General features: G+C 48.8%; 7 protein-coding genes across 19 annotated transcripts; 4 read left to right on the top strand and 3 right to left on the bottom strand.

Moving 5' to 3' along the window:
- Positions 1 to 5,318: 5,318 nt before the first annotated feature.
- On the bottom strand, positions 5,319 to 13,551 carry NYAP1 (neuronal tyrosine phosphorylated phosphoinositide-3-kinase adaptor 1). 3 transcript variants are annotated; one of them, XM_014797160.2, is made up of 7 exons: positions 13,475 to 13,551; positions 12,071 to 12,222; positions 9,971 to 10,326; positions 8,006 to 9,520; positions 6,898 to 7,116; positions 6,568 to 6,677; positions 5,319 to 5,998 (listed from the first exon to the last, which is right to left on the bottom strand). In XM_014797160.2, the coding sequence occupies exons 2-7, from the start codon at positions 12,136 to 12,138 to the stop codon at positions 5,711 to 5,713; spliced, it is 2,556 nt and encodes an 851-aa protein (XP_014652646.1). In that variant the 5' UTR covers positions 12,139 to 12,222; positions 13,475 to 13,551; the 3' UTR covers positions 5,319 to 5,710. The 3 variants fall into 3 exon arrangements, with proteins under 3 accessions (XP_014652646.1, XP_087273774.1, XP_004442925.1); XM_087417648.1 differs by lacking the exon at positions 13,475 to 13,551 and adding an exon at positions 12,752 to 13,322; XM_004442868.3 differs by lacking the exon at positions 13,475 to 13,551 and having other exon boundaries at positions 6,898 to 7,113; positions 12,071 to 13,322.
- A 3,075-nt stretch (positions 13,552 to 16,626) lies between these two features.
- Positions 16,627 to 27,166, top strand: TSC22D4 (TSC22 domain family member 4). 2 transcript variants are annotated; one of them, XM_004442867.3, is made up of 5 exons: positions 16,627 to 17,256; positions 17,681 to 18,730; positions 20,984 to 21,150; positions 26,316 to 26,364; positions 26,805 to 27,166. In XM_004442867.3, the coding sequence occupies exons 2-5, from the start codon at positions 17,969 to 17,971 to the stop codon at positions 27,012 to 27,014; spliced, it is 1,188 nt and encodes a 395-aa protein (XP_004442924.1). In that variant the 5' UTR covers positions 16,627 to 17,256; positions 17,681 to 17,968; the 3' UTR covers positions 27,015 to 27,166. The 2 variants fall into 2 exon arrangements, with proteins under 2 accessions (XP_004442924.1, XP_087273773.1); XM_087417647.1 differs by lacking the exon at positions 16,627 to 17,256 and adding an exon at positions 17,320 to 17,441.
- A 427-nt stretch (positions 27,167 to 27,593) lies between these two features.
- On the top strand, positions 27,594 to 32,093 carry SPACDR (sperm acrosome developmental regulator). The gene is made up of 3 exons (XM_014797136.2): positions 27,594 to 28,756; positions 29,033 to 29,356; positions 31,631 to 32,093. Exons 1-3 carry the CDS (start codon positions 28,703 to 28,705, stop codon positions 31,865 to 31,867), a joined length of 615 nt encoding a protein of 204 aa, XP_014652622.1. The 5' UTR covers positions 27,594 to 28,702; the 3' UTR covers positions 31,868 to 32,093.
- A 22,335-nt stretch (positions 32,094 to 54,428) lies between these two features.
- PPP1R35 (protein phosphatase 1 regulatory subunit 35) lies at positions 54,429 to 55,642 on the top strand. Its single transcript, XM_004442866.3, has 4 exons — positions 54,429 to 54,733; positions 54,810 to 55,062; positions 55,143 to 55,279; positions 55,387 to 55,642. Exons 1-4 carry the CDS (start codon positions 54,503 to 54,505, stop codon positions 55,558 to 55,560), a joined length of 795 nt encoding a protein of 264 aa, XP_004442923.1. The 5' UTR covers positions 54,429 to 54,502; the 3' UTR covers positions 55,561 to 55,642.
- A 1,174-nt stretch (positions 55,643 to 56,816) lies between these two features.
- Positions 56,817 to 61,847, bottom strand: MEPCE (methylphosphate capping enzyme). Its single transcript, XM_004442862.3, has 4 exons — positions 59,335 to 61,847; positions 57,840 to 58,058; positions 57,536 to 57,662; positions 56,817 to 57,415 (listed from the first exon to the last, which is right to left on the bottom strand). The coding sequence occupies exons 1-4, from the start codon at positions 60,997 to 60,999 to the stop codon at positions 57,363 to 57,365; spliced, it is 2,064 nt and encodes a 687-aa protein (XP_004442919.2). The 5' UTR covers positions 61,000 to 61,847; the 3' UTR covers positions 56,817 to 57,362.
- A 582-nt stretch (positions 61,848 to 62,429) lies between these two features.
- On the top strand, positions 62,430 to 99,032 carry ZCWPW1 (zinc finger CW-type and PWWP domain containing 1). Of its 7 annotated transcripts, none has more exons than XM_087417640.1 (18): positions 62,430 to 62,514; positions 64,994 to 65,096; positions 68,842 to 68,897; positions 69,670 to 69,923; positions 70,365 to 70,443; positions 71,276 to 71,393; positions 71,686 to 71,843; positions 72,057 to 72,176; positions 78,558 to 78,674; positions 79,426 to 79,546; positions 80,088 to 80,163; positions 80,581 to 80,685; positions 81,933 to 82,016; positions 82,922 to 82,988; positions 83,393 to 83,484; positions 97,321 to 97,378; positions 97,839 to 97,973; positions 98,526 to 99,032. In XM_087417640.1, the coding sequence occupies exons 3-18, from the start codon at positions 68,873 to 68,875 to the stop codon at positions 98,843 to 98,845; spliced, it is 1,929 nt and encodes a 642-aa protein (XP_087273766.1). In that variant the 5' UTR covers positions 62,430 to 62,514; positions 64,994 to 65,096; positions 68,842 to 68,872; the 3' UTR covers positions 98,846 to 99,032. The 7 variants fall into 7 exon arrangements, with proteins under 7 accessions (XP_087273766.1, XP_087273762.1, XP_087273767.1 ...); XM_087417636.1 differs by having other exon boundaries at positions 72,054 to 72,176; XM_087417637.1 differs by lacking the exon at positions 62,430 to 62,514 and adding an exon at positions 62,704 to 62,957 and having other exon boundaries at positions 72,054 to 72,176.
- Positions 99,033 to 99,566: 534 nt separating this feature from the next.
- Positions 99,567 to 120,452, bottom strand: LOC106803967 (paired immunoglobulin-like type 2 receptor alpha). 4 transcript variants are annotated; one of them, XM_087417644.1, is made up of 9 exons: positions 120,364 to 120,452; positions 119,890 to 120,071; positions 119,000 to 119,186; positions 118,281 to 118,670; positions 105,134 to 105,331; positions 101,466 to 101,496; positions 100,306 to 100,355; positions 100,049 to 100,080; positions 99,567 to 99,881 (listed from the first exon to the last, which is right to left on the bottom strand). In XM_087417644.1, exons 3-9 carry the CDS (start codon positions 119,064 to 119,066, stop codon positions 99,759 to 99,761), a joined length of 891 nt encoding a protein of 296 aa, XP_087273770.1. In that variant the 5' UTR covers positions 119,067 to 119,186; positions 119,890 to 120,071; positions 120,364 to 120,452; the 3' UTR covers positions 99,567 to 99,758. The 4 variants fall into 4 exon arrangements, with proteins under 4 accessions (XP_087273770.1, XP_087273769.1, XP_087273771.1 ...); XM_087417643.1 differs by lacking the exon at positions 120,364 to 120,452 and having other exon boundaries at positions 119,890 to 120,353; XM_087417645.1 differs by lacking the exon at positions 120,364 to 120,452 and having other exon boundaries at positions 119,000 to 119,164; positions 119,890 to 120,353.
- Between the last annotated feature and the right edge of the window lie 4,312 nt (positions 120,453 to 124,764).

Genomic DNA, 124,764 nt, shown 5'->3' with positions numbered 1-124,764 from the left:
GGGCAATACATTTGTTGAAGAATCCAGGTTGTTTGCCCTGAGACGTTTCCCACAGTCCCAATTTGGCTGATTTCATCCCCTGGTGTTCGCTGCGTTCCCCTCTCCTCTGTATTTCCTGTAATTGGTAGTGGCATCTCGAGCCTTGATCATAATCCTACGTTCCAAGAATACTTCAGAGGTGGTGGTGCATTCTTCCATCAGGAGGTGCATCCTGCCTGGTTGTCTCTTATAATGTGATGCATGGTGTTAGCTGCTGTTGAAATTCAATACCTAGATCTTTTACTTCATGGTGATATGCCACTTCTAAAATTCTGTCTTCATTTATTAGCCAGAATATTTCTATAAAGACAAACTTCCTTTCATCGATGATTTAATAAAGGCAGATGGATGCTGGAGTCTTCTTGTTTACTTACCAGTTTTCAAAATAATGTATTGATTCTCTGGTATCCTCTGAAGGTGAGAAATTTTCTCTGTTATTATGAACTCATGAATTTAAGCATATTTGTCTTTCAACTTGTTGCATTTCTTATCCTTCTTGATGCTCAAATTATCCCATCCTTTGCCGTTGGGAGCCTCTTCAAGTTTGCTCCTGAGTCTTTTTGACATGACCCTAGTAATCTTGGATAGACATCTCTCTTCACAGTTGAAATACAATCTCAATGGGCAAAATGGGCCATGAAAAATACGGCAGAATATTGTTTCTGAGGTCTTTTTCACTCCCCTTTGATTTGAATGCATTCCCTCCCCAGTGAAGGTCTCCCCCACCCAGCTCCTATAGCTCTATTGACTTGGAGGCTCCAGGGCTCTCACCTCTGGCTGTGCTGCCTCAGAGTTCCCTGCTTTGCTGGGATTTTGAAAAGGTGGAGTCAGCACTGGAAGTGCCTTAGTGACCCCAGGAGGGGATATGTGGTGCCAGGAAAGTTTTACCGGGTGGCAGGCAGGCAGGGCTGGGTCCAGGCTGACTTCCCAGAGGGTGCTCATCCCTCCTCCCCCAGGTGAGGTTGATAGTTCCAGCACAGCCTAAATTCTTTAAACTGGCCACTCTTTGTGGGCCTCTGATCTCATCCATCTAGCAGAAGGGCTGCGGAGCCCTGGCTCATGGCAGCCCCAAGCACCTGCCTTTGACTGAGCCCCTTGTACCCTGACTACGTCCACTCCTGCCTCTCACTCCAGCTCTGCTCAGGTTCTAGTCTCTCATCCTACCCCTCTCTTCAGCCTCAAAGGAGGCAGTGCACATCTTATTCAGTCTCCCCAACAATCCTCTAATTATCCCCATCTTATAGATAATGAAAGGGAGAAACTTGGCTCTAAGGGCCCATCTGGATTTGAACCCACACAAGCCGGCTCCACAGTGCCTGACATTTTGTGCCTGCCTCTGCTTCTTGTCACTGAGTACAACTCATGTTTCCTGCTTCATCCTCCTTGAACACTTAACTATTTATTTTTCTTTTAAAAAAACAATAAATATATATTTTATTTTTCTAATTTCAGAATGAAGACATAGACACGAAAATTCAAGCAATATACATTTTTTCTAAAAGCAAATTAAGTCCCCTCTCTTCTCAAACCTCAAAATAATCACCATCAACTATTCTGTGTATTTCCTTCCAGACTTACATAAAAATTTATGAATAATTTTTCTAAAAACGCGTTTTTTTCTATACTTTCCTGCACATTGCTCTGTTCACTTATTAATCGTGAACTGCTTCTTGTGTTTAGAACAGCTATATCTTCTGTATTCTATTTAACAGCATCAGTTTTCCATTATTATAAATTATTTAGTCAGTGTCATACTGATGAACTTTAGGGTGGTTTCCAATTTTTCATTATTTCAAACAATGCTTCAATAAGTACCCTTGTGCATTTAGCTTTGCACACTTGTGTAACTGCTTCCGTAGGATAAATTCCTGGAAATGGAATTTCTGAGTCAAAACTATGCACATTTAAAATTTTAATAAGTATTATTAAACTGACCTCCAGAAAAACTGGAGAAAAACAGAAAAACAGAAAAAATTTACATTTACATACTGAGTGCCTGTCTTCTGCACATACTTCCCAGATTGATGTTATGAATTTTTTGCAGTTTTGTCTGATAGGTGAAAAATATTTTATGATTGATTTATTATGCACTGCTTATTGTTAAGGTTGAACATGTTGATTGGTAATTTCTGTTTCTTTGGTGAATTGTCTGTTCATGTCCTTTGTTCACATTTGTTTGGGTTGTTTTTTCTTTCTCTTATCAACTCGGAAATCTTTCTCATGTATTTTATCAATCTTTTTATTAATCTTCTTTTTATTTATTTATCTATTATTATTATTATTTTTGTGAGGAAGATCAGCCCTGAGCTAACATGCATGCCAGTCCTCCTCTTTTTGCTGAGGAAGACCGGCTCTGAGCTAACATCTATTGCCAATCCTGCTCCTTTTTCTTTCCCCCCAAAGCCCCAGTAGATGGTTGTATGTCATAGTTGCACATCCTTCTAGTTGCTGTATGTGGGACGCGGCCTCAGCATGGCTGGAGAAGTGGTACGTCGGTACACACCCGGATCTGAACCTGGGCCGCCAGTAGCGGAGCATGCGCACTTAACCACTAAGCCACGGGGCTGGCCCTGTATCAATCTTTTTCACATGTTAGAAATATTCTCCCAGTTTAATGTTTGCAGTCTGACTTTGCCATATAGAAGTTTTAGTTGTGAATGGGGTCAAACTTAGAAGTCTTTTGGTTTGTTTCTGGTTTTCATGTCATTTTAGAAAAACCTCCTCCATCCCAAGGAGGGGGAACCTGACATCTTTTCTATTATGGTCTTCCTATCTAAGAACAAGTTATTACTCTGCTTATGCAAGTCTTCCTTGGTTAAGGAACTCAAAGGACTTCAGTTTTATTGATTGATCGATATAGGTCCTGTACATTTCTTGTTAAAGTTACTCCTAGATATTTTATGGGTTTTTTTGCTCTTATGAATGGGATATTTCCTTCCATCAATTTTCTAACTAATTATTAAAAAGCTATTGGGAATCCCACTATTTGCGACCACATGGATCGACCTTGAGGGCATGATGTTAAGTTAAATAAGTCAGACAGAGAAAGACAAATACTGTATGATCTCACTTATATGTGGAACCTAAGAAAAAAAAAAACCCAAACTCATAGATACAGAGAACAGATTGGTGGTTGCCAGGGGTGGGGGCTGGGCAAAATGGGTGAAGGGGGTCAAAAGGTACACACATCCAGTTATAAAATAAATAAGTCCTGGAGATGTAATGTACAACATGGGGACCATAGTTAACAATACTATAGTTAATAATACTGTTGAAAGTTGTTAAGAGAGTAGATCTTAAAAGTTCTCATCACAAGAAAAAAAAATTCTAACTATGTGTGGTGATGGATGTTAACTAAACTTATTGTGGTGATCATTTCACAGTATATACATATATCAAATCATTATGCTGTATACCTAAAACTAATACAATGTTATGTCAATTATATCTCAATTTAAAACATAAATAAAAATTTAAAAAGCTATTGCTATTTTGTTCTTAACTCATATCTTTATCTATACTCTCCCTTATAAAACTTAGTCTTGGCGTTGAGTACCATTTCTATGTTGATGACTCCTAATGTCCACAGTCTTGTCATCTCTCCCAAACTATCATCATTTTAGCTCTAACTTGGTGTTTCCTAAATTTCAAAAATTCTCATAGCACTGTCATAATTTTTCATATTCTGTATCCCACCTGTACCATTATTTGTTTGCTTAATATTTTTCTTTAAACCAACAAATTGAAAATAAATTTAGCCTTCTCTTGTACAATAATATCCATGAAATAGTCTGATATGCTGGTTATAATTTCTCTAACATGAATGAAAATAAATACAAAACTATTAAAGTTTTGAAAAATGTCCATCTTCATACCGATTAACAACATCTCTTGTATGATCCACCACATTTTTTGAAACTCTGTTCTAGCTGGTAACAAACCTTTCAACCTGAATATTCACCACTGCTTCAAGTTGAACATTCTTCCCTCAAAGTTCCTCTCAACCCCACTTTCCACGCTCTGTCAAGATGATCATTTCCCCAATGACATGAGTTTCAAACTTGAGCTTCCAGGATGCCCCATTTGGCTCCTTCATCCCCATCCTGAGGATGTTTTCTTTCAGCTGCATCTTGCCCTCCATTCTCCCAGCCATTCTTTTTATCCTCCTCCCTGGTGATACCTCACCTCCCAGCAGGATTCCTCCAGTCCAGCATCTTGCTTTGAGGCCCATCTCTCTGAACCAGCTTCATCATGCCTGACTCCTTATTGTCCTCTGCACTATTTAAACACACTTCCTGGCCTCACCCCCATCTTCTACTGTTCTACAGACAATCGTACCACGACCTTGGGACTTTCCCTCCTCCCCCAGTTCATCCAAACCTTACCTGTCCTTTTAGGCTCACTTTCCAGGAAGCCTTGGCGGATGATGCCAGCCCTCTCCCTCTCTCACTCCTGCAGCACTGCCTAGTGCCGGCTCAGCTCTCTCATCTTCTTGAGTAGACACTATAAGCTGCTTGAGGGCAGGCTTCAGTCTGAATATTCCTTCTGCATCAGTGCATTGCCAAGCACACCTCAGATGCCCAATAAATGCTTGCTGAGTCACTGCCCAGTGGCACTCCCAGAGACTTACCTCAAACTCCACCTCTCCCCGTTACTTCCACAGCCACTCAACCCTCCCTGCACCATCTCCAACTCCCACCAACAAGAAACGGGTAAGAAAGGCAGAGCACACTGAAAAATAAGAAGCCAGTTCTAGGATCATTAGTCTTTTAATATATTATTCTGAAAAGAAAGGAATTAAAAAAAAGTTCCTGACATCTCTTCTGATTTTGTTTTTAATTTAAATAAATACCCTGCCCGCCCCTCCCCGCCCCCCCCCGCTAAAATTTCCCTCCTTCCCATCATCCCGCCCATCCCTGGTGCTAGACCCTCACCCCAGAGCTAAAGAAGATACCTGTTTCAGAGCAGGCCACGCTCACTACCAAACTCCGGCGATTTGTAAGTAAATGAGTCTGCGGCCCTCAGCTCTCGGAGCCCCTCCCTTCTCCCGCTCCACGCCCCACTCCAGACCAATCCCTAGCTTTGTGGTGGGCACAGACGGTGGGGCCTCTAGGCATTGGGGAGAGTGCAAACCTGGTTCCCTTTCATTGCCCGCCATTCCCCACTCCCCGCTCAGGAGTAGGTCAGAAGGGGCCAGAATTGCCCTCCGGACTAAAATAAATAACAAAATAAATAACCCCTCCCCCATCCCCGACTCTATAAATGAGCCATCCCCCGTCCCTGTTCTTCAGTTGACCCGCCCCCTTCTTCCTCATTAACCCTTCCCTCCTCCCCCGTGCTGACCTCTGGCTTGGCCTTTGCCCTCTCAGGAGGAGGGGTCTACCTGGCTCAGTGCAGGGAGCAGTGCACAGTGGAGAGAGCAGGGGAGGGCCTCACTCCCAACCTCAAGCAAACCCTCCTCCTCTCCCACACTTCTGGGGGTACTGCTGGCGCCCCAAGCCCGATGGGCCTGGCGGACTCCCCGTCTCCGAGGTTTGGGTGGAGGGCAGGGGTTCTCCCTGGCTCGCTCTCACCTGGTCCTTCAAGTGTCCCGCTTTCGAGGCAAGTCTCCCGGAGAGCCGGGCGCACCCCAACCCCACTCCCCAGTCCCGGGGCCCGGCCCCCGCCCTCCTCAGATTGCAGTGTCCCAGAGGACGGTGTGCTGCCGGCGGCAGGGCGGGGTGCCGGACTTGCGGGGCTCGGGCCCCCGCCGCCAGCTGGGGAGGATGGGCATGCTCTCCTGCTTGCAGAGGCCGCGGTCGGGGCGGTGACGCGCCTTGATCTCCTTGCACACGCAGCGCTTGCGCTCGATCACCTCCAGCAGCTTCCCGTCGCGCTCACGGGCGGGCTGGGGCGGTGGCGGTGGTGGCGGCGGCGGCGGCGGCGGCGGCGGCAGCGGCAGCGGCAGCGCGGGGTGGGTCTGCGTCCCCTCCTCCCGCCGCGACCCGCACGGGGGAGGAAGGAATGGGGGAGGGGTCAAGGATCTCAGAGGGCCCGGGCCCGGTCCCACTGCAGAGACCAATGCCTTCCCCCAGAAACAAGTCCTGTCTCCCCCCCCCGCCAAGGCCTCTGTCCTCTCCTGGCTGGAGACGGGAGCAGAAATCAAGCCCTTGCACTCTTTGCCCGGCTGTGCGCCCCGGAGCCAGGCCATCTCACCCTGAGGAAAGGGCGCCTTTTACAAGTTGTCTTCCCAGTGGGATGCATTTTTCCAGATGGTCCCCCCAGAGGGGACGCCTTTTTCTAAACGCACAAAGGGACACTGTCCGCCAGTGGAGGTCCTGAGTGATCTCCCACAGGGTCCTGCCTGGCTGCCCAACCTAAGCATCCCCTTCCCAGGATCCGGCCCCCACCCCCTCACTCTCTGCCGGGCCCTATTACTCTGTGCCAGGCCCTAGCCTGACCTCTTGCCTTTTTTTTCCACACCCAGTCCTTCCTCCCTACCTGCTCCTTCACAAATAAAAGATAACCCAACCTCGTCTTCCTCCTCACCTGGCTTGGGGCATCCCTGGGCTGGCTGCAGGGCCGGGGGGTGTGGAGCACGGCCTGCCGGACTCCAGACGTGGAGGCTGAGCGCCCCAGGCGGTAGCCTCCTGTGAAGTCTGAGGCACAGAAGGACTGAGGAGGGAAGGGGTCTCCAGGTTTCCCTCCCCCAGTTCCCTGAAGACAGCCCCTTTCAGGCTGCCTGCTGCCTTCTGCCTCCTCCGAGGAGGAAAGAGGATGGAGATGTGGTATGAGGATGTAGGGCCCAGGACACAGGCCCTGGGAGATTCCCCCCTGCCCACCCCTTCTGCTATGGTGTACGGGGGCAGAGTGTATCACCTCCATTGCGGTGGCAGGCGGGGAAGGTCTGGCAGGGTATGGGCAGCGCTGTGCGGCTCCCTCCTCGGTCCCCTCCGTGGTGGATCCTGGCCAGCAGGCCCTCTGCCCCCTGGCTCCTCACTGGAATCCCTGATGACATGGGGCCCCTGTCCTCACGCTCCACCTTGCCTGGACCCTCAGCACTGCCATTCCAGGCCCGGGCACCATCCTCGACTTCTGCTGGGGTGACAAGGAGAGCTCAGTGTCTGTATGTGGGAAAGGTCTTGCTGTCACCCCAGCTACACACACCATGGCAAGGGTGGACCAGGAGAAGTAACTGCCCCTTTGCAGGTCACAGCTGGGAAGGGAGGGACCCTACTTCATGCTCCCCCAACACATACACACACAGGAGGGACCCCAGTACTTTCACCTTCCTTTGCGCCCATTGGTACCATCCCTGGCTGAGAATCATAGATATTTGCTGATTCCAAACGCTCTTCCCTGGTTAGAGGGGTCTCCCCTACCCCAGCTTTAGCTTTAGAGCCCTCTAGCCCCAGACAGGGCCAGGATGACCACCTTCTGAAAGAGACCACGGGCACCATTCTCCAGGAGGGGGAGAAACCGAAATCCTGGGCCAAGAAGTTGGGGGGGGGCATTGGGGGAAGGGCTGCATGTGAACTAAGCTCATCTTTGAGAGTAGGCCTGGCAGAGCATTGCGTTGCCAGGCAACGGTAGGGGCCTCCCTCTCCTCTCCCTCCTGTCTGGGTGGGTTGCCATGGTAACAGCTGGGAGGCAGCTGTGTTTAGCTCCTAGTGTGCGCACACTCACAAACACACACCCCTGCAGCCCAGGGAGGAGAGGGGCAGGGAGTAGAGCGGGATGGGGCAGGAGGAGGCTGCTCTTGGGGCCAGATTCTACCCCCTCCCCATCGCAGATCTTCCTGCCCCTCCAGCACACACATAAGACCCCATCTCTTCAGTCTGCTATACGCCCCCATCCCTTTGGTCTCCCCCAAAATTTCTCAGCTTGGGACAATGGGCCGTGGCTTCCAAATCACCCCTGCAACACCTCCCCCAAATGATCATGGACATCCCCAGCTCCCCCACCCCCCTTCCCACCCCTCACTCACTGTCCAGCTCTTGTGCCTTCCTCCCTCCATATAGGACCTTCCTCTGAAGAGCCCAGCCTGCCCCAAATGTCGTGGCGCCCATCTCTTCTTCCTCCTCTGGTGACCCTGCACTGGCGATGACGTGGGCACAGGAGATGCTGGCAAAGGCACCCCCATCGGTCCCTTGCTCCTGCAGCTGGATCTTGACCATGGGGGATGGGGCCCCCATTCCACAGCCCTTATTCAGCACCCCCCCAGCCTTGAGGCTCTCATAGGCAGGGGGTCTCTTGAGCCCAGCTGCTGCAGCTGGGTAGGTCCAGAGGGGGGTCAGGGGGCCTGCAGTTGGGTCTGGAAGGCTGTGCGGGGAAGCCAGGCAGCTGCGGTGGTGGAGAACCCCAGCCGCTGCACCCATGGCCCCGCTGTGGGGGCTGGACTTCCCGGGCACAGGGGACCTCGAGCTGGTGCACAGCATCCCATGGAGGACTGCGATCTCCTTCTCCGTCTTTGGCTCCCCAGCACCCAGGGGCGGACCAGCTGGCAGGATGGAGTGCGTGGTTACCTTGACTGCTGAGTACACCATCGTGTAAGACACAGCCTTGTCCTTGGGGGGGCCGGGGAGCAAGGCGGCCGGGGCAGGAGGGGCTACTGGCACCCCTGCCGCCCTGGGGCAGATCATGCTGTGGGAGTTGGGGAGCTCTCGCTCCCCTCGGGGCTGGCCAGAGCCCAGGGGTGGCAATGGCGTCGAGTGGCTCCGGGCCCGGCCAGAGGGTCCCAGCAGCAGCAGGTTGGCAGCAGGAGGTGGAGGCAGCGGCGGAGGCGTCTCCCGCTCCCGGGCAGGCACTTGGGGAGCTGGGGTGGAGCCGGCTGGCTCCTTGGAGTGGCAGAGGACCGGTAGCCTCGAGACCCCATCGCCAGGGGTTCGGGAAGCAGACTTGGCTTGGGGGAAGGCCAGGAGCGGAGGACGGTGCTGGAGAAGGTTGGGGAAGGGCGGGGGGATTTCACAAGGAGTGGTCTTGGAGGGCGTCCCATCCCTCCAGCTCGGGAGGGCTGAAGCTGGACGGCGGTGGGTGTGGGGCTGAAGGGCTTGAGGCTGGTGTGGTGAGGAGGTCGCTGTCAACAGAGGGGCCCCATTGGCCCGGCCTTCCCCTGCCTCCTCTGGCAGCGGGTACTTCATCTCCTCATAGATGGCCTCACTCTCTTCTGAGTCCGAGTCGGCGCCAGCTGGAGGGGTCAGGCCCCCACCTCCAAGAGGGGGCCCACTCAGGCCTCCTCCACTTCGCCCTCCTCCCCTGAAGACATCCCCCACCATCTCAATGTACACGGGCTCTTCTTCCTGGGCACCCACCTCAGGGTCCTCAGCTACGCAGGAGCCCCTGCTGAGGCGCTGAAGGGGCAGGTTCCCCCCTCGAGGAGAGGGGGCTGCGGGGCAGGACTCATCGAAGGAGACAGAGAGCTGGGTATTGGGGCTTCGCCTGGGCTTCTGTGGAGGAACCTTCCGGCTGGACTCTCGGCCCTCTGGGGTTGGCTTCTGTGAGCCTGAGCAGGACGGGAAAGAGAAAAATAAACTGGGATCTTAGTGAGGGAAGGGAATGGGGAGACCCTTTCTGACCTCTTGACCGGTCTGCAAGGACATATCTGCCTCTTCACTTTCTCCACATCCTCAACTTACAGCCCCAGTAGGTTCCTCTCCTACCAGTCAGCCCTCAGTCCTTCCAGTGAACTCCCCAGAATCTGCAGCTCCCACCCTAAATTCTCTCCCACCCTCATGCTGCTCCAAGGCCACCCCTTGCCCAAGAATGGATTGTTCAGGGAGCTGCCCTTGAATGGTTCATCTCAGGCCCTTCCAAAAAGCAACTCCCCCACTCCCTCTGAGAGTGGAACCTTCCACTTCCTTGGTTCTTCCCTGAATGAACCCTCCCGGCAGGCCTCCCCTGGCCTGGAATGGATCCTTGAAGCTCCCCTTGGAGAGGAGTGAGGGTGTCTCACCTGCTTTTTTGCCGGGGGGCATCTCTGCCCCCGACCCTGCCATGCTGAGCTTGGTGCTGGGGTGTCTCCGGGGCTTGGCTGGGGGTCTTCGGGTGCTGCTGTCCTCTGTGAGACCCCCACTGCCTCCCCCAGGCCCGCCCCCCACACTGTCCATGCTGCCCACCGAGTGGCAGGAGAGGGAGCGTGGGGCCATGGCGCTGCGGCAGGGGTGGGGAGTGTGCTCCTGGGAGGCGGGCATTGTCATGAAGCCCATCCTGAGGGAGCGGCGAAGCGAGGCGATGTCCCGCACGCGGACACCAGGCCCTGGGCCAGCCCCGGGCCCTGCCGGGCCTGTGGGAGCCACCTCCTTACTGGAGCTGGGGAGAGAAGGCCAAGATGGGGCAGAGGTCGGGCCTCAGGCCTGGGCCTCCCCCTCCTCCACCCCAAGAGGGACTTGCAACCCTGTGGCCTCCCAGGGAAGAGGAAGGGAGCCCAGGGTGGGGATGAAGGTCCAGGGCACTGAAGCAGAAGCTTCAGGCAGAATCCCTAGGCTTTAAAAAAGGCAAGGAGGGGCCGGCCCGGTGGCGCAAGTGGTTAAGTGCGCGCGCTCCGCTGCGGCGGCCCGGGGTTCGCTGGTTTGGATCCCGGGCGCGCACCGACGCACTGCTTGGCAAGCCATGCTGTGGCGGCGTCCCATATAAAGTGGAGGAAGATGGGCACAGATGTTAGCCCAGGGCCGTCTTCCTCAGCAAAAAAAGAGGAGGATTGGCGGATGTTAGCACAGGGCTGATCTCCTCACAAAAAAAAAAAAAAAAAAAGGCAAGGAAATTGGGGGGCAGGGAGGAAAGAAGGGGTGCATATGTGTGCAGGAGAGCATCCTTGGAGCTGGCCAGTCACAGCCTGGGCATAGCCGGCACACAGCACATGTGTGGACGGCTTCATACATGGGAGAGAGATGCAAACCAGGCAGCACAGCCCCACCTGGCCTATACACCTGCCACCACCACTCTGCTCCATCTCACGCTCACGCTGGCCCACACCTGGCCTCTAGCCTCCCCTCCTGTCCGGCTACTGCGGCCTGCGCTCCCACACCACACCGCGCCTCCTCTCCCAGACACGGGCTGTCCCGCCGCCACATCATCAGAGCAGCCTCCCCTGGCTGCTCCTTTTTCCTCCCTTCCTCTCTCTTTCTATCTCTCTCTCCCTCTCCCTCAGTGCTGTCCTCTCTCTGTCACCCTCCCTGGCTCACCCCCATTCCCTTTCACTGTCCCTGAGCTTCTGTGTGAGTGAAGGGGGAGTGGCTGGCAGGGAAGAGGGGAGAGCTGCTGTGGGGTGGGCTCTCATTAAGGGCTTGTCTACGAACCCTTCATTAGGGAGAAATCAGTGCAGTGATAGCTCTGATTAATCTAATTAACAACAAGAATTAAACTCCACAGTTTCGAGGAGGGAGAAGGGAGCAGGGAGGTGGCTCTGACTCAGGCTCCAAGAGGCTGTGCAGTCAATGGAAGTGAAGAAAAGAAGGGAGCAAGACGGGAGAGGCCAGGCCCTGGGTCCCTGGGAGGGCAAGGAGAGAGGGCAAGCGGGGAGGGGTCCCCGGCCCTGGCTCTTCCGCAGGGCCCAGCCTGCATGTCCTCACCACACACACATAACCCTGTCACTGGGCCACTCACCTCCCCCAGCAGAGGAGGCTGGGAGGGGGTCAAATGGATCTCCTCTGGTGCCCCTCAAATGACCCCATCCCTGGACTGTGAGGGCAGCTGGGCCTGCCCCTTCCAAGGTCAGGTGACAGGGGAGCCAGGAGCCAGCCCCACGTGGACAGAGAGGAGAAGATCACAGGCCAGAGGTGAGTCAGGAAGGAGGGACTCGGGCCTCTGGGGATGGGGAAGAGCCAAGAGGGTGCTCCTGAGTTGGAAGCCCCCCAAGAGGCCAGGACAGGGGCTGGAGCCAGGAGCAGGGCGGGGACAGGGCGTGTACAATTCCAGCAATTCTGTGCTGAGCACAGACTTTCAGATGAGACTGGTGACCAAGCTGTCAGACCCAGGGAGGGCAGAGGGATGTGGCCCAGCCAGGGGGAAGCAGAGGTGGGACAGGCCAGGCGGCAATCTGGGACCGCAGACTTACCTCCTCTTGGCCTCCTCCTCCTTGTGCTGCCTCCACTCCAGCTTGGTTTTTCGGTAGAGGAGGTTCATGTCGTGGGGCAGGAGGTGGGGGCTGGGGGGCCCTGCTCAGCGCCACCAGGCCCGGGGGGCGGCCCTCCCTGGGTCCCGGATCCACTTGGTGAGGGGGATGGGAAGGAAAAAAAGAAGGATATGGGGTGGGTGGGGGCCAGGAACGAATGAGAGAGAAAGAGGAGCAGAGATATGACTCGGGTCCTCAGAGAGAGGAAAACAGACAGAGGCATAGAAAACCCAACACAGCCTCTAGGACCCATAGACAGACAGACAGAGATAGCCAGACATGTGTACACAGAGTCACACACCCTGACAAAGATGTTCAGAGCCACAAAAACACACTCTGGAAAGATCAGATCGACACAGATTCCCATCTGTAAATACATCCTGGTCCACCACAGAGACAGGTCCCACAAATGTTCAGCAACCTGCAGCCACACAAACACACACACACACACACACCACCGGGCCACAGACCCATATCTACAAACAGAGGAGCAGACACATAGATCGGCATAGGTAAACACAACCTAGGAACAGGCAGACACACAGACATAAACACCCCCGACACACCCACAGCACACACAGACCTCCAGACACACACGAATCGGCTACTCTGAACTGGACATACCTACACACAAGGAGTTATGCGGGGCCTACTTGCGTACATTGCACCCCACTGGGGAAGGGGGAGACGGACTCCCCACCCCCTCTTAGGCCCTGAAGCTAGGGGGTGTCATGAGGGCAGGGCGGGGATGCTGGAGAAAGGGTGGGGGCACTGTGAACTGGGCATCCACAACACCACCCATCCATCCATCTCCATTCCCTGCCGTCCCCCGCTTCCGTCCCTTCGCCTGGGCCCGGGCCTCGGTCCACCCCTATTCTTGCGCCCTGGCCCTCAGCGATGGTGTCCGCCTGCCTCGCTGATGGCCCAAATCACCTTCTTCCTCCTCCAGGATCTGGGAGGCTCCCGGCTTCCTTCTTTCAGTCTCCGCCCCTCAATCCCACCCGGGGGTCTCCAGTCCCGCCCTAGAGCTACCTTCTGAGCTGCGGCCTGCATACCTGCTCCGGCTTCCCTTCCCCCCAACACACTCTCCTTTGCGCCTTCAGCCTCACCTCTCCTCCTAGGCGCCCCTCCTCAAACTGCCGTCCTCTCCCTTCCCTGTGTGTTCCAAACCTGGCCGGCTTCATCCCCCTTTCCATCCAAGGGCCCCAGGTTCCCAGGCACCCCTCCCCTTCCCCTTGTCCTGCTACCCGGGGTTTCTCCGTCTCGCGCCCCGCCAATCCTCCCTATCCCTTGTCCCCCCATCCCACCTCCCCGCACCAAGTCTCCCCAATTTTTACATCACCGTACCTGGCCTGCCGGGCGCCGGCCCCCCCATGCCGGGCTCCGCCCGGAGCAGGAGGGAGGAGGAGAGACAGAGAGCGACCGGGGGGAGCCGAGCTGGGCCCTGCCGCAGAGACAGCCCCGCCTCCGGGTCCGCCCCCAGACCCGCCCCCGGCCCCAAACCCACCCTTCCACACCCTCCAAGGACGGAGCTGGAGCGGCCGCGTCGCGCTGCGCCGCCAGGCTGGGGTGGGGGGGCACGAGTGCCGCGGAGCCCCCAGGGGGACTCGGAGAAAGATCGTGGGGCGCGGGGGACCTGGCGCCACTCCGCCCCCGCTTTGGGGCGTCCGCTCCTCGCCTCCCCTCGCCCCCTGCCCGGCCGGGCCGTGCTCGGTTCAGTGTCCAAGGCCCCGGCGGAGCGAAGCGGGGCGCAGCGCGCAGCGGCGCTCCCCAGCGGCAGCCGGGGGTCTGCACCCACGCGCGTACCCCGTGCGCCAGGCGCTCCCCGGGTGCGCACCCCGCGTCGGGCCGGGGCGAGGCTGCAGCTGCGGGGCCCCGAGTGCAGTGAGGTGGCGAGGCCGGCAGGGGGGGCCGCTTTCCGGGCCGAGGGGCTCTGAGTGGGAAGCCGGACCATCTGCGTCTCTACCCAGTAGGGGGCGTGCTCCCTTGGCCGCGCCCCGTCTTCCCGCCGCCCCCCACGTGCGGGGAGGGCACGGGAGCTGGCTCGCTTGGTACCCGTCGCTTATCCCTGCAGCCTCGCAGGCGCCCGGACCTTGTTTCACCGCCTGGGCTCAAAGTCTTCCACCCGTCCGTCCCCGCCGCCCAAGTCACCCTCCCACTAACCTTTGACTCCGCTGGCGGCGCCTGCCGAGACCTGGGCGCCCCGGGGTCGGCCTCTCACTGGGACCACCGCGGCCACGGCCCAGCTGCGGTCGCGGCGGCCGCGGAGGGTCGCGACCTCGCCCCCCACCTCACATCACCTTTCTCATCGGCTCCCTGAGAAATTCTCCCTTGGAAATCTCTTTGCCGCACAATAGCTGCAAGACTTTGGTTCTACCCTTAACTGGCTGAAAAATGGACCCCCATAAAATATCCACGCCCTAATCCCTGGAACCTGTGAATGTTACTTTATATGGCAAAGTCTTTGCTGATGTGCTGTGCAGCTTTGGGCAAATGGCACAGCCCCTCTGAGAGATGCCTCATCTCATACCTACCTCAATAAAGTAGTTGGGAGGCAGCAAAATAATGACTACCAAGAGCTTTGTAAATCGTAAAGGGCCCCACACATTAAAGGGCTGTTATAAATGCCTCCAGGCGAGGTAACACAATAAAATACATACCAGTCCTTTCACATTTACGCCTTAGTGTGAATGAATTTTTATTTATTCATTCAACAAGCATGTCCACAGAGACCAACAACGTCCCAGCGACTGCAGACACGGAGGAGTCCAAGTTGATGCTGAGCGTCTGAGCTGGTGGGAAGGGGAGGGTCCCAAGATAAGTTTTGAATAGTTCGTAGCAAGTCTGCGCTGAAGGATCCGGGGCGGAGCACAGAGCTCTGTTCTGAATATTGCCAGAGAGGAGGGGGTTGGAGGGGGAGTTGTGTGGGAGGCTACTTCAGCTGCTTCCTGGACCTCACGCCTTGGGAGGCCTCAGGACTTGGCTATGGTAGCCATTGTCTCCATGAAGGGAGAGAGGCAGGAGTAGAGACGCATTTTAACAGAGATAAAGAATAAATATATAAACGTGGGGCAAAGGGTTTTGCATCATTTTGTTTTTGCTTAACCCTAAAGAGTGATTAAAAATTTTCATGAGGGTCCAGCTCCCTGCAGTAGTGGTTAAGTTCTGCACATTCCCCACAGGTTCGGATCCCGGTTGCCGACCTACACCACTTGTCAGCCACACTGTGGCAGCAACCCACACATAAAGTAGAGGAAGATTGGCACAGATGTTAGCTCAGGGCTAATCTTACCTAGCAAAAAAAAAAAAAAACGCAAAAAAACAAAAAAAAAATTTCCATGAGCCAAAGCTGAGGAAGGAGGGATGTGTCAGAGCCCAGCACTGGTCTCAACGCCATCCAACACTAGCTCTGAGGCCTTGAGCAAATAATGCCTGTAATCCTCAGTTTCCTTAGCGGAAACACTAGCTCAAAACCCACCCCATTTCTGCCCAGGGCTGTTTTGAGAATCCATGAGATAACCATGTGAAGTGGACAAATACGAGGAATTTTTAATATGCTCTAGACCAGTTCCATTTGACCCAAATTAATTACACTCCATTTTCTTCTGAACCTGGGAGTGAGGGCAGATGTGGCCATTAGACATGGCTTTTGCTAAAATAACTCCTTTTAGAATGTTGGTTGGGGGAGCCAAAAAAGAGAAAATGGCAGTTTATTCTTTCATGCCAAGCACATAGTAGGCCCTTTATGAGTGTGTGTGGACTCACCAGAGTGAGGGAGGGACGGGATGGGAAAGGCAGGAAGGGTGAGAGGTAGGGAGGGGCCCATGCTGGTGGCCAGCTGGGTTCATTATCCTCAGCCACATGTGTGTTGGGTGACTGCGTGTACATACATATGTGTGACCAGCGGTTGGAAAGAAAGTGCCAGTCAGCACCTTCTCGAGAGTGTCTTCATTGTCTCTCTGTTTGGGGGCCAGACAAGAACACCTCTGACTGTATGAAATGTCCCTGCACCACCACTGACAGCCTTTCTGAACCTCCTGGGTGTCAATTTCCACATCTAAGAAGGGGAATACTATGATGTCTGGGATGTGATTCAAATACTCCAGCACAAAACAACAAAAGATATTGGGGGGCAGATGAAACAAGACTGGCTGTGAGTTGATAACTGTCGACACTACTCTACTTTGGGGCATGTTTGAAAATTGTCATAATAATCCACTTTTTAAAATCAGGACAGGGGAGAATAACCTTCCTCGTACAGTTACTGTGAGAACCAGCGAAGACATGACACTAACAGCTGCAGCAGCACCGTAACATTTACCGGGCGCTTACGGGGCGGCAGGCGCCCAGCAGAGCTCCGGCTAAGTTCCTTCCCACTCCTGGGTGTCTGTAGGCCAATGGCAGCGAGCGCCTACAAGTAAGGGAATCCCTGGCCTCTCTCAAACTCCTCCCCTTTCTCTCCGCCCTCCACAGCCCCTCCCTCCGAGGAAAAGCTGGGCTAGGGCCCAGCAGGTGTGGGGTTAAGGCAGCTCGGTCGGGGCCCCAGGAGCCGCAGCAGCCGCAGCAACTGCACCAGCAGCGGCGGTGGCAGGCCTGGCCCCGGGCCAGCTGGCCGGGAGCCCCAGGAGGAGAGGGGGCGGAGGAAGAGGGGAAGGAGGAGGAGGAGAGGAGCAGTCAGCAGGCCCGAGGAGGCAGGACTTCCTGGTGTGGGGGTTGTCAACAGCCCAGAAAGAGAAAGACAGAGACAGAACTGAGAGGAGCTGAGGAGCCGAGAGAGACCCAGCAAGGCCACGCGGGAGGAGACTTGGGAGACCCACTCGCCCCGACCACCGAGGCGGCTCCACCTGGAGGAGCGGCCGCCCCCTCCCGCATCGGTCCGGAGACCCTTGGGGCTTCAGAGGCCGCGCTTGGGCTCCACCAAGGAGGCGGGGGTTCCTTCTTTACTGGAGGGCAAACTTTTCACGGAGATGCCTTGCGGGGCGAGGTGCCGCCCCTGAAGAGGACCGGACAGCCTCTGGTCGCCACCTGCGCGCCCCGCGCTGCTGGGGCCGGGAGGCCCCAGGAAAAGGACAGCCCGACGTCTTAGGCAGCCGGAACCCCCGGCCCAGCTCGGTGGCCGAAGCCGAGAGGTAGGGCTCTGGGCTGGGCGGGGCGCTGGGCCGGAGGGGCAGGGCCTGCCCCAGGGATGGGGGAGCAGGGGTGCCGGGCCTCGAGGCTCAGCAGAGGCCTCCCGGTGGCCGGGCCAGGCCGAGGAGCTGCTTCACCCCCGTTCCCCCAGGCCCTGGAGCCCTTGCCCTTGGGACGACTCGGTCCCGTGAGTTTGAATCCCAGGCGAGAAATGCCCAACTTTGGGTCTGGGCTGCCTCTTCCTGCTCTGTGCGCGCGCTCGGATCCGTCCCCTCTGCCCTGGTCTCTGTCGTCTCTGCCTGTCTCTTTGTCTCTGGGTCTCTGGCGGTTTCCCCTTCCTCCCCCATCCTGCTCCCCAGAGAGGAAGCCCCGGAGGTGGCCTGCCCACTGCTTTCTCACACATACACACTCTCTCTCTTTTTCCAGTTTGCAAACTCAGCTCTGGAGTTCGGCAGCGACAGCAGCAGGAAAAACCTGCCCCTGCCGGCCCCCCCCCCCCCCCCCCCCGCCGCCACCACCCCTACCCTGTTCTCCCTTCACCAACCAGGCACCCCCAGTTCCCGCAAGGCCCTCCTGCCATGTCGGACCCAGACGGCCCCAGGGGCCCTGATGTACCCGCCATGTGGCCCCCCTGTTCCAGGGGCGCCTGAGCCCCTTCGAAGATCCACCACTGCCCCCCTGCCCACCTTGGCCTAGTCCTGAGCCCCAAGGACCATGAGTGGGGGCAAGAAGAAGAGTAGTTTCCAAATCACCAGCGTCACCACGGACTACGACGGCCCAGGGAGCCCAGGGGATCCAGATCCCCCTACCCCGCCGGCCCCCACCGGGCCCTCGCCCCGCCTGCCCAACGGGGAGCCCAACCCTGAGCCGGGGGGCAAGGGCACCCCCCGGAATGGCTCCCCGCCGCCTGGGGCCCCAGCCTCCCGTTTCCGGGTGGTGAAGCTGCCCCACGGCCTGGGAGAGCCTTATCGCCGAGGCCGTTGGACGTGTGTGGATGTTTACGAGAGAGACCTGGAGCCCCCTAGTTTTGGCAGGCTCCTGGAGGGAATTCGAGGGGCCTCGGGGGGTACCGGGGGCAGATCTTTGGATTCCAGGTTGGAGCTGGCCAGCTTGGGCCTGGGCGCCCCTACCCCACAGCCAAGCCTGTCTCAGGGCCCCACCTCCTGGCTCCGTCCGCCTCCCACCTCCCCTGGACCTCAGGCCCGTTCCTTCACTGGGGGGCTGGGCCAGCTGGCGGTGCCTGGCAAGGCCAAGGGGGAGACACCCCCCATGTCAGCCTCCCCACCGCAGCAGCACCCCCCAGAGCCTGGGACTGGGGATAGCATGGGCCTGCCCCGTGCCGCCACGCCCCTGCCCTCCCTGAGGGTGGAAATGGAGGCTGGGGGCTCAGCAGCCGTGACCCCTCCACTGTCCCGAACGAAGGATGGAGCCCTGCGGCTGAGGACGGAGTTGGTTGCTCCAGAGGAGATGGGGCAGGTAAGAGCTGGGTTCCAGAGTGGGGGAGACACCTGAGGGGTGGTGCGTCTCAGCCTTGGCCTAACCTCCAGCCTGGGCCTCCTTGCCTCCACCTCCATACCACTTTCTCCTCACTTCATCAGCACCTGTCTGTCAGATCAGATAGCCTCTCATTTTTCTTCCTGCCATCTCACTTGGAAGTCCATTCTTCCTCCTCTCACTGCCTTTGTTTTCTCTCTCAGGCTCCCTCTTCCCCACATTCTGCACCTTCTTTCTTTCTTTTTGGCCTGTCATTTGTTGCCTTTGGCCCAAGTCGCCATCTCCATATAGCCTAGTCCCATCTCTCCATCACAGGGATGTGGCCTCCCCATGCTGGCCTTCACCTTCTGTCTTGGTCTCACCCCTTCTGGCTTCAGGCGTTGAGGGTGGAGGCCTCAGGCAGGGCTGGGTGGTTGGGCCTCTGGGAGAGGAGCTGCCAAGGTTGGCAGGGCGGGTTAACAAGTAGGCATTCTGTTCTAAGTCTGTCCTTTGTAGCCCCATTCCGAAGGTGGGGGTCTTCTTTTTCCCACTACTCACCCATCCCAGCCCCGTCTTCAGCTTTGTCTTAAGCCAAATTTTTCCGAGGACCTGAGGAATTGGGTGGGGGCCCCGTTACAAGGATGGGGGCCTTGCTGGTATGTCCTTTCCACCCCCGGTTGTCTGTCTCAGTTCCCTGCATCTGGGCCTCTCCAGGATCGATAACTAGAGGTGGCCACCATGGAGTGGGAGAGGCGGGAAGCAGCTGAGAAAGAGTTAAATCCTTTGCTCTCTCTGCTTCCTGTCTCCAAAAGAGGAACAAGTCTGGGCTGGGGGGCAGGATGCCTGGGTCCCTGGGGTGGGGGGTGGGCAGCGAGGAATGTGGGGGTTGGATGTGTCTGTCCTGAAGGAGAAAATAACACCTTGAGCTGCAGGAGGAAAGTCAGGGAGTGTGAGGATGAGAGCTTTTCCCCTTCCTGGCCTTGGGCACAGACCACAGTATAAAAATAGCCTGAGACTGGGTGTCTGGGCCCTGTCAGGACCGGTCAGGACTGGCTCCCCCCACCCCTTCTGGCCGCAAGCTCACATCTCTCGTGCTCCCCTCACCCCTACTTTTCTTGAGTTTTTTTTTGAGCTCTTTCATTCAGTTCCTACCCCAGGGGAGAAGACGCTGTTTCCTTTACTGGTCCCTGTCCCCACACTCTTCCAAAGCAGGCCCCCTTTGCCCCAGCCTCTGTCTGTCCTTAACCCCTGCCTGAGCTTCCCTTGGGCCCGCTGACCCTGCCCCTCTCCCTTCAGTGCCCCCAGCCCCTTTGCTTCCCCTGCATCCTGATCCCTTCCTGTGTGCCTGCATCTGTGCTGCTGCTTCCCTGCCCAGAAGTCCGTCTCCCTTCCACACTCCCCCATGCCACCTGGGCCCCCTTCCTCTGCTCTGTCCCTTTAACCACCCTGGACTCAGTTCTTGGCTTTTCCGAGAAGCTGGGGCCTCCTGGGGCCTCACAGAGGCGTCTTGTTCCTGTGGCCCCCGCCCTTTTGCAGCCACCCCCAGCGCCTGTTGGACTGTGTGGGTCCACACCCAGGCTCCGCCTCCCCCCATCTCTGCAACCACTCCCCCCCACCCCCAAGGAGGGAGCAAGCGCAGGAGCAGAACTTCACCTGAGACCGAGAAGTTTGAGAGGAGAGGCTAGAATGGGAGGTGGGGGGGTGGGGGGCGTGGAGGACCAGTTTCTGAGGATTCATTCATTCTACAAATAGCTATTGAATAAACTAAGCTCTGCCCTCTGGAGCTTACCTTCTAGCAGCGGAGAGGCAAAAATACTTTAATTTCCTATAATATTAGGTGCTATAAAAAAATAGAACAGTTCGGGGGAATCCACTACTAGAATGATGGGGAAATGCCTCTCTGAGGAAGTGACATTTGACTTGCTTTAAGAAGCCAAGTGACAGAAGGCAGACACTCTCTGACTAGCCTCTGATTAGGGGTCCTGGTTCAGCTGGCAGAAGATGCTGGAGTGCAGACCAGAGCCCCTCTCTGATACCCCGTGAGCCACTGTTTTCCTTGCCTCTAGTACCTGCCCAGTGCCTTCCCCAGAGCTGGAGGAGAGAGGGGCCGTTGGGGGGGCAGGACTCCTGGGTCCTCGGAAGAGAGAGAGGGTGTGTGGGGAGAGAGGAGGAGGGAGGAAGACTACCAGGCAAGTTGTAAGGTGGCTGGTTTCTTTTTCTTGCTCGCCATAATGGTTCCTACCTCTCTGCCTCCAGGTGCCCCCACTCGACTCTCGCCCCAGCTCCCCAGCCCTCTACTTCTTTCCTGATGCCAGTCTGGTTCACAAGTCTTCAGACCCCTTTGGAGCAGCGGCAGCCCAGAGCCTCAGCTTGGCCCGCTCCATGTTGGCCATCAGTGGCCACCTGGACAGCGACGATGATAGGTAGGTGGGCTCCGGCTCCCCCGTGCCCCCAGCACCTGGGATAGCTGCATGCAACTGCCTGGTAGGTGTCCTTCCTCCAAGGTGAGCTGGGAGAGGACCTCTTAAACAGAGAAAACTGGCCTGGGCATAACCACTGGGCAAAGCTGATTTGGGACCCACTCCCTCTCTCTGGAAAGAGCTGGGTGGGACTCCCTGGCTTAGGATTGTCAAATCATAGACTTTTTTAGAGTTTGAAGGGAGTCATTGTTGTCAAATTCCAGAGCTTTTGCAGATTTAGCGATCATCTGGCCAACTCTAAGAATTTACTGGCAAATGTGCTGGGGTCGAGAATAGGGAGTCAGTCTCCTCCCTGTTCCCATCTCCCTCTCCCTAACGAGGGGAATGGGACTTGCCTTTAGCAGTAACATCCTTACAGTCCCTGTGGACTTACTTGAGGATCCTAAGACCTCTATTACCAAGAAAGCATGTCCCTGAGGTTCTGTTCTCTGCACCAGATACACCGCCGGGGCTGAGCGCCCCCGCGGCCAGGCCAAAGCCGTGGAGAGGATGGATGTGGGGTGCAGGAGATGCTGGGGTGGGCCCTTCAGGGAAGAAGGTCCCATTGAGTTTGGTGCATGGTGGGCAGAACTTCCTGTTTCGAGGGCCAGGTTTCAACATAGGAAAGTCAGCACGCTGAAAAGGGAGGAACGAAATCTCCACTCCGATAGCCAGGCTGCTCCCTTCTGGCGGTGGACTGATAACGAACCCACAAGGGTTGGGGAGTCGCCACTTTTATTTTGGAGGGAGGAGTGGGACTTCCTGTTTGAGGCCCTAGGGGAGGGACTTCCTGTTTGGAAGGAAATAAGGGGCGGGGCTTAGCCCTGAGTGAGTGGGTGCTGGGGGGACCCGTTCCAGAGGGGGTCGCTCTTTCCTGCCTCCCCTCACAAGGCACCGCTCCCCAGAATCGGACTGAGTCCCACCAAAGAAAAGGGCCTGAGGCCTTGGGGAGACCAGGGAGCTAGAGGGGAAAGACAAGGGGTGGCTGGGAGCCATGGGATGGAGGGTGAGGGGCGTGGTGGGGGGCGCGTGGGGAATGAGGGGCACAGCGGGGCTGGGAAGGGCCACTTCTGGGCTCCCAGCCCTCAGGAATGTGTGAAGTCTGAGGTCCACAGGGCCGCAAGAGTCACCTGCCCCATGGCTGCTATTCTCAGTGCTTCCTACCCTCTCCCCCTCCCACTTGGGAGGTTCCCTGGCACTAGGGCTCCCCGTCCCTCCCCTACCCCTGTTGATTTCAGAGTCCAGCCTCCTCCTCTCTCTGCCTTAGAGAGTTCTGCCTCCAGAAGCCTCCTCAACTCTATTCTTTTGGCTTTGTCCACTCCCTCCCTCCCTCTGTCCCACCCGCTCAGACACCCCAGTCTGACCGGTCCAGCTCCCAGCCTCCACTTTACCTAGCTCTGCTCCAAGCCTCTGGGGCTCAGGCCCAGCCCAGCCCCTTGTGCCCCACCCTGCTGGGCCAGCAAGTTTGGGTTGGGTCACCCCCTTGGCCCCCTGGAATGGGTGTGTAGCCCCCACCTCACCTCTCTGGTGTTCCCAGAGCTGGCAAGAGGACAGGGTCCCAGTGGCGCGAGACCTCCTTTTTGAGAGGGAAAGTGGGCTGGAGTGTCAGGTGCCTGGATCCCAGATGGTGAGTTGAGGATGCCTGACCACCCTAGAATCTGGGGATGGAAGGACAGAGGGTGCCTGGTGAATTTAAAGTCTTCACGTGCTCCTGGGTTGCAAGAACCTTCGTGCCCCCAACAGGGTCTGGCATTTGCGAGGTACTTAAATAAGTGGCTGGCTGAATGGGTGGATGGATGGATAGACGAGTGGATAGGTGGATGGTGTGGGCATGGCCAGCTTTGGGGATTCAGGCATTATACGGAATGAATTCCAGGACCTTGGGAAAGAAAAAGTACATTTATTTATCCAGTGCCTCCTTTGGGTCAGGTGCTGCCTCTTATCTCACATAATCCTAAAAGCAGCCCCATGATCCCCACTTTCCAGATGAAAAAACTGAGACTCAGAGGAGGAAGGTTTTAGAGACTTGCCTAAAGGTCATCCAGCTAGTAAGTGGCAAGACTGCGGTCGGAACCTGGGTCTGACTCCAAAGCCACGTTCTCTCCACTCTCCTCCTGGGATGCCTGTGTCCCAAGAGAAGAGGAGGAGGCAGCCATCTCTAGGATGCCCTTTCTCTCCAGGACAGAGGCAGGGACAGCTCTCCCAATCTGGGCAAGGAGCCATCCTCCCCTCTTCCCTGGCCTGGCCCCGCCCCAAAGGCACCACAGATCCGGGAGGGAGTGTAGACAGGGCAGCCGGATGCCACTTTGTTGGCCTCAGGCCCAGCCCCTGGGGGCTCCTCAAAACACAACAAGGGAGCAGTGCTGGTCCTTGTCCGCTGAATCAGAACCTCCCCACCTCTCCTAGATGGCCTGCTTCTTCATCTGATCCTCATTTTGAGGCTGTTTCATTTGACCTTCAAAAAAAGGAAGACCAGCCTCTACAGCTGTCCTTGCTCCAGGACCCAGAGTCCTGCAGGGCCAGTCCCCAGTTGTGCATATCGTGCACTGCACAACTCCAGGGGGCGCCACTCACATTTGAAGTCACTGTCGCCCCTTGAAGTCATGCCAGTTTTCTGGAAGATGGCAATAAGTGTCTTGAAGAAGGGGGCATTTTATTCTAATTCACACCAAGTCACCTTTTGGGCTTGTGTTGAGGGCTGATCCCTCCCAGCCAACCCCAAGCTTCCTCCTTCTGACCCAGGAATTCTAGCACAGAGCCCGCCACCCCTCACTCAGAGATTCTCAAAGGGACGGCTTGGGTTGCCAGAGTTCTGGTCTTTTGAAGTGTTAATGTTAGAATGTGACAGTGGAAAGTGCTGTCAAAAACTCTCCAGCGCTAAACAAACAGGAGATAGTCATCTGTCAGCCAACAAATGTTTATTGTTGTATTATTCCTTTATTTCTGGCAAGAACGGAACAACTTACTTGGCATCTTTACCGTCTTTACTTGGAGTGTCCGCCAAGCCAGGCCAGTGTTCCTATTCCTGTGAATCTGCCCGTCTTTGGTCTTTGTGTGTCTGTGTGTACTGGGGTGTGTGTGTGGGGGGGGGGCGGGTGTGTGGTGGCCCAGTCTCCACCCAGGTGTCTCGGATTGAAATAGCTTGAAAACTGCTTTGACTTTCCAGCTGGCTGGCCCACCCTCCGAGAGCTCTTAAACTTTTCCTCTCCCCGCAACCCCAAGAGTCCCAGGTATCCTTCCCCTTCCCCACCCTGTCCTGCTCTCTCAGGCCTGGTCATCCCCTTGGTTACTCCACCTGTCGGCGCCTTCTGCACCCAGAGCTTGGACGGGAAGTGGAAAATTCCTAGCTCCCTCGTGCTCCCTTCCTGGCTGCAGGTTCTCATCCAAGGGTCACCTTGAATTGAGTGCTAATTCCCCCCACAGGGAGGCAAGTTGGAACTGACAAGCAGGAGAGAGGGCTTGACAAGGGAGCACAAGGGTGCAGATGCAGCATGTTGGGGCCACTACTCTGAGAGGGGTGAAGCAGGGGGGGTGGAGGTCAGAACTGGTGATCCGACAGCACAGCAGGTAATGGGTGGAGGGCTGGCCCCGGGGCTGAGGCAGTTGAGGCATAAACTGCACAGGGCTGGGTCGTGACCCATGGGGTAGATGAGTGGCGGGAGCCTAGGGCCTGAGTGGTGGGGAGAGGGAGCCTTGGAGGACAGGGCAGGGTACAAAGGCCTGTGCAGGCCCTGGGCCACCAAGAGACATGCTTGAAGGAGAGCCAGGTTCTGGGACCTGGAGCCTGGCCCTGGGGACGGTTGAGCCAGGCCTGAGTCGACCTCTGGTGGCCACTTAAAAAACTGCAGCCAGGCCTGCTCTCCCCTCTCTGTCATCTGCTCCCACGGGTCTTGGAAGCCCCTGCTCCTATTCCCAGTGTCCCACCTCCAGCCTCACCTTCCCACCTCTCCTCAAGCCTTCACTCCCTCCAAGACCCTGAACCCCAGAGCCAGGTCCCAGGTTCATAGGCTATACTTGTTTTTCAGGGCTCTGGGCTCTGTTTCCATTGCCATGGTAACCTTTCCCATTCCTCCTCGCTCTCACCATGCGAGGTGGGGAATCCTCTGGCAAGGCCCCAGGGGTTACCCATGATGTGGGCTTTGTGTTTTGGGGGGTGCTGACCACCCAAGGAAGACCACAAGCACATCACCCCGTCACCTCCACTCCCTCTCTGAGCTCCTAGCTGAGAGGAACTGAGGCCTTGAGGGAGGCCTGTGTTAGTCCAGAGGAGGCAGGATGGGGTCAGAGGTGTGGAGAGGCCTCTCAGGGCCAGGCTCTCCCTCACCCTTCACACCCCTCCCCACCCAGGCCTCTGGCCCCACAGCCCCTCCCCTGACCCAACCCACCAGCTGACTTCCCTCAGCTGGCCCCCTCCTCTCCGCTCTGGGATTGGTGCCAGGGTGAGAAGGGGACACTGGCACTGACCGTGTCTGGGAATTCCCGCCCACCGTGGAGCCGGCGGGAGGGGGTCCCTGTGTCCCTGAGGAACCAATAGCAGCCAGGCTTTGCCCTGGGGGGCGGTGTATATCTTTCAGGCCAGCACCCCCTAGGCACTGTCTCCTCTCTGCCTGCCTGGCACCAGCCAGACCCCGCTCTGCCCGGGGGGCTCTGAGCCCCCCAGGCAGTCCTTCTGATACAGCCCTCTCCCTTTGGGGGGGCCTTAAGACCCTTTCCCCTTGGAGATGGCCCAGCCAGGGGTCTCTGTCAAGTCCCTGGTGTCATCATATGAGACCCGAGTAGTGGGGATGGCTCCAGGCCCTCCCCGGAAAAGGGGCTGTGTCTCCTCTCCTTGCTCCCCTAGGGGAGCATCCCCCATCCGAGGGGCATCTGGACCCCTACCCCACCGGGGTCTTGGGGGGCCTGGGCAGCGGCCCTCACCCCGCCGGGGGATGGACAAAACCCTTCTCTCCCTCATTCTCTACTGTCACAGGTACAGGCAGGGTGTGGGCGGGAGGCTGCCGTGGATGGGGCTTGTGGAGGAGGCCAGAGCCTGCTCTGAGGAGTACCTGGAAGGAGCCGGCCGGGCTGTCCAGACACTGGCTTGGCACCTGCTCCTCTTCCTCACCTCTCGTCTCCCTGTGTCTCTCCAGTGGCTCCGGAAGCCTGGTTGGCATTGACAACAAGATCGAACAAGCCATGGTAAGAGAAGCCATCCTGGGTCCCAGGAGGTCCCAGCTCATTTGCTGGTGCCCAGACCCCTGTCTCCTATAGCCGGCCCGCTGCTTCACCCCTGCTGTCTTCATTATTGGGGAATACTGAGCCCCTCCCATCTCCTCGACCCTGCTCCCAGCTGGGTTCCTTTGGGTGCTCCACCGCCTCCTCTCTCCACCTGAATCCTTGACTTCCCTTGGTCCCTAGCCTGGCTCCTGGCCCCCATCTCTGTCTTTGAGCCCTGACCTTGCTTCTCTCCGGGATCCTTGCTCCCACCCCCCGCCCTTTCCCTGCTTTGCTTCCCCAATGGTCCCTCATCATCTGGGAGCAGGGGGATCTCTCACACCCAGCCCCTCCAGGCCCTGGACAGGGGATAAGGTTGGGGTGGCCTGGGACCCCTGACGCTTTGCCTGTCCCCGGGCCGCCAGGACTTGGTGAAGTCCCACCTCATGTTTGCGGTCCGAGAGGAGGTGGAGGTGCTGAAGGAGCAGATCCGGGACCTGGCCGAGCGGAATGCCGCACTGGAGCAGGAGAATGGACTGCTGCGTGCCCTGGCCAGCCCCGAGCAGCTGGCCCAGCTGCCCTCCTCGGGACTCCCACGGCTTGGGCCCCCGGCACCCAATGGGCCCTCCGTCTGAGCCTCCCTTCCCTCACAATGTGCCTTTGGGGGCTGCCACAGCTGCCAGGCCTTGTGCCAGCCGCTGCCCCCTTCCTATGCAGCTTTAATGCTCCCCGATTCCCAGGATGGGAGTTGAAGGCTCAGAATTGGCCTGGCCCCCTACCCTTCCTCTATCTCCCCATAGTGCCCAGGGACTGGGCTGGGGCATCCCCTGGCCTTGATGGAGGGCCTCGGGACAGGGTGTTGGATGGAGCCCCCTCCTTCCTCCTTGGGTGTCAGTGTTCTGGGACCCCCAGCAGCAGATGGCTTGGGCGAGTTGGAGGCTCCCTGGCAGACACCCCAGCCCCACTCTGTTCCCTCGAAGTGCCCCCTCTCCTACTCCAGGCGAGGGAGTATGGACAGTATCTGGAAGTTCTGGGATTCAGGTTGTTATTAAAATAATTATAATTAAAAAATCCGAAGAAACTTGAATCTGGAGGTTGGCATCTCATTGCTTGTGTCTAGACAAGGGTGGGCCTGTACTGGCCATTTCCACTTGTGGGAGAAAGACGGAGGCTGTGGGCTCCCCGGGAGATCTTGTTCAGACTGGAGACATCTAATGTGGCCCAGATGGAGTGGTTGAAAGAGATGCAGGAGAAGAGAGCCAGTGGCCTGGGTCCTGGGAAGGGGCAGGCGAGGCAAGGCAGAGGGAGTGGAGGGAGGGGGGCGTCGGCCCACGTGCTGGCGGGGGGGACAGGGAAACAATAAGGCCTTTGGTGATTGTGCAGGATCCACCCCCACCTTCCCAGCGTGTCCCCTCTGCGGGCTGGATCCGGGTGGCTGCTTGGGGGCGGGGCAGGGGGCCCTGAATGGGTCCCTTGTCTCAGTGCTGGGTGTGGGCCAGGCTCCCCAGGCACACGGTGCCCTCGCCAGGCCTGGCCGGCCTCCATGGCTTCCACCCCCAGCTGGCTGAAGACGGGGCCCTGTGGGTGAGCAGGCCCCTCCCTCACAGCCTCGGCTGGGCTCCCGTCGCAGGCGGAAGAGGCAGGTAGGGAGAAGGACCCCATCTAGCGGGGAAGGGGAAAGCAGCAGCCTCCGCCTCAGGAAGACCCTGGCCCCAGACTAAAGGGGACCTGTGGAGAGCCAGACCCTGCAGACTGACCCGGGTTGGACTCCCCACCCTGTCGCTCCCTAGATTTATGACTTTGGGCAGGTTCTTTGGTTTTTCTGAATCTCAGCTTCCTCGTGGGCAAAATGGCACTGCCATAATACCTACCTGAAGGGCAGCTGTGAGGAATATGTGACATCATACATGAGAAATGCCCAGTGAGTACCAGGCGCTCGATAAATGCTAGTTTCCCTTCCCTGGATCTGGGGGAAGGACACCCAAGTGTGCAGGGATTGGCTCTGGGGGTCCTGCAAGGGCTTCGGGGGTTGGGGTTGGGGCCAGGCAGGCTCTCACAATGGCCTAGAACTCTCCCTCCCTCTAGGTTCTCATCCACTTTGACTCCTCTCCCTGTCCCAGGGAGGGGAGGAAAGCCCTAGGGTGAGTGGTCAGGGGGGGCTTTCCCCCTGGATTCTCTATTTCTTTCTTCACTGCTGTGCTTGAAGCTCCCGAGAGACCCCTTAGGTGGCGGCCACTGGCCTGCAGCCTGTCCCCCCGCTCCACCCCTTACCGTATCAAATGCTGGTTCTGCCCCCTATTTTGGGGCTTGAGTATCCAGAGAAATGACTGTGGTCATGAGGTTCTTCCGATGGATTTGGCGAAAGATTACTTGCTGGGTAAGCGTCAGAGACTGCCCCTTCCTCATGACACACTGGGTGGGAGGTGCTTGTCAATGACCTCTAGGTCATGGAAATCCCCCCTCACCTGGTGTCCCTCCCCTTCTGGCCTCCTGTGGCCAAACAGGACAGGGAGGGAGGAGGTGAGGGATAGGACAGCTGGGGAGGAGGCCAGGACACTCACTGTCCCATCCCCTCTGTGCCTTCCCATCTACTGACTGTTGTCTCCACTCCGCCCCTCTCATCTGTCTCTCCTCTCCCCGTCTTGGTTCTTAGGTTTTCTTCTGGAAACACAAAGCTAAGACAACCATCTTGGAACACCCTGACTCCAAGAAAAATGTGTTGAAGGTGGAGAAGACTTCCAAGGTGGTTGAGACTTTCAAGTTGGTTGAACCCTCCAAAGAGGCGGAGGTCTTCAAGACACATGAGTGCCCCAAGGTGGCCGATCCCTGCATGTTGGCTAAGGTGACAGATGGGGCTGAGGTGAAGGGGGGCCGTGGGGGCCGATCCCTGCTGCAGCTGCCCCAGACGGCCGTCAAGTCTGTCTCCACGCTCATGGTCTCGGCTCTGCAGTCCGGCTGGCAAATGTGCAGCTGGAAGGTCAGCACCATGTCCCCCTTGTCCTCACAGCCTCCCACTCTCCCCCATCCCGCAGGACCCATTCCTCCCTCCATTCGCGTGTTCAGTATTTATTTCCTGTGCCTCCACTAAGGGCCAGGCCCTGAGGCAGGCACCGAGGATACACAGTGAACAAGATTTACCCAGACTGGGGGGTCTACAGACAAAATCATAGGCATTGTTGGCTCAGTATCACAGGGCCGTGACACGGGAGGTACAGGAGGGAGCCCCAGGGAGAGGCACTTCATCCAGACACAGGCAGTCAAGGAAGGCCTTCCTAACAGAAGAGAGGGTCAAGCTGAGACCTGAAGGATTTAGCCTGGCTTGGGTGGGGGGTGGGGTGGGGGGAGAGGGCGGTAGGGGGAGGTGGAGGGAGTGGGAAGAGGATGCCATGAAGACAGAATAACAGGTGTGTGGAGGGCTGGCCCAAGTTGTATGGGTGGGAGTAGAGCCATACTGGAGCCGGGCGCCAGCTCGTACGAGGCAGGCTGGGTGGCCAGTTGTGGAGTTTGGATTTGACGCCAAGAGCAGTGGGAGCCCTCGCAGACATTTGAGTGGAGGAGTGACACAATCAGATTTTGATGTCGAAAGCTCACCTGCACTCATACAATGCCGGCAGGCGGTGGGGGGTGGGGGTGAGTGGGGTGGCATGTAAGATGGTACAGCCACTCAAAAACAGTTTGCTAGTTTCTTGTACAACTAAACGTGCCATTATTCTATGACTCAGTAATAGTACTCTTGGGCATTTATCTCAGATAAGTGGAATTTTATGTTTACACAAAAATCTGTACGTCAATGTTCATAGCAGCTTTATTCATAATAACCAAAACCAACCCTGGGTGATTGGTTAAACTGTGGTATATCCGTACCATGGAATACTTCTTAGCTGTAAAAAGGAACAAACTATTGATACAGGCAACAACTTGGATGGGTCTCAAGGGAATTATGCTGAGTGACGACAACTGATCCCAAAAGGTTCTATACTGTAGGGTTCCATTTATATTATACACCATTCTTGAAATAACAAAATTATAGAAATGGAGACCCTATCAGTGGTTTAGTGGTTGCCAGGGGCTACAGGGGGAAGGGGAAGGGTGAGAGGGAAGGGGGAGGACGGTTGGTTCTAAAAGGGCAACATGAAGAATCCCTGTGATGATGGAAATCTCCGGTATCTTGACTATGTAGTTGGTTACATGAACCTACACATATGATATAAAATTGGGTAGAATCCCACCCCCACACACAAGTGATTGCAAGTAAAACTGAGCAATAACATCAGTGGATTGAATTGATGTCAGTATCTTGACTGATATTTTACTAGAGTTTTACAAGACTTTACTATTGGGGGAAACTGGGTAAAGAGTATACAAGGAACCCTATTATTTCTCACAACTACATGTGAATCTACAATTATCTCAAAGTCAAAATTTTAATTAAAAAAAGGGAAATGTCTAGATCACTACCAAATTAACTTATTTTGGCCTTGACCAAAGTATTACTGCATTAATAGTAATTTCTAAAAGTTCACCTGGCTGCCCTGTGGAGGAGGCTCAGAAGGGAACAGGAGGAGAGGCAAGAAGATTCATTGGAGGGGTTGCAGTCCAGGCTGAGAGAGAAGGATGTTCTGGACTGAGGGAGAGCCATCAGGTAGAACAGTTGATAGACGGGAACGATATTTAAGAGGTATAATTGCACCAGGTGGTTGATTGGCCAACAATGAGAGGAGAGGGAGAGATGGAAGTCAGAGCAGGCTAGAGCCGTTCACCGGGAGGAGAATGAAGGAGCAGGAGCAGACTTAGGGGAGAAAGTGATGAGTCTCGGGCATTGGGACAAGACGAGTTAAGATGTCAGTAGGAGGCAGTGGGATATACAGGCCTGGAGGTCAGGAGAGAGCTCTGGGCTGGAGACAGAGGTCGGGATGTCATTCTGTCCTTCATTTGAACACATTCTCCACGAAACCCTAGTGGGGACTCAAAGGTGGGTCAGATGTGGTCCCTGTCTTCCAGGAGCTTGCATTTTAGTGTTAAAAACAGACAAGTCCACAGAACAAATAGTGTGTGAAATGTGGTGTGATGGGGCAAACATAATAGTACAGACAGCCTGGGAAGGCTTCCTGGAGGAGGCAGTGCCTGAGCTGAGGCCTGATGGAGGAGGTGAAATTAGACAAGCCTTTGCTGCTTATCTGCAGGTAGTTCCACTCGCGGTTTCTCCCTAGACCAAGCTATTTACATGTGCACATCTCTGTCTCTTTCATAGTCTTCTATGAGTTCTACCTCAATTACCTCCAAAGTGAGAACCAAGTCCCCTTTGGAGTCGCCGGAGGCTGAGATGCTGCGGGAAGTGTACCTGGTGCTGTGGGCCATTCGGAAACAACTGCGGCAGCTGGCTAGCAGGCAGGAGAAGCGGAGACGGCGGCACTACCTCCAGGCCCACACTAGCCCCCAACCTGACCCAGTTCAGGGCCTGAGACAAGATGCCCGGAGTCCCCTCTAGAGGGGAACCCCACGTTCTCAGAAAGCCCCCACCTCACTCTTGGGTAGGGTTGGAGAGGTTAGGACAGCAGCTAGGAGTTGTGGGTGAGGAGAGTTTTCATACTGTCACCTCTCAAGAGGAGCCCTGAGGCCTGGGCTGGGGTCCCACATGCTCCCCTTCATTCCGTTTATTCAATTTGTAAAAAATTATAAAAATGTTGAGAAATAAATGTCGATATTTCTGAGTAGATGTCAAGTGTGTTTGTGGTGGCCAGAGGCAATGAGGGGAACTTGGATGGGACAGGGAGGGCCACCTGAGCTGCTGGCCCAAATACATGTGGGAGTAACTTGTGGGCCTGATGGGGGGTGGGGGTCCACAGGTCCTGGCCCTGGGACCATCCGTGCTTCTAGGGACTGAAGCGCCTTTGGTAACGCTGCTAGGCCAGTGTCATAGACAGCAACCGCGCCTCTTTATTGAGGACGCGTCCTGAGCCCGCATCCTCCCTCTCAGTCCTACAAGAGGACTCTGGCCGAGGTCACAGGACTTGTCCAAGGCCCTACAGCGAACGAGCCCTCGCTGGAAACCGCCGGCCTCCAGCACCCAACCCACTGCCCTGCTTCTCTGGCGCTCTTGGGCTCGACCACGGCGAGGGTCAGAGGGTCTGACGACACACGTGGTGACAGAGGGACACGCATCATTTGGGAAGGCACTCAGGCCCTGGTAGCCACGCTCCTGCCGAGAGCGGCCGGTAACTACACCTCCCAGGGTTCCCGCGGCCACGCGGGGACCGCGTGGGTGGGGGAGGGTAGGGGGTGTGAGACAGCGGGCGGGGGCGGGGGCGCCGGGGGAGGCCGGGGGCGGGGCGGGGGCCACACGGGAGGGTGTCCGCCTGGTGCGGCGGACGAACGGCCCGGCCGGCCGGCGTCAGGCCATGGCGATTTGGAGGGAGGTTGGGGAGCGGGAGGCGACAAGAGGGGAGACCGTGGAGCCGCAAGTCCCCTCTCCGGCTTAGCCTGCCCTCTTGCCAGGCCACGCGAAGGCGCAGAGGTGGCTTCCCAAGGAAAAGCAGGGATATTTACAAGACAGCAAAACTCGGGGATTTCAGGGTTCACAGCTTCGGGGTGGCGTTGGGAAGAAGGAAGGGACGGCAGCAGGACCGGAGCCTAGGGGGCAGCAGAGGCCCCGCGGAGGGAAGTGTGGACGCTGTGCTGCCGGGTCTTGCTCGTGGAGAGGTTAGTTGTGAGTCGCAGGCGGCGGTCCGGAGCAACGCTGGGGGGTAGTGAGGAGCAACAGGGATGGTTTGCTGGAAGCACGTCATTCACTAGAAAAGTCAGCAGCCTCCCTCCCTCCACCTCTCTGCAGCTCTGTGAGAGTTGGGCCCAACTGCTGGGAATTTGGGTGGCCTTTCCCAAAAGTCCGGAGCAGCCCTGGTCTGCCCTGCCCTCCAGCTCTGCTATCCTGAGCCTATTAGCTGTCCACCACACCTCAACGTTTACAGCCACAGTGATATCACCCACCACTTAAAAAGCACCTACTTGTGACTATTTTTACACAGCTTTATGATGAAGTATTATCTCTTCCACTTTTTAGAGGAGAAAACTGAGAAACAGAAAAGTCATGTTTAAGGTCGTGCAGCTTTCATTCATCCAACGAATGAGTCTAGCTCACACAGGACACGTTATGAGTCTAGCTCTCACAGGACACGTTATGAGTCTAGCTCTCACAGGACATGTTACATACATGCTACATATACACACACATACATGTTATAGCAGATGTTCAATGCATGAATGAAGTGGCTTCGCTGGGAATCAGTCTCGAGTTTAGCCTGAAACCTGTTTTCAGGCAGGGCTTCAAAACAGACTGATACACAGCAGCTCATTTCTGGGGCTTTCAATCACCAATTATTCATCACTTCTCCATTATGTGCCAGGAACTGTTCTGGGGCTGAACAGGCTGTGCAGGGTCTGTCCCCGGAAGCCTGGAGGTTTAATGGGTCCCTGGGTTTTGGGGTAGTACCTCACTGCCTAAGATCCAGACCAGCCCCTCCAAGTCCTTAAAGACGGGTTCCTCTTCCTATTGGAGACCTAAGGTTTCAGTGAGAGGAGGGTAGGGTTGAGGGAAGGCTGGGCACCCCTCAGGTCTCTGGTAAATAGCCTTGCAAGTAGCTACAGGCCCAGGAGCCAATCTGGGCTTGAGGCTGTGGGTTTGTGGGAAGGAATACTGCTCTCATTTTTCTTTGGCTTCCTCAGCAGCCCAGGAGTGGGAGTGGGGTAAGGAAGAAGGTGAGTTCAGCCAGCAGCCAAGGGAGCGGCTGGCACCTCCCACTCCTCTCCCTCCCCAGACATGATGGAGTCCTGTCTAGGCTTGGCCTTGAGGGGACAGGGAGACGTGGGAGAGAAAGAGGCGGGATGGAAGGGCAACGTCCATAGAACTTGTTTTTCCTAGATGTCTCAGTGCGCCCAGGTGGCCTTCTTCCTCCCCATCTTAAGCAATCTAGCCCAGAGCCCTGGAGAAGACCTGTGTTGGGAGCTGAGGAGGAATTCCCAACTGGGAGGAAAGCATACGGGATCTCCTGGGTGGAGGTTTGGGGGTGGAGGGTGTGGATTCTTACCCCAGCCCTCTCCTGGTAGAGAGCAGTGGGGGACAGGGTGACCCCTGGGGAAATCTGCCTCCTGATGATAGTCTTGAGCAAAAATCCCACCTTGGACACCCTCCTCTCTGGTCCCCATCTGACCCCAGGCACTTCCCCTCCCACAAGGCTGCTTGACTCCATGAGGCAGAAGCTATAGAGCTATGGGTGGGCCCAGCTGGGACCAGGGCTCCTCCTTTATTTTCAGAACCCACCCATCCTATTAGAGAGGAGGGCCCTGGGAGTGTGGGGGGCAAAATGAAAGTGCTGGGCCCAGACGCTCTTGCTTTCTTCCCAGTCCTGCCCCATCTCCCCTCCTCCCTCCTTATCATCAGATTTCCTGAAAATGTCAAATCTTTTCTCCTGCTTATTCCCTGGGATCCCCCTACAATCTATTTATCACACAGCAAAACGTGTCACCCCCCTGCTTAAACCTTCCAATGACTTTCCATCATCCTTGGAAAAAATCCAAACTATTCTCTTTGTCTAAAATGTGCTTCTCTCTGATCTTGTCATGGTGGGCTCCTTACCAGTCTAGATTCTGTACAAATGTCACTACATCTTCATGGACTCTTTCCCTGACCACTCAACCTAGAGATCAAGAGAGACCTACTGTCGTGGTCATCTTCTATCTCTCTCCATGCTTAATTTTTTCATAGTACTTAACTATGTGTCTGAAATTATCACATCTATTTGTTTACTGGTAGACTTGGGAGGCAACAGTTAAACGCAGTAGTTAAGAGCAGGGGAAGTGGTTTAATCTAACACTTCCTGGATGTGTAACCTTGGGTAAGTTGGCTAATCTGTCTGAGCCTTGGTTTTCTCATCTGTAAAATGGGGATAGTGGTACTACCCATATGATAGGGTTGTCATGAGGAGCAGGGAGATGATGCCCTCAATAAATGTCCTCAAAAAGGAAGCAATAAATGTTTGCTGCTGTTATTTTGATAATGGTTATGATTTCTGTTTTATGATTACTGTCCTCGTGGCCTAAAGCAGTGCTGAATGAACCAGAAAGTAAACCTTTGCCTAGCATATGAGAAGCACACTTCAAACAGCTGTCTTGTGGAGGGAACGCCATTTTGAAAGTGACAAAGAATGCCATGTGCAGCAAGTAGGGGCAAGAGCACTTGACAGAGAGTCAAGAGACCTTGGTCCTTATCTCAATATTGCTACCACTTTGCTGTAGAACTTGGGCGAGTCACTTTCCTTCACTGTTTCTCAGGCTCTTCAAATAAAATGATGGCTTGAATCAACTGATTGCTGTGCCCCTGCCAGCTTCCAGGGGTTCCGGTCGGGTCCCATGCTCCCTATATCCACTGCATACTCTTCAGGGTTAGGGACACGTGGTGCCTCCCAGCCCTGCTTTTGAATAATCCAAAGCTGCCACGGAGAGAGTTGACCTGGGTAAAACACTCTTGCTTTAAGTCTTTGAACCAGGGACAAAGTCCCAGCCCTGGACACCGGATCTTCTTTCTACCCAGGTCCCTCCTTCCCCTTCAGCCTCGTCCACGTTAGTATTTGAGCCCTGGGGTGGGGAGAGCCAGCCCTGGCTGAGCCCCACCGTGGGCTGGGCACAGGCATGAAGGCCTTGGCCTCAGAGTTATTCTCAGAAGTGCAGACAGGGCATGTGGATGTACACAGATGCATGTGCCTGTATGTACTGGTGGGTATCTGTAGCTATATTTTAACTTGCTCCCATTTTCCTCTCAGGAGTGGCAGGACTGAGATTAATTAGAGGAAAAGATTGCAGGCTTGCAGGGCTGGCATCCTGTACTCTCTAGCTGAGGGAAGAAGTCACCTGTCAAATGCGATGTTGCAGGGCTAGTTTCCTTTGTCTGCACTCCCCACCCCCAACTCGCCCAAGATAAGCACATGGTCCAGCACAGCAGGACTTAGGGGCACAGCGGGCTTGGGGGGAGCGCCTGTGGGGCTCAGAGGGCTGGAGCTTTTCCAAGGGGCCAGGAGGGCTGCAGGCCTAGGAGCAGGTGTTTCTGGTGGTGGCCTCATGCAGAGTCCTTTGTCCCCTGGTCATTGCTGCCAGATTTGCCAGCGCTGTCCACCCCTTACTGGAGCTGCCTATCTGCTCCTCGAGTCAGTCTGGGGGACTGGGCAGACAGCCGGTAAGATCTCCAAGGGGGAGAAGGATGAAGGGAGGAGATCTCCTCTTCCCATCTCAGTCCTCTTTGTTTCAAAAACTGAGCCCACCTGCCCCACACCTGTCTACCCAGCTCACCTGGGATGCTGCATCTAAAGCTGAGGCCTGGCCTTCTGTCTGTTTCCCTTTCCCTCAGTAGGGTAGGTTTTGGAAGGCGGGGCTTGATCTTCTATGTTGAAGGAGGAGTCCGTGCACTGTGCACTGAGGTGTGGCATCGGCTGGGCTTGCCCAAGCTGGGCAAATGAAGCCGTAAAAAGGCTGGTCCCCAGGGTGCAGTGGGGTCTCTACCACCCTTCTCTGGCTTTCTCTCTCCTCCTCTAAGTGTAAGACCCAGTTGTTTTTCCTTTATTGTTTATGTGCTCTGATGATTTTTCTACTGGGTTGTAGAGACCCACAGAGTTAAAAAGTTTAGTATAGAGTTTAACAGCTTGCACTCTGGAGCCAGACTGCTGGGTTTTGAGTCTTGGCTCTACTACTTACTAGCTATGTGACCTTGGGCAGGTTGCTCAACCTCTCTGTGCCTCAGTTGCCTCACCTATAAAATGGAGATGACATAAGAATGTTGTGAGGATTTAATGAATTAAAGCGTGGAAAAAACTTAGAACAGTACCCACAACATATTATGTGTTCTATACATGTTTGTTTTTGTTATTATTTCTTATTGATGTCTAGAAGCTCTTTATATATTAAGGACATTAGCCCTTTATCTATGAAATGAATTGCAAATATTTTAACACAGTCCTCTCTTTTCTTTTTTTTTTAACTTTTTATTTTGAAATAATGTGGATTCACATGCAGTTGTCAGAAATAATACAGAGTTCCTGTATACCTTTTATCCAGTTTCCCCCAATGGTAACATCTTGCATAAGTATAGTACACTATCACCACCAGGAAACTGATATTAATGCAATCCACTGATCTTATTCAGATTTCACCCATTTTGCACGTATTTATTTGTGTGTGTGTGTGTGTGTGTGTGTATTTAGTTCCACGCAATTTTATGACATGTAGATTTGTGTGACCACCACCACAGTCAAGATACAGAACAGTCCCATCACAGGGATATCTCATGCTGCCCTTTTATATAGCCTCAGCCACCTCTTTCCCTCTCCCCCTCAACCTCTGGCAACTACTAACCTGTTCTCCCTGTCTATAATTTTGTGATTTCAAGGATATTATATAAATGGTATCATATAGCATATAGCCTTTTGGGATTGGCTTTTTTCACGCAACATAATTCCCTTGAGATTCATCCACGTTGTTGCATGTATCAGTAGTGTGTGCCTTTTTATTGCTGAGTAGTATTCCATGGTATGGATATACCACAGTTTGTTTAACCAGTCAGCCATCAAAGGACATTTGGGTTTTTCTGGTTTGGGACTCTTACAAATAAAGCTTCTGTGAACATTTGTGTATAGATTTTTGTGTGAATGTAAGTTTTCATTTCATGCACAAGAATGCAATTGCCAGGTCATATGGTAAGCGCAAGTTTAGTTTTGTGAGAAGCTGCCATACTCTTTCCCAGAGGGGCTCTACCATTTTACATTCCCAGCAGCAATGTCTGAGTGATCCAGTCACTCCACATCCTCAGCAGCATTTGTGGTTATGACTGTTTTTTATTTTAGCCATTCCAATAGGTGTGTAGTGATATCTCATTCTGGTTTTAATTGGCATTTCCCTAATGGCTAGTGCAGTTGAACATCTTTTCACATATGTTCAGGTAATTGCCATTCGTATATCCTCTTTAGCAAAATGTCTGTTTGTGTGTTTTGCCCATTTTCTGACTGGATTGTTTGTTGTTGTTTTTAACTTTTGAATTTTGAGAGTTTTAAATAATATATATTTTAAATATATGTAAGTACTTTGTTGGATATGTCGTTTGCAAATATATTCTCCCAGTCTGTAGTTGTCATTTCACGCTCTTAGGAGAGCCTTTCACAGAGTAAAAATTTTAAATTTTTGATGAGGTCCAATTTTCCTTTTATTTATTGTGCCTGTGGTGGCAAGTCTAAGAACTCTTCTCCTAGCCATAGGTCCTGGAGATTTTTCTCCTGTGTTTTCTTTTTTCCTGTATTTTATAGTTTTACATTTTACATTATGTCTGTGATCCATTTTGAGTTAGTTTTTGCACAAGGTGTGAGGTTTAGGGAAATGTTCACTTTTTTCTTATGGATGTCCAATTGCTCTAGCACCATCTGTTGAAAAGGCCGTCCTTTCTGCACTGAATTTCTTTTGCACCTTTGTCAAAAATTAGTTGAGGGTATTTGTGTGGGTCTGTGGGTCTAATTCTGGGTTCTCTGTTCCGTTCCATTGATCTGTGTCTGTCCTTGCCAATACTTCACTGTCTTGACCGTAGTGAGCCCTAATGTTGGGTAGAGTGATTCCTCCCACTTTATTCTTCTTTTCAAAAATTGTTTTAGCTATGTACATTTTTTTTTTTTCATGAGGAAGATCAGCCCTGAGCTAACATCCATGCTAATCCTCCTCTTTTTGTCGAGGAAGACCGGCTCTGAGCTAACATCTATTGCCAATCCTCCTCCTTTTTTTTTTTTCCCCAAAGCCCCAGTAGATAGTTGTATGTCATAGTTGCACATCCTTCTAGTTGCTGTATGTGGGACGTGGCCTCAGCATGGCTGGAGAAGCAGTGCGTCAGTGCGCACCTGGGATCCGAACCTGGGCCACCAGTAGTGGAGCACGGGCACTTAACCGCTAAGCCACGGGGCCGGCCCTGTACATTTTTTCAAATATACAATATAGTATTATCAACTGTAGTCCCCATGCTGTACATTACATCCCCAGGACTCATTTATTTTATAACTGGAAGTTTGCGCCTTTTGACCACTTTCATTCATTTTGCCCACCCCCCACCTCTGGCAACCATCAATCTGTTCTCTTTATCTATGAGTTCATTTTGTTTGTTTATCTTCTACATATAAGTGAGATCATATGGTATTTGTCTTTCTCTGTCTGACCTTTCACTTAGCATAATGCCCTCGAGGTCCATCCATGTTGTTGCAAATGGCAGGATTTCCTTGTGTTTTTTTTTTTTGTGGCTGAATAATATTCCATTGTGTACGTATACCACGTTTTCTTTATCCATTCACCCGTCGATGGACACTAAGGTTGCTTCCATGTCTTGGCTATTGTAAATAACGCTGCAATGAACAGATATCTTTTCAAGTTAGTGTTTCATCTTCTTTGGATAAATGCCCAGAAGTGGAATTGCTGGATCATATGGTAGTTTCATTTTTAATTTTTTGAGGAACCTCCATACTGTTTTCCATAGTGGCTACACCAGTTTATATTCCCACCAACAGTGCACAAGAGTTCCCTTTTCTCCACATCCTCAACATCCCTTGTTATTTCTTGTCTTTTTGATAATAGCCATTCTGACAGGTGTGAGGTTATTTTATATTATTTTTTACCATGCAGATATGTTTTTGAAATTTTTATAGGGTAAGACAGAACTTCTTAGTGTAACTTGGAGTACGTCGTTTCTCCATTTAGGATCTTTTCAGGGTGTCCTGTAGCATTTAGGATGAAATCCAAACTCCTTACCTCAGCTTCTGGCTGTGGTCCCTGCCCACCTGCCTGGCCTCGTCTCTCCAGGTGTCCCTTCGCTGTCACTTCCCTCGTGCTTGGCTAGTTTCGGTCTATTTCCTCTTCCCCCTGGGCCTTTGCTAATGCTGATTCTTCTGTTTTGAAAGTTGTTCCTCCACATTCTTCACCTGGCTGGCTCTCATTCCTCTTTCAGATCAACCTTCTAACTACCTCAACGAGGCCTTCCCTGAGTCCCCGCCTCCCTGTCCCCTGGGCTTTGTTAACGGCTGTGTCAGCACAGCGAGGGCCTGCGTAGGTGCTCAGTCGATGTTCGGGTCGGGGAATGATCACTCAGTGGGTATGTTCTACTTGGTCCTGGCCTGCCCACCAGATAAATTCAGCACAGGCTTCAGGGTTCAGACTCATTCCCTTTGGGGTCCTGCCTCTGGCTCCCTGACTGTGCTCCCCCTCCCAGGCTGTGCTCCCCTCCCCAAGAGGACCTTTAAAACTCAGTGGGGAGAGGTACAACGGTTGGGGGGCTACGAGGAAGAGGCAGAGGAGAGTAAGCACTGTCCAGAGGGGCTACTGACCCCCTGTCTCAGGCCCACACCACAGAAGTGGGGACCGGGGGATCACGAGGGTCTGAAGACGGGTCTGAAGAAGACAGGAGGAGGAAGTCACAGGCGGGAGCCCTCCTCCTTCCTCCCGGCCCACCTAGATTTGCTATTTTCCTCACCACACTGTCCTTCACCTGAGGGCCCCAGTGAGATTTGCTACTAAATGCTCCACCCCCTTTGCAGCTGTGGCTTGACCTGTGTGTCCCCGCCCCTAAGGACAGGCTTCCACCTGGGACCTGTCTGGGCAAAACCTCCGGGCAGCACTGACCGGTGCCCTGGTGCCTGTGTGGCGGCGCCTCTCCTTTCTCCCCTCAGGACACAGCAGTCCTGCCTCCATCCTGCTCTTCCTGCAGCACTGGAGCATCCTTCCCTTCTCCTAGTTCCTGGTGACCCGTCCAGGAAACTCTGGAGCCAATCAAGAGAGAAGTCAGGGGACCTTCCACTCCCAATGTGACTGGGAGCGAAGGAACTAGGGGTCAGGACCACGTGAGGGTTGGCTTCTTTGTTCTCTCTTCATGGGCTCTCTGGGCAGAGAACCTGGCACCCAGCAGTCAGTCCCCTGAACATAGGGCAGTGTGGGAGGGGGGCTTAAAGCCCTGTCCTGCACCTTCTCAGGCTTCTGGGGGTGCCTGGTTGACTTCTAGAGACAAGCCAAGCCCCTGGGAGGGGATAACTAGCAGCGCATAGGAGGCGGAGCCAGCCCAGCTTTTGGGTTCAAAAAGACCTGGGTTTAAATCCTGCCCTTCCTGGCTGTGTGACTTTGAGCACGTGAGTTAACCTGTCTGAATCTCACTTTCCTTTTCTGGAAAATAGAGTAAATATTTATTTCACATGGCTGTATGAATGTGAAGTGCTTTGCACAGGGCTTGGTACCCAGTGAATTGGCAACAGGTGAGTAGCTCTTCTCCTAAATGTATTATTAAAGACATAATTCTCAGAGTGTCCTCCCTGACCAGCAGCATCGTGCCCCTGGTGGGGCGGGTGGGGTGTGTGTGTGGGGGGTGTGTGTGTGTGCGTGTGACTGGTAAAAATGCAAACTCTCAGACCTAGCCCTAGACCTACGGAATCAGAGACTCTGAGGGCGACCCCAGCAATCTGTTTTAACAAGCCGGCTGAAGTTTAAGAACTGCCATGTTGAATGGGAATGTGGACTGTCAGATTCTGAAGCCTAGGACACATCAGATCGCCCGGGAGCTTGTTAAAAATACAGATTCCTGGCCTCGAAGCCAGAGCTTGAGGTGGGGGGCCTAGGAATCTATATTTTAACCTGACATGACTTTGGGGGGGCCCTACACCAAAGGCTGCACTTGGGGGGAAGGTCATGGAAGGCGTTTCGGGTCGTTGAAGGCTCCAGGCTTGGGTGGGCGAGGGATACAAAGCTGGAGAAGGAAGGAATCTGGACTTTACCCTAAAGTCACTGAGGAAGGGGAGGAGGGGTACCAAATGAACCCAGTGCGTGCTGGACCTGGACACCTGCCCAAGACCGTGACGTCATCCCAGGCTGAGGAGGCGGGGCCTTTGGGACGCCGAGTCTCTCCGACCGCCTCTCTGATCTGGTGGGTGCGGGTGGGGAGAGGCCTGGCTTGAGGGCCCCGGGCGTCAGCGAGGACCTGTGGGGGGCCAGCAGGGCGGCCGGCGAGCTAGGGGACCTGGACGGCCTGTCATCTCGCGGTCCTGAGCTCCAGGTGGCGCTGTGGTGCGCGGACGCCGCTCCGGCCGCGCGTCCCTTGCCCTGTGGATTGGGAGCTCGCAGCGGCCTTGCCCGGGCGGCGGCGGAGGTGCAGGAGGGCCTGGCGGCGGTGTCCGCGAGCAGGGAGGCGTCCCTGTGTGAGCCCCCTGAGCCCCCGATTGCGGGGCCTGCCCCTCCTGCCCGCAGCCCCGACAGCATTAGCCTTCAAACGCCCGGTGCAGTCCATCTGCTGACCGTGGTGACATGGGCCGTGAGTGACACTGGTTCCACGGGACAGTTAATTTCTAGTTAAAACAGCCTCTCAAGAAGCTGGTGAAACCGCGTCCGCTGTCCAGGAACAGCCGGCCTCTCTCTCCCTCTTTCCTCTTTGTGTTGTTACCCTTCTTGTTGCGTCTCCATGGGGCACTTGCTTCATGCCAAGCCGAGCTTTGCATTGATCATCTCATTTAGTCCTAAGGGCAGGCCACCCTTTAGGCCCTAAGCACCTCCCCCGCCATTTTCCAAATCATTAAATTGTCGTTTAGAGGGGGTCAGTAACTCCCTCAAGGTCCCACAGATTAGAGTGGACACAGGTGTGCCAGGTCCGGAGCTCTTGTCGCTGACCACTGCTTTCCCCACCTCCCTCATTGGACTCATGGGTCCCTCCTTCTCTCTCTTTGGACCCCCCTTATCCCTCAGGGCCACCCCTTACCATCGTGCAGGTTGTACACTGCACAACTCCATAGTCCACACAGAACTATTGAACCATTAGGGCAATTTTCCATCAGATGGCAGTAAAGGGCTTTGAGGAAGGGGCACATTTTCTAATTTATGCAAAGTGGCCTTCTGGGCTGCCCTGCTGTCCCTGCAGCCATTGCCCAACATTTCTTCCTCCTCTCCCTGGCAGGTGCATCTGGTGTCCTGATTCCATACTGCCCTTGGCTTCCTACAGGACCAAGCAGGCCTTCACACAGCCTGGCCCCAGGAATCTAACTTCCTCTGGAGGAGTGACAGTGCCCTGTGACACTGTTCCTCAGTAGGACCTGTACTTATTAATAAGCACGTGCTTATCTGTATGTGTGTGTGTGTGTGTGCGCACGCACACGCGTGTGTGTTGGGGGTCACCTCTTCTGGCAGGCCATAACCATCCCTTCCCTATCCCCTTGCAGGTAAGCATGTCTTGTGAATAAGATGAGACATGCCCAGCGGGATTCCTGGGGTGCACGAGCCAGGATGAGCCAAATGAGCAGACCACATAGGAGACACCTCCTGGCCTGAGGCACATTGGTCCTCCAGGCTGATTACTTCAAGGGCTGAGGGGGCAAGTAGAGGGGAGGGAGAGGGGATCAGGAGAGGATGGACCTGGTCTTGGGAGCACCAGGCTCACTGCAGGGATGGTTCCAGCACCAAGTGGGGCAGAGATGATGCTGGGAGTGGGTGGTGGAAGCTGGCCTGGGGTCTGGAGAGGAGATGGAGGAGGATATGGAGGACCAGTCTCCTGGAAGTGGAGGAGGGGAGGGACACATAGGCTGCAGTGGGGAAGGGGGAACACCCTGGGCTGGGACCCTTGGCCTGAGGGTAGAGAAGGGAGAAGAGAGGTCGATCCCATTGGGAACCCTGGTCTTGGTGTCCAGTGTCCCGGCTTATCTCCGGGCCATGGCGGGGCCCTCCTGGAATGGTGGGACTCCCACAGCTTCCCCCATCCCTCCATTTGAGCTTGTACCCTGTCTTACCTCAGTTCCTCATTCACTGGATGACTCCCAAAGCACAGAACTTGCTCCTTGTGGGGGATCTGACCTGCTCCACCCCTCCAGCTCTCACTGCACCCACTTTATGCTTCTAGGGTTTTCTCTACTGCCAAGGAGCAACTGATCTCCAGCATCCTTTACCCTAGACCCGCCACTTTTAAGCTACATCAGGAAACCTGCTGCTTCCTGTGGTGCCTGGTGTGCCTGGCTGTTGTGGCCATGCTCTCTCTACTCGTCATCCTGAGCTGCTGCTGGCTGGGAGTGAGGCTGGTGGGGGCTGGATGGGGAGGCTGCCTTGGTCAATGGGGAGGGGGGATGCTGGAGTCCTGGGGAGAATTGGGAGTCCTGGGCAGGAAGGAGGAATCGGCTGGCTGCAGGAGATGCCAAGGGGAGGGGACAAACCAGCCACTGGCTGGTGGCAAAGGACTAAAGTGTGTGTGTGTGTGTGTGTGTGTGTGTGTGTGTGGTGTTGGGGGAGGGGATATACTGTCTGGAACAGAAGCTGCTCAGAGATCTAGTATAGCCTCCTTGCACCCCCCCCCCCCATTTTACAGATGAGGAGACTGAGGCCCAAAGTGGAGAGTGCTGGTGTTGCTGGGAGGGAACCCTTTGACTTCTGGCCCTCCTACTGACCTTGAGTTCCTCCTACTCCTCTCTCTGTCTCCAGGAGCAGACTTTGGACCTGGGACTGCAGATGCAGTCTCTGTGCACACAGGCACTTCTGTGGTCACAGCACACTGGTGTGGAAGGCCTCTTTCTCCACCAGGGTCACTTCCTGCTGGGCTCCCCAGTCCCCCCTGCAGCCCCTTCTATCCCTGCAGCCCCGAACCAACCCAGCTTCAACCCTTTGCTGAGCCCTTCGTTGCCAGAATAACAAGGCTTTCCTGGGCCTAGGATGCTGATAGGAAATGTACTGGGCGTTTGGGGGTTTCCAAGGTTGAAGGACTGACATTGTGTGTGTGGGGTGGGGGAGTAACTTGTGGGGAGGGGGCTGGGCCCTGATTCCTAGGGCTCTGCTATCAGTCCAGGTTTGTCTCCTAAAACTCAGTGCCTAAGGCCTCAGTTTCTTTTCTTAAACATGCTTCCTGGTTGCCATGGCAACCCGACACTTGCTGAACATGATTGGTGACCAGCTTTGTGGTCACTCCCTGGACCTTATGATGTTGGAGGCCACTGGATGGGCCTGGGTAGACATAGACCCTCGCCATCAGTTTCTCCACACAACAGGGCCTCCCTCTGGCCACTCCTTGCCCTGTGCCAACATGGCCCCCCCTTCTGTTTCCCCACACAGAGGGACCCCTGGTTAGTCCTTCCTCTATAATCCCAACACGAGGCTTCCCTCCCCAATACCTCCAAGAGGCCACCTGTCTCCTGCCTCCCACCCTTTCTCCTCCCACCTTCGCCTGTTTCCCTTGGCAACTCTCTGGAGCCTAGAGAAGCCTCTCAGGACGAGATGGTCCTTCCTGACCAAATCCTTCCCACCCCAGGGTCTTCAATCCCAGCTCCCCAAGGATGGAGATGCTGCCAAGGTGAAGGTGTGGGTGAGATCCTGGGGAACAAGGTGCAGCCCAGACCTTCCCGCAGCTATATAGTTTTCGGTAGCTTAAAACAACAGAAATTCATTCTCTCACAGTTTTGGAGGCCAGAAGTCTGAAATCAGTTTCACTGAGCTGAAATCATGGTGTGGGCAGAGCTGTGCTCCCTCCAGGGCCTCTAGAGCAGAATCCGTTCCCTGCCTCCTCCAGCCTCTGGTGGCTGCATCACTCCAGTCTCTGCCTTTGTCACGTTGCCTCCTTCTCTTCTGCATCAAGTCTCCTGCTGCCTCCCTCTTACATGGACACTTGGGATTAGACCTGATATCTTTGGGAGGCCATTATTCAGCCGACTACAACAGCCTTCCCCCAATATACACAGCATTATGACTTCCCAGTGTATGAGTGTGGGAATCAGCCAGGAAAGGAGTTGAGAAAGAGGAGCAGAGGTCCCAGGACCAGCGCTAGGCCAAACTCTCAGGACCCTCCAGGCAGGCCCACCTGGGAGTGGGGTTGGGGGGCAGGAAAGACTGGAGGGGATGACCGCATTTCTCCCCAAGTTGTGCATCCCATAGTACTTGCCCAAAAGCCTCTTTTATTCCACCTGCTCTGCTCTCAGGTTAGGAAGCACTAGGGATTGTGGGTAAGAGCCTGGGCAGTCAGAAAAACCTGGGGGTAGACTGAGGCATCTCCACCTACCAGCTGTGGTTCTCAGAGTGTGGACCAGGGGCCAGCAGCATCAGCGTCACCTGGGAGTTTATTAGAAATGCAATTTCTTGGGCCCCACTCCAGACCTACTGAATCAGAAACTCTGTGGTGGAGCCCAGCATTCTGTGTTTACTCAGCCCTCCGGGAGATTCTGACACAGCCTGGAGTTTGAGAAACACTGTTTTAGACTTCTCGTTAAAAAGCGTGGATAATACGACCTACAGCAAACACACGGCGATTGGTAGGATAAACAAAGTTATGTCCATGGAGGATTTACTATGGTGCCTGGCGCTTCAGAGTGGGCGCTCCATAGACATTTGTGGGATGAAGGAAGGAGCTTAAAATGAGTAATGGGATACAAGTGGTGTGGTTTTCATTCACCCAACAAACATTTACCAAGTGCTAGGTCCTGCCTGGGGTGGTTTTAAAGGTGCTTCACCACAGTCCCCAACCTTGCCAGTTTACAATCAAGAGGGGGTTAACTGCTGGTCACAGTGCGAGGTAAGAAACGCAGACAGCCCAGCTAAGGGATGTCCAGGTGGGCTGAGGGACCCCGAAGATGGAAGGAGGAAAGCACTGCTGCTTTAGGTGCTGTCACACACGCGTTACCTTTTCGATCTGTGAAAAGAGCAATAGAGCGTAGTCCTATTTCTTATACCTACTTGCTGTGTGACTTTGAGCAAATCACTCGGCCTCTCTGTATGTATTTCCTCATCTGCAAAATGGGAATCATAACACAGCACAGAGTTTTGTTTGAAGCAGCTAGCACAACGCCTAGCATGTAGTAGATTCTGAAAGTTGGTAAATGTCCTCTTGGAATCCTCCCAGCAATCCTGTGATGTAGGTATTCCATTCATTTTTTATGTCTAGAAGGAAAGAAACATGCTAGAAACCTAGGCCAAGGTTAGTTATTGCAATCTGGCCCAAACTTGAACAGTGAGCTCCCTGGCAGCCAGGGTAGAGGATGAAATTTGACGGTTACCATGAGAGTTGCTTAATTTACATAACAAAAGGAGGCAACCCAGCTCCTTGGAGGACCCTAAGCAGGGCTACCCCCAGGCTGGCCTTCCCCACTTGCCCTCTCTCCCGCTCCAGCTCCCAGCTACTGTGGTGGTTGGCTTGTGGGAAGCAGAGTTGCTTCAGTGAAGGTGCACCTGGGTCGCACACCTACTCAGATTCAAGGGGAGTGGACATAGACGCCACCTCTCAATGGAAGGGCTGTCAAATAATTTTTGGCCATTTTTTTCGAATCACCACATTAATCAAATCTCAAATTGTCAGATTCTGGGATAGTGTTTTCAACCTGAAATGAGTACTTTTCTCTTACGTGACACACATTTATTTTCTCTTTCTGTGGTGGACCCTGTGCTGGGCTCTGGGGAACATGGTCCCCCCTTGCCTGAGCTAAATGGCAGAGGGGATGTGGGGAGGGGAATGGTGGAGCACGACACCGAGGCAGGTGCCCTGGGCTCTGGCCCTGGTTCTGCACCTACCAGCTGGTGACCCTGGGTCAATTTCCTCATAAACTTTAAGGTCCCCTCTGTGTCGAGCACCCAGGTTCTAGGAGAGGGCTCAGTTTGTGCCTGGGCACCTGTTGAGGGCACCCTGGGGGAGGTGGGGACAGTGTGGGGGCAGTGATACACGCTGTGATAAAGGGGAAGGGTTTGGGGGCTGGTTCAGGCCTTGGACAAGGGAGGGTGGTGGTCTGTGGAGGCTGGGACCCCCTGTCCAGTAGTTTTAGGGGAGAAGAGTCCTGTTGCCCCACCCGAACTTCCCATAGCCTCAGCAGCAGTGGCCACCAGCGGGCTCTGGGCTAAGTTTCCTTCTCCACCTTCTTGGACCCTCTTGCAGCCTCAGGACCAAGGCAGGACTTCAGAGCTTCTGGTTCCCTCTCAGGCCTCCTCCCTTTTACCCCCGACCCTGGTCCCTCCTCAAGTTTCTGCACAGCTGCCCAAGCTGAGGTTACTACTGGGAACCATGGCCCCAGCCTCTTGGTCCCTTCATGATGTCCCAAACCCCCAATACCTTGTCTTTGCCCTCATGACCCGCATCTCTCCTCTTTGCCTAGAGCACTTCTCACCCCCACCTGGCACCTTTCTCTGTTTCCCATCCCTCCCGTCAGCTGCAACCTTCCCCCTCCTCACCCTGTCTTTTCCTGCTGGGTTGGCATTTGGCAGATGATCCTGGGGCCTTGGCAGAGAGTGGAGTCCAAAGCATTTTGATCCTTCTCTTCCACCAGCCACCCTTTGGCTGTGGAAGGACCTCACACCAGCATCTCTCTGTCTGATCTAGAGGTTTCCATGGAATCACCCTTCAGCCCTGATACCCCCCAACATCTCCTGTGTGTCCACCCTCAGTGAGTGATCCCATCCCATTTTTTTGAGGTCCTGATTCCCTGCCAGGCAGAGATCCGTCAGGAGGACCTACATCCCAGGGTAAGGTGAGCAGCTTACCACATGCCCTTCTGCTTAGTTAAATTCTGCCTACCTGTGGCCCCATCTGCCTAGATAATGGCTGCATCTTTCGTGGCTCTAACCCCACCCACCCTGCTCATGGCCTCCATCCCCTTTCTTAAGTCCAATGGTTTTTGACCAGACTTTCCCCAGGCTCTTTTAGGCCCCAACCAACTGGCATCAACCTTCTATTCACTGTGCTCACATTAAGGACATCCCTTCCCCAGCAAGCTCAGGTCCTCAGTCCAATACTCTCCCCGTTGCCAAGCCCAGCTCCACCGAATTCTCCGTACCCCCAACTCTGAAAATCTGTTTCTGTTTTCCTAGCTTCATCCAATTTACACTTCTTCATTCTCCTCTACTCCACCCAGACTGTGGACAACTCCTTCAGAATAAGACTCTGTTCCCTACCCTCAACTCTCCTTAATCCTGGAAGCTGGCCTCATCCCATATCCCTGGAGACTCATACATAAAGGGTCTCATCCTGGCCCTCCTGTTCCTTTCCCTGCTGCTGGCAGGGCCAGGCCAAGGGGCTCGGAGGCAGTGTGTTGGCCTGCAACCTGACCTGTGCCCTCCTCTCTGGATCTTGGTTTGTTTCTTCTGGGTCGGGAGAAAGGAGTGGTGGGCTCAGGCTGATACATCAGACATGATATTTTGCTGAGGGTCTACCCTGCCAGCCCCTGAGATGAGGTAGGATGGGAAAGTAGGGATGGGAGCCTGAATGTGTGTGTGGCTGGGGGGTCCCCCATAGCCGTTGAAGTGCAAGATTGGCCACTCTCATCCTCCAGCACTTCCTGTGTGACAAGGACACAGTGTGGAAGTGTCTCTGGGTTGGCCCCCACCCATAGGCAGTAGCCAATTTGGGAGTGGGAGATGGGAAGTGAGGGGTCCCTGCAGGTGGGGTTTGCAGAGGGTGGTGGTACAGGGTTGCTGTCTCATCTCTTTGACTTGTCTTGGCTCTACTGGAGGGCGCCTTCCTGGATGGAGCCTTTGCTCTTCCCTTGCCCCTTCCGCCCTGGCAGGTCTTCCCAGCTGCCCTCTGCAGCAATCCCAGCTACACTGTGGGTCTCTACATTGGAGGCATCCCACCGCCACTCAATAGCATGGTTCTTTGAAGGACCTCTGACCCTGTCTTGTCTCCTGTCCCACCTGGCCCACCCATAGCGTTTGGCCCTGCAGCAGCTCAGGGATGACACTGAATGACCCCTTTCAGCATCCAGACTCACCTTCCCCAAACCAGGATCCAGGTCTGGTTTTGCCCTTGAGATGACTAAAGGGAACACCACTATCTGGTGAGGTCTGACCACCAAGAGAGAACCTACGGTGTGACGTCTTCCCAGAGGTCTTCTCTGTGCCTCTTTCCCTCTTCTTTCAGCATTCCCCCTCCTCTCCTCTCCCCACCCTTCCCCGGATGGGAGCTGATGCAGAGGTGGGACCTCCCCAGCCTGGAAAGGAGGGAGGGCCCCCTCAATTGGCAGTCTCAGGCAGTGGCATCAGGGCAGCTTTTTGGTTTCTCCCCACTTTTGCTTAGAGTAGAGGGGGGTCAGTTCCTGGACCATATTTACAATTTCTTTCCTCGTTCCCTCCTCATGGATTCCCCCTTCCCACCTTCCACTGCGCCCAGTCAGAGCTTGGTTTGGTGTGGCATGTGACTGGGATCCTTCTTTGCAGAAAAGGGTGTAGCTCTAGAACATGCCACCACGAGGAGACTCTAAAGTTAAGGGTAGAGGGCCGGCCCCGTGGCTTGGTGGTTAAGTGCGCGCGCTCCGATGCTGGTGGCCCGGGTTCGGATCCCGGGCGCGCACCGAGGCACCACTTCTCCGTCCATCCTGAGGCAGCGTCCCACATGCAGCAACTAGAAGGATGTGCAGCTATGACATACAACTATCTACTGGGGCTTTGGGGGGAAAAAATAAATAAAAAAAAAAATAAAGTTAAAGGTAGAGAAGGAGTCTTCATCACTTATCAGTACCTTCTTAAAGAAGGGATTTTTTTATTTTTTATTTTTTTTATAGAGGAAAAGCAATTCCAGGCCTCTCAGCCTGGTTCAGCCAAAAAATTCCTAGGAAGAATGAGGGCAGGACTGAGACCCCTCATTCCCTCACCTCTACCCACCCATCCTCACATTCATATTGTTTCTTTGAAGTCATTGGGTGAACCTTCTACTTCCTGGAGGCTCACAACATAAGCTGGCAAACAGAATGGCCTGTTTTTATGTCTGAGTCCGGGCCTGGGAAGAGGTAGTGGCTAGATTTTAAGGCTGAGGAACTGAGCCTACTGAATTCATGGCTGGGGCTCCTGTAGGGCCTTTATATCCATCTGCACAGCCAGGGCCTGGGGAGCAGTTTCAAGTTTCAGCTCCTACCCTTCCTGTGTGCCAAAGCTACCTCAGCCTCCTTTTTAAAAAAACAAAAAAAGTTTATTATGGAAATGTTCAAATATATTCAAAAACAGAGAAAATATAACAACCCCCCCATGTACCCATCACCCAGCTGCAAAAATCATCCACATTTGGCTGATCTTGTTTGCTCTATATACCCACCCTCATGCACGCCCCTCTTCCCAACCCCAACATTACTTTCAATTAAAATTTTTATTGAGATCGTTGTAGACTCACATGCAGGTGTAAGAAATAATACAGAAAGAGCCTTTGCACACTTTCCCCAGTTTTCCCCAATGGAAATTGCTATAGACTGAATCTTTGTGTCCCCCCACAAATTCATGTTGAAACCTAATCCCCAATGTGTTGGTATTTGGAGGTGGGGCCTTTGAGAGGTGATTAGTTGATTGGTGCCCTTATAGAGGAGACCCCACAAAGCTCCTTTGCCCCTTCCACCATGTGAGGACTCAGTGGGAAGATGGCTATCCATGAACCAAGAAGCGGTTCCTCACCAGACACCGAATCCACCAGAGCCTTGATCTTGGGCTTCCCAGCCTCTAGAACTGTGAGAAATCAATTTTTGTTGTTTATAGCCACCCAGTCTATGGTATTCTGTTATAGCAGCCTGAGCGGACATTTTGCAAAACTATACTATACTATCACAACCAGGATATTGGTATTTATAGAATCCACCAATCTTATTCAGATTTCCTAGTTTTGTACTCATTTTTGTGTGTATTAGGTTCTATACAATTTTATCACCCGTGTGTAGCTTCCTGTATCCACCACCACAGTAAAGGAAATGTACAGTTCCAACACCAAAGGATCACTGGTGTAGCCCTTTTATGACCACACCCACCTTCCTCTCGCCACTTTGTCCCTAACACTTGGCAACCACTAGATCTGTATTCCGTTTCTAAACTAGTCATTTATAAAATGTTACATAAATGGAACCACATATCATGTAATTTTTGGGGACTGGCTTTTTTTGCTCAGCATAATAACCTGGCAATTCATCCAAGTTGTTGCGTGTATCAATAGTTTCTTCCTCTTGATTGCTGAGCAGTGTTCTATGGTATGGATGTACATAGTTTAACTCTTTAGCTGTTGAAGGACATTTGGGTTGTTTCCAGTTTTGGGCTATTATGAATAAAGCTGCTATGAACATTTGTGTATAGGATTTTAAATGCCCAGGGATACTGGGCTACCACATTCTGGGGGCAGGAGTGCTTATTGAGTCCATCATTGTTTCTAAGGGCTTTTCAGTGGCCCTTAGAATATACTTTTCAGTGGAATTAGGATACACTTTCTAATTTAAGCTAAAATACACCCTGAGTTCATACAGACACTTCCTAATTAAATTCAAGACTACAGGGAATTTGCATAACATCATTGATTTTATATCTGCATCTCTCTTCTCTGATGACAAAATTCCAGTTCTCATAACATCAACATAATTATGTTCTGTCCTACACATTTTCACCTATTCCCAACAATATGACTACTGAATACATTTTAAGATTGTATGGCAGTTTAAAAAAAAAGGCAGTTAATTTTGCCCTTAGGGCAAATCTTTGGGACATACAGTTAAATCACTGTGTTTTCAAGTCATTCAGAAGAGTTCCCTTCTGTGTAGTTAGGCCACCAACTAGATATACATTTAGGTTCATTTGTTTCCTTTTACTTTCAACTTCTAGGGACTTATTTTTAAAATAAATCTTTATCATATAAGCATGTAAAACCTGTAGGTTTCCAAAGTCAAATATACAAAACAAAGTATATTCAAAATCTAGCCTCTTTTCCCTTCCTTCTATTCTCTCCTTCCTTATATGAGTAACCATTACAATTTTTATTATACTTCCACTTTTTTTTTTTAATTTATTTATTTATTTTTCCCCCAAAACCCCAGCAGACAGTTGCACGTCATAGCTGCACATCTAGAACTTCTAGTTGCTGTACGTGGGACGCGGCCCCAGCATGGCCGGAGAAGCGGTGCGTCGGCGCGCGCCCGGGATCCAAACCCGGGCCGCCAGCAGCAGAGCGCGGCGCACTCAACCACCAAGCCATGGGGCCAGCCCTATACTTCCACTTTTAAAAAATATAAGTATTTATTTACATTTGTACCTCCCTACTCCCTTTCACAATCGAATAGTAGAGGTCATGGGCATACTTTCTTATTCCTGACTTTAGCAGGAAAGCCTCGTGTTTCACCATTGAGATCCTCTAAACATTTTTGCAAAATTCGGGCAATGCTATCCATTCTATCTGATCTTTCACAGCATTTCTTGGGAAGTAAAAGGCTGTGAAAACGCTCAAACTGAAAAGTGGCACGCAAACATGTCTGTTGACTGAGTATTAACCCATTTGGGGAGAGCTTCAAGAGTCCTGAACCTGACTTAGTACATTTCACACAAGAAGAAAAATGAGAGGACCTGCCCCAAAGAACACAGGGACAAGGGCGAGAGCTCCAGTCTCCTGCCCTGCAGTCCAGGGGTCTTGGATAAATCCACTGAGCCTTTCTTTTTTACTTTCTTTCTCTTTTAAACTGAACTCAATATGCAGATACCTATTTTTACAGAGATGAATGTTTTAGGACACCCTCGCAGGTCAAAAAGTGACAAAAAGCCGCAGGCTGGATGAGTTATCGCCCGGGCAATCACCATTGCCCAGAGTCCCAGCAGGGAGCCCGGGGCTGGGGTCAGCAAGCCCCGCGAGCCCCCACTCATACTGGGAAGCTCCGGTTCGAGTTCAGGGGCGACAGAACTCCCGGAGATGCTGTGAAGCCACCGAGTAGGGAGGTCCAGATGCGAGGGCCCCGGACCATTAAGACAAAGCTGTCCCTTTGGCGCGAGAGGGAAGACAGGCACATTCATTACTCCAGCAGAAGCCGGGTGAAGATACAGCGGCAAACACTACGTACCGTAGGTTGTGAATGGAGAAATGGTCCTGATGAGGACCCGTAGGGCTCCCACCGACTTCAGCTCTAAAACCCCGGCCTGGAGGCGGGGCTGAGGGTCTGCAGGAGGAAGCCCGCCAGGAGGCTGGGGGCGGGGCAAAAGAAATGACGCTTAAGAGGGCCAATAGGACGGGGCGGGCCTCCCCGCCTCCTTGGGTACGGATAACGGTTTCCGGTAGCGGCGTGTGGGAAGGGCGGGGGAGAGGAGGTGGCGAGTGGTGTCCCGTCACCCTTGGCCCCGGCACCCCTGCAGCCACACCAAGATGATGGGCTGTGGGGAGTCGGAGCTGGAGTCGGTGGAAGGGGAGGAGGCCGTGCTGGCCCCGGGGCCACCCCCAGAACCCCGCGCCCCGGAGGCCGGAGCCCCGGCGCCCGAGCCCGGACTGGACCTGAGCCTGAGCCCGCGGTCCGAGAGCCCGCAGCGGCGGAACTGCAGCCCCGGGCGGCGGAAGGGGCGGGCGGAGCGGCGGGGCGGGGCCCGCAAGGGGCGGCAGGTGAGCCGGGGGGAGGCTTGGCTGCCCGCCGACTGCCCCACGCCAACCTCTTCACCGCCCTGCTCTCTGCTCCCAGGTTCGCTTCCGCTTGGCGCCGCCCTCCCCGGTCCGCTCCGACCCGCCGCCGGCTGCCGCCGTTTCGAGCGAGAAGCCCGCGGCGCCGCCTGAGCTGGGGGCGCCCGCGCCGCACAGCAGTCTGGCCCTGAGCCTCGAGCTGCAGGCCGCGCGGGCGGCAGCCGGGGGCCACTTCGATGCCGCGAAGGCCGTGGAGGAACAGTTGAGAAAGTCCTTCCAGACCCGCTGCGGCCTGGAGGAGAGCGTGGCCGAGGGTGAGAGGGGCAGACGGCCGGCCGGGCGCGGGAGTCGGGGTGGGAGGCGCCGCTCACCTCCGCTGCCCCTGCGGTCTCAGGGCTGAACGTGCCGCGCTCCAAGCGGCTCTTCCGGGACCTGGTGAGCCTGCAGGTGCCGGAGGAACAGGTTCTGAACGCTGCGCTGCGGGAGAAATTGGCGCTTCTGCCGCCGAAGGCCCGAGCCCCGCCCCCAAAGGTGAGGGACCTCGGCGTGAGTCTCCCCTTGCCCCCTCTCCTCCCCCCGCCGTGGGCTCTTCCCCCTGCCCGCAAGTGTAACCCTGCTTTGGGCTCCAACTCCAACAGGAGCCACCTGGGCCAGGGCCAGACATGACCATTCTGTGTGACCCAGAAACACTATTTTATGAATCTCCACACCTGACCCTGGACGGTCTGCCTCCTCTCCGGCTTCAGCTGCGGCCCCGCCCTTCAGAGGATACCTTCCTCATGCATCGGACACTCAGGCGGTGGGAAGCGTAGACCTGGGGGTTCCCTGGATTGCTAGTTCATATTTTTGTCTTAGAACTATTTATCAGAATAAAGTAGTTTTGCTAACAAATGAGACTCGTCTTGGGAGCCTTAAGATGGGGTCAAGCCTCAGGTTGGAAGCTGTCTAGAAGTCAAGTTTCTAGCCCTTTTTTTTTTTTGCGAGGAATATCAGCCCTGAGCTCACATCCATGCTAATCCTCCTCTTTTTGCTGAGGCAGACTGGCTCTGAGCTAACATCTATTGCCAATCCTCCTCCTTTTTTTTCTCCCAAAGCCCCAGTAGATAGCTGTATGTCATAGTTGCACATCCTGCTAGTTGCTGTATGTGGGACGTGGCCTCAGCATGGTGGGGGAAGCAGTGCGTTGGTGCGCGCCTAGGATCCGAACCCAGGCCACAGCAGCTGAGCACGAGCACTTAACCGCTAAGCCACAGGTCCGGACCTCTAGCCCTTTTCTAAAGGAACTTGACCAGTAGTGATGACAAGTAGAAAATGCTGTCTAAGTCAGGGATTTAGATGCCCTCCCCGCCTCTTCCCCTGACTTCAGTCACAGCTACCACCTTTTTGATGACACCATGAACGTTCCTTTGCACCACTTATTTCTGAGCACTTTAACATGTGGGTCTCAGCCCACATTACACTTCAGGGACGCCTTCCCTCATCCCACTCAAGGAGGCTGCAAGGCAGCTGCTAGCACCCAGCTATTGACATGATCTTGCTGTTACCATTAAGGGCCCTGCCCATTTTGTTTACACCTGACCCGATTGCTTGATATTTGTTGAGTGAATGCTCAAAGCTCCAGGAACACTTGACAAGCCACTGAAGAGCTTCATGTTAATTCAATTGCCTATTAGTCTGGTTCTACAGCACACAAAGGGTGGGCAGGCAGTAGGTCCTAGAGCAGGTGGTGGCCTGGTTCAGGCGACTTTTTCTAGCTCCACTGGTAAGTCTTCTAAAGTTAGCCCTTTGCTCAAAGTTCCCACACAAAAATTTTGTCAATGGGTTTTTTAGAGAGGGGAGATGAACTCTTTCCTACAAATTTCATGTCAAAATTTGCATTATACCCCTCTTGTCTGACTGGCATTCTGTATACTTATGTGTAGATCTGACTAGCATTCAGCAGTCTTCCCAACCACTGAAAAACCTTTTCTCTTCCTCGAGACCCTGTAGTTTGGGCAGAGAGGAAGCACAGGTTCTACTGGGAGATACCATCCCTTCCCTGCCAGCTAGAAAGTGCCAGACACAGGTGTGGGGGCCACTGCCCTAAACATCAAGTTTATTGTGCTGTTCTCACATTCCAAACCCAACCCCCTCTCCCAGTGGGGGACAGCAGAGGGAAGGATTTTCACAGTACCTGCGCGCCTCCCTGCCAAGCTTCCCCCTTCTTAACCCTCAGTCCATCTATCCGTGGTCCACTGAAACGCAGCTAGGGACAAGGACCGAGGAGAAGTTGGAACCTCTCCTTGGAAGAATAGGAGGAAGAGGCCAGAGAACTTAATACCCCCACCTCCCATGCCCTAGGAGAACAGAGGTCGGCAAACAGTCCATGCCATCCAGTCCAGTGAGCTCGGGGAGAGGAAGATGATGGGATCTCCAGCACAGCTGAGCTTGCTGCTTAGGTGCCAGCGATGTAGGGAGAAGGCTGGGACAGCAACATAGGAAAAGCTCTTTGCAGATCCAAGAAAGGAAACTATTTTCGGAGCCAGAAAGGAAAAGACCTTGGGACATTCTCCTCTTCCCCCAGGTCCTTAGGAGCAGCGGGCAGCTTCTTCACACTTTCTGTTCTGGGGGCCACTTAGTGGCTGGGGGAACGGGCTTTGTGGAACAGGTACACAGGACGCTGGAAGCCTGAAGGGGAAGTGTGCAGTCAGGAGGGGTTGGCAGGACCTCAAGACTCTCCACAGGGTTTGCACCCTCTCTGCTAGGACCGGCCTCCCTTCCTCCCCTAACAAAATAAGCCAGCCCTACCTTTGGAGGTGTTGTGGGGTGTGGCCACAAGCTCATAGCTGGAGAAGCCCACCTCTGGGGATGTCAGGTAGGAACTGAACTGCTCTGGCTTCAGCTGGATTCGATAGTAGTTCTTGTAGATTGTTTCCTAGGCGGAAGGGCAGGGGACCATTTCAGCTTGCTGCCTTCTCCCTGGGTGGTGAATGATGCCCACCCAGGGAACCTTTTCACCTCGTTCAGAAAGTCCTCTTTCTGCTTCCTTGAGGCCTTTCTTGCCTCAACTAAAGGAAGGATATCCCCAATTTCTACTGAAACCCCAACTCACCGTGAGAGTCTTTCTCTTGCGGTAGGATGACCAAGGTTGGGGCTCCAGGACCAGGATGCCCCCAGGGCGGAGGTGCCGGTAGATCCGGCGGAACATGCGCTTCAGCCCCTCGTCTCCCCAGTTCAGATGCACCCACTTGGTGAGGCTGAGGCAGAGCACTACATCATACTCGGGAGTTTGGGCATCCACCAGCTCATCTCGACCCAGCACATAGTTACCCTGAGGGCAAGAATTGGGGGGGGGGGTCAGCAGAGGCATTAAAAGAGCCAATGTCCCCACACACCCTGCTCTGCAGCCTCTAAGAGAGAAAACCCTGCAGCTTCACCTTAACCCTTGGCCACAATCTTCCTTAACACTCGTCAGACTAACTCCCAAATGGTGCCCTCTTTGAGTCTCCTTTTCTTGCTTTACACCCTCCTGCCCCTATTTTTCAGGGGGAGTAAACCAATCAAACATAACAAGGGAGCCTGGGCAATTTTAAGTTGAGCAAATTATCCACGAGATCTCCAAAGCTGGGTCAAACTGCAGAGAAAGAATGCTAAGGTTCTCCCAAGACCCTGTCCAGTACTTACTCCCACCCCACAAACATTAAGCTGAGTGACTCAATGTTACGCAAAGGGACCTAACCCAGGTTTGAAAGGGACACCTGTGGTTTCTTCCCTGTGGTTGGGGCTGGCAAAGCTTCAGGCCTATTCTTTCCTTTCTCCCGGAGAAATGAAGAGCCCCATCCTTCAGGAAACCTTTTCTAGATGATAAGCTCACCTTATCACCCTCTGTCAAGTCCATTGTTCCAGGCTTAACCCAATATACTGCTAACTATTACTGCAGACAGCGAATCTGAGCATTTTATGGGGAGCTATATGTAGTCAGACACTCTGAAGACAAAGTACCCTTCCTTTCTGCAGAGGACTTTCTGACTCCTCCCCATCCCACTATCTAGGGTCAGTGTGGAGATGATTTAAGGCCAAGCCACTTGGGTTCCTGACCACTGACACTCTTCAACTAACTCTGCAGCTATTGCAAACAAGGTCTCTAACCATGGACAGACACCATAAATATTAGCCACTCCCCTAATCCTCTCCCCACCCCAAAACATTCCATGTCTAACACCCATCTCTTCATGCACCTTCAGTCGACTGGAGGACAAGTTCTCATATGGACCAAATCCCCCAGTGAGCATCAGCAGCAGCCCCCGAGGGAAGATGGACTGGTATGGATTCTAGCCCAGGCCAGGAGCAGGGCAAAAGGAGTCAAGCCCTATCTATTCATGAGAAAGAACCCCAGATAGAACTCCCATCTTTCCAGGTTATAGGAGGGCAGAGATACCCAGCGCAATCCTTCTCAGATTCATACCTTTCTCTTGAGGCTCTGGTCCTCCTAGTGATGAGTGCATGCACAGAAATCCCTCTAGGTCATAACCTTCCCCTCCCAGGTTCCCATTTAACCTCATCTTCATACCTGGCCCCTATCCCAAAAGCCTTATGGACCCTCTTACCGTGACGAAGACAACATTGTTGGGGAAGACTGATGTGTCCGCTCCATCCAAGGGCACTTGGGGTGCAGCAATGGGACCCCGGCTGGCTGTCAGTGAGGCTGGGAAGCAGCTTCTCTTTCGGACGGTTGTCGTCCCTTCCTCACTCTCTGCCCCTGGGTCCCCCTCAGAAGGCTGGGGTGGCAGACGCAGCTGCTCGGACAGGTAGTGTCGGATGTTTTGGCGGGCGGAGTGGATGAGCCGTGCATCGATATCCAGGCCCACCATTCGGGATGGGCCCCACTTACAAGCAATGTTCAGGGCCAGATGGCCCACATTGCAGCCCAGATCTAGGACGTCCCGACCCCGAAACCACTCAGGCTTCATCACCCGAAGGCGCCCATCCTCACAGGAAGGATTGCGGTACCCATAGTACTTGCAGTAATTCCCATACTGGAACTTGCGCTGTTGCTTTTTGAAGCCTGCTGCAGGTAGTGGGTGGAGGTGGTGGCGGCCTCCCCCACTCCCTCGGCCCTTTTCCTTGGGACCCTGGCCTGCACCCCTAGCCCCTGCCTCCGACTTGCTGGAAGTCCTGCGACGTTTGCGATGTCGTGAGGAGGAAGATGAGGGTGCACAGGTAACTGAGGCAGCTGGAGGGGCTGAAAGGGAGCCTGAGGGACCCTGTAGGGCGGATGGAAGGGGAGACACGACCTCATCCCTGCAGTTGATGGCTGTGTTGAGTTCATAGGGCTGGGGGGCATCCCGGTTCTGGCCTTTATGCCGCTGCTGCTGTGTGGTGCCCTCCCCATGGAGTGAGGGCGTGAGGGGAGCTGTGGGCAGCACGGAGTGGCTATCGTTCCCTCCAGTTGCCTGCTGCTGCTGGTGGTGCTGTCCCCGGTGTCTATGCCGCTTCCGACCAGTCTTGAGTGGCGAAGCAAGAACTACTTGGGCCTCATCAGTGCAAGTATTGAGACTGAGCGGGTCAGTAATATCTTTGGGGATGAGGATCTCCACTGGATCTCGCCCCTTGGCCGGAAGTGGTGATGACTTAGGGGTCTCTGCATTGAGTACGCGGCTCACTTCCTCATCCAGGAGACTATTCAGGTTCAGTGGATCAAAGATATTGCCCCCCAAGAGGAAGTTGGAGGGTAACACAGAGTCACAGTCCGAATTAACCCGCCTGCGCCTCTTGAAGGCCGGATGTTTGAAGCCTCCACCACCCCCCCCTACATTACAGCTATTTCTCCTCTTGCCTCCCCCTCCCCCAGGGGGACGGTGGGGCTGATAGCCATTTCTGGGCCGAGGAGGGGCAGGGGGGCCCAGTTCTGTTCCGCCCCCTGCCCGTCGCTCCTCCCCCACGTCCGGGGGAGCGGCTCGCCCGTGGGGATCCGTCAAGCGGGCCTCCCCGTGCGGCTGTGCCTGGAGGCCGCCCCCTCGTTGCTGCTGCCCCTGGCCGCCCCGAGGAGTGGATGTAGCCCTGGGGCTCTCCTTGCCGGCCCCAGAAGCCGGGGCCCCCGCCGAGTGTGCGCGCGGGCCCGGTCCGCGCTGTGTCCCGCCGCGGAGCTCCCCGGAGGCGGCCTCTCGGTGCGGCTGCACCGTGGGGCCGCCCCCTCCGTCCGACTCCTCTTTGAGCGGCGGCGGCGGGGCCGGCACCAGAAACGCCTCCTTCTCCGCCGCCATCTCGATCATTTCCTCCCCTTATTCCGTCCCAGTCGAGGGCAACGAGGGGGGCCAGGGGGCTTAACCCCCCTTCCTAGATCCCGCTCCCTTCCCCCCCTTCCCCGAGTGCGCGCGCAGCTCTGCTCTTCTCGCCTAGTCTCGCGCCCAAGCGCCTCCCCCGAAGCGCGCCCTTCTCGCCCACGAGACCAAAACAAGATGCCCGCGAGACCCGAAAAACTCGAGGAATCAACCGCGCGTGCGCCGACCCCTTTCTCCTCTACCACTACCGCTTCGCCGCGAGCGCGCACTGCTAGAGCGCATTCCTCTCGCCCCGGAATCACGCATGCGCACTCCGCCACCACCCTGGTTGCGCGCGCATCGGAGTACGAACCAACTTAACGGCTCCGGGAGTTTAAATATAGCCCCCCACGACCCCCCAAAAGCCCACCACCCCAAACTGACACCCTACTTCCCTTCGCAGCTATGTCCGTCCCTACTGATATCCTTTGTCTCTGCCGCGCGATCCCACCCACCGTAGGCGGGGGACGGGGAGCTGGTGTGAAAAGATCTCCTTGACACCCGACCCTTGTTCCTGAGGAATGAGTCTCAGCGGTCTCCGCCCGGCTCTAAACCCAACAACCTCCCTACCCCGCCTCCTTCCTCCCCCTAGCGGGCAGCGCCTGCGCACACCCTTTCGGGCTTGAGCGGGTAGATGCAGCACGTGCTGGAGATGACGCCCCGCCCTCCGTCCCAAGGGCGGGGACTGTTACGTCGCTTCCTCAGGTTTGGTGGACGCAACGTGCGTCAGCGTGATTCGAAGGGGGCGTGGCTAAGGGAGGGGCGGCCCTCATGAATTATTCATGACCCGATCCCCCCCCCCCCCCCCGCCCTTTGCCCCCCTACTTAGAAGAGCTGAGGAAACGGAGGGGTGAACCTAAAAGTAGAGGAAGGGAAGGAGCGGATTATACTGACCGTCTTCCTACGAACTGCTCTCAGTAAAATACGATAGGTCATTTTAACTCACCCCTCTGGCAAATATTCTCTGCTGAACTGAAAAGAAAAAAAAGAAAGGCACTAAAACAGCCGATGTTGTCCAACTTCCTCTTCCCTCGAAATGGCCGAGTCGTTCTCTCGCTCCTCCGCCTTCGCCGAATCGCGATCACCTGGGGACACCACGCCCTCCTCTCCGCCTCCACACCCACAGCCCAGACACCAACACCTCCGCCCACCACCCGACGCCTGCGCACGAGCCCCCAGCCCGCGGGCTGCGACCCCGACGCCCACCACAGCAACCACCAGCAGTCCATCCACCTCCACCGCCACCTCGCACGCAGGCCTTCCCGAATGCACACGCTGCGGCTTCGCGCCGCCTTGTAGAAAAACGAATGTGGGCGGGGAAGAGATTTCGGCCTGCTTTGGGCCCCCTGCCTCGGCCAATGGGGAAGAAGCTATTCGACCCCCTTTCCACGGGGTGCTAGGTGGCCCCTTCTCCCTGCCAACAGTGCTGGGGGTGCGGGGCCTGTGGCTGAGAAGAGGGCAGGAGAGGTGAGAGTGGGGTTCACAATAGTCTCAAATAAAATATTAAAATAAGGGCGTGAAGGAGACTAAAAGGAAGAATAGGAATCGGGGAACGAAAAGGCAGTCTGGGACACAGAAAAGTTAGTAAAAGGAAGAGGTGCTTCACGAACGATCAGGCGCTGCAGCTGCCGCCTAAAAAAAGTGAGGCTAGCGAGAATTATGGGATTAGTAGTTTTACAGGGCGTTTGGTTGGAAGATGGCGGAAATCGCCGCGCAAACGCAGAAGCGGCTTCCAGCTGCGCATGCGCCTCAGCCCTGGGCAGAAGCCGCTGAGGAGGGGGTGGAGCTTGTGCGTGGGCCTCGCACCTCTTCTTGGTGGCGGGAAAACGGTGTCGAGGTTGGAGGGGCTTGGAGAATCGCTGCAGTAGCTCACTCTGCTCCTCGCCGTTAGGTCCTCTTCACTCCAGAAGGTAGCTGGCTCTTCTCCGGTTGCAGATGAGGGTGCTAGGCTAGGCGCGGCCAGTCCTGGTACTTGTGGCCTGAGGAGAACTTTTCTCCTCAGGGGACAGCCAACTCTTGCGCCTCCTGCTTAGGCTCTCTAACCGCAAACTCACCCCCAACAGACACGCAAAAGTAACCCAATATGATGGCGGGCAAGGACGGGCTGAGCGAGGATGAGAATCGTGGTGCCTCTGTGTGTGGGGGCAGAGGGGTGCAGCTGAGGGGCAAGTCTCTGGTGATGGGATTCTTGACGGGGAAGAGGCTAGAAAGCCACTCTTTGAGGGCAGTCAAGGACTTTCGACTCTGTGAAACCTCCCTTCGTAATTGCTGTCCTCAAGGGAGAATTGGTGAGGGAAGAGAAGGAAAATGCGGAAGACCCAGAGTTCTTTCCTTTGGTTTTAAAGGTGGAGTCAGGCCCTTCCCTGTTCCACACTTTGGCACCTGGTGAGGGGAAATGGTGCGGGGGATGTGCTGCTTGAAGCCAAAGCAACACAAAAAGGCTAGTTTGAGGTCGGTAGCAGAGGCACGTGAGGAAGCATTTCAGGCGGTGGATAGCAAGAGTTTGGAGGAGATGAGAGTCCCGAAAGAAAGAGCCTGTATATTGGTGATAAGTGGCCGCGTCCCCGTGCTTCCTTGCCCTCTCTGAACCAAGAAGCTTTAGTTACCGTGCATTTATTCATGAGTCTGTAAACGGTTTAGTTCAAGTAGTTATGACATTTAATGCTTTAAGTGGTCTAGTATGGGCAGTAAGGGTAGCTGGAATCTTTCTTTTTTGTCCTTGTGTCTTGTTAAATGTTTTAAATCATGCTCACTGAGCACAAAAAAAGCAGAAGAAGAAACAAAAGAAAAGAACTACTGTTACTAATCCAGTCATGAAAATAAGCAGGGGTTTACATGCCATTAGACATTAATGCCACAAGGAAATTAAACTCCAGTTTAAAGGAGATTTTAAATACAGTCTTTAAATACAGTTTTTTGAGGCTCTCAGAGTCTGTGTTAGAGGACAATTCTAAGGGGCTTGCTTTTATTCTTAGACCAAGGATTCCAGGAACAATATAAAGAGGGAAAATGGGATAGTTAGGAGGGGGAAATTTGTGAAGACATTCTAAACAGGGGGAGGTGGGAGGAGGATTAATGCTTTCTGAAAAATATTGACAAGACTGAATTAAGTTATTTAGCTAGATCAGTTCTCAGACATTTTGGTCTCAGAACTCTTTTATACTCTTAAAAATTATGGAAGACTTCAAAGATTGGTTTATTTCTATTGATATTAATATATTAGAGATTAAACAAAAATTTTAAACATTTATTTATTAATTTTAAAATGATAATAAAATAATTACATGTTAATATAAATAACATTTTTATGAAAAATATATTTGCCTAAATGAAAGAAAATTTAGTGTGAAGAATGGCATTGTTTTACATTTTGGCAAATCTCTTTCATTCTTGGCTGAAGAGAATACAGCTGGGTTTTCATCTGTTTTTGAATTCTATCTCTTATGATATCTTGTTTTGGTTGAAGTATATGAGGAAATCCAGCCTAACACAGATAAGTAGCTAGAAAAGGGAGGGGACCCCCAGGGGTCCCCCAGGATCACACTTTGAGAACCCCTGAGCTAGGTGATTTCATCTTAAAATCAGTGTGATGATTTCTAGCGTTCTAAGTGTAGGAAAACTGTCTATTTTTTGGAACACCTCATTCACCTCCCCTTGGTTCCCTTTATCAGTTATTTCTGAGTTCTTTTCTCTTCCTTATTCACTCCTCTTTCTTATGTTGAGTGGGTAGGATCTGGTTTATGGAACTTTCTTTTATTTTCATATTTAAAGCTTTATTAGGTTTTTTTTTTTCTCTTTCTCATCTAAGGTAAGAAAAGAGAAGTTAAAATGTCAAATGTTACTCCTGGGTTTAGAGCCCATAGTCATTTAGTAGCTGATCAGTTGAAAGTTGGTGGTATTTTGTATATTTATTAACTCTTTTTAAAAATTTTTCCCTCTGAACTAGATTTCAATATTTGTTATTGTGGAAGAAAATAGTTTGTCTGAAACAGAGGAGCAGACACTTGAGTTGTCAGTGACTACCTGGATTTCCCTTCTCTGTTGATCAGGTTAGAGATTTTCTTTAATGTGCTTCTTCACACCCCCACTCTAAATTAAGGGGAACTATTATACATCACTGCTTATAGATTTACTACATCTCATTAATAATCCACATTAATTATACAACGATCCACCAATTTTATCCAGTTGGTTGGGGCTCCAGTAACGCACTTTGGCCTAGAGAGGTCAGTGTAGGTTTAGATAATGATTTGAAACTAAATATTGGAAAATGTTGCATTTTTAGGTTGATCAATATACTCTTTTTATTATACTTGAAGAACTTAAAATTTAAAAAATCACTGTTGAAGTGGTAATATATGTATGTTATAAAATGCTAGAGATACACAAGGGGATACAGTAAAAAGCTCCCTTCACACCCAGCCACCCAGTTCCACTCCCAGAGGCATTTTTGTCAGTTTCTTGTATATTCTTCTAGAGATAGTTTATGGATATATAAGAATATTATGTATATGTACATTTTTAAAAATTGAATGTTGCCATCTCAAATACACTAATTTTCATTTTGCTTTTCTCATTTAGTATAGCTCCTCTTGTAATTTAGTTTACCTTCATGGGGACTTCTCATGATCATTTTTGGTATTTCGGAGTCTGGGAGAAGATATGTTTGTCATTTATGGCCAAATTAATATTTCTTTTGCAGCCTAATTTTATTCAATGTCTAGCTTCTATTTAGGATTAACATAAAGAAGGAGACCAATTTGCTGCAATGTTTCTCCCCTAATTTCCCATTTGTCTTTTTTCCTGGAGCAAATAAGTTTGAAGGTTGGTGGTGATGAATTAAGATGGAAACAGTGAGAAATGTTCTCCTTGATATAAAGGAAAAGTAGTTACTGCAGAACAACACATCTGAATTATTCACATTTATAGAATTAAGAAAAGGACAGAAAAATACCAAAAGATAATTTAAAAATACTTTACGTTCAGCCATGCTGTGACCACGCTAAGTCAAAACCCCAACACCTTTTGAATTTATCTTGAGATCTAGAGGGAGGAACTCTACACCCTGAACAACTGAGTTTTTACTATAGCCTGGCCATTTGAGGGTCTTAAAATTTTCAGATCCTTTAAGGGGAAGTATATATGAACCAAAAGATCCATTTTACGCTGCTTTTGGGTCTCTCTATAGTGGAAAATGGCACAGTTGGAAGATTGAGTTTCAGGTGTAGGGCCTTCAAAGTACTCAAAACCAGCAGCCAGAAATAAGATCATTGAGAAGAATAGACATGTTTTTAGTAGAGTTTACAAGCCAAAGGCCTGGGTTCATGTTGGCTCTACCATGTATTAACACTGAGGCTTTGGGCAAACCACTTAACCTCTTTTTGCATATTTTTTCATCGGCAGAAAGGGGAGACGGTACTTTATGATCTCTAGAGATCTTCCCAGAGCTACAATGCTTGTTATAATTGTTACAAAAATAAGAATGGCTTATATGCTCTAAGACTAAAGAATACTGAGTAGAAGGGTTGTAAGAAGCTTAAGCTGGTAAAACAAAAGGCAGTTCTCTTCTAACAGCTGGGTAGAAATAATATCAATAGTGGAAAGTGTAAATTGGAAAAATGTATAAATTATTGGAACATCACAAGATGAGTCTTGGCACTCTGCTGGGCCGCAAATGGCTTATAGCTGTGGATATACTAACCTCTTCAGCCTTTGTGTGACTGGAGGACCCACAACTCTAACCCCTAAGTTACCTATGGCTGTGAACAGCCCGGTCCTTTCACTCCAGAGTACCTAGAAATATAATTTTCCTTGTGTTTCGATGTGTACTTTTAGTGGATGCTTTTCATGTGTGTGGTGACCTTAAAATGGTTGTGAAGCACTGAACTAGACTATTGGGATGTAGCATAGCACAGTTAATAGCACAGACTTTTAAATCAGACAGATTCTAATCCTGATTTTACCACTCGTCAATTACTTAATATCTCTAAATTCCTCTAAGCTTCAATTTCCCCAAGTGTAAAATGGTATCTATCTCATAGATTTATTGTGAGAATTAAATAAGATGACATATGTAAAGGGTAAAGAATAAAGTCAGTGTTCAGTAAGTATTAACCATTATTATTAGTCACAATTTTGGTACTAATAATGAAGCATATTGATGTAGTGTAGAATATCTGTGAGTAGATAGCTACAAATGAACTATGGATATAGAGTGAAGGTGCTAGATTCTTATTACTAGCTTCTCTGGGGATCTCTGCTGGTTAACCAAATATTTCTGAGCCATGAATAGAGATTGCTAGAATCTAGCACATTGGGAAATGTACTGGACTCGAAGACCCAAGTAAAGGAAAGATATACATTACAGTAACGTTAAAAAAAGGAGTTCTCTACACACAGGGACCTCTGAATTAGGTCAGAGAATTGCCAGATTATTTGTGTTTTAAGCATTTAGGAGAACCTAGTGAAATGAGGTTACCCTCTGAAGAAAACTCTCACTCTTTAACTCCCAGGAACGTCCATACCCTACTACTACTACTTACACTTCCATCTGTTAAAAACAAGACAACAGGCCCCAAATGGAGTTGCTTATGCTAAGCCCCACATCGCCAAACCCAGACTTAACTTAAATTATAGTTTTGGCTCTCCCAGAAATGGAATCTTAAACCAGTCAATCAGGAATCGCTTGCTCAGCTCTAGTTAGGTAATCTGCCTGATAGACCCCTGGCATCCTCTAAAGGAAGGTAACCGGGCAATAACCAATCCACTTTTCTCCCTAGTATAACTTCCTTGTGTCTGCTCCCTTCTGCTCCCTTCCGATTCATAAATCGTTGAATGAAGCCAATAAGATCTTCAAAATTTACTCAGTTGAATTTTGTTTTTTAATACATCACTACCACTGCCACCTGCTGATAAGTACCTACCTCATGTTGGACGTGGTTCTAGGCACTTCAGACGCTAAGGATGGTTGCTAATCTTTTTTTTTTTGTGAGGAAGATCAGCCCTGAGCTAACATCCGTGCTAATCCTCCCCTTTTTGCTGAGGAAGACTGGCTCTGAGCTAACATCTATTGTCAATCCTCCTCCTTTTTTTCCCCCAAAGCCTCAGTAGATAGTTGTATGTCATAGTTACACATCTTTCTAGTTGCTGTATGTGGGACGCGGCCTCAGCATGGCCGGAGAAGCAGTGCGTCGGTGCGCGCCCGGGATCCGAACCCGGGCTGCCAGTAGCGGAGCACGCGCACCCAACCGCTAAGCCACGGGAGGGCCCGGATGGTTGCTAATCTTAACAGTAACTCTCGTTATTCCCTGATATGTAATGGGCACTGCTGAGGAGGTAGAAGTGTAGTCAAGAAGGCAGAAAGTTTAGGTCAGGGGTCCCAGGCAAAGAGATCCTGAACCCAAGAAGAAAGGGGAGAGGGGCCGGCCCCGTGGCTTAGCAGTTAAGTGCGCGTGCTCCACTACTGGTGGCCTGAGTTCAGATCCTGGGTGCGCACCAACGCACCGCTTGGGCGGCCATGCTGAGGTGGCATCCCACATACAGCAACTAGACGGATGTGCAACTATGACATGCAACTATCTACTGGGGCTTTGGGGAGAAAAAGGGAGAAAAAGGAGGAGGATTGGCAATAGATGTTAGCTCAGGGCCGGTCTTCCTCAGCAAAAAGAGGAGGATTGGCATGGATGTTAGCTCAGGGCTGATCTTCCTCACAAAAAAAAAAGGGAGCGGGGAGAGAAAAAAGTTTAAAATCATGTTCAATCAGAGTCATAGCAGTTAATTTCTTTTTTCTAACAGAGGCACAAAGAAGGTGTAGCTTCTGAGCTGAATGATGACAACATTGCAGAGTAAAGGTGAGTCGAGAGTGAGGGAGGCTCACTTTATATATTTCTCTCATTTTTCCTTTCTTTCTCAGCTCTTGGTCATTTGGACCAAGGGTACCAGATTCCCACTGAAGCTCAGTTCACATATATTTTGTGTCCGCTCTGTTAAAGTTACTACTTTTCGCGATACTTTGAGTGAAATATATATGATTTAGAAACAGTCCTGCTCAAGGAATGTATGAACTCATAGGGAGAGAAAAGATGTTTAAATATCTAGAACATAAATTTGAATGTGGTAAATGCCACCAGACAGGTACAAATTGTTATGGAAGCTCAGAAGAAAGAGATATTACTTATGCCTGGGAGGATCAGTACAGTTTTCATTGCATCATTTGTAGATTTTGACTAGTTTTTTTTTTTCAATTTCTCTAATTTCCCATAAAATTTTGTCCAAAGTTACAATGAGCAAATTTAAAAAATTTAGCGTTTGAATAATTCAGTTTCCTGCATGCTTATATTTATCACCTTTGCATTACTCAGTGGTTCCTAAATCTGGAAGTACATCAGAATCATCTAGATAGCCTTGTAAAATCACAGATTCCTGGGCCTCACTTCAAACTACTTCATCAGAATCTCAGGGCAGGGGAGGTGGGAGTGGGTGAGGAGAGGCCTAGAAATCTGAATTTGTTAAAAGCTTTCTCCAGATAATTCTGGTATGGCCAGTCAGTGGGCACTGTTTGGCAGTCTCTGTGTTAGACTCTATGTTTCATAAATTCCATTTGATGATCAAATTTCTTTTTAGAATATGGGAAAGGACCAAAGAAAACCTTTGCCCCACCTGCACAAAAATTGCATAGCCTGATGCCCTGTAGCTCCAACTCACCCAAGGAGGAGACCCTGGGGATTAGTACCTCAGAGACAGAGGACAAGCCAAGCCTGCCAAAGGCCAGGTTAAAGAAGAAGGAGAAGAAAGCAACCACAGAGAATAATCCAAGCAGTGGCCAGGAGAAAAAAGGAAAGGCTCAAGACAACAAGCAAGCAGAGAAGAAAGAAAAGGTATCAGTGACATTGATAAGCTCTAGTGGGACAGGTTCTCCTCGTCACCCAGCCTAGACACACACAATCATTTCATGGTGGGGAAATTCAGCCTGTACTTTCAGTTTTTTTATTCCTTTCTTGGGGCTTCTATTTTCTTCTCAAAGAGGTCAAAAATGTTTTGATGAAAGCATTTAGCAGGAAATAATGGGTAGATAGAGGTTAAGGTGGAATGGAGGTGAGGGTAGAAGTAGACAGAGACTTTATAAACTTTTTGCTTTTCTTTGACTCCTTTATTCCCAGGAGATCTGGGATAGAGTTTATGGAATCCTGAGATACATTGACTTCATGCTCTCAGCCTTGTGAACTTATTGCCTCATCTAAAGGAGGCTTCCCAGACTGGTCAGAGAGGAGAACGGGGGAAAGATGAGTGGTTTTCCTTGTCTACCCTTGTCTCTGCAGGAAAAATCAAGTCTTACCAATGCAGAATTTGAGGAGATTATCCAGATTGTGCTACAGAAGTCCCTCCAGGAGTGCTTGGGTATGGCTTATAGTGAGAGAAAAAGAGTTTAAGTTAGACAAAGAAACTGTTATTTGAGGAAGAGAGTAAGTTGACAGCTTCTCTCTTTCCCTCCCTCTTCCTAAGTAACTATATATTAGATGGGACTTTGAAATATTTTTAAATACTTCATCTTCTATCAACAGGATTATAGCTAAACCACCTTAGACAGGGGTTACAGACTTTTAGAAAAGTAGATTAAACTGACTTCAGAATATAAATATAGTCTCATCTAGATTTTTAAAATGTAATTTAAATTCATTTTTATATGTTTACAATCTACTCAAAAAAGATAAATTGTTTTTCCCAGATTTGAAGAACTTAGTTTCCATCTATCCTTGCATATTTCTTATATTTCTGTTTCCAATACTGTTTTAACATATGCTCAGGGATTTGATTTTTAGAATAAAGAACTCTATAGTGTAGGCCCTGAGGCCTTCTCCATGAGGCTAAGGAGAATGGTCTGGCATTTTCAGCTATTCTTAGGTGTACTTCTACTCCTAGGGAAAGTTTGTGGAACAAATGTTACAAAACGCAGTACATAAAATTTATGTTATGGACACAAAAGAAAATTAACGTTACCTAGCTATCCTTGAATGAGGCAGATCAATCCGGAAAGGCTTGCAGAAAGATATAGATTTCTAGTTTTCCTGAGAATTTAAGGACTTAAACTTCTATGATATGACAAAAGTCCAAAGGTAGGTTCTTCCAGGCAACAGGTGAGAGACAGTTTAATGGAAGGTTACGGTTTGGAAGTAATGGTGTGGTTATCTTCTTTAATTGCTTCTCTGCTTATGGTATTTTGTTTTGGGAGGGATGGGATCTAGCCTTGATTTTCCAGAGATTTCCTGTGCCCAGCCCATAAGATGTACCCAATTAGACAAGGAACCAGGAATTGCTTCTTCTACTACTGATAATGATAATGCTGATGGGTAAGTTTATCCCAGTGAGGCAAGTTGATCATAAGGTGGACTTAACATTGGTACATGGTAATCTACCTATTTAGTCATTTTTCATATCTCTATAGATTTCTCTCGGCTCAGGAAAGATACATGTTTGAATTGGGAAAAATAGGCAAGTAGATGGATAAAATGACCTCAGGAGGACTTAGAAGCCCCAGATTCTTCTATCCTCCTGACTTTTATCCTTGGGTTTTTTCGACAGAAGGGTACTGCAAATTGCTTCTTTTTACCTTTTCAATAAAAAAAAAAATCTTGTTTTCAGAGATATGGTAATGGTACCTCGTATTCTAGAAATTTCAGCTTCTCAGGAAGATGGAATAATCCCTGAGATAAAGACATCTAAGCCAGGCCAGCCAGATCCTGCACCCTCTGAAAAGAAATTCAATAGACTCTCCTCAAGCAAAAGGAAGAAAGAAGCTCGTAAGTGTAGCCAGATATACTTTGACAACTGGCTCAAGTTATTACTTCACGAAATTAGGGAAAGGAATAGTGGGCAGGCTGAGAATTGTCAGCCCAAGGCTGGAAACTATTAGGCTATGATTCTTCTTCTTTCTTTCACTGGCCTTTACTATCTACAAAGAATCTCTTCCTCATCTCCCTACCCTACAATGTTTTGTTTTATCTTCCCAGAAGATGAGAAAATGGAGAAAGCCCAAAGTGGACATGACCACAGGCAGAAAGACCAACTGAAAAAAGCAGTTCAGGATAATTCTCAGATCAGGGACCAACAAAAAGGAGAGGGAAGTGGTTTTGGTGAGTTCAGCCATGGTTTGGAAAACTTACTTAGGCTTGAAAATTGGAGATGGAGGGGAGAGGCAAAGGTTAGGATGTTAAAAGAAATTCTGCAAAGATTATAATTTATCTCTCACAGCTATTTGTTAGAGGATATACTGCTGAGGAAGAGAGAGAATGTTTTCATTCATTCAATATTCCTTCATATAATCCATAGTTGTTGGGTGCCTCTAGGAGGTGCTGAGTAAATGCAGAGGAAATGAATATAAGCCTGCCATAAGGGATATAGGCTTGTGGGGAAGGCAGACAAGAAAGCTACAAGTTGGGAGTAGACCAGGAAAAGTTTCCAAGAAAAGATATTGCTTGACTCAGATCTTAAAGTATAATTTAGTCAGGCGAACTAAGGTGGGAATGGAGGTCAGAGGGATAATTATTGGCAAAGTTATGGAGGAGGGCTAATGGTTGTAGCTTTTGGGTATGTTGGGGGTTGTAGGAATAGGGGAGATAAGACTAGAGGCATGCAAGGGCCAGATCATAAAGAGCCTTACATGTCAACCTAAGGAATTTGGATTTTATTTTAAAGGTAAAGGGCCGGCCCCGTGGCTTGGTGGTTAAGTGAGCGCGCTCCACTGCTGGCGACCCGGGTTCGGATCCCGGGCTCGCACCGACGCGCTGCTTCTCCGGCCATGCTGAGGCCGCGTCCCACATACAGCAACTAGAAGGATGTGCAGCTGTGACACACAACTATCTACTGGGGCTTTGGGGGGAAAAATAAATAAATAAAATCTTTAAAGGTAAAGAGAACCATTGACATTAAGTAGGGGAAACTTGATAAGATTTGCATTTTAGAAAGCTCCCCTATGCTAGCATGGAAGATGGATTGAAGGAAGGCAAGACTAGACCCATAGAAATAGTGTCCAAGCAAGGAAGATAGTAGCAATGAAAAGGAGGAGACAAATTTGAGATCTTTAGGAGGCAGGATCAATATGATATGATTGCCAGTTGGATATGAGAGCTGAGGAAGAGGGAGGCCTCTAGGATGATCCTGTTTTCTGGCATGAGTGACTGAGTGGCTGAAAGAACTATGACCTGAAATGGAGTATGTAGAAGAAAGAGCCAGTTTCAGGTGATGAATTCAGCTTTGGACAAGTTAGGGGGTCTGTGATGAGATTTAGAGCTCAAGAAAGAGATCTGGGCTGGAGACAGATTTGGGAGTGATCTGTATCAGTAGGAATGGGTGAAATTTTCTAAGAAGAAGGTGTGGAGTGAAAAGAGAAGAGCACTGAATAAAAACCCCCTGGGGGAACGTAAAGTTTAGGGTTGAACAGAGAAAGAGCTGCCCAGGGAACAACTAAAAAGAACTAAGAGAAAACTCAGAAAGGCAGGAGGAAAACTAGGAGAGTGTGGTATCATAGACGCCAGGGGAGGAGGAAATTTCAAGAAAGAGGGAGTGTTTAGCCTTGTCAAATGCTACTGCAGAGACATCAAAGAGGATAAAGATTTGAAAATGCTCACCGGATATCACAATTAGGAAGTCATTAGTGTCTTGAGTAGAGCAACCATATGTGTTGATAAAGGTGAATGACAGATTATAGTTGGTTGAAGAACAAATGCTTTTTTCAATTAGTGTAGATGTGAAACTAGGAGGGAGAAAATGGTAAATAAAGGGGAGTGGGTATAGAGTTGAGGGAAAGTTTTTTTTTTTTTAACTTTCTTTTAAAAGAAAGAGGCTTGACCTGTGTGCTGCATAGGCTGAGGGTGACCTCAGTTTACATGCTGAGGGAAAATTGTTTATAGAGAAGGAGAGATTAAAGGGAATGAGGAGAGAACCAGAGGGTTTATTCTTAGTCAGAAAGGACACCTTGACTTTTGAGATTGGATGGAGGAATGATAAGGACGGATATAGATTGATTTATTCTTTTAAGAATAGTTATTAATGCCTTATCCTATGTGCTGGAAATACAGTGGTGAAAAAAATAGATAAAATCCTTGCCTTCATAGAATTTTTGGTTTCCGTGTGTTAGATAGTAAATAAATATATTATATGAAAAAAACTTGGTTAAATTGGGAAATTTTAAGAAGAGAAATAAAATAGATCATACAATATATTAGTATGTTTAAAATTTTGAAAATAAGTAGACTTAAGAATCTAGAGGAAAACAGTCTTGTGCCGAAGAAACAGAACCCAATGTATAAGGAACAATGGAATAAACAGTCAGCTAGTGTCTAATATGTATGTGTGTATGTTTATAATTTTGATTAGAGAAGCATAATATGGTTTGTACATACTTGAGAGAAAATTGTAAGAAGACTATGCAGGCACCAAACAAGATAATGTTACCGCCCAAAGGGGGTTCGTCTGCCCACCGCAAGACATGCCAGTAGTCAAGAGGCAAGGTGGTAGGATAAAAAGGACTTTTTATTACAGCTTGCTAGCAAGAGGGAAGATGGCTGACTAATGTCCAAAAAAAAAACCATCTTCAGGGGGCACAAAATTTTATGGCAGTTATATAGGCTGATGAGTTATAGGGGAGGGGATTAGGAATGTTGACCTTCTGGTGTTACAGACTGGGAGTGCCACACCAGATCTTTCAGTTTTCATTGATGACGGCTATCAGCATAGACTCCTTGTTCAGTGATCATCACATTCCTAAGGAACTCAAAAGAACAAAGTTATCACCTTATCGCAGCTGGGAGGTACATGTACAAGCAGGGGTTGTAAAATCTACAGAGCAGTTAGATCTCCTGGAGGGTGCATATCCAACTGGGTTAGTTTGTCAGAGGTCATTCAAAGTTATAGTAGGGTTTCTTTTCTACAGTAGCTTACCTCATGTCAACCTTGTCTTGAGCCAGTATCAATAGTCCAGGGCAATAAACTGCTCCTCAGGTTATATGACATGGTATTATAAGGAGCTGGAGGTATAGGTCTAATTTGGGCAGTCAGGTGATCTGGTTGTCCTGTACCTCTCAGTATTAGGGCAAGGATTGGATTTTAGACTGGGAGATGGAAGTTCACTCCTTTGGCAGTACTTGTGAGTCGAATTGTGATTGTAGTGAATGTGTAAGCTTCTTGCTATAAATGAACCACTCTTCCTGTTTCTTACAGTTGTCAAGGAGAGGTGAGTCCTCCTGGAGTAGGAAGTAGAAATAGGAGTATCCAATAAATACAATTTGCATTAAGTACTGTGAAGAAAAAGAAAAGAGTGTCATAAGAGGAAGTGATGGAGACCTAATTAAGATTGGAACAGTCAGGGAATGCATTTGTAAGGAAATAACATTGAAGCTGAGACCTGAAGGAATAGTAGAAGTTAGCCAAGTGAAGAGAAGGAGAAAGAGTTTTAGGTAGGGTGAAGTCTGGCGTATTCCAGGTACTAAAAGAAAGCCAGTGTGATTGGAGTTCAGAGAGCAGGGGAAGCAAGGCAGGAAAGTGGCTCTGGATAAATGTAAAGAGGTAGGCAGTGGTTAGATCAAACACCACGTTACAAAGTGAGAATGTTATCCTAAGTGTAGTGGGAAGCCATTGGTGGGTTTTAACCAGGGGAGTGACATCATCAACTTAATGTTTTAAAAGGTCCCTTTGGTGATTAATTGGAGAATGGAATATGGGGAGACAAGAGTAGACCAGTTAAGAAGTTAGAGCTAGGATTAGGTATTTTGGTGATTTGGATTAGGATGATGAAGGTGGAGACAGAGAAGTGAATGGTTTTAAGGTATGTTTTGGATGTAAAGTTGTTAGAACTTGGTAATGAATTGGATATTGGGGGGTGAGAGAGAGGAAAGGGTATGTCAAAGATGATTGGCTTCTGGCTTGAGCAGTTATGTGAAAGGAGGTGGGAAAAAGTGGAGGAAGAGCAAATTGTGGGATCAGGTTGGGACCCATCAGGTTTGAGATCATTGTGAGACATTCAAATAGAGATGTCAAAGAGCACCATGGCTGTAGGAATCTAGAACTCAGATAGGAGGCTGTTAGTATACATCTGTGTATTGTCAGGTATGAAAATGGATTCCAAAGCTATGGGAATGGGTGAGCTTGCCTCAGGAGAAAGTGTAGTATGGGGAGTGAAGACCTATGATTGAGCTTTGGAACCCCAACATTTAGAAATTGGGTGAAGGAGGAGAACCTAGTGAAGGAGACTGAGGAGGGAGCTGCCAGAAAGATGAGAGGGGGAAACAGGGAATGAGGGATCACAGAATCCGAGAAAACTAGTGTTTCAGAAATGATCCGTCAACTGAAATGCTCTTAATGTGTGTCTATGACATCATCTTCATTAACATAGAGCGACACTGTGAGCCTCAAACACAGTTTTCTGGAGCACATCATTTTTTCTTTCTAAGTTGTTTGAAAGGAAACTTTAAAGAACTGTATGTTGCTGTCATTGGAAATTTCATCCCAAGCCACAAATATCTAGTTCTATATCATTAGAATGATTTTTTCCCACTCTTTTTCTCATGAATATTCATTATTTTCACAACCAATCATTTATTTTGTTGATCTGTGTTTACTTTTATGGTCCCTGGCCCCTTCTCCCACTCTTTTTTTCTAGCCTTGGTAGGTCACCTCTATAAATATCCAAAACTATCATTGGCAACTGTCATTTCAGACTAATATGTTATTCCCAACCAGTACTTTGTTCTTCAAAATAAAGTAATTGAGACAGCTACCCATAATATGAGATATTTTGAAAGGACCCAAATGTAGTCAGCTGCTTTTCTGAGGGATGATTTCAGTGGGATGGAGGGGCATCCCTTATGGTCAGGCATTTAAGGTAATTTGACAGTAGGAGAGTGAACTTACTAGAGAAACATATTGGTTGATGTTAATTGTGAATATATAGTGTACCTACATGCCTGGTTGTGTGATTTTTCTCTAGCAACTCTCAATTGAATGAGTATAGACACAGAAAAGGTAGAGTGGGCTCATTCAGGGTTGTGTTTTGCCAGCTGGGTGGGAGGAAGGACAGAGGGAAGGGGAGTTGAAGATGTCTGCAAGAGAATCTAAGGAATCAAACCTGAGTAAGTCCAGCGTGAAGAAGGAGATTGCTACTAGATTGAGAGGAAGGTAGGGGCCAGTGGATTGGAGATCTAGATAAAGTAAAAGTTGCAGTAGGGGTCTTTGAGCAAGCGAAGTGGAAGGATGGGGTATTTTTATCAGAGAGGGATGTTTGGATAACTGTTTCAGGGCACTTGGTGGTCCCTGCAGATTACTGGGTGGGGCATGCAGGAGTGGGAGTGGGTTGCTGAAGTGAAGTGGGTTACTGAGGTGGCGTGGAAGAGAAGGTCAAGGAACTCGGATAGTGGGGTGCTTTGTGAGTTACTCCTGTGGAAACAGTGGTTATCTGGAATGAGGGCAGGAGGAGGAGAAGGCTGAACCAGATGTCAGCATCTTTACAAGGGAGATGGGAGGGCAGTGTCGTCCCAGGGCATGGACCTCAAGGGAGGAAGGATTTTTATAGGAGGGTGGATAGTGATGATCTGGAAGGGACAGTGGGGAGTAAAGATGATGCTGACCCCATTTGCTGACCTGAGAGATGTGGGATGTGTGAGAAGGAACTGACTCCACTTGGAGGGCTGTGGGTGGGGGTAGGGTCGGGTAGAGGCAGTGTCATTAGTGTGTCACTAGGTTTCAAAAAGGGGATAGAGGTTCAGAGAAGAGGTTGAGGATATGTGGACCTTTGTTGCTCTTGTCTAGAATTCCAAAGAACACAGTGGTGGAAGGGTTTGGGAGTGAGAAACGAGAGGCCGTGAGGGGCACTGGGTCGACTTAGAAGATGTGGGGATAGAGAAGGGCGGTGATGAGAGTTTAGAAGGTAATAGATAAAAGGAATTCTTGGCTTTTGAACAGGGCCTAAAGAAAATAGTTGATTGAGAAATGATAGATTTTGACTTGTGTCTTTTGGAGGGGGGTGAACCCAGGACTCTTGGTCTCAAAGGCTGCAACTTAGCTATTTGGTGACACGTAAATCAGTTGAGGTTCAGATAGGAACTCTGGATTTTGTGCACAAAAGAGATGCTGGGTGGCCCTTCAAAAGAACTTTTCAGTAATGATATGCCAGCAGAAGACGAGGCACTAGCTAGAAAGATGCCAGGCAACCTTTTTAAGAACTGTTAGTACAGGAAACACTCCTTTCTGCCCTGGGAAGGGGAGAGATGATAGCATGGTATAGGAGAAAGATTGAGATGTGAGACCTGGGTTCTAAGTTCAGCTCTGCCACCAATTTAGACTGATCTTCAGAAAGTCAATTATTTTCTCTGAGCCTTATTTTTCCCATTTATAAGTCAAGGATTGGACTAGTTGATCTCTAAGGCATTGTGATTCTGGCAGAGTGTATATTGATTTTAGTTGGAGTGAAGAAGGAAGAGCATATTTTTTAGTCTCTTATTTCAGTTTTTTTCCTGTCACAGGTCAATGCCTAGTCTGGGTCCAGTGTTCCTCCCCGAACTGTGAGAAATGGAGGCGGCTTCGTGGGAACATTGACCCCTCAGTCCTTCCAGATAGTTGGTCCTGTGACCAGAATACAGGTAGAATGGAGTGGAAATGTTTTTCTCAGTTTTCATTGTTCCTCTCTTTCTTTCCCTGCATGTATCCTTGATAGTAAATATGTAATAGGTGTAGTTTCAACTCCAGGGGTCCTTGTGTTTGGGAGAGAGGAAGGGATCTTCGGTCATATCAAGATGAGTCTGGCATAATGGGCTAGAAGAAGACACTCTGAAGAGTTATGTTGTGCGGATGGGCCTGGAATATAAATGTGTGTTCTGAATGAATTCCATCTCCTTCAGCATTGGTCTGACCCTGTCAATCCTGACTAGATTATTAGTATTGGGTTGGTGGATAGGAAGGGAAATGAGTGATGTGGAGAAAAGCAGATGAGAGAGTTCCAGTGGCTTAGAATTCTAGAATGTTTGAAACTACTTGGAAGAGATTATGATGATCTAGTTCAGCCCAATTATTTTACAAATGAGAAAACAGAGTCTCAGAGAAATTACTGTCATGATGTTACATAGTTGGAAGCAGGGTCAGACAACATGGGCTATAGACAGAAGTTTGGAATCTCTTTCTGTAGAGTCTAAGGAGGCAGCACTCCTACTTCTCCTGGCTGTAACTGCATTTCCTCCATGGGTTTTTGTTCTTCCTCCCTGCCTGTCTCCCAGGTGCCCTTTTGGTCCCACCTGCTGCATATACTAGTTTCTTCTTGTCATCTCCCCTGCTCTCATCCAGATTTTCACCTTATTAGGCTCTTTCCTCCCCTTCTTCCTTCTCTCTTTTGGGCAGACTTGGAGTATAATCGCTGTGATGTCGCTGAGGAGACCTGGACAGGGCATGAGAGTGATGTGGCCTATGCCTCCTACATCCCAGGATCCATCATCTGGGCCAAGCAATATGGTTACCCCTGGTAGGACACCATGGCATAGTCAGAGAATCCTTCATGAACTTGGGAGTGATAGATTCAAGCAGGGAGAGAAGGAAATGGAAAGCATTTATAATGGAAATGGTACCTGCCTTAGAAAGAGCATGGGGTGAGGGAGAAAATAAAGTAACAGGCTTGGGGGCTTTAACAGAGCATGTTTTCTAGAGGTTTCACAGTAGAAGTGGTGTCTCCCTGGAAAAAAGGATCTGACAGTTCTACCCTGGGTAGGTAGAAAGAGGAGGGTGGCTCCAAGGCATTTTTAAAACATTGTGATATGAGAGATATACAAAGTAAAGAGAACAAGGAAGGTAGGATAGTTTCCTCTTTGATGATGTCCCTAGTCAGAAGATTTAGTTCTCAGGGTTGCCAGAAGGCCTAGAAAGATAAGATTGACAGAGGAGTCTATCTTTGGGATCCTTTGTTTGCAAAATATATTGCCCCTTTCTGTACATGTGTATTGATGAGTTTGTGTTCTGTTCATCTAACCCGTTCTCTTTCATCTCTTATACCCATCTATCTTCTCCAGGTGGCCAGGCATGATAGAATCTGATCCTGACCTGGGAGAATATTTTCTTTTTGCTTCTCATCTTGATTCCCTGCCGGTGAGTTTTCCTGTTTCAGGGGAGGTAGGTGCTCAGGCCAAAGTAATGAATAAATCACCCTAGCAAATGTGCAGAGTTAGAAACATAGCCACGGCCAGCAGACACGAGTAGAAACAGATACTTAGAGTGACAAACACAGAAATAAGTACTCACATATAGAAATAAACTTGAATCTAATTAAATATTTATTCATTACTAGGATATTTGTAGTTTTGATAAATATGCTTTGGTTAGGATTCCTGAGATCAGGATGGAACAATGGAATGAGATGGGGTAGGTGCATCAGGTATAAGGGAGCAGACAAGGCCCAGCACCTCCTTCCTTATGAATCCTCAGTTCTTCCCTTGCCTTTTCTGGCTAGAGGGCTAAGGCAGGGAGAAGGACAAGAGGCCATAACAGAAACGTCTTTTCTTTCAGTCTAAGTACCATGTGACATTTTTTGGGGAAACAGTCTCTCGTGCTTGGATCCCAGTCAACATGCTAAAGAACTTCCAGGAGCTGTCCCTGGAGTTAACTGGAGTGGTGAGCAACCCTCGGGGGTCAGTCAGGGAACTTGAAAACTAAATATTCCCTTTATTAAACATGATTTTCTCCCAGGGGCAGCTGGGTCAAGAGAAAGTCTCACGTTTGACCCAGTGTGCAAGAGTAAGGTTATACATGAGGGACGCTTCTTTCTACTAGGATTGCAGCAGGATAATGATTTTTCTTAGTGTCCTTTCCCACCTGTAGGTAAGGGACCTTCCTAAAGACGCTGGTTTTCTACAGTTTAGCCAAAGCAGGTGTGGCAGAAATGAGGGCACAGATTAACTCAGGGTTTCTCAGTCTTGGCACTGTTGACATTTTGGGCCAGGTAATTCTTTGTTGTGGAGGACTGTCTTGTGCATTGTAGGATTTCTAGTAGCATCCCTGGGCTCTACTGGCATCTAGCCAGTAGCACTCCCCACCCCTAGTTGTGACCACCAAAAGTGTCTCTAGACATTGCCAAATATCTTCTGGGGGCAAAGTCTCCCCCACTAAATTAACTAAATTATATTAACTAAATAATATAAAATATAAATTATATATATATTGTAAATATATATAATATAATTATATATAAATTAATTAACTGAATAATATTTTCTTCCTATAATCATTTTGGGCTCAACCAGCCTTACAAATGAGCAGAGGCCCAGCATCTTAGGGGCCTTAGAAAATCAGGAAGTGAGTATTAAATCAAGCAATTGGATCTAAAGAAACTTGTGAGAAGCTTAAAAGTGTAATCACCCGAACTCCTTTAATCTTGCCTTTTCAAATTTCCATGGGATTGGGCTGGCCCTGTGGCTTAGCGGTTAAGTGCGCGCGCTCCGCTGCTGGCAGCCTGGGTTCGGATCCCGGGTGCGCACCGACACACTGCTTCTCCAGCCATGCTGAGGCTGCGTCCCACATACAGCAACTAGAAGGATGTGCAGCTATGACATACAACTATCTACTGGGGCTTTGGGGGAAAAATAAATAAATAAAATTAAAAAAAAAATTTCCATGGGATTTACTTTGGAGAGGACACCAGAATGTTGGTTGAAAACATTGCTAGGAATTGGTGAAAGGTTTGGTGAGGGGGCAAGGTGGGAAGGCTTGTGTCTCTGAGCTCAAAGGATTAAGAATAGAAGTATCATATTAATACCAGGAACCAGAAATAAATGTAGTTAAAGATAATGTTTGGTGAGTAGCAGTATGTTGGGGTCACTTCTCTTATATTTCTCATTGACTCTAATCTTCTTCCCTTTCAGAAAAAGTACAGGAACAAGGACTGTAGCCAGAAACTGGGGGCAGCCCTGATGATGGCTCAAGAGGCAGAAAAGACCAGTATTCAGGTAGGAGAGTATTCAGACCACATACCTGCTCCTCTCTGGGATTTGGGACACAAAGCAAACCATACACTCCCTGCTGTAGAAAACCAGCTTGTCCTTCCCCATTACAGTCTTAGTATTAGAACTAGTCTTGGGCTGGCCCGCGGCTTAGTGGTTAAGTGCGCGCGCTCCGCTACTGGCGGCCTGGGTTCCGATCCCAGGCACGCACCGACGCACTGCTTCTCCGGCCGTGCTGAGGCCCTGTCCCACATACAGCAACTATGAAGGATGTGCAACTACAACATACAACTATCTACTGGTGCTTTGGGGACAAAAAAAAAGGAGGAGGATTGGCAATAGATGTTAGCTCAGGGCTGATCTTCCTCACAAAAAAAAAAAAAAAAGAAAAATAGAAAAGAACTAGTCTTTTCTTCCCAAGCCAGATTCCCTTGACTCCTTCAATCATCTATTTTTTTCCCTACCCTTGGACAAATGGGATCTTCTCTCAGCCCAGGCAGAGACAGTTTGTGGTACGGGGAATCCTACCTCCCTATTTAACTTCAAGTCTCAGATATATGTACCTTAACCTCTCTTTAATTCAGAGTCAGTTTTTACTCTCAAATTCTGCCTTTGGAGGTAAGGTGGAGAATGACAAACTGAATTTCCCCTTTCCAGTTATTTACTGAATTATAAATAAACTAGAAAAAGAGATTATAACAATATTATATGTTATAATATTATATAATTATTTGTCAATATCATAATATAATAGTTAATCTCCACAAAAATCTAGATAAACCTAATGGAATTTCAAGTGAAAATGGTATAGAATATGAATCCAAATTCCAAAACTAAAATCTTGAAGACAGATGGCAAAAGTAGCCCCTGGGAGACTAGTGGATGATGCTGTTGTTTCTTGCTTCCCTCAGGAGCGGGTTAACGTGTTTGGTTTCCAGAGACGATACAATGGATCAGACAATAGTGGAGAAGGAAAAGGTAGGATAAGGACTAGAGAGGGAGGGGAGGGATTCCTTCATGAGGGCAGCAACTGAAGATTTTCTTTATTTTATATCCAATGTCATCAGCCTAGTTCTGGATTCTATAATAGGAGGCTGTCCATGAATGCCATTGACCAGGTGTCCAGGATGGATGGATGGATGGATGGGTGGAGAAGGGAATGGAGACAAAAAGCGGGTGGGGAGGGAGGGTGCATGATGAATAGTGATGGAACTTTGAAAAGGGTAGAACCATGATAATCTAGGATCATGTTTTATGGAAAAAATACCACTTGGACACGAAAGGCAGAGTTAGAAGAATGGTAATCTGGGATCAGCTCCATTAACTCATCACTTATTGTATTGGATAAATTATTTAGCTTTTCCTTCTTATTCCTGTTCTAGACTTAATGCTCTCTGGAGCTAACAGCCCAGATTCCTGTTTGGAAAAAGAAGAGGAAGAGTCAGAGGTAGAGGAGGAGAAGGAAGAGAAAAAAGTAAGATTGATCTTGAGAATTCCTTTTAGGAGATTCCTGTAGGGCATCTGGTTAGCATGGATTTATATTTCCTAAGGAACCATTCTGTCCCTTCCTCAGGGTAGCCCTGACTGGCTAGTCTTATCTCTTAGGGGCTTCCAGGGAAGAAGACTCTTTTCTTTCTTCAGTTATTCTCTCTAATATCTCACATCTCTAGGAACTCATTTCTTGATTATCATCATAGTTCCTCTTGTAGTTCTTTGGTTCTTACTGGAGCAATTTCAGAGAATAGCAGATTACTTCTCTTCATTCTCCCTTCTCCCCTACGTGGACACTGAAGATATTCATTCACTTGTTCCCTTAGTTTCTTTTCAGGCATATGAGATATAGATTTTTTTTTTGCATATTTAAAGACTTTTTTTTTTAGAGCGGTTTTAGGTTCGCAGCAAAACTGAGAGAAAATTAGAGTTTCCATACATCCCTGCCCCCGCACGTGAATAGCCTCCCCCATTATCAGCATCCCCCACCAGAATAGTGCATTTGTTTACAATTGGTGAACCTATATTGACACATCATAATCACCCAAAGTCCATAGATTACATTAGGGTTCACTCTTGGTTTTGTACATTCTATGGGTTTGGACAAAATATAATGACACATACCCATCATTATAGCATCACAGAGAGTATTTTCACTGCCCTAAAAATCCTGTGTGCTCCACTAATTCATCCCTCTCCCCCAACAACCCTCAACTTCTGACAACCACTGATCTTTTTACTGTCGCCATAGTTTTGCCTTCTCTAGAATGTCATATAGTTGGAATCATATAGTATGTAGCCTTTTCAGACTGGCCTCTTTCACTAAGAAATATGCATTTAAAGTTCCTCCATGTCTTTTTGTGTCTTGATAGCTCATTTCTTTTTTTTTTCCTGAATAATATTTCATTTTCTGGGTATACCAAAGTTTATTTATCCATTCACTTCCTGAAGGATATCTTGGTTGCTTCCAAGTTTGGGCAATTATGAATAAAGCTGCTGTAAACATCCATGTACAGGTTTTTGTGGAAATGTAAGTTTTCAGTTCCTTTGGGTAAATGCCAAGGAGCTTGATTGCTGGCTCTTATGGTAAGATTATGTGTAGTTTTGTAAGAAACCACCAAACTGTCTTCCAAAGTGGCTGCACCATTTTGCATTCCCACCAGCAATGAATGAGAGTTCCTGTTGCTCCACATCCTTGCCAGCATTTGATGTTGTCAGTCTTCCAGATTTTGGTCATTCTAATAGGTGTGTAGTGGTATCTCATTGTTGTTTTAATTTGCATTTCCCTGATGATGTATGATGTGGAGCATCTTTTCATATTCTTTTTGGCCATCTGTATATCTTCTTTGGTGAGGGGTCCATTAAAGTGTTTGGTCCAATTTTAAATTGGGTTTATTTTCTTTTTGTTGAGTTTTAAGAGTTCTTCATATATTTTAGATAACAGTCCTTTATCAGTTGTATCTTTTGCAAATATGCAAATATTTTCTTTCAGTCTGTGGCTTGTCTTCTCATTCTATTGATATTGTCTTTTGTAGAGCAGAAGTTTTTAATTTTAATGAAGTCCAGCCTATCAGTTATTTCTTTCATGGATTGTGCCTTTGGTTTTGTATATAAAAAGTCATTGCCATACCCAAGGTCATCTAGATTTTGTCTTATGTTATCTTCTAGATGTTTTATAGTTTTGCACTTTAGACTTAGATCTATAATACATTTTGAGTTCATTTTGTTGTTGTTGTTGTTGAGGGAGATTGGCCCTGAGCTAACATCTGTGCCAATCTTCCTCTGCTTTGTGTATGGGATGCCACCACGGCATGGCTTGATGAGTGGTGTGTAGGTCCACGCCCAGGATCTGAACCTGTGAACCCCAGGCCACCGAAGTGGAATGCATGAACTTAACCACTACACCACCAGGGCAGCACCTTGAGTTAATTTTTTTTAAATTTTTTTTATTGAGGTCATATTGGCTTATAACACTGTGTAAATTTCAGGTGTACATTATTATATGTCAGTTTCTGTATAGACTGCGTGTTCACCAATAGTCTACTTTTTTTTTATTGATGTTTTAATAGTTTTTAACATTGTGAAATTTTGGGTTGTACGTTTTTGTTTGTCCATCACCGTATATATGTCTCCCTTCACCCCTTGTGCCCACCCCCTACCCCCATTACCCCTGGTAACCACAATACAGTTTTCTCTGTCCGTGTGTTGGTTTATATTCCACATATGAGTGAGATCATACAGTGTTTGTCTTTCTCTTTCTGGCTTACTTCACTTAACATAATACCCTCCAGGCCCATCCATGTTGTTGCAAATGGGATGATTTTGTCATTTTTATGGCTGAGTAGTATTCCATTGTGTATATATACCACATTTTCTTGATCCAGTCGTCAGTCGAGGGACACTTAGGTTGCTTCCACTTCTTGGCTATAGTGAATAATGCTGCAATGAACATAGGGGTGCATAAGCCTCTTTGGATTATTGATTTCAGGTTCGTTGGATAGATTCTCAGTAGTGGGATAGCTGGATCATAGGGCATCTCTATTTTTAATTCTTTGAGGAATCCCCATACCGTTTTTCACATAGAGGCTGCACCAGTTTGCATTCCCACCAGCTGTGTTTGAGGGTTCCTGTTTCTCCACATCCTCTCCAACATTTATTGTTTTTTGTCTTGGTGATTATAGCCATTCTAACAGGTGTGAGATGATATCTTAGTGTTGTTTTGACTTGCATTTCCCTGATGATTAGTGACGTTGAACATCTTTTCATGTGCCTATTGGCCATCTGTATATCTTCTTTGGAGAAGTGTCTCTTCATTTCCTCTGCCCATTTTTTGATCGGGTTGTTTGTTTTTTTGTTGTTCAGTTGTGTGAGTTCTTTGTATATTATGGAGATCAATCCCCTGTCAGATGTATGTTTTGCAAATAGTCTCTCCCAGCTGGTGGGTTGTCTGTTCATCTTGATTCTGGTTTCGTTTGTCTTGTAGAAGCTCTTTAATCTGATAAAGTCCCACTTGTTTATTTTTTCTTTAGTTTCCCTAGTCTGGGTAGGCATGTCATCCGAAAAGATTCCTTTATGACCTGTGTCAAATAGTGTGTTGCCTATATTTTCTTCTATGAGTTTTATAGTTTCAGGTCTCAGCTTCAGGTCTTTGATCCATTTTGAGTTAATTTTTGTGAATGGCGATAGCAGATGGTCCACTTTCATTCTTTTGCATGTGGCTGTCCAGTTTTCCCAACATTTCCCATTTATTGAAGAGACTTTCCTTTCTCCATTGTATGTTCTTAGCTCCTTTGTAAAAAATTAGCTGTTCGTATATGTGTGGTTTTATTTCTGGGCTTTGAATTCTGTTCCATTGATCTGTGTGTCTGTTTTTGCAGCAGTACCATGCTGTTTTGATTACTATTGCTTTGTAGTATGTTTTGAAGTCAGGGATTGTGATGCCTCCAGCTTTGTTCTTTTTTCTTAGGATTGCTTTAGCTATCTGGGGTCTTTTGTTGCCCCATATGAATTTTAGCATTCTTTTTTCCATTTCTGTGAAGAATGTCATTAGGATTCTGATTGGGATTGCATTGAATCTGTAGATTGCTTTAGGTAATATAGAAATTTTAACTGTGTTTATTCTTCCAATCCATGTGCATGGGATATCTTTCCATTTCTTTATGTCATCATCAATTTCTTTCAATAATGTCTTGTAGTTTTCATTGTATAGGTCTTTCACCTCCTTGGTAAAATTTATTCCTAGATGCAATTGTAAATGGTATTATCTTTTTGAGCTCTCTTTCTGTTATTTCGTTATTAGCATACAGAAATGCAACTGATTTTTGTAGATTGATTTTGTACCCTGCGACTTTGCTGTAGTTGTTGATTATTTCTAATAGTTTTCCAACGGATTCTTTAGGGTTTTCTATTTATAAAATCATGTCATCTGCAAATAGTGAGAGTTTCACTTCTTCGTTAACTATTTGGATTCCTTTTATTCCTTTTTCTTGCCTAATTGCTCTGGCCAAAACCTCCAGTACTATGTTGAATAGGAGTGGTGAGAGTGGGCAGCCCCACCTCATTCCTCTTTTCAGAGGAATGGCTTTCAGTCTTTCCCCATTGAGTATGATGTTGGCTGTGGGTTTGTCATAAATAGCCTTTATTATGTTGAGGTACTTTTCCTTCTATTCCCATTTTGTTGAGAGTTTTTATCATAAATGGATGTTGTATTTTGTCAAATGCCTTCTCTGCATCTACTGAGATGACCATGTGGTTTTTATTCTTTGTTTTGTTGATGTGGTGTATCACGTTGATTGATTTGTGGATGTTGAACCATCCCTGTGTCCCTGGTATAAATCCCACTTGATCATGGTGTATGATCTTTTTAATCTATTGCTGTATTTGGTTTGCCAATATTCTGTTGAGGATTTTTGCATCTATGTTCTTCAGCGATATTGGCCTGTAATTTTCCTTCTTTGTATTGTCTTTGTCTGGCTTTGGTATCAGGGTGATGTTGGCCTCGTAGAATGAGTTAGGAAGTGTTCCATCTTCCTCTATTTTTTGGAATAGTTTGAGAAGGATGGGTATTAATCTTCTTTGAATGTTTGGTAAAATTCACCAGAGAAGCCATCTGGTCCTGAACTTTTATTTTTTGGGAGGTTTTTGATTACTATTTCAATCTCTTTACTTGTGATTGGTCTATTCAGATTCTGTATTTCTTCTTGGTTCAGTTTTGGGAGGTTGTATGAGTCTAAGAATTTATCCATTTCTTCTAGATTGTCCAATTTGTTGGCATATAATTTCTCATAGTATTCTCTTATAATCCTCTGTATTTCCGTGGTACCTGTTGTAATTTCTCCTCTTTCATTTCTAATTTTATTTACTTGAGCCTTTTCTCTTTTTTTCTTAGTAAGCCTGGCTAAGGATTTGTCAATTTGGTTTATCTTCTCAAAGAACCAACTCTTTGTTTCATTAATCCTTTCTACTGTTTTTTTGGTCTCAATTTCATTTATTTCTGCTCTGATTTTTATTATTTCTCTCCTTCTGCTGACTTTGGGCTTTGTTTGTTCTTCTTTTTCTAGTTCTGTTAGGTGTAATTTGAGGTTGCTTATTTGGGCTTTTTCTTGTTTGTTAAGGTGGGCTTGTATCGCTATGAGTTTCCCTCTCAGGACCACCTTTGCTGCAACCCATATGGTTTGGTATGGCATATTTTCATTTTCGTTTGTTTCCAGATAGTTTTTGATTTCTACTTTAATTTCATCAATGATCCATTGGTTGTTCAGTAGCATGTTGTTTAATCTCCACATTTTTGTCACTTTCCCATTTTTTTTTTCGTGGTTGATTTCCAGTTTCATAGCATTATGGTCTGAAAAGATGCTTGTTATGATTTCAGTCTTCTTGAATTTATTGAGACTTGCTTTGTTTCCCAACATATGGTCTATCCTTGAGAATGTTCCATGCATGCTTGAGAAGAATGTGTAGTCAGCTGTTTTTGGATGGAGTGCTCTGTATATGTCTACTAGATCCATCTCGTCCAGTTTTTCATTTAAGTCTACTATTTCTTTATTGACTTTTTGTCTGGGTGATCTATCCATTGATGTATGTGGGGTATTAAGATCCCCTACTATTATTGTGTTGTTGTTAATATCTCCTTTTAGGTTTGTTAATAGTTGCTTTATGTACATTGGTGCTCCTATGTTGGTGCATATATATTTATAAGTGATATGTCTTCTTAGTGGAGTGTCCCTTTTATCATTATATATTTCCCTTCTTTGTCTCTCTTAACATGTTTTATCTTGAATTCTACTTTGTCTGATATGAGTATGGCAACATCTGCTTTCTTTTGTTTGCCATTAGCTTGGAGTATTGTCTTCCATCCTTTCACTCTGAGCCTGTGCTTGTCTTTAGAGCTGAGATGTGTTTCCTAGAGGCAGCATATTGTTGGTTCTTGCTTTTTAATCCATCCTGCCACTCTGTATCTTTTGATTGGAGAGTTCAATCCATTTACATTTAGGGTAATTATTGATATATGAGGGCTTAATGTTGCTGTTTTGTCACTTATTTTCCAGTTCTTTTGCATTTCCTTTGTTTCTTGTCCTGTCTGTTTTGGACTGCCAATTCAGTTTGGTTGTTCTGTCTTATGACTCTTCTAGTTTTCTCTTTGTTTATCACGTGTGATTTTGTTTTGATTATTTGTTTAGTTGTTACCTTGAGGTTTGTGTAAAAAATCTTGTGTATGAGATAGTCCATTATCTGATGGCCTCCTATTTCCTTATACTAAGTCAATTCAATCACTTTCCTCTTCCCCTTCTAAGTCATTCTTGTTATACCTTATTCTATGTTGTGTTGTGGGTGTGTGTTTACAGTGATGAGGTTAAATTTATTTTTGGTGAATTCCTTCCTTTGATCTTTGATTTTGCTGTTTAAGTGGTTGCTAACCTATTCCGGTCAAGATCCACTATTTTTCTGAGTTTGTCTGCCTATTTTTCTCCTTGCTCCAAGCTTTGTATTCCCTTTCTCTTCTTTTTTTCAGGCCTGAGGGCCTTCTTGAGTATTTCTTGTAGTGGGGGTTTCGTGGCCATGAACTCCCTTAGCTTTTGTTTATCTGGGAAAGTTACTATTTCTCCATCATATTTGAAGGATATTTTGCTGGATAGAGTATTCTTGGCTGAAATTTTTTGTCTTTCAATATTTTGAATATATCATTCCAGTCTCTCCTAGCCTGTAAAGTTTCTGTTGAGAAATCCACTGAGAGCCTGATGAGAGTTCCTTTGTATGTTATTTTTTGTTTTTGTCTAGCTGCCCTTAATATTGTTTCTTTGTCATTGACTTTGGCCAGCCTTACCACTAGATGTCGTGGAGTGGGCCTTTGCCTGTTGGTGTATTTAGGTGATCTGTTGGCTTCGCTTACTGGTATTTCCTGCTCCTTCCCCAGATTTGGGAAGTTCTCAGCTATTATTTCCTTGAATAGGCTCTCTGTTCCTTTTTCCCTCTCTTCTCCCTCAGGAATACCTATAATTCTTATGTTACATTTCCTAATTGAGTCAGATATTTCTCGGAGACTTTCTTCATTTCTTTTTAGTCTTAGTTCTCTGTCCTCCTCCATCTGGAGCATATCTGTATTCCTATCCTCTATAATGCTAATTCTTTCCTCCATATTGTCAGCTCTGTTCTTTAAAGATTCCAGATTCTCCTTTATCTCCTCCATTGTGTTCTTCATCTCCATCAGCACTGATTGGTTTTTCTTTATGATTTCAATCTCTTTTGTGAAGAAACTCCTAATCTCATTGAATTGTTTGTCTGTGGTGTCTCGTTTTCGTTGAGTTTTTTTATGATAGCTGTTTTGAAATCTGTCATTTAGGTTATGGATTTCTGTGTCTTCAGGGTTGGTTTCTGGGTGCTTGTCGTTTTCCTTCTGGTCTGGTGATTTCATGTACCTTTGTATTGTGGTTCCTGTATTGGCTTTGTTTTTCCTCATCCTGGAAATATCTGGTTGCAATTTCCACCCACCACCGCTGTGTGGGGGTAAAGGGCTGTGTAATCTGAGCCCCCTGTGCTCTGCCCCGGCTGTTCGCTGCAATCCACTGGTTGCTTGGTCTGGTCTGGTTGGCTGAGCTGCAGGGTCCGGCTTGGGGTGTGGAGCTCTCTCTTTTGCCTGCTGGGGGGGGTCCCTGGTGTGGGGGGCTTCTCGTTTGCCCTCGTTATCTGCTCTCCTGGGGTGCTCAGATGTTGATGGTACCCTGTAGCAGTTCTGAGTCCTCTGTGTGGGAATGTCCCACTGGCTGAGAGAGCCTGAAGAGCTACGGTTTCCCCGCAGAGGGCCGCCCCTCCCCCCTCTCTGGGAGCTGCAAGGACCGGGATTGCTGATCTGATGGGGAGGGAGAGGAGTTCTCCTTACCTCTCCCCACTTCCTCCAGGGGCCCAGCACATTCCACTCTCATATGTGCGGCAGTGTGGATCTTTCCGATCTTGCTTTTTGCTGTCTAGGATTCTGTTGTTCCTTTTGTTGTATCTTCTTGGGGGAAGACTTTACGGGAAAGCTCACTCTGCCATGATGCTGATGTCACTCACCAATAGTCTACTTTTTATCTGTCACCATATATATTTGCCCCTTTACCCCTTTCACCTCTCCCCACCCCCTTCCCTTTTGGTAACCACTAATCTGTTCTCCTTATCCATGTGTTTGTTTATCTTCCACATATGATTGAAGTCATATGGTGTTTGTCTTTGTCAGGCTTATTTCACTTAGCATAATACCCTCAAGGTCCATCTATGTTGTCACAAATGGCAATTTTGTCTTTTTTATGGCTGAGTAGCATTCCATTGTATGTATATACCACATCTTCTTTATCCATTCATCCATTGATGGGCACTTGGGTTGCTTCCATGTCTTGGCTATTGTGAATAGTGCTGTGATGAACATAGGGATGCATAAATCTCTTTGACTGTTGACTTCATGTTCTTTGGATAAATACAAGTAGTGGGATAGCTGGATCGTATGGTATTTCTATTTTTAATTTTTTGAGAAATCTCCATACTGTTTTCAATAGTGGCTGCACCAGTTTGCATTCCCATCAGCAGTACATGAGGGTTCCCTTTTCTCCACATCGTCTCCAACATTTGTTATTGCTTCTCTTGTTTGTTATTGCTATTCTGATGGGTGTAAGGTGATATCTCGTTATAGTTTTGATTTGCATTTCCCTAATAATTAGTGATGTTGAACATCTTTTCATGTGCCTGCTGGCCATCTGTATATCTTCTTTGGAAAAATATCTGTGCATATCCTCTGCCCATTTTTTGACTGGGTTATTTGTTTTTTTGTTGTTGAGATGTATAAGTTCTTTATATATTTTGGAAATTAACCCCTTGTTAGATATATGATTTGCAGATATTTTCATTTTGAGTTAACTTTTGTGAGGAGTGTAAAATCTGCATCTAGATTCATGCTTTTGCGTGTGGTTGTCCACTTTTTCCAGCACTATTTGTTGAAAAGACCATCTTTGCTCCATTGTATTGCCTTTGCTCCTTTGTCAAAGATCAGCTGACTGTTTTTATGTGGGTCTGTTTCTGGGATCTCTGTTCTGTTGCATTGACCTATTTGTCTATTCTTCTGCCAATATCACGCTGTCTTGATTACTGTACCTTTACAGTAAGTCTTGAAGTCAGCTAGAGTCAGTCCTCCAACTTTGTTCTTCTCCTTCAATATTGTGTTGGTTATCTGGGTATTTTGCCCCTACATATAAGCCTTAGTATCAGTTTGTCGATGTCTACAAAATAACTTGCTGGGATTTGGATTAGAATTTCATTAACTCTATAGATCAAGTTGGAAAAAACTGACAATATTGAGTCTTCCTATCCACAAACATGGACCGTCTCTCGATTTACTTAATTCTTCTTTGATTTCATTCATCAGAGTTTTATAGTTTTCCTCATACAGATCTTGTACATATTTTGTTAGATTTGTACCTAAGTTGTTTTTTTTCTTTTTTTTTTTTTTGGTGAGGAAGATTTTCCCTGAGCTAACATCTGTGCCAATCTTCCTCTATTTTGTATGTGGGACACCACCACAGCATGGCTTGATGAGCAATGTGTAGGTCTGTGCCCAGGATTCAAACCCATGAACCCTGGGCCGCTAAAACAGAGTGTGTGAACTTAACCACTATGCCACCGGGCTAGCCCCCCAAGTATTTTTCTTTTGGTGCTAATATAAATGGTATTGTGTTTTTAATATCAAATTCCATTGATTTGTTGTTCATTGCTGGTATATAGGAAAGCAGTTGACTTTTGTATATTAATCTTGTATGCTGCAACCTTGCTATAATTGGTTATTAGTTGCTGGAGTTATTTTTGTCGACTCTTTCAGATTTTCTACATAGACAATCATGTCAGCTGCAAATAAAGACAGTTTTATTTCTTCCTTCCCAATCTCTATACCTTTTATTTCCTTTTGTCTTATTGCATTAGCTAGAACTTCCAATATGATGTTGAAAAGGAGTAGTGAGAGGGGACATATTTGCCTCGTTCCTCATCTTAGTGGGAAAGCTTCTAGTTCTCACCATTAAGTACGATGTTAGTTGCAGGTTTTTTGTAGATATTCTTTATCAAGTTGAGAAAGTTCTTCTCTATGCCTAGTTTACTAAGACTTTTTACCATGAATGGGTGTTGAATTTTGTCAAATGCTTTTTCTGCACATATTGATATGAGCATGTGATTTTTCTTTTTTAGCCTGTTGATGTGGTGGATTACATTAATTGATTTTTGAATGTTGAAGCAGCCTTGCATGCCTTGGATAAATCTGCTTGTTCATGGTGTATAGTTCTTTTTATTCATCATTGCGTTCGATTTGCTAAGATTTTGTTGAGGATTTTTGCATCTCTATTCATAAGAGATATTAGTCTGTAGTTTTCTTTTCTTGTAATGTCTTTCTCTGGTTTTGGTATTAGGGTAATGCTGGCCTCATAGAATGAGTTACGAAGTATTCTGTCTGCTTCTATCCTCTGAAAGAGATTATAGAGAATTGGTATATTTTTTTTCTGTAGATGTTTGGTAGAATTCACCAGTGAACCCATCACGGCCTGATACTTTTTGTTTGGAAGGTTATTAGTTATTGATTCAATGTCTTTAATAAACATAGGCCTATTTAGAGTGTCTATTTCTTCTTGCGTGAGTTTTGGCAGATTGTGTCTTTTAAGGAATTGGTCCATTTCATTTTGGTTATCGAATTTGTGGGCATTGAGTTGTTCATAGTATTCCTTTATTATCCTTTTAATGTCCTTGGTATCTGTAGTGATGGCCCTTGTTTACTTTCTGATGTTAGGAATCTGTCTCTGCTCTCTTTTTTTCTTAGTTAGCCTGGCTAGAGGCTTATCAATTTTATTGATCTTTTCAAAGAACCAGCTTTTAGTTTTGTTGATTTCCTCTACTGATTTCCTATTTTCAGTTTCATTGATTTCTGCTCTAATTCTTATTATTTCTTTTCTTCTGCTTACTTTGGATTTAATTTGCTCTTCTTTTTCTACTTTCCTAAGGTTGAAACTTAGATTATTGATGTTAGATCTTTCTTCTTTTCTAATATATGCATTCAATGCTATAAATTCCCTTCTAAGCACTGCTTTCACTGCATCCCACAAATTTGATTAGTTGTGTTTTCATTTTTGTTTAGCTCAATATATTTCAAAATTTCTTCTGAGATTTCTTCTTTGACCCATGTGTTATTTAGAAGTGTGTTGTTTAATCTCCATGTATTTGGGGATTTTCCAGTTATCTTTCTGTTAATGACTTCTAGTTTAATTCCATTGTGGTCTGACAGCAGACATTGTATGATTTATGTATATTAAATTTGTTAAGTTGTGTTTTATGGCCCCAGAATGTGGTCAGTCTTGGTCAGTGCTCCACGTGAGCTTGAGAGGAATATGTATTCTGCTGTTATTGGATGAAGTAGTCTGGTAGATGTCTATTATATCCAGTTGATTGATGGCTGAGTTCAACTGTGTCCTTACTGATTTCTTGCCTGTTGGATCTGTCCATTTATGAGAGAGGGATGTTGAAGTCTCCAACTATGATAGTGGATTCAACTATTTCTCTTTGCAGTTCTGTCAGTTTTTGCCTCACATAGTTTGGTGCTCTGTTGTTTGGCACATACACTTTAAAGATTGTTATGTCTTCTTGGAGAATTGACCCCTCTTTCATTATGTAATGCCCTTCTTTATCCCTGATAACTTTCCTTACTTTGAAGTCTTCTTTGTCTGAAATTAATATAGCTACTCCTTTTTTCTTTTGATTAGTGTTAGTATAGTATATTTTTCTCCATCCATTTACTTTATATGTATCTTTATATTTAAAGTGGGTTTCTTGTAGACCACATATAGTTGGGTCTTGTTTTTTGATCCACTCTGAAATCTCTGTCTTTTAATTGGTGCATTTAGACCATTGACATTCAAAATAATTATTTTTATAGTGGATTGATATCTTCAATATTTGTTATTGTTTTCTATTGCTCTTGTTCTTTCTTCCTATTTTTGTCTTCTACTCTTTTTCTGCCTTTTGTGGTTTTAAGTGAGCATTCTATATGATTCCATTTTCTCTCCTTCCATAGCATATCAGGAAAGGTATTTTTTTCCTTTGGCTTCTTTTAGGGCTTTGTATTTGATTTTCTGTAGTTTGAAAATGATATGCCTAGGGGTAGTTGTTTGGCGTTTATCCTTCTTGGTGTTCACTGAGCTTTTTGGATCTGTGGTTTGGTGTCTGACGTTAATTTGGGGAAATTCTCCTTCATTATTGTTTTCAATATTTCTTGAGTTTATTTCTCTTTTTCTTCTCCTGGTATTCCCGTTATGCATATGTTACACATTTTGTAGTTGTCCCACAATCCTCAGATATTCTGTTCTTTTTTTTTTTTAGTCCTTGTTCTCTTTGCCTTTCAGTTTTGAAGGTTTCCGTTGAGATAGCCTCAAGCTCAGAGATTCTTTCCTTAGCCATGCCCAGTCTACTAATAAGCCCATTAGAGACATTCTTCATTTCTGTTACAGTGTTTTTGATCTCTAAAATTTCCTTTTGAATCTTTCTTAGGATTTCCATCTCTTTGCTTACATTGCCCATCTGTTCTTGCACACTGTCTACTTTATCCATTAGAGCCCTTTGCATATTAATCATATTTACTTTAAATTTCCAGACTGATAATTCCATGCCATGTTTGGTTTTGATACTTGCTTTGTCTCTTCAAATTGTGTTTTTTGCCTTTTGATATCCTTGTAGTTTTTTTCTTGATTGCCAGACATGATGTACCAGGTAAAAGGAACTGTTGTAAATATGCCTTTACTAATGGGGTGGTTAGGTGTTGGGGGGCAGGGAAGTGTTCTATAGTCCTATGATTAGGTCTCAGTCTTTTAATGAACCTATGCCTCTGGACTGTGCACTTCACAAGTGTTCTTTAGTTTTTTTTTCTCTCCCCTCGGGTGGGACAGGATAGTTAGAGTGGGCTAGAGTGGATATTTCCCTTCCTCTAGGAAAGTTAGGTGCTGGTTAACTAGGTTCTCCTGAGGGCAGGCCTTGTTAAGAAGAACAAAGTGCTCTGATATATTCCAAAATGGTTCCTTTTCCCTTCCCCCTGCTGGAAGCATGAAGGGATTTTTGTCTGATATTTTCTGTGAGAACCTGGTCAGGCTCCTGGAGGTAAAACTCACAAAAGTTTGGGAGCCCTCTATGACTGGGTCCCCTTAGAGTTTTTAACTTTCAGACGTGTCTGCACTGAGCAATTCATTTATTACTGTTGAGGTTTTCCTACCTGGCACTGGTTCTCATGGTGGTTACTGCGTATAAGTCTAGGCTCTGGTAAGCCAGGACTCCCTGGCAAATACTGGGGTATTTGCCTCTATGTCTCTTTAGTCTTGAGGACAGCAGTTTCCCTTGTGTCCTCACCTCTCTTATGAATCCAAGAAGAGTTGTTAATTTTTCAGTCTGTTCAGCTTTTGGTTGTTGTTAGAGCAGAGTGGCTACTTCCAAGCTCCTTAGATGTAGAACTGGAATCTGGAAGTTCTGGAATATAGATTTTTTTTTCACTTTCTCTTTTAATTTACCAATTTTTATCATGTTTGTAGCCTACCTTTATTTCCTTCTCTTGTGCATAAAGCCTTGCATTGGCTAATATCAAGTAGAATGGCAAGGATGAACATCTTTCTCTTTGTTGTCATTATTTAAATAGTATCAGGCTCACTGTTTTGACTAATTTGAACCTAATTTGACTTCCTTAAGTGCACCTGTCATTTCTGTAGCATCCCATTCTATTAAAAACACAATTATGTGACTTCATTTATATTGTCTTGTTGTTCTCTCCCATTCTCAGGACCCAACTTTGCCCAGTCCCACGCCAGCCAAAATTCAGACCAAAAAAGCCAAGGCAGGTAAGCAAGCCAGCTGGAAGTGGGACCTGTGATACAGTTAAGGGGGCAGAAGCAGAAAGTGGAAGGGGTCTGCAGGCAGCCAGACCTTACCGATTGTCTCAGCTCTAGAACCTGAGAAATAGGCAGGATTCATGCTAGCATCATCAGGGAAGCTATAGCCTCCTCACTTCCCTGTAATGAATTATAAAATCGTAGCTTAAAGGCAGAATGAATGTTTTAAATTCTTAGCCAAAAAGGATGACTTCCTGGAGACTCTGAGAACTGTAAAGAGAAGATCCAGGAAAAAAAAAAGAGAAATATTTGGGAAAAAGAAAGGAACCAAGAGAACTCACTAGATTGAGAATGAGCAGAAGATGCAGGGCGGAGACTAAATGTGGGAGGTCTGTGGACCCATGTCAAGCTGTCATTTAGAGAGAAATAAACAAATATCCTTCATGGTTGGTGGGTGGGGGTGATGTAGGCATAGGAGATCGACGAGATGGAACTCCGCAAAGGAAGAAAATGAAGAGATCTCTGGGAAATGAGTCTCCAGCTCCTCCTGTACCCATAATGGGAAGGAAAGAAGGGCATGGGAATTCAGACCCGGATCAGCCAGGTGAGGCTCAGGCTGGGGAAAAACTATGGGGAAATGAGGTACATGTTTGCATCTTCCCTCCCTGGATCATTTCTTTACAATTCTACAGCTTTTAATTACTTCACAAAAAGAACAAAAAGTACACCAGGTTGTAGAATGCAGCACACACTGTAGAAACATAATGGTTATTGATTTGATTTGATCCAGGGACAGGAGAATGGTAAGGAGGTGGGAACTAACGTATATTGAGTGTTGCTATGGGCTGGTAGATAGATACTTCCATGCTTGTTACCTTTAATTCTTTCAATATCTCTGTGACTGAATATTTTCCACCTTAAAGATAAAGAGACTGAAGCTCAAAGAGTTTAAAATTTGCTTAAGACCCATGTCTAGTATATGGCCAGTACATGGCTTAAATCCAAGTCTTTCTGACTCCAAAGTCCATATTCTTTCTACTGAGAAAGGTCATCTTTTCCAAAGATTTTTTGGAAATAGAAATTTAGGAGTTTGCTTTGTAAAAGGTAAGAACAGATGACCTAATAGGAATCTCAGTTTTGTCACTTTTTCATTTAGGCCCTAAGAAAAAATTTAAAGCTCCCCAAAGCAAGGCCTCTGTAACCAGCTTGTCTGAGGAAAAAGAAGCTATAATGGTGCCAAAGGGCCGGACCCCACCAGCTCATCACGGAGCCTGTCCCGCGGTGGGGAAAGAAGGGCCTGGACCCCAGAAACCACCGCCTCAAGAGGCTGGAAGTTTCCCCCCTGACGATGAAGCCTTCAGTGACTTAGACCTGGACCAACTCATGGAAGATGTTGGAAAAGAGCTGGAGCAGAGGGAGGAGCCGCAGCAGAGAGAGGACGCAGAGGATTTCCCCATGGCCTTCTTTGAGGAATAGTTGTGTGTTAATGTCTGCTTCCTGCTGTCTCACCCTCCTTCCTTGGAGCAAGAGGGGCAGCCTCTCAGAGGGTCCCTGAGAAGCTGATAAGTGTTGAGGTTGTTCATTGGCTACAAGGTTAATTGGCTAAAGTCAGAGTGGTACAGTTTATGTGTTAATAAAACAGGTTATGGTTTAATCAGTTTGATTCGTGTCTAACCAGATGCTTCCTTTTGGCTTCTCTCCCTCCTCCTCCATGTCACTGTGTCACATCATTGTTCCTGGGGAGAGGCGTGCACAGTGTAGGGATCTGGGAAGGCAGTGACACCTGAGTCCTGGGAAGGACATGGAGAAGGGCAGATCTGGGTTCAACTCCTGGCTCAGCCACATACTAGCTATGTGGCCTTGGGAAAAGCACTGTAACATTCTGGTTCTTGTTTTCATGCCTCTAGTGAGCATAGCCAATACCAGGTTGTTGATGATGTTGAAATGAGGTGATGCATGTGAAGCACTTAACACGATGCCTGCTACTTACTATCGTAAGGGAAGGAGAGTGGTTAGATTGGGGGTGGCCCTTGGGTTCTGGGCTGTCTACCAGTGTTGGGGATTATTGTTCCCTGGCCTGAGGCAGTCGCTGAACAGAAGTACTGGAGGAAGGATCTTGGTGTGAGCTCTCTAGAGTTCATTTTTGGCGAGAGGGCCGGGGTTGAAGGTGACATCAGTTTTCTTAGATGCATCCAGGCAAATTCTATGGCTACTTTTATTTTTGTGGGCAAGGCTAGGAGGTCGAAGAGGGAGTGGGAGCAGATGGCTCTGTCTCTCAGGTCCTTCAACCCCTGCTGGCTTCTGAGTCGTGTATCTGGCCGGGGTTATTATTGGAAGCTGAGACCCTCTGCACAGCTCACTCTAAGGAGGTCATCATTCAGTCCACTCCTTAGGCCTTTAAGTTAGAGTACAGAGTCTCTTCCTGGGGGCTCCCACTGAGAGGGGGGCAGGGAGGTGCTGCTGGTGAGGTGGAGCTGGAGAGGGCAAGGGAGGCATAGACGATGCCATCATCCTGGGCAGCAAAGAGAAGGGGGTTAGCCAGTGGAGGGGGAACTGTCCCCATCTTAGAGTGGTGATCCCACACCTGAGTGCCCACGGAACCACAGTCCCTTTAGTCCTTCCACCCCACCTTCTCCAGCTTCTCCTTAATTCTTTCAGGCCCTAGTCTGAGCCACCTACCTTGGGGTCCTGCTTGGGGTCTGTATATTGTCCTAGAAAAAATCAAGATGTGCTGGGGTCAGGTGGCATGGCAGCCAGCGTAGGGAAATGGGCAGGGGGCTCCAGTAGTGAGGTTATCTGCTGGTCAGGACCAGGGTCATGTGGGAGGGTGGGTGAGGAAAGAGGAAAATACTGGGGGCACCTGTGTGGGTAGGGAGTGTGTGGGGGAGAAGGAAGGGCCACAGTGGAGAGTAGGGAGTGATGGCGGTAGGACTTACCTTTATTCCCAATATTCTCGTACTCCTCCTCAGTGTTCTGGAAGGATCCCCTGCATGGGAACAAGAGGGCGGGAAAAGTGTTAGAGGCTGGGCAGGAAAGAGTTAAAACCCTTGTGGGGTGGTTCTCTTTGTGGGAGGCTCTGGGACCTGCCTGGACAGGCTCAGAAGGTGAATGCAGTGGTTTAGGCTCTCAGGAGGCTGCCTCGAAGAGGACTGAGAAGCAATTTGCAGTGTAGCCCAGGAGAGGTCGCTGAGTGCCTACTGAAAGTGGATTGTTCTAGAGAAGTGGCTTTTATTGAAGGGGGCAGAGAGGAGAAATTGGCAGGGTGAGCTCCTGTCCTCTCTGCTGGCACTGTCTCCCTAAAATCTGGAGAATGAAAACCAGCGAAGCTAATCTCAGGTCCTCTGGGCGGGTGCTCAGGCCTTGGTCCTGGGAGGAGACACCATCCTGGGAGGGGACCCGATGAAGGCAGGTGGCAAGAGTGGGGGAGGGAGAGAAAGGAGGGAGGGAGCTCGGGAAGGGAGAATGTGGAAATGAGAAGAAAGGATGGAGAAGAGGAAGAGGTGGGAGGGTGAGGAGGACCAGGGCTCAGAAAGGAAGGGGAGCCTGGCGTCCAGAGGAGAGGAGGCGAGGCTGGGAGCTGAGGAGGGAAGTTGCTCTGAGAAAAGACAGAGGCAGAGGAGCTGGAGGCAGAGGATCCTTGTGGCCCTTTGCCCACGTCACAGGGAAAGGACAGACTGGACGACGAGCAGAAAGAGGCAGAAATGTGGAAGAGGTCGATGTGCTCGGGAAGGATGACGTTCAAGGTGGAGAGAAGCCAGGATGAACAGAAGGAAAAGCTTAGAAATGGTGACGAAAGGGAGAAGAAAGGGGGCACCAGAGAAAGATGAAAGGGAGACATTCTGGGAAAGAATCAGAGAAAGTGCTGGAACTCTTAGGTCCACTGTTCTCCATGTTCTTTTGTTTGTTTCTTTTAGCAGGTGGAGCCTCAGGAAGTGAAGAGCCTGGCCTGTTAGGGGACATATGAGGACATGGATTGGCAGAGTCGGGGATGAGAACAGCTGTGAAAGGCTCCCTCCTGCTGTCCTCATAGGAAACTTCCTGTTTCCAAGCCAGTGCCCCCTGCCCACCCCGCCCCCCTTGGAGGTCAAGCACTCACCTGGCTGGGGTTCTGGCTTTAGTGCACAGACCTGTGGGGGGACACACAGGGTGTCAGTGTGCCATCCACGGACAGCGTCTCTCCTCCTGCCCTCTCTGCTCTCTCCTACTCTGAGACCATCCTTGGAGAGACCAGAGCAGCGAGCAGCTCTGCTGAAACCCAGCTGGGAAGGGCCTGTGACTCAGAGCCGGCACCCACTGGCGCCCTGAGGCCGCCCACCCGCGTCCTGTGATTGTCCTCAACACCAAATCAGGAGAGCAGCTCTTCTCTGCACCCTGCGCCCCCTCCACCCTGCCCTCTCTTCTGACCTTTCCTTCTGCTTCCTTCTTTCCTTTATCTCCTGGCCCATCCCCCAACCTGCTCCTTCCACTGCTGAGCCCTGGCCCACCCACCCTCTCCTTCCCTCCCCTTGTCACAGGCACCACCCCTCCCTCCTGCCCTGACACTCCAGCGTCTTGCCCTTTCCCTCTGAGTGCCACGCTTTCTCTCTCCCACCTCATGAACCTTCTGACTGGAGGCCGTGTTTGCAGGGCAGCCCGCTCCTCTCCGTCCTCTTCCCCTGACCTCTGCTGTGTCCCCATGTGCCTCCCCGACACCCCCGTCAAGTCTCTCTGCAGCGTTTCCCAGGGATTCGGCCCCCGGTTCACAGACATCCTCTCCACCTCTCAGCCCTCCTGGGAGGTCTCATCATCCACGGGGACAACCCTCTGAACACACTGGGCTTGCTGGCCGTGCCCCCACCTCCGCCACCTCCCCTCCACTCAGCCACACCCTGCTCTTTGTTTTTGATCACCGAGACTGAGAACTCTGAAATAATAAGTGCTGGTGCCATCCTTGTGCTACAGCTTTCTTTCCTTCCGGCTCTCTTTCGTCATCCGGCTGCCATCCCTGTGCTTTGGCCTCACTGAACTCTTGTTCCTTGATAATCCGCTTTCTCCCAGGTCGTCCACGCTCCCTGCTGAGCCCTCCACTCTCCAGTCCTGCTCTCACTAGCTCCTTGGCCTCCCGTGTTCCGTGTCCTTAGGCCTTACCTAGCTGACAAATCTCCAATCCTGGACGTGTCCCGTGGCAGAGAACGCTATTTGCTTACCCAATATCCATTCCCTTCTTCTTACTCAGGTACAGGGCCTTGATTCTATTTAGAGTGGCAGTGTGCTCCCCTACAGGTAGATGTGGGACACATGACTAAACTCCAGCCAATAAGATATAGGGGGACGTTGTGGATAGGACTTTCTGGAAGGCTCTTTTAAAGGAGGACAGACAGCTGGGGCATAATTGTTTTGGTCCTTTCCTTTGTCCTGCCTGGAACCCAGAAATAATGGTTGGAGTCCTAGCAGCCATATTGGACCATGAGGCAACCTTCAGGATAGAAGCCAGTATCCAGGACAGTGAGCAGAAAGGAAGGAGCCTGAGTGCTAAGGACAGTGGCCTCTGCTGTCTGCCTCCGGATCCTTTTATATGAGGGAAAAAAAGTAAACTCTGTGTATTTAAGCCAATGTTACTTCTGGTCTGTGGTGCTAGCAGCTGAACACAACTCCTAACCAACAAGTCCTAAAGGATTCTAAACCTTCATGGTTGAATACTGCTGGGAAAAAGCACAGTCACATGCAATGAGGCTTTTACAGATTTACAGTTTCTCTTCCAAGCTAAATCCTTAAATACCACCTCCTGTATCCTGAGTGACGGTGTCACATTTTTTCTTCATCTCTGCCCTTATCCTCACTCTCAGAGGACAACCATGGTGGGTTTTGCTCTGCAGAATTAAGGAAACAATTTGTATGTAGTTAAATTTATCAATATTTTTATTCATAGCTTTTGGTTTTATGTCATAATTAGGATGGTCATCTCCATTCCATGGTTATAAGATAGTCTCACATGCTTTCTTCTAGAACTAGGGTTAGTTTTTTCCTCATTTGATTCTTTGATTTCCATGGAATTTATTTGGTGCAAATTCTAAGGTGGGAGATAACATTATTTTTCTTGGACGGCTACTCAATTGTTCCAGCACCATTTATTTAATTAACCATCTTTCCCCACTGATTGGAAATGCTACCTTTTAACCTACTAAATTCTGCGTATATATGGGTCTTTTTACATCTTGCCTGTATTTGGGGTTTTCTCTTTTCCTCCATTGGCTTATCGGTGTATTAATATGAGAGTGTCAAATCATTTTAATTATTGTAGCTTAATAATTACAAGTGTAATGCTCATCTAGTGCTTACTCTGTGCCGGGATCTATTCTAAGTGCATTACATTTAATCGTTACGACAACCCCTAGGTAAGTACTATTATTCCCATTTTACTCATGAGTAAGTTGAGGCACAGATAATAGCGTGTGCCAGAGTGCACCCCGCTAGGGTGTGAGGCGGGATTGACTGCAGGCGGTTCACATTCTATGCTGATCACCTCTGTGCTTTAATATCTGATGGGGCTAATCTCCTCTCATTGCAAATTTTCTTTAAAGTAAATTCAAATCCATTTTGGAGGGTGTTGGGGTATAAATAATTTATGCCTCTAGCCATGTCCTCTCTTTGAGCTGTGAGAGCATACATCCAAATTTCTGATGGACATCTCTGCTCAGATGCCACACGGGTATCTCAAACATAATATCCCAAACTGCAGAATCATCGTTCTCTTGACCTCCCATGTTCCCTAGGATGCTTGGTGGTTCCATCACAGCCTCATTCACCCAAGTTGAAAACATGGCACTCATCCTCACTCCCTTGCCCCACATCAATCCAGTCACCAAGTCTCACTGGTTTCCCCTCTTCAGCTTCTCCAGGATCTCGCCGTTCCCTCCGTCTGCACCGCCAGTGCATTGGACTGACCCCAGCCTGGCCCACCTCCGGCCCCTCCACCGCAGACTGGAGTGTCTGCGAGGCGAAGCTGAGGCTGCGACTTCACTGCTTGATGTGGCCTCTGGGACCACAGGCTCTTCGGTATGATTCACAAGGTCGTCTTCTCCGTCTCCTGCCTCCTCCATGGCACTGAGCTACTTACAGGTCCCAGTGTGGTTTCCTCCACCTGATGGACAGTGACCTCTACAGCACCCTCACCACTTGCCTGGCTAATTCTTTCTTGTGCTTTGAGACTTTTTGCAGGTGTCACTTCCTCTGGGAAGGCCTCTCTGATTCTGCTTCTTCCTCCCAATCTGCCACAGCTCTTTCCAAATGAGGCAATTAGCCCTTGAGACAGCTCCCTCCTCCTCCCTGCCCCGCTGAGGTCCTTGAAAGCAGGGCCTATGCTTTACTGACTTTTATATCTCCAGTTACAAGCCAGGCCCTGGAAAACGGGCGCTCAACCAATGCTTGCTTAGCTGAGCCAACTTCCTGTCCCTTCTGCTTTCTCCTTACTTTTTCCAGGGCAGACCCTCCCCTCCCCATGAACTAAAAGGTGAGGACTGATGAGAAACGATTAAGTCAAGAGACAAGATCTGGAAAATGATCAGATTTGGGGGGAGGGCCTGGTCTGGATCAGTGGTTCTCCAACTTGATCATGCACACACTCTACTTGAGGACACCATTAAAAATGCAGATTCCCAAGCCCAGACCTCAAGCCAGCAAGGATCTGCATTTTTATCGAGCACCTGGGGTCATTCTGATGCAGATGGGTTCTGAGAAACACCCAGTTGGGAAGCTCGGAGAAGGCAGGGCTTCTGGACCACTTACCTTTCCTTCTCTTCCACCTGAGGTAGACCATCAGTCCCAAAATCACAGTTATGAGCACAGCGCAGGCCAGTGCCACCCCAATCATGGCTCCCAGACTCAGGGGCCAAAACTCTGAGCTCCTTTTGCCCTCTGAGACACTGAGGCCAGCTGTGGTGGTGGTGGCAGTGTTGGTGGGGCCCAGGGTGGTCGTCTTGACAGCTGAGAAGACATGAGAAATAAGCAAATTCTCCTCTGGAGGAACAGAGGTATCTGGGTGAAACAAATCTTGTTCCCTAGTTTGGGGAATATTGAGGGTGGGGAACAACTCTCTGAAGCTCTCACACAGGGAGGAGAGTAACAGGAAATGCTGAAGGCTTAGAATCCAGATCAGTCAGTTTAAGGAGTGACATCAGCATTATGGTGGAGTGCATTTGTTCCCTTTGTCTCTCCCTTCTAAGTTACAACCAATCAGACATCCATCGCCCAACAGAGGACTCTCCACACAGCACAACAGGATGTATAAGAGATCCAGGCATCTATACAGCTGAAGCTGGGTGGACTGGATCCCCAGGAGGCAGTGGAACTAGGGGAGCAGCCACCTCCTCCTCCCTCCACAGCAGCAATCCAGGGCACAGATCATTTCACTGGCCCTCATGCCTGTGAGAAAACAGGCATGGCTTGCTCCCTTCCAATGGACCCAGCCTGCTTGCCTGTGAGTGGTCCCAAGGGAGGCAGAGGAGGCAGCCAGCTTGCTTCCTGCCCATCTCCCAGCAGATACAGTGTGTATGCCTCCTTCTCTTCCCCTGGCAGTGGCCAGGTCTTTCCAACAGTGGCAATAGTATACGTAATTCATATTTTTCTGGCTTGGGTGAGGCACTGAGTTTTCAAAACACACTGGCTAGCACCAGAGACCAGAGGCTACACAGTGAGCAACAACAAAAACCTCTCCGTAGTTAGCCCCTGCTCCCCCCAGCAGTGGGAGGTGGAACCTGTGACCAGGGGCTTCAGAAACCACAGCAGAACTGGTGACCCAGCCCCCAATAGTAGAACCCCCAACAACAACTGCACCAGCAGCGGTTGCATACAATTGCATACAATTCTCTGGGTCCCTGTGCCTCCAGCAGCAACAGTGACACTCACGAACCCAGCACCCCTGGCAGCAGTGCAGCCAGCACCCCCAGACAACCCAGGAGCAGCAGCACAAGTGGTGCATGGGGCAGCAGCACCTGAGCCCATGAAGAGCCTGCAGAGATCCAGTGGAGGAACATGAGACCCAGGCGACCCCAGAAGCAGTAGAAGTGCTTGCAGCCTGGTGATCCTGGTGGTGACACTTGAGACTAAAGCAACATTGTAAGTAGCAAGGCACCAGCAACCCCAGAGGCACAAGCAGCACAAAGATGGCACTGACAACACCCCTGGCAGAGGCAGTGGAGGGTAGAAAGTACAAGCTCTCAAATATAACTGAAAGCAGCACAGAACCAGTGTAACCAAAGCTGTATCCAAATAAGAAAGGTGGTTACTACCACAATGTGCTGGCAGAGGATCAGTTCATCAAACACCATGAAGAACTACAGTAACACAGCATAACAGAAGGAGAATGACAGCTCTCCAGAAACCAAACTTGAAGTTGCAGAAGATTACAATCTAACTGGCAGATAATTCAAAATAGCTGTCCTAAAGAAACTCAATGAGTTACAAGAAAACTCAGAAAGACAGTTCAATGAGCTCAGGAACAAAATTAATGAACAGAAGGAGCACTTCACCACAGAGATTAAAACTCTAAAAAAAATACCAAACAGAAATTCTGGAGATGAATAACACAATTAATGAGATGAAAAATAATGTAGAAAGAATTGAAAATAGAGCAGACCATATGGAGGAGAGAATTAGCGAGCTGGAGGATAGAAACCTAGAAATGATTCAGGTGGAGGAGGAGAGAGAACTAAGATTTTTTTAAAATGAAGAAATTCTTAGAGAAATATCAACTCAATTAGGAAAACTAACAAAGATTATAGGTATCCCAGGAGGAGACGAGAGGGAGAAAGGAGCAAAGAGCTTATGCAAAGAAATAATAGCTGAGAACTTCCCAAACCTGGGGAAGGAACTGGACGCACAAGTACAGGAAGCCAATTAGGTAATCCTAATTACCTCACTGCGAAGAAACCTTCTCCAAGGCATATAATATTAAAACTATCAAAAGTCAATGACAAAAAATATCAAGGGCAGCAAGAGAGAAGAAAATAACCCACAACGGAACCCCCATCAGGCTTTCAGTGGATTTCTCAGCAGAAACCTTACAGGCTAGGAGAGAATGGAATGATACATTCAAAATACTGAAAGACAAAAACTATCAGCCAAGAATACTCTATCCAGTGAAGTTATTCTTTAGTTATGATGGAAAAATAAAAGCTTTCCTAGACAAACAAAAGCTGAGGGAGTTCATTGCCACTAGACCTGCCCTACAACAAATGTTGAAAGGAGCCCTCCCATCTGAAACTAAAAAGCAAAGGTTTACAAAACCTTGAGCAAGGAGATAAACAGATAGACAGAATCAGAAAACTGCAGCTCTCTATCAGAATGGGTTAGCAAAAAACTATAACATAAAAGATAAAGGGGAAGAAAGCATCAAAAATAACTATAACAAATACAATTTTGTCACAAACTAACAACACAAAAAGGAATAATTTGTGACAACAAAAACAGAAGGGAAAGAGGAAAGGGACGGAACCTGCATAGACTAATAGAGATAAGAGGCTATCAGAAAAAGGACTATGTCATCTATGAGATCTTTTATGCAAACCTCATGGTAACCACAAAACAAAAAATCAGAGCAGAGTCACAAAGCATACATAAAGAGAAAATAGAGAAAAACATCACAAAAAAACCACCAAACTGAAATGGCAGACAGGAATGTAAGGAAAAAGAAACAATGAAAATATATAGAACAACCAGCAAACAAAAGATAAAATGGCAGTATTAACCCCTCATATATCACTATTCACTCTAAATGTAAATGGATTGAATTTGCCAATCAAAAGACACAGATCACTCAGTTAAACTCTGACTCTACCACCTATCAGTAGTGTGACCTCAGAACCTCATTTATCACCTACACATATGGATGAAATGGCTAAATCACAGGATTAAAAAATTTTTTTTATTGTGGTAAAACATATGTAACATAAAATGTACCATTTTAACCGTATTTAAGTGTACAGTTCAGTGGCATTAAGCACATTCACATTGTTGTGCAACCATCACCACCATCCACCTCCAGAACTCTTTCATCTTTCCAAACTGAAACTCTGTCCCCATGAAACACTGACTCTGCATTCCCTCTTTCCCCAACCCCTGACAACCACCATTCTACTTTCTGTGTCTCTGAATCTGACGACTCTAGGGACCTCGTATCGGTGGAATCAAACGGTATTTGTCTTTTTACAGGATTGTTTTAATGTGTGAGAAAACATCTGTAAAGCACCTAGTGTATATTGGAAATATATTTTTAAGATTAAATTAATATATATTGAACTATAGGTCCTACAAACACATTATACCTTTGCAGATGTTTAATGCACCATTAAAAAGTTGACATAATACTAAGCCACAGGAAAAAACCAAACTTCAATAAGATCTTCATGTTAGTGTGAATCAAATTCTCTGTCTACTTTTATTAGAAATTAATACTAGAAGAGTAGATACCATCTCTCAATTGAGATAAAAATTTTTAATTACTTAAAGAAATATATATAATAACATGCTATTTAGAAAATAAAAACCAGAGTAATACATATTTTTAAAAAACCTCCTGGAATATGACTAAGGCTGCACTCTAAGATAAATTCGTAGTATTAAATGCTTTCATTATTTAAAGTGGAAAGGATTCAAAAAATGGATGAAATAGTCAATTTCCAAAGAAAAAGTACCAAAACCAGAAAGGAGCCAGCCCTAAGGAAACTCAGAGTTAGAAAGTAATGAAAACCTATGTAGGAATAACGTTGTTAGGAAACAGAATGGTGGTAGGAATAATAAATGCAGGAAGTGCTTATTTAGGGAAAAACCCCAGGAAAACAGACAAGACTCTTGCAAACCTGACAAAAATGAAAAAGTCCATTGAAATCATGAGTGAGTGTATGCTCAATCACAGGTTTGCAAATCTAAAAACCTCTGTGAGTCTACACTCACTTTCATTCTGTGAAATGGATGATTTTCTGAAACAAAAATTTTAAAAAGTGGATTTAAGAAGTAGTAAACTATAACTGATAGATAGACAAAGTAGACGTTAAGAACACTATGAAAGAACTACCTTTCATAAAAATTCTAAGTACAGGAGGTTTTATGGGTAAATTCTTGTCAAAATTTAAGCAACAGATACTTCCCACATAGAAGAGTCTAGAACACAAGAAATATGGAAAACTATGCAATTCTAATTCATTTCATAAAATGATAACATAACCCTGATGCTAATATCCATTCATAATTTTTAAAAATGCAGATTAAAACAAGGGACCAGTTTTCTTACTGAGCTGGGTGGAGGAGAATACCCAGTACTGACAAGGGTTTAGAGAAAGAGGAACCTCACACACAACCGGAGTATAAATTTGCACAGCCTTTGGGAATGCGTTTGGGAATATCTATCAAAATGTAGAATACCCGTGCATGCCCTTTGACCCAGTGATTTCAGTGCTGGGAATTTCTCTTATGGAAATGCTGCGTTCATGTTCAAAGGCCTGTGTTTAAGGGTGCTCTCTGCAGCTTTGTTTGTGATGTGGCAACAACCTGAATGTCCTTAAATAGGAGACTGATTAAATCAACTATGATACATCATACAATGGGATACCAGGCGGCCATTGTTTAAAAAGGCACAGATGTCTGTGTACTGAAATGGGAAGATACTTGAGGTACGTGAAGTAAAAATAGCAAGTTGGAGAGCAGAACAGTGTGCAGTTTGATTCTACTGTGTTGTATGTCTATATCTATGTCCATATCTACATCTACATCTGTGTCTACATCTGTAAGATGAACATTTCCCAAGAAAGAGGCGGTAGCTGGGGAGATAAAGGAGAGAGGGAGGATTTTACTTTTCATTTGACTCCCTTCTGTGTTGTTTGAGCATTTTTTTATTATGTGCAAGTATTACCAGTACCTTTATTATTTTTAAAATGAAACATTTATTTTTATCAAAGTTGTATAGGCACATAATTTAAGGAGTCAACAAATTCCATGCAGCTTATAAAAACAGCAAGCGTGCATAAGCCTCCTCACTCCCTCTGTTCCCCAGAGGCAACAAACTTTCAGCACGTTTAGCTATTTCTTTTGGCATTAACCTCATATTTCTAGATCACATGCACACACTGCTGTTGCTTGATTTTGTTGTTTTAGGTATATCTATTCACTTCCAATACTGAAATTGAGGATTTCGGTCTCTTACTCTCCCATATTTTCCATCTTACTCAACTTCTCAGCATTTGATATTCTCCCTTTCATGAAATGGGTCTGCACTTGGCTTCCGGGACACCATTCTCTCTCTTGGCTCCTCTCCTGCCTCCCTAGCAGCTCCTTCTCAGAGTCTTTGTTGGTTCCTCCTTGTCTTCCCACCTGTGCAGCCACAGCTCAGTCCTAGGAGCTCCTCCCTGTCTGCACTCACTTCCCAGAAAGTCTCATCCAGTCCCAGGACATTACGTACCAGCGATATGCTGATTACTCCCACATTTACATGTCCCGCCTTATCTCCCCCTGCGCTCCAGACTCAAGTCTCACTGCCTACTCATGCCTCCGTCTGTTTGTCTGATAGCATCTCAAATTTAAGATGTCCTGAACAGAACTCTGGACTCCCTCCCAGACCCGTTCCTCCCCCATTTTCCCTCTCGGTAAATGGGAACTCCATCCTTCAAGCTGCTCAGGCCAAAAGCCTTAGAATCATCTTTGGTTCTTCTCTCTTTCTCACCCCCCACATCCGATCACCTGCAGATCCTGTCTGCTCCGTCTTCCAAATATCACCAGCATCTGGACACATCTCACCCGCCATTGCCGTCGCCTTGTTCAAGCCACGTTGTCTCCCACCAATCTCCCTGCTTTTGACGCTGCTCATCTGGATAGTCTTGTTACCAAACCAAAAGTGGGTTCACCTCCTGGGGAGTTAAAATCAGACTATCGACCAGAAGTAGTTGTCACACAAAATAGAACCTATTTGCAGCAAATAGGAGGCCACGTGGAATCATTTCCAAAGTCGTGGCTGTCCCCAAACAAAGGGAAGCAAGGACTTGTTATTTTGGATGGGGAATGAATACTCAAAAGGGAGAGGTGTCTATTCCCTTGCACAGGCTCAGCTGGAAAACATGCTTCCACATACACTGCAGGTTATGTAATAAGGCCTCAGCTCCTCCCAGAGTGGAGATCTTAGCATTAAAGATGAGGCAAAGGGCATAGGTGTTGCTCTTGCGCTGAGGCTTGGTCCGGATCAGGGTGGCTGGTGATTGCATCTCTTAAACAGTTAAAGGCTTCTGAACCCACCCTTGAGTTCCTGTGGGCAATTAGTCGGTGACAGTCTTACTCTCCACTGACAGCCAGAGTGACACTTTTACCATGTAGATCAGATCACGGCACTCCTCTGCAGGGAGCCCTCACTAGCTCCCATGGCACTCAGAGTGCGAGTTCTTTCCTTGGCTTTCAAAGCCACACAGGACCGGCCTCCACTGCTGTTCTGACCTCACCTCCTGCCACCTTCAGCCTCTTCATCTGCTTCAGCCACACTTGTCCCACCTTACAGCCTTGCCCTTCCTGTTCCCTCTTGACTGGAATATTCTTCCCCAGACCTCTCCCCCACTTCTTACAGATCTGTGCCTAGGCTGGATTTTTCTGCTGGCTTCTCTAGATCCATCCCCCAACTCTTCTCTACCCTGCTTTGTGCCTTTGGAGGCTGGTCTTGGTGGACTCTATCCATGGGCTCTCTTGCTGGCTGGTTCCTATTCAGTGGCCAATGGGAGTACCAGCAGGAGACAGAGGGAGAGGGGAGGGTAGGTCAGGGCATAGCCCTTGGCCCCCTCCCTGACAGGTATTGTATTAGTCAGGGTTCTCCAGAGAAATAGAACCAAGAGGATACACAGAGATCTAGAAAGAGTTTTATTATGAGGGATTGGCTCACACAATTATGATGGCTGAGAAGTCCCACAATCTGCTGCCTGTAAGCTAGAGGCCCAGGAAACCCCATGGTGTAGTTCCAGTCCAAACCTGACGGCCAGAGAACCAGGGAGGTCAATGGTGTAAGTCTCAGTCCGGTTCTGAAGGCCCGAGGACCAGGAGCTTCAAATTCCAAAGACAGGAGAAGACTGATGTCCCAGCTCAAGCAGAGAGCAAATTTGCCCTTCCTCCACCTTTTTGTTCTGTGTGGGCCCTGAAGGGGTTGGATGATGCCCACCCACTGCTCATCCCTTTCTGACCCCTCAGAGACACAACCAGAAACAATGTCTTACCAGCTCTCCGGGTATCCCTTAGCCCAGTCAAGCTGACACTTAAAACTAATCACCATGTTGACTCCATCTCCCCAGAGGCCAGAGCTCCTCTCTGGGCCCTCTCGTGTACTCCAGTCCTCTCCGGGCTCCAATACCTTCTCCCTCCCCTGCTCCTTAGGCCTGTGCTGCTCCCAGGGGTCTCACCATCCTGACTGGTTTCCCTACCCCGTGTCCCACTCAAAACTCTCTTCCATTATCCTGATTGAGTGGCTTTTTCTGCCAGCACTCTGACTAATGTCCCAGAGGCCTTCCCTGTCCCATCTGTATAAAGTAACACCCCTAGCCACCTCTGTCCCACCCATTCTGCTTTGCTTTCTCCTTTTCTCTTTTCACCACCACCTGACACACAGACAGAATTAATTTCTTTGCTTTCTTTAGTCTTCTTCCCACACTCAAGTGTATTCCATCATTGAGGACATTTTTGTTTTCTTTTGTTTTGTTTTTAACTGCTGTTTTCCCAGTGCCCAGATTAGCACCTGACACACAGTAGGCCCTCAATCAGTATTTGTTAAATGAATGAATGAAATAACTTTCCCTTGGAATTTCCAGGCTTTCAACCATTGTCTTCAGCTTCCCTTCTTGCTGTTGAGACACCTGAGACCATTCTGATGCTTGAATCTCCGTATGTGGCTTCTTTCTTTCCTCCTTGGAAAATGGTTGGATCTTCTTTTTATCTGTGGCATTTTGAAATTTCATGTTGCTGTGCCCTAGAGCTAGGTCTTTTTACTTTTACCCCTTCACTGGGTTCTTTCGTTCTGAAAATTTCTAGAGTAATTTTGTTGATATTTTCTTCCCCATGGCCTTCTCTCGTCTCTGTTGCTGGAACTTCCATTGATCAGAGGTGGGACCTGTTGGACCAATCCTCAATTTTTCTAATCTTTCCTTATAGTTTCTGTATTACTTTCCTGTGGCTGCTGTAACAAATTACCACAAACTCGGTGACTTAAAACAACAGAAGTTTATCCTCTCACTGTCCTAGGACAGAAGTTGGAAATCAAGGTGTCAGCAGGGCCGCCCTCCCTCCCGAGGCTCTGGGGCAGAGCCTGTTTCTCATTCTTCCAGCCTCTGGTGGCTGCATCACTCTAGTCTCTGCCTCCGTGGTCACATTGCCTTCTCTTCCATCCGTGTCAAATCTCCCTCTGCTTCTCTCTTCTAAGGACACTGGTGTTTGCATCTAGGGCCCATCCAGTTAACCCCAGATAACCTCCTCATCTCAAAGTCCTTAACTGAATCACATCTGTTACCATGTAAGGTAACGTTCACAGGTTCTCAGCATTAGGATGTCGACATATCTTTTGGGGGCTGCTGTTCAACCCACTACAGAGCCCAAATCTTTGACCTTTTGTTCCACCTTCTGGGAGATTTCCACAAACTTCCTCTTTCCATCCTTGTATTGAGTTTTCCATCTGTGCTATTACGTCTCTAATTTCCAAGAGCTCTTTTACTGTTTGGAAAGCTCCTTTGTAAAGCACTCTTTCTTGTGACATGCATGCGATCTCTTAATTTCCTGAGAATGATAGTTATTTGAAAGTTTTACTCTCCCTCCATTGTTTTGTTTTTTTCCAGCTCCCCCCACCCCCATTTCTTTTGCTCTCTGCCTTTCATGGGAGAAGTTTTCCTTAAATGTTTAGTTTAAGTATATTTGAAAATGGCGTCTCTAACCTGAGCATCCAGGCACAGCTGAGATGAGGGTGCATCCTCAGTGCTGGGGGATTTGTTGGGAGGCCGAGACCCCACTCCCCTGCACCCTTGGCTCCCAGCATGCAGAGCGCCGGCAGATTAGAAGCTGTGTGAGTGGTATGGTAGAAAGTGCTTCTCAGTTAGTGGGCTGTAGGGTGATCTGTTAGATTTCTAGATCTTTTTTGGGTCCATCAGATTGATTTCCCAGAGAAGAATCCCCTGGTCTTCTGCCCACGGTGGGGGGATACCAGCCTGGCTGCCTGAGTCCTGGGAGGCATCTGAGGGGTCAAGGTGTTTAGGGTTTATCAATTCACCAAGTCTCCAGTTTGAAGGACTGAACCCTTGCCCCCAGTGTCCCTCTGGTTCATCCTTTCTGGAAAGCAAATCTCCAGTCTTCTGCCGGGTGGGGGTAGGGGATGGAGGTTTCCTGCTTCTTAAATCAATTTTCAACTGGTCCTCCAGTTCTCAGACCCTTCCACTCCCGCATCCAGGGGTCCTTGGGGCCGCCATTCCTGCCTCCCTGCAGGGGGTTTTGTGGTGTAAATCACCTTTCTTCTGGGTTTTCCCACTGCTGGCTTAGGGTTCAGTTCCTCTGGTCTCCTAAGCCAGTTACATTAGTCTATCTGTGTCCAGCTCCCCAAATCTTGTTCTTTTCAGTCTAGCTCACATATTTTTTGTCCTTGTGGATTTTTGTCTTCAAAAATTCCCTTTGCTGTCATTTTAGTAGATTTTGGGAGGCATGGAGGTAAACATGTGCAAGTAACCCACCAGCTTGGACAGAATTTATGCATTACTTTTACAGTGAAAATTATAAAAAATAAACATTCAAAAAATAATGTTGCAGGTTAATAATAAAAATAAAGAATATAGAGGGGAAAGTCTTGTGAGACATTTACATGATCTTTAGAAGAACACTCCCAAGGTTTCCTGAGGATTATAAAAGAGGACCTGTTCCTGGGTGGGAAGATTGTATATTACACTGATTTCCATTTCTGTCAATTGCTTTATAGGTTTAATGCAATTCTGGTTTACAAAATCCTCATGAGTGTTTTTCTCAGAACTTGGCAAATTTATTCTAACATTTATGTGAAAGATCAGGCAGGCAACAATAATAAAGTTTTTTTTTTTGTTTCTTTTTTGGTGAGGAAGATTAGCCCTGAGCTAACATCTGTTGCCAGTCAACCTCTACTTTATATGTGGGACACCGCCACAGCATGGCTTGATGAGAGATGTGTAGGTCTGAGCCTGGGATCTGGACCTGCAAACACTGGGCTGCCAAAGGGGAGTGCTTGAACTTAACCACTACACCAACATGCCAGCTCCAATAATAAAATTTTTGAGGAAAAAGTAACATGGTTGAGATTGAAATAGTCTTATCAGCCACTGAAACATGATAAGGTTACAATAACTAAAACAGTGACAGAGTGATATAAGTGAAGACAGACCAGTGAAACAGAAGAGACAGACCAGAAATGGTGCTATTCTACAAAAGAATTTAAAAACCAGGCCTATGAATCAATGGAGAAGAGAAAAAAATATTCAGTAAATGGGGTTGGGAAAATTGATTTGTTTCTTGGTATAAAGATCAATTTAACTCTTTATCTCACACCATATACCAATAGACAGTCTCACTATATTAAAGAGTTTTATTGTGAAAAGTAATCAAATCATTAAAAAATTAGAAGAAATTAAAATATTTTCAACCCCTACTGGGGTATGGGATTTTGGGCTTAGAAATAAAAGAGAACAATTACAAAGGAGAACAATTACATTTGGCTAAAAAAAATAAAACATCTGTATGTAAAAAAAATCAACAAGCCAACCACAAACTTATCAGTTGTATTTGCTACAAATCTTCTTTTAGTGTGATGTCCTTGCACGGTGGTGCTTCACTTGGATTAAAAACGTTTCTTTTTATTACTTTCCCATATTTTTGTAAAAATAATGCCAATTAATTGCATTAACTGAAAAAGTTAATTTTTTTAAAATAACTTTTTTTTTAAAGATTTTATTTATTTATTCCCCGCCCCCAAAGCCCCAGCAGATAGCTGTATTTCATAGATGCACATCCTTCCAGTTGCTGTACGTGGGACGTGGCCTCAGCATGGCCAGAGAAGCAGCGCGTCGGTGCGCGCCCCGGATCCGAACCCGGGCCGCCAGCAGCGGAGCGCGCGCACCCAACCGCCAAGCCATGGGGCCGGCCCTAAAATAATTTTATTTATTTATTTTTCCCCCAAAGCCCCAGTAGATAGTTGTATGTCATAGCTGCACATCCTTCTAGTTGCTGTATGTGGGACGCGGCCTCAGCATGGCCGGAGAAGCGGTGCGTCAGTGCGCACCCGGGATCCGAACCCTGGCGGCCAGTAGCAGAGCGCGCACACTTACCCACTAAACCACAGGGCCGGCCCTGAAAAAGTTAATTTATTGATGGAAAAACTTGTAGTGAATGTGACTGAAAGGAGAAATGAGAAAAGTGAGGAAGAATCGGGAAGGAGGCAGAAGGATCTAAGGAGAGGCAACATGTCTCAGAGGCCACTTAAGGGAACACAGGGAGGGGCGGGCAGTGTAAATCCAAGGCTGTCTGGCTTAGTTCAGGGTGAGCCACTTTCTATTTGCCCTAAAACCAGCCGGGTGGTCCAGACGGGGCAGGGGTTTACCAAAGCGGAGGCACAGAGAGTGTCCTCACGGGAGCAGAAATGCAGCCCTGACATCGTTTAGAATTGGCAGCACAAGTGATTATAAAAAGCAAACGGACTTAGTGGATCTTTATTTTCTAAAAGATTTTCTACAGACAATGCACTCCTATTTCCTCCCCCCTCTGCTCTGGAGACAGATAAACCCAGGTTCAAGTTCCCATGCCCCACTGAGAAATAGAGGAAGATCTGTTATGCAACACATGGATTATTAGGTTATTATTATTAGGTTATTAGGATTATTAGGTTAAAAACAGGTCAGGACGACAAGATAATGCAGTCAGTACATGAGGCCGAGGGGCTAATGGTTAAGAGGGGAGGCTCCGGGGTTAAACTGGGTTCAGATCCCGCCTGCACCCTGAGGGCGACTTTGGGCAGGTGTTAGGTCTGGGAGCCTCGGTTTCCCTATCTGTAAAGGGAAGATGAGAGCAGCACCTACTGTTACTGTGGGGTCACGGTGCAGGCTAACTGGGGTGATGCACACCCGGATGTTCAGAGGGACACAGTGCGCAGTAGGCGGGAGCTGCCGTGATTGCTGCCGCAGACGTGCCTCTTAATGATGGGGACAGAGGAGGAGGATCACCGTGGACGATGGGGACAGTGTGACTGAGCAACACAGGGAGAGGTGGGGCTGGGGGTGGTGAGACGCAAGGAGGGTAAAGAGGATGGAGATGGGGGAAGAAGGAGATGGGAGAGGAGAGGAAAGAGGAGGGAGGAGGTGGGAGTGTTGAGGGCCATGTTCTGGGGGGCGGGGGGGAGGAGGAAGCGAGAAGGTTGGGTAACAGGTGATGGGCGTTGCCAGGGTATGGGGGCTCCTCAGGCCTACCGTGTGTGTCTGGCTGAGCTCCTGGCTGTAGAGAGATATAGATATGGGGTGAGCTGGGACTCCGCACATGGACTCACGGCAAGGGGAGGCAGGCCACATCTGGAGAAATCAAGTCCCCCAATGTGGGGCAAGGGCAGGGGGCAGGGCTGGAGTCCCAGCTTGGAGTAAGAAGGGAAGATACCTGGGGACCCCAGAAGATGCTGAGGCCGGGGGAGGGGGGGTGGGGGCTGGATGTGGAGGGAGCAGTGAGCGGGAGGGGCAAGGAAGGCAGGTTTGGGGAAGATTAAGGTGAAAAGGGGAAAGTTGTCAGAGGCCTGCAGAGGAGTGGAGGGAAGGAAGAAGAGTTTGAGAGAAGGGTCAGGAAGAGGGGAGCCTGGGCCAGGCCTGGGGGACAAGGGCGCCAGTGGACTTCAAGAGCCTCTGGTGGGTGCGGCAGCGGCCAGGGCAGCAGGACTCACCGTGGGTGATGATGAGTGTGGTCCCTGGGATGGACTGCCATTGCTGCTCGCCGTTCATCAGTGTGTTCAACCGGACCCGGCAGAAGTACGTAGTCTGGTCCTCTCTCCGCAGGTTGGAGATCAGGAGGGAGCCGGTCTTCCAACCCTCTGTCCAGTTCAGGAAGAGCCGGTTCTTGTAATCCTCACGGATGAAAGGCGGGGTGGTGTTGTAGATGTACTCCCCATGGAAGTGCCTCCGTCTCCAGGCTATACTCACCCTGGGAACCTTGGCTAACTCCCAGGGGTAATAGAAGGAGAAGGGGATGTGGATGGAGCCACCCTCGGGGGCTGAGAGGTGCTCTGGTTGGTTGACCCCAGAGCCAACATTTGGACTGGATTCTGCCCAGTAACCTAGAGGAGGGAGGGAGAGGGAGAGACTTTGAAGCCACCGGGAGAGACAAAGAAGATAATCCCAGATCATCTGGCACCCTCACCCATGGGCAGTAGTGTGACAGGTGGTAGGACTGTCCCTCTGGCCTGGGTGTCCCCCTCTCCAGGCTTGGGGTAGGGAACAGGTGAGGGGTTGGGGGGACCCAGCACTATGGGAACAGCCCTTGGTTAGGCGTGGGAGGCCTGGCCAGTTACCCCAGCAGACCCCTTCTCCAGACACCCGGCCACAGCCCCTCCTGGGAGCTCCTCCCGTGGCCCTGGGCAGAGCCAGCGTGGTCCTGGCCACTCACCAGCCTGCAGAGATGCCGGCAGCAGGGGCAGCAGCGGCAGCAGCACCGGCAGCAGGGGCAGCCCCATCGCCCTGCTCTCCTCCAGGGGCTTGAGCAGACAAGCAGCACCGTCAAGGACAGAGAGGAGGCCCTATGGAAGGGCCACCTCGGGGAACTCTTGGGCACCTAGAGAGTGACGATCAGGCTCCTTCAGAGGACAGAGGGAGGATGAGAGTCTTCCCTAAACCCACCCAACCCCAAGTGACCCAGCACTTCCTTCATCAATCTGGCTTCTTCTTTTCCTATGTTGCAAAAGTGCTTCGCATGTGGTCAGTGCAAAGAGAGCCGTGATACAGGTCCCCAGCCCCCATCTTCGTACTGAGGGGCGTGGTCCTGATCTTGGCTGGCTGAGGCCTCTGCTCTCCCACCTCAGCTCCCTGCCTCTGTCAGCGCCCCCCGGCATCTCCTTAGGAGTCAGTCTCTGTCTCTCACTCTCTCTTCCTTTTCTCTGGTTCTCTGAGTGTCTCCCAGGCCCTGTCTCTCTTTCATCCCAGGGGAAGGGGCAGCAGCAGGACAGCTCAGGCTCTTCAGGGAGAGGAAAGCAGCCACGAGCCTCTGCCCAGCTACAGCCCCTTAGAGAGAAGGAGGAGGATGCTGTGGTCAGACGCCCTCAGCCCCCAGCCCCAGCACCAGTGCCAGCAGGGTATCCCCTACAGTCCCTAGGCAGAGCCAAGGCCCACCAGGCCCCTTCCTGCCCCTGGTCTGCTCCCTTTGTGCAATCTCACACCCTCCCTGAGGTTAAGAGGTGAGGGTAGGCCGACATTCCCACCTCCCCAGAGAGTGGACCTTCTGGAGGCCACACCTCGACCCACAGAATGAGAGACTGGATCTGCGGGTCCCTCTGTCCTCACCTCTCTGCAGATGAGAAGACCAAGGCCCACAGAAGCCTTGCTTCTGGTCCATGACTCCCAAGTGGCCAGTCTAGGACTCGAACTCCAGTCTTGCTGAGTCCACAGAGCCTCCTGCTCCCTCTGGATGCTTCTGCCTGGTTGCACCACAGAATCTCTGGGCTTCAGCTCCCGAATGCAGAGTTCTGGGGGGTGAATGTTTACAGTGCTCCTTAGGTGACTGCACTCACAGCTGTGAGAGCCCTGGCTAATCCAGAGCCTTCCCTGGACAGAGTGGGAAATGAAGGCTCACAGCAGCAATGAGTCACCCTGGTGACAGTCCCTGGGACTGTCTCTAACAGAGGGCACTGCCAGCCTGTGGCTAGTAGTGGACCGGGGTGAGAGATTGGGGCCTGGGCCCACTGGTGACCGACAGGGCTGGCTCTATAGGAGGCTCTGCCTCACCCCCTCCCCAGGATGAGGCTGGAATCTGCTTACTGAGTAGACGGTGGGGGTGAGAGGACCTGATTTCATCAGAGGAAGTGGCCTCAGTCTTCTGGAGGTGGAAACAGGCAGACCGACTTCCTTTCTCCCTTTCTCAGTTTCTTCCCCATTCTGAATAGTGTTCTTCCCCACTTCTCCCACAGCCAGCCAGGCACCCCCGCCCTCTCTCACTGTCTGCTTTTCTTGCCCCTCCTCCCAGGCCTGAGAAGAGAGGTTCTGCATTTTCATGGAATCCCCTTGTCTGAGTCAGGCCTTAAACATCCATTGCCTCATTTTCAGCTTTAGAACATTCTGTGGTGGACATATCATTACCTCCATTTTACCCATGGGGAAACTGAGGCACAGATCATTATTGTCGTGGAGTCCTCTGGGCTGTGAAAGCTGCTTGGGTGAACTGGGAACAGCTGGAAATGTGGGCAGAAGAGAGGAAACCATTGGTTTCTCGGCAGGGCCTCCAGAGGGTAGCCTGCCCTGTCTGAGGAGTGACATCTGGGTTCCATTCCTGCTTGCCCCACTAGCTGTGGGACCTGGCTGGATGGTGTCCTCCTTGCCAGGCCATCCTAGGAGGGGGCTGACTCCACCAGGGGCCGTCACTGCTCATTCCATTGAGCAGCACAGAACTTTTGCAGAAGACGCTCTGGATAATTTTCACATGGTGCCTGCTGTCAGGGGCCTCAGGCCCTGCTGCTCCCACGTACGGTCTCCTTAGACACAGGCTGCACATTTCCTGTCACGTTTAGGCCCTTGGACCCAGTTGGATCCCATGAGGCTAGAAATCGTGAGGCGTGATTTCTGCTCAGGGATGGTGTGTGGTCTCCCGGTTTGTTCATCCTCCTTCCACCAGCAGAAATGAGAGGGCCTGGGAATCAGCCTTGAGCTGTGGCTCTGCTCGCAACGGGGGCTTCCAGGAAGATGAGGGCCTGGAGTTTTGTGTTTCAGAGATGGACGGAGCCTAAATGCAGCCCTTTAGGCCAGCGGGTGCCCATGGGAGGGGGGTCAGAAGCAGTGTGATCAGGAGCAGGGCAGAGCGAGGGCATGTGCTGTGGACCACATTTCGAGAACCAGTGTCTTAGATCTTCGCCAAGTTCTCCCAAGCTTCCATTCTCCCTTCCTCATTGGCCACATCCATCACTGCCCCAGCTCCTTGCCTGTCCACGGCACCTCACCCTCTCCTGTTTTCTCCCTACGATCAGGAGTAAGTTGAAGACACCTGCTCTCACTACCTTCATTCATTGTGTGGAAGGATCTAGCCTATGCAATAAGGGGGAAAGAAATATTCTGTATATATGTATTTGGCATCCATTCAAAACAGGACCAATTGTATTCACTCTTTTTTCTTATTTTTGTATTGTTGATGCTCTGCCATTTGTGCCCTCACTGACTGGGGAGAGACTGCCCCTTCCAGTGCTAGCCAATTCTTAGAGACAGCAGAGGGCTCTCCTGGGAGCATGCCTTTCATATGCAAACTAACCAATCCAGGGCCCACAGTCTAAAACACCTCCTTTATCTAACTCACACACCAAGGCAATATTTCCCCTGCCCTAAATCAACCCCGGGCCAGGTTCCAGGCAGCTAGAGACAGCATCGATAGCCCAAAGCCCACCAGAATTAGTCAAACTAGCCCGTCCTAAGCTGTTTGCCCTGTCCTGCCTTGCCTTTCCAGCAGAAAGCACCATAAAGGCTATGGCCTATGCTTTCCCTTCCCTCTTGCTTCTGTCTCCTGTGCCTCCCCAGATGACCCTGAATGGTGTGGTGTGCCCCTTCCCCTCGGGAAATGCAAGTAATAAAAACCTTCTTTCAATGGCATGAACCTCTCTGTGTCATCACTCAGTCACCTCTATAAATTAAAATCCTTTTTTTAGAAAAATTATTTTATTGACGTCATATTGGTTTATAACATTGTGTAATTTCAAGCGTACATTGTTATATATCAGTTTCTATATAGACTACATTGTGCTCACCACCAATAGTCTAGTTTTTATCCATCACCATACATATGTACCCCTTTACCCCTTTTGCTCTCCCCCCACCCCCTTCCCCTCTGGTAACCACTAATCTGTTTTCTTTATCCTTGTGTTTGTTTATTTTCCACATATGAGTGAAATCATACTGTGTTTGTCTTTCTCTGTCTGGCTTATCTCGCTTAACATAATACCCTCAGGGTCCATCCGTGTTGTTGCAAATGGGACGATTTTGTCTTTTTTTATGGCTGAGTAGTATTCCATTGTATATACACACCACATCTTCTTTATCCATTCATCAGCTGATGGGCACTTGGGTTGCTTCCATATCTTGGCTATTGTGAATAATGCTGCAATGAACATAGGGGTGCACAGATCTCTTTGAATTGTTGATTTCACGTTCTTTGGATAAACACTCAGTAATGGGATAGCTGGATCGTATGGTATTTCTATTTTTAATTTTTTGAGAAATCTCTATGCTGTTTTCCATAGTAGCTGCACCCATTTGCATTCCCACCAGTAGTGCATGAGGGTTCTCTTTTCTCCACACCCTCTCCAACATTTATTATTTTTTTTCTTGGTAATTATAGCCATTCTAGCAGGTGTAAGGTGATTGTAGTTTTGATTTGCATTTCCCTAATAATTAGTGATGTTGAACACCTTTTCATGTGCCTGTTGGCCATCTGTATATCTTCTTTGGAAAAATGCCTGTACATATCCTCTGCCCATTTTTTGATCGGGTTATTTGTTTTTTTGTTGTTGAGTTGTATGAGTTCTTTATACATTTTGGAAATTAACCCCTTGTTGGATATATGATTTGCAAATATTTTCTCCCAGTTAGTGGGTTGTCTTTTTGTTTTGTTCATGGTTTCCTTTGCCCTGAAAAAGCTTTTTAGTCTGATGTACAACAATTGAGACAAAAGGCATCCAGATTGGAAAGGAAGCAGTAAAAACTGTCTTTATTCACAGATGACTTGATTGTTTATGGAGAAGACCCAATGGAATCTCCAAAAAGGCACTAGAACTATAAGTGAGTTAAGGTTGCAGGATACAAGATCAATATACAAAAATCAATTGTATTTCTATATCCTAACAACAAGGAATTAGAAATTGAAATGAAAACAATACCATTTATAAGAGCATCATAAATAATGAAATAGGAATAAATATGACAGATGTGCAAAATCTGAACACTGAAAACTACAAAACATTGCTGAGAGAAATTAAAGAAGACTAATAAATGGAGATTTCATACATGAGCAGACTCAATACCATTAAGATGTCAATTCTTCCCAAATTAATATGTAGATTTAACACAATCTCAATCAAAATACCAGTAGGTCTTTTTTTGTAGAAATTGACAAGGCAATTCTAAAATTCCTATAGAAATTCAAAGTACCTAGAACAGCCAAAAAAACTTTGAAATCGAAGAACAAAGTTGGAGGGTTTACACTACAAGTTCAAGACTTATTATAAGGCTACTGTAATCCAGATATCTTGGCATCAAGATAGACACATAGATCAATGGAAAAGAACAGAGTGTGCAGAAATAGACCAAGACATATATGGTCAATTAATTTCCAGGAAAGATGCAAAGGCACTCCAGTGGGGAAAGGACAGTCTTTCAAAGAAATGGCGGTAGAACAATTGGATATTTATACACAAAATTAACTTACTTTGCACTCTAAACAAAAAATTAACTCGAATTGTAGGCCTAAATGTAAGTTCTGAAATTATGTAACTCAAGAAAACAACATAGGAGAAAATCTTTGTGGCCTTGGGTTAGGTGAAGATTTCTTAGATTCAACACCAAAGGCATGATCCATTAAAAAAATATTGATAATTTGATAATCATCAAAATTAACTTCTGTTTTTCAAAAGATACTGTCAAGAAAATTTAAAGACAAGCTATAGACTGGGAAACAATATTTGCAAATCACACAACTAACTGACAAAGGACTTGTGTCCAGAATATACAAAGAACTCTCAAAATTTGATAAAACAAAATCCCAATTTGAAAAATTAGCAAAAGATTTGAATAGATACTTCATCAAAGAGGATATGTGGGTAACCAATAAGTGCATGAAAAATTGTGTAACATCATTAGTTATTTGGGAAATGCAAATGAACCCGCAGTGAGATACCATTATCCATCTATTAAATGGCTAAAATTAAAAGACCGACCATACTAACTGTTGGTGAGGATGTGGAGGATACGCTGGTGGGCCTGTGAAACAGCACAACTACTTTGGCCATTCCTTCCAAAGTTAAACCCACACCCACCACGTGACCCGGTCAGACCACTGACAGGTATCACAGTGTTGACCAGCAGTCAGCATCACCTGGGAACTTGTGAGGAATGCGAATTCTCAGGCTCTACCTCAACCTGCTGAAGTTTGAGGACCACTGCCCTGGGGCAAGGACACCGACACTG

Source organism: Ceratotherium simum, chromosome 26 (assembly GCF_057802395.1).
Source record: "Ceratotherium simum simum isolate JZ-2026a chromosome 26, ASM5780239v1, whole genome shotgun sequence".
NCBI lineage: Eukaryota > Metazoa > Chordata > Mammalia > Perissodactyla > Rhinocerotidae > Ceratotherium > Ceratotherium simum.
The sequence above is the reverse complement of the archived record's forward strand: the minus strand, read 5'-3'. Positions and strand labels throughout refer to the sequence as shown.

Bases quoted from the DNA above. Each gene is read 5' to 3' on its own strand.
- ZCWPW1 (XM_087417636.1), top strand. From the start codon at position 68,873: ATGATGACAACATTGCAGAGTAAAG. The intron at 71,844-72,053 runs GTAAGTGTAGCC...TTATCTTCCCAG, and splicing joins CAAAAGGAAGAAAGAAGCTC to AAGATGAGAAAATGGAGAAA. The intron at 97,379-97,838 runs GTAAGCAAGCCA...GGGGTGATGTAG, and splicing joins GACCAAAAAAGCCAAGGCAG to GCATAGGAGATCGACGAGAT.
- SPACDR (XM_014797136.2), top strand. From the start codon at position 28,703: ATGACTGTGGTCATGAGGTTCTTCCGATGGATTTGGCGAAAGATTACT. The intron at 28,757-29,032 runs GTAAGCGTCAGA...CTTGGTTCTTAG, and splicing joins GGCGAAAGATTACTTGCTGG to GTTTTCTTCTGGAAACACAA. The intron at 29,357-31,630 runs GTCAGCACCATG...TCTCTTTCATAG, and splicing joins GGCAAATGTGCAGCTGGAAG to TCTTCTATGAGTTCTACCTC.
- PPP1R35 (XM_004442866.3), top strand. From the start codon at position 54,503: ATGATGGGCTGTGGGGAGTCGGAGCTGGAGTCGGTGGAAGGGGAGGAG. The intron at 55,063-55,142 runs GTGAGAGGGGCA...CTGCGGTCTCAG, and splicing joins GGAGGAGAGCGTGGCCGAGG to GGCTGAACGTGCCGCGCTCC. The intron at 55,280-55,386 runs GTGAGGGACCTC...CAACTCCAACAG, and splicing joins CCCGAGCCCCGCCCCCAAAG to GAGCCACCTGGGCCAGGGCC.
- LOC106803967 (XM_087417644.1), bottom strand. From the start codon at position 119,066: ATGGGGCTGCCCCTGCTGCCGGTGCTGCTGCCGCTGCTGCCCCTGCTG. The intron at 100,356-101,465 runs GTGAGTGCTTGA...GTTCCCATGCAG, and splicing joins AAAGCCAGAACCCCAGCCAG to GGGATCCTTCCAGAACACTG. The intron at 100,081-100,305 runs GTAAGTCCTACC...GATTTTTTCTAG, and splicing joins CGAGAATATTGGGAATAAAG to GACAATATACAGACCCCAAG.
- MEPCE (XM_004442862.3), bottom strand. From the start codon at position 60,999: ATGATCGAGATGGCGGCGGAGAAGGAGGCGTTTCTGGTGCCGGCCCCG. The intron at 58,059-59,334 runs GTAAGAGGGTCC...TCTTGCCCTCAG, and splicing joins ACAATGTTGTCTTCGTCACG to GGTAACTATGTGCTGGGTCG. The intron at 57,416-57,535 runs GTAGGGCTGGCT...CTTCCCCTTCAG, and splicing joins ACCCCACAACACCTCCAAAG to GCTTCCAGCGTCCTGTGTAC.
- TSC22D4 (XM_004442867.3), top strand. From the start codon at position 17,969: ATGAGTGGGGGCAAGAAGAAGAGTAGTTTCCAAATCACCAGCGTCACC. The intron at 21,151-26,315 runs GTAGGTGGGCTC...GTGTCTCTCCAG, and splicing joins CTGGACAGCGACGATGATAG to TGGCTCCGGAAGCCTGGTTG. The intron at 26,365-26,804 runs GTAAGAGAAGCC...CCGGGCCGCCAG, and splicing joins ACAAGATCGAACAAGCCATG to GACTTGGTGAAGTCCCACCT.
- NYAP1 (XM_014797160.2), bottom strand. From the start codon at position 12,138: ATGAACCTCCTCTACCGAAAAACCAAGCTGGAGTGGAGGCAGCACAAG. The intron at 7,117-8,005 runs GTGAGTGAGGGG...TTGTCACCCCAG, and splicing joins GAAGGCACAAGAGCTGGACA to CAGAAGTCGAGGATGGTGCC. The intron at 6,678-6,897 runs GTGATACACTCT...TCTGTGCCTCAG, and splicing joins CGCCTGCCACCGCAATGGAG to ACTTCACAGGAGGCTACCGC.